The sequence below is a fragment of the Cynocephalus volans genome, chromosome 4, assembly GCF_027409185.1.
Source record: "Cynocephalus volans isolate mCynVol1 chromosome 4, mCynVol1.pri, whole genome shotgun sequence".
NCBI lineage: Eukaryota > Metazoa > Chordata > Mammalia > Dermoptera > Cynocephalidae > Cynocephalus > Cynocephalus volans.
The window spans coordinates 165,984,720-166,109,226 of NC_084463.1; the positions used below are offsets into that span (position 1 = coordinate 165,984,720).

The following is a 124,507-nucleotide window of genomic DNA, read 5'->3' on the forward strand; positions in this document are numbered from 1 at the left end:
GCTGGTTGATTTTTTCCTACTGTATAATAAGGTAAATATGTATCTATTAACGTGAAAGGAAGTTCCTAAGACCACCGAAACTCTTCTAAGATCACAGCCCAGAGGCACATACCGAGGAGGCTGGTGGAGGGCTGGTGGGGTGGGAAAAGGTCCTGGGGAAGCCTTCTAGGAGAAAGCCCTGCCGACCCTTAGGGAACATGCGTGAGGAAGCCCCCGCTGTCCAAGTGAAATGTTTACCAGATATTGGATGGAATGCGTGGACTTTTGTCTCAAATCTCAGGTCACTTCAGAGGCAACCAGAATCACAACTCAGATGGGAGGAAGTTGGGCCCTGACACTTCAGACAGCCATCGTGACTCTCATTTCCAACTGGGGCAGTTGGGTGGCCAGCCTGGGCTGGGGAGGCAGAGAGCTGTTCTTCCACTGACCACATGTGCACCCTCCATGGGCCTCAGTTTCTGAGGTCAGAGGGCCTTGGGATGCGTGTCACACAGGTAACCAGAGCACTTGAAGGCCACCAAAGCAGTTTGTCATTTAGTTGTTTCTAGGAAGTCATAACAATCCAGAGACTATTTTGATCCTAAACTCCCGGACATAACTATTTCCATGTACTCAATTGAAGAGTGGGCTTCCTAGGACTGGGTGGACAGACAGCTCGACCCAGGAACACAGGTGCACCCTGGTGCAGGATCTGACCTCTGCCCGACCTCTCCCACAGGCGAGTATGTCGAAAAACACTGTGTGAGCCCCAGCACCCAGGGAAAGTGCAAGGAATGTGACCGAGGGACCTTCATGGCCTTCCCCAACGGCCTGGACTCCTGCTTTCAGTGCTCCACCTGCCTCGAGAGTGAGTCACGTTCCTCGATGTTGAAACTGCAGCCCCTCGACCCAGCAGTGGCCAGGCTTGCAACATGCCCTAAAAAAGCCACTAAAGTTGAGCCTTAAATATTTAGCCATAAGAATCTTCACTGTTTAGTTGTGGAAACTTAGGAAAGGCAAGTGCCCATTAATCCAGCCTTTAATCAAAGAAAGGACAGCAGGGTCACAAAGCACAGTGCTTGGCAGGTGCTAGGAATATGGCTGGAGAACTTTCATCCCTGTAAGAAATTGTTCCCGACGTATGTGAAGAGTGAGAGCACTGTGATGAAACACGGAGTTGCACTCTGATCTGAAATTTGAAACAACGTTTTGTCATTTTTAACTATTTAGTTCTAATTGCAAATTAGTACATTCAAACCTGAAAACTTGGAAAACTCACCCACACAAAACCAGTAAGAAGATAAAATTTACCCCTCAGAGAAGAAGCAATTTTTTATTATGAAAGTTTTCAAACATGTAGAAAGTTGAAAGAATAGAGCCGTGGACACCAATAGATCTTCTTCTACTTAAGACTAAACAGTTGCTAATGTTTATCACGTATGTGTACACGTGTGTGCCTGTGCACGTGTCCATAACGCATATTGAAGTGACAGATACCACATATTTCATGCCTACACACTGCAGCAGGCATTCGCTAAGAATAAAGACATTCTCTTACAGAACCTTAGTGCTGTGATCACAGCCAAGAGAATGAATACTAATTCCTAATGTCGTCTAACATCCAGTCCGTATTCAAATTTACCGTGATCGATTTTTCTTTAAAAGTTGAAGTTATAACACATCTATAGGAGTGGGACTAAGAGCTCTGCCCCCTTAAACCCCATTGTGGAAAACAGGCTGGATCTTTCTGTCACACAGAATCAGACGACAGTCACCAAACCACATAGCCACACTTGAGGTGACACCTAACACTTCAATGTTTGTATTTGTACTGGATTCCAGAAATGAGGTTAAAAGTTACACAACCCATGGGGAAACCATTATTATTATTATTATTATCGTTATTTTGTAAGCCACAAAGCATTTCTTTCTCTTTTTTTTTTTAAAGATGACCGGTAAGGGGATCTTAACCCTTGACTTGGTGTTGTCAGCACCACGCTCTGCCAAGTAAGCTAACCGGCCACCCCTATACAGGGATCCAAACCCGTGGTCTTGGTGTTATCAGCACCACGCTCTCCCGAGTGAGCCACGGGCCGGCCCTCACAAAGCATTTCAATCTTGATCATGAGAAGTCTGGCTGGTGAGTTTAACAAAGTGAACACCCTGAGCCCAGGGGTCCTGCAATGACCCTCACAAAGGACGGCTTTAAGTGCATGAGAAGATGTGCAGATTCACTAGGGGCTTTTACAGAGCAAACACACACATAGATTACATACTGACCGGCTGCAGACGTGTGTATATGCGTCAGAGACCGTGGAGAGGGCGATGTCGGAGAGCGGATCCTCAGTAGAGTGGTGAGCGTGTGCATTGGGACCACCTTTCACAGAGGCCTACGGTGGCAGTGTGAGGCCATGCTTAGAAACGTTGAAGCACAAGCCTTTGAGCCAGTACTCCGGGTCTAAATGTTTGTCCTGGAGATGTGTGTGTAAGCACGTGTGTGAATGTGCCTGTAGCAGTGTTGTTCAGGATTCAGCACTGGGGAAACCCCTCGTGCACCTGCTATGGCTGCTTAAGTCCCATACAGGGGACAGACTGTATTCCTGCTCCAAGTGATGATGTAGGCCCACATGTATGCTTGAGGACGGGGTGCTCCACATGAGGCTGACCCCAGTCTCCCCTGGACTGCAGATCAAGAAATGGTGGCGGACTGCTCTCCAACCAGCGACCGGGTGTGCCAGTGCCGAATGGGCCATTTCTACCAGGACCTGGAATCCCCTGAATTCTGCATCCCATGTAGCAAGTAGGTGACATGGTACAGGTGCCCTGGGTGTGGGTCAGAGGTGACCTTGGACCTGGACCTGGGTGGGGGGTTATTCTTTACAAGCTGAGGACCAGTAGGACCTGTGACTTACAATGGGTTCAACACCATAGGCGCCAGCCCAGAGAGACTTCTCAGCCCAGTCGAGTGCCCCTCTGATCTTCTGTCCCAAGTCCACAGAATCTCATCACGTCCCTCGTCTAGTTCATATTTGCACAAATTCTATTTCGCATGGTTCCTTTCTCTCTCCTAGAGTTTTCTGATCGGCCTTCGCTTTGTAGTACATGACTTGCCGCTTTCAGACTTCACTTTTTCCAAGTCTCTATTGCCCTGTTTTTTATCCATCACAGAATGCTCTGTCCCTCGGTCCCCCTGGCCCACTGCTCTGAAGGTCTGTGCCAGCTGTCAGTCAGGGCCCTATCTTCCCCGCCCTGCTGGGCCCTGCCTTCCATGCTCCCTGCTCGCAGCCGTCTCCCTCGAGTCTCTGCCGAAGCACGTGCACCGAAACACCATAGCCAAGGGTGCGGGACAGAGACCATGTCGTTGCCTATGACGAAGCCTGACTGGCTGGGTGCACAAGTCTGGGGGGCTTCTTACCAGTGTCCTCCAGTGTCCAGAGGCCTCACCAGGGATGCTCCCGTGTAGGACCTACTGTGGCCTCGGGGGACACAGGACTTGCATGCCCGACATCTCCAAAGCTGGTTTCAGTCAACAGAAAGCAGAGCGGCGGGCTGCACAGGACTTTAGCTTCCTTAAAGGGTGTCTGGCCTGGAGATTTCTCCAGTGCTTTGTGACTTTGGAGTTTGGGGTCTCAGAATAAACCTCGTTTATTCCCAGGACAGGGTGGGGAACCCAGATTATGGTACGAAGCAAGGGACACGTGAATGATTTTTAGAGAAATCTGTGGTTGTCACCTTTAAGGAAGGTGTGGAGAGCTTGTAAGTTGCCAGGAAATCCTTCTTGGTTGCAGCCTTGCTATTCAACATTGCACAAGCGTGAGTACACGCCTGTAATTTCCAGCAACTAGGGAGGAATTCCTAAATTCCGGAACCTTTATTAAAAGCAGCACAAATTCCTTTTTTTCTTCAGCCCATAGGCCTAGTAGCCCGGCTGTAAGTGCTCACAGGGGAGAACAGGTGAGCACCTGTCGTCATTAGTAAGAATCGCAACGTCGATGTCTGAGATGCTGGTTTAGGGCAGTGACAGCTCTGTGGCTGTCTGTGGGCCCAGTCCCTTCATGGGGTCTCTAGCCACACCACGGCCCAGAGCCCACTTTGTGTTGGAGATGACAGGGTCCCAGGGCCCCAGAAGGTCTGGGCAGACAGAGGGGAACACTGAGGATGTGTCTCTCCCCCCAGGTGTACCCACGGGAGCATCGTCCTCCAAGAATGCAACTCCACTGCAGACACGATATGCAGCGTGACTGACCCAGGTAAGAGAAGATTTTTTTTTAAATATGTGAGTTTTTCATTTAGGTGAAATTTGCATAATACAATATTAACCATTTGAAAGTGAACAATTTAGTGGCACTTAATGCCACCACCTCTGTCTAGTTTCAAAACATTTACATCACCCCAAAAGAAATCTCTGCTCCCCAATCTCCCCTCCCCCAGCCCCTGACAGCCACCATTCCACTTTCTGTCCCTGTGGAATTGCACAGTCTGGACATTTTATATGAATGGAGCCACATGACATGACACGTGGCCTTCTGTGACTGGCTCATCTCACTCCGCATCATGTTTCTGAGGGTCATCCACGTTGTAGCATGTGCCAGTGCTTCCTTCCTTTTTGTGGCTGAGTAATCATATATATACACACACACACGCAGGGACTTCAAAAAGTTCATGGAAAAATAGAATGAATAGGTCACACCAAACTTTCGTCAGCTTCTGAGTTTCCCTCGCATACGTGCTACATTTTCTACTCATTCATCTGTTACTGTAATTTTTAAATTGTTTTTTGAAATAAATAAACCTGGGCTGGCCAGGTTAGAGCTCAGTTGGTTAGAGCCTGGCTTACAACACCGAGGTCAAGGGTTTGGATCCCTGGACCAGACAACTGCCCAAAAAGAGACACACAAATAAACCAATACTCCTTTGAGTGAAGACCATTCAGTGGGGAAAGATGGTCTTTTCAACAATTGGTCTTGGGAAAACTGGACATCCACGTGCAAAAGCATGAAGCTGGACCCTTACCTTATACCAGTCACAAAAACGAGCTCAAAATGGGTCAAAGACCTAAATGTAAGCCCTAAAACTATCAAACTCCTTAAAGAAAACATGGAAATACCTGCCAGTCGTATTAGCCTGTTTCTGTGCTGCTGTAACAGAACACCTGAGACTGCGTAATTTATAAAGAACGGAGGTTTATTTGGCTTACAATTCTCAGCCTGCCGCTGCTGCCCTGCAGGAGGGGCCTGTCCTACCTACCCTCAGGTGTGCCAGCCTGAGACAGCCTCTCCTCCCTATCCCCTGTCCCCTAGGGAGCTTGGGCCCCAGGAAAGGCCAGGCTAGGCCGGAAGAGGCCTGCTCACCGGCCCTGTCCCTGGGGCTGGTGGTGTCCTCCACACCAGTGAGCAGGGACGTTTGTTGGTTGGTTGGTTCTTTATCATGTGGCTGCTGGTAAAGATGTCACTTCCTGACCTTACTGAGACATTTTTTCTTTTTCCCACTTCTAGATAGCAGAAAAAGTCTGTATTGGATTTTCCTCCTTCTACTTGTCGCAGTTCCTGTTTTCATTGTCTGCTGTTGTATAAGAGAACGACAGGTCTGGCGTGTGGGCGTCCCTCTAATGGATGAAGTACAGGTGCGGGGACCACAGGATGGGGCGTTGGGGTGAGGGTGGCCCTGTCCCCACCAGCGTGTGAGCTGGCGGGAGTCTGAGACGCCAAGTGACTCTTAGTCCCAGCATCAGCTCTCGGGAATTTGTTTCAATGGGGGTCCCGTCAACAAGGGCGCTGTGGTCTCAGCCTTCCTCGCCTTTCTCAGCGGTGAGGGTCGGTCTTTGTTTTCTCAGGCTCTTTAGGAGAATCTCTGTTTCTCGAGGGAGACCGCACCCTACGCGCTGTCCTGGGACACACTCTTTGTGCTCACGGTTGAGCCATAAACAGGCTCACTGGCTTTTAGTCTCTATTAAAGGGGGACACATCTCTGAAGATTTGGACCTTTGTATCTCGAAGTACTTTTTAGAGAGCTCTCATCCTAAACAATGTCCTACTGGCAGCTATGGGGAGATCAAATTTTAAAAGGACACAAAGGTGTATAATGAGCAGGCCTAGGTCTCCCTTAACAAAATGAAAGCACAGAGTCAGATGTAGAGCAGAAGTTAAAATCCACACCCACCTGGGCTCTCTCTACCTCCGACCCTGTGTCCCAGACCCCCCTCAAAATCTGATTCTATTTCTTCAGCAAATTCCTCATTCTCTTAAAACTGCTCCAGCTTCTCCAAAACTCCCTTAAACGCCCAGCTACCTATTTTACCCTCTCCCTGTAAAGTTTAGAGAAAGCGCTGCCACCTAACCTCCAGGCCCCGATACACAGGTTACCTGTGCAACGCCGACAGCCAAAAATAAGTCTGACTCAGGCCGAGGAACACGCACGGGCTGTGCCCGGCTGTGCCCGGCTGTGCCCGGCTGTGCCCTAGAGCTCCTCCTACTCCCCGGGCTCTGGAATCAAGCTTCATCCACTCCAGGCCTTCCCATAATTTGGGCCCCAACCACAAAAAAATTCACTAGCCTATCCTATCTCCACGTGGAGAAAAGAAAAAAACTTTTTAAATCACTCTAGATCTCTGATAATAGACAAATATGGCCCAAAACTCCTTGAAGAATACCTACAGCCTTTCTCAGTCCCTTGAAAATGTAAATCTTACCATGTCTTTAAAACTTAAACACCCGAGGCGATAACTGAAAAATGACCCCTGTCCCCACCACCTGAGACTGGGGGAAAAAAACCAAAAACTGCTTTGAAAAGTCCCTTGCCAGAAATATAGTCCACGGTCTTCATAGGATTACTAATCGAGGACAAATTTAAAAATCTTAAATCTTCTTCACAAATACTAGTGAACAGCTTAGGCCACGTGAGTAGGTGACCTTGACTTACTCCATCTACGAGAGACACAATTTGAGTCCAGCTGTCTTTTTATAAACTAGTGACTTTTGTTGTATGGTATCTTGAAAATGGCTACAATTTTAAAATAAGAGCTATAAGATGTCTGTTTTTGCCTGTATGTATGTTTATATGTGTGTGTGTGTGTTATGTACATGTGATAATTTTCCACCTGCAGATGGTATTGTCAAAATTAACTTATAAAAGAGCTCTATTTAATTAGCTTTTAAAAAGTCCTTATATAAATTAAGTATTCTCTCAGAAAAAGTAGGAACTAACCATGTGTTTCAAGTTCACATGATCTGGGATGATTGTTTGTAAATAAAAAGCTAGTTTAAGTTTGTTGGTTTAATGAAAGCAGTTATGTCTTCAGAGTTGTCAACATTAAATATAATGCAGAAATACAAATCCTCGACCTGGATCTGCTAATCAAAAATCTTATGTATGTTTAAGATTAAAAAATTATAAATTCAGGGGTGGGTCGGTTGGCTCAGTTGGTTAGAGCGTGGTGTTATAACATCAACGTCAAGGGTTCAGATCCCCAGAGCAGCCAGCCACCCACAAAATAAATAAATTAAATTAAATAACAAATTCAACCTAAGAATAAGACAGACGATAAAAATAAATTGCTGGATGTATAACAAACACAAGGAAAAAATTTTTTTTGAAAGAAGCCATTGTTAACTAAATGTTTGCTTTTCTGATTTTTTTTTTTTTTTTTAAATGACCGGTAAGGGGATCTTAACCCTTGACTTGGTGTTGTCAGCACCACGCTCACCCAGTGAGCAACCGGCCATCCCTATATAGGGATCCGAACCCGTGGCCGTGGTGTTATCAGCACCACGCTCTCCCGAGTGAGCCACGGATTGGCCCTGCTTTTGTGATTTTTTTGATAGTTACCTGATTCATCTACAAGAACAAGATAATTTAAGATGACAGCCTTGCTTAATGTCTCACAAAGTTTTCATGAACAAGTCAAACGTAATTGTTAAAACCAAGCAAATTAAATAAATGTACATGGGATAAAAGCTTACCAATAAACTTTTCATGCGTTGTAACATATGTCTACTTAAAAATAGCTTCTAAAACCTTTTAGGTAACTGTGACATTGTGAAATATACATTAGGTCTTAGTCCTGTTTCCTGGCATACAACTTCTCAACTTTAAGTCCCCAAAGTGCTGTCTTCCTGTATGCTAATGAGCCGACTGGTGGCTGGCAGCCCTGAGACAGCTTCAGGGTAGTGCTGGTCACCAGAATGATCAAGGCAGGACTTTCAGCCCAACCCCAACCTCCGGGGAGGGGAGAGGGGCTGCAGGTTGAGGTGATCACCAGTGGCCTGTGATTCAGTCAATCACACCTGGGTAGTGAGGCCTCCATAAATTCCCAAAAGGACTGGGTTGGGGGAGAGGGTGAGGCTTTGGGATAGCTGAACCCATGGCGGATCCCAGAGAGTGGTGCACTTGGAGAGGCATGGAAGCTCTGCGCCCCCTCCCCATACCTCACCCTGTGTGTCTTTTCCATCTGGCTGTTCATCTGTATCCATTCTAATGTCTTTTACGATAAATGGTACGTGTCAGTAAGTGTTTCCCTGATTTCTGTGAGCTGATTTAGCAAATTAATCAAATCCGAGGAGGGGGTCCTGGGGACCCCGATTTATAGCCAGTGGGTCAGAAGCACTGGTAAAACAACCTGGGGCTTGCAATGAGCACCTGAAAGAGAGGGCAGTCCTGTGGGGCTGAGCCCTCAACCTGTGGGATCTGGCGCTGTCTCCAGGTAGACAGTGTCGGAACTGAACTGAACCGGAGGACGCCCAGCTGGTGTCGGCTGCTGAATCGTTGCTTAGCGAGGAAGGCGGAACCCCCCCCCCACATCTGGTCGTAGAATTCTTCTGTGTTGATTGTTCCTGAGTAAGAGTACAGGAAACACACTTTGGTTGGTTGATTCGTGTATCCTCAGTAACTTAAAACCTTAAACTTACACCAAGTTAAATTAAGTGATGAATACTTGTTGAAGATCTAGATCATTTCCAAATAAGATGTAACACTGAAACATTAATTGCTGGACATAAGTTTAACCTTACCTACTTTTGGCTTTTGTACGTGTGTGTGTGCGCGTGTGTGTGTGCGCGTGCGTGTGTGTGTGCGTGTGTGTGTGCGCGCGTGTGTGTGTGCGTGCGTGTGTGTGTGCGTGTGTGTGTGTGCATGTGCGTGCGTGTGCGTGCGTGTGTGTGTGTGTGCGTGTGTGTGTGCGCGTGCGTGTGTGTGTGCGTGTGTGTGTGCGCGTGTGTGTGTGCGTGTGTGTGTGCGTGTGCGTGTGTGTGTGCGCGTGTGTGTGTGTGTGCGTGTGTGTGTGCGCGTGCGTGTGTGTGTGCGTGTGTGTGTGCGCGTGTGTGTGTGCGCGTGTGTGTGTGTGCGTGCGTGCGTGCGCGTGTGTGTGCGTGCGTGTGTGTGTGCGTGCGTGTGTGTGTGTGTGTGTGTGTGTGCGTGCGTGCGTGTGTGCGCGTGCGTGTGTGTGTGCGTGTGTGTGTGCGCGCGTGTGTGTGTGCGTGCGTGCGTGTGTGTGTGTGCATGTGCGTGCGTGTGCGTGCGTGTGTGTGTGTGTGCGTGTGTGTGTGCGTGCGTGTGTGTGCGTGTGTGTGCATGTGCGTGTGTGTGCGTGTGTGTGTGTGTGTGTGTGTGTGTATGTGTGCGCGTGCGCACGATGCTGGCTGGTACAGGGATCCAAACCCTTGACCTAGGTGTCTTGACAACGTGCTCTACCCAGCTAAACTAACCGGCCAGCTCTACTCTTGGCTTCTTATTACAGAGAAACAAAGGATATTTGGGTCTTGTAATAAGCATATTCTCTGCCACATTGAAAAATTTTAGTATGAGGAGGCATATATTTCTAGAAATTCTGAAAGATTTTTCTTTACTTTTTGAGTGATCTACCTAAAAAACAAAGATTTTGGGTCTTATCAAAATACTTTCCTGTGCTTCAGGTTGTCTTTTATCAGGACTTTAAGTACTTAAAAAAATAAAAAAACTGTATCCTTTCTATTAAAAGAGCTAAGATGTTTTCTACAACTATGCAACTTTCTGCATTTGCCTTTGAAGTCTTTGGATGATTATTCTGGTTAAATAAATAAATATTGTTTCACAGTGACCTATGATTCTATTTAAGTGTTTTAAAACTTTTGACATTTCTGACAACTTCCCCAAATCAAATTCTAAATTAAGTCTTCTTTTGACCTTGTACTAATTTTGGGAACTTCCAGAGTGCCCCTAGAAAGTCTGAAAGGATTTGCCTCTCACCTTGTAAAAGAGATATTAAACTAATTAGGCTTATTGGATATCTTAAATTATATGGGAAGCACTGTCAACTAAGTGATACTAAACCTTCTTTAAGTTATATTTGAATGGATATGTTATTAATGAGTGTTCCAAAAATTGTGTGAAGGGCCGGCCCATGGCTCACTCAGGAGAGTGTGGTGCTGATAACACCAAGGCCATGGGTTCGGATCCCTATGTACGGATGGCTGGTTAGCTCACTTGGGAGAGTGTGGTGCTGACAACACCAAGTCAAGGGTGAAGATCCCCTTACCGGTCATCTTTTAAAAACAAAAAAAAAATTGCGTGGAATTCCTAGTAATGTGATATGTCCTGGAATAAGATTATAAATCATTATTCTAGTTATTGTCTTAAAATGCTGTATGTCACAGAAATGACCAAATTTCCTTGTCAATTGCATTATTGCTATAATGAACTCTCAGCAGGTTTTCCACCACGCCCTAACTATAAAGCAGCATTCTTACCACCCAGCACGAGCAGGAAGTTGGGGTGAGGGAACCTGTACGAACCAACTGTGTTAACCTACCCCTCACCCTCCTGCACACTTCTCCAGCCAGCTCACCTCCCTAGCCTGTGGCCCTATCACATGTCACAACTGACTATATATATTCTGTCCAATTCAGCATACTTCAAAAAGTTTGTGGAATAATAGAATTCCAAGATAACCCAAATCGTCCCATGAACTTCTTGAAGTGACCTCGTATGAATCATCAGCTGTAGCTGAGTCTTAGGGTCTTCGTCTCCTTAGGAGGTCTTTGTGCCACATAAAACTTGCATTAATTATTCTGTATGCTTTTCTCCTGTTAATCTGTCATTGTCAATTCAATTCCTAGGCCCTGCCGGGATCCTAAGAGGAGTTTTGCCACCCGTACACACGCATGAAGACTCGAGAAACATGTTGGAGCGACAGCTCATGATACTGGATGGGTGGCGGGACGTATCAGGAAAAGCACACGTGCCGTGCTTAAGACTTTCAGGGGCTGGCTGCCCCTCGGTGCCTGTGTACAAAATGTCACAAATACGTTAGCTGAGGAAAGTATCCTCTGTAGGCTGGCCATGGGCCCTCACCGACCAGAATCCATTTTCACCTGTGGAGCCAAGTAGGGTGGATTCTGGGCCCTTGACCTGGGGGAGGGGATGGCCAAGGACCAGAGGCCTCACCTTCTCAGGTGACTTCTGGGGGGGACTAGCTGCCCAGCAGGGTGGCTTCCTGAGTAAGACTTCAAGCGGGGAGGCCCTCTCTGGCCTGCAGGCATGGGGCCAGGAGCTGCAGGACCTACGGTGTCCAGCCATCTCTTTTCTCGGGAGCCTGAGGACGGGCCCAGAGTGGGGAGGCAGCCTGATTCACTTAAACCCCCCACTCGCCTTCCCCCCTCTTCATTCCTAAATTATTTGGAACCTACTACCAGCTGTCATATCAATTTGTCGAAAATATTGCAGTATTATCTCCAAATTTAAGGATTATTAAAAACAGTTATAGCATCTTTATCATGTAAAATAACAACCTTTCAATGTCTTCAAATCCATTGTTTAAATTTCATTTAAATCCTCAAAATTCTTTTTTTTTTAATCAGTATCCAAATAAAGTCTATAGAATGTGATCAGATTATATGTCATTTAAGTTTCCTTCTGTCTCTGGTAGTTTCCCAGTCTTGGAGTTTGCCGATTGCGCCTGCGTGGTTTCTGTGTTCCCTGGTTTTCCTGTGAAATGGTAGTTAGGGCTAGAGTCTTGACTGGATTCAGGTGTACCGTGGGGTTGTGTGCTGTCAGGCAACACACAGTGCTCAGATCTGTCTCTCTTTCTCTCTCTCTCCCTTTTTGCAAATATTTATAGATCTACAGGAGGTTGCAGAGACAGCACAGACAGGACCCCTTTATCCAGTTCTCCCAATGGTTGCATTTTAAATAATCGTGGTATAATCTTGAGACCAGTAAATTGACGTTGGCACAGTGTTTGTGTCTAGTTCCATATCATTTTCCACATATGTGAATCTACAGAACCAAAGTCAAGATGCAGAACTGTGTCGCAGCAGCAAAGATCTCCTTGTGAAACCCCCTTATAAAGTCACGCCTGCCCCCACATCCTTCAAGCCAGGCACCTCTCATCTACTCTCCGTCTCTGTACTTCTGTCATATCGAGGAACATGTGCAAATAGACTCGTACGGTCGTGACCTCTTGAGGCCCTGGACAGCCCCCGCTGTGTGTGCACCGGCAGTGCACAGTCCTGCTGCTGAGCAGTGTAGTGGTGCGGGTGTGCCGCAGTGTGTGTGACCACTCACCTGCTGAAGGACATTTTGGTTGTTTCCAGTTTGGGGCTATTCCTGGGCATCACTGGAACATTGTTTTAGAATTCCATTAGGTTTGATCAATTTTTGAGCATTTCTCTGTATAAATCCTCTGGTGACTACCGTATCTGCCACATGGTACTTTATTTTTTTAATTTAATTTAATTTAATTTAATTTATTGAATCAAAATCGATTATACATATTTTTGGAGTAGAAATGGAGATATGTTGATTAAATCAACATTACTAGCATATATGTTATTACAAATCGTGATTATCCTTTATGCCCCTTGTCCAATCTCTCCCCATCCCACATTCCCTCCCCCTCCCCCCTCTAATTGCCCTAGATTTCTTCTCTCCTGAAAGAATAACGGTTACTCTGTTAACTTGTTGCCTAGATGATCTGTCCAATGCTGAGAGATGTGATCAGCTCCCCCAATATTATCATACGGCAGATGCTTCTTCCGTCACTCTGAAATGGGTTTTGTGGGAAGAGACATCCTCTTCTTTTCTTTGTCTCTGCTGGTGACTCACCTTGTGTCAATGCACTCCAGTGGTTGGCGGACCATCTGTGTGCTGGTTGTGGCATCTAGCTGCTTTTGCAACAGCCATGGTTATTGTGGTGGCTGTGGTGGGCCACCCACGTGGAGGTGCTGTTTTTGGCATGCTCCTTGGCACCGGCGGTATGCCTGGTTGTGGGGTATGTTTGGTGCCCTTCTCCATGCCTCTGGTTCCTGGGCAGGCCCCAAGGCGCTGGCACCATGTGCCTGGTTGTGGGAGAGGGATCCAGTCCCCTTCTCCATGTCCTGGGTCCCTGGGTGGGCCCCAAGGTACTGGCGCAGTGTGCCTGGTTATGACAGGAAGGTCCGGTCCCCTTCTGCATGCCTCAGGTACCCTGGTGGGCCCCGAGGTGCTGGTGTTTTGTGCCTGGTGTGGGAGGAGGGTCTAGTCCCCTTCTGCATGCCTCTGGACTGGGCGGGACCTGAGGGGCTAGCACGGTATCCCTGGTTGTGGGAGAGAGGTCCAGTCCCCTTCTCCTTGCCGCAGGTGGGCCGCAAGGTACTGGCATGGTGTGCATTGTTGTGGGAAGAGGGTCTGGTTCCTGGCTCCATGCCTCAGGTCACTGGGTGGGACCCAAGGTGCTGGCTTGGTGTGCCTGGTTGTGGGAGGGTAGTCCGTTCCCCTACTCCCTACCCCGGATCCCTGGGTGAGCCCCAAGGTGCTGGCTCAGTATTCCTGGTTGTGGGAGAGAGGTCCAGTCCCCTTCTCCTTGCCTCAGGTCCCCAGGCAGGCCCCAAGGTGCTGGCGGGGTGTGCTTGGTTGTGGTAGAGTGTCCGGTCCCCTTCTCCATGCCCCAGGACTGTGGGCAGGCCCTGAGGCACTGGGGCAGTGTGCCTGGTTGTGGGGAAGAGGTCCAGTCCCCTTCTCCAAACCCTGGGTCCCCAGGTGGTCTCTGAGGGGCTGGCATGTTGTGCCTGGTTGTGGGAAGGAGGTCTGGTCCCCTTCCCTGTGCCCCGGGTCCCTGGGTGGGCTCTGAGGAGCTGGCTCAGTGTGCCTGGTTGTGGGAGGGTGGTCCGATCCCCTTTTCCATGCCCTGCGTCCCTGGGCGGGGCCCAAGGTGCTGGCTCATTGTGCCTGGTTGTGGGAGAGAGGTCCAGTCCCCTTCTCAATGCCTTGGATCTCCGGGCACGCCCTGAAGCACTGGCCCAGAGTTTCTACACAACCCAGGTGCACCAGATCTCTCGAGAGCTGGAAGTACCTATAAACACAACCATTGAAACCTGAGTTGCACAAAAAGCCTTCCCCAGGGAATCAGCAGCAAAGCAGCAATTCAGCTCAACCACAGAGCTCAAGTGCTGGTCCCCATAGAAAGTAAGCCAAGGACAAAAAATTAGTTCCAGTGCAGAGTTTAAGTGGTGGGAACAGCAAATAATCCAACACAGAACTGAAAGAAAAAATAAAGTACCTACAACCAGAGACAGAGTTTGATACTAACTAGTAAAGGTCTCATTTCACCAAAGAATACCCATAACACCTAGAAGGACTGGAAGTCCCCTGGGCTACCAAGCCAGAAAGAGAGGAGGGCCAGGGGCCTCAGCCACGCCCCCCAGCTCCCGCAACCAGTCCTGATGGTGGAGGCCAGGGCCTTGGCCACACACCCCCACACGCACAACTAGCCCAGCGATGACCACTGACCATCAACCACCGAGCTGCAGCAAGGTCCCTGTGTTCCCGAGCTGGGGTGGTGAAGAGCAAGAGCTTTTGCCACATCCCCCTGACATCTGCACCCAGCCTGGCAATGACCAAGCCACCACTGGAAGCCCCCTGGTCTCCCCCGTGGGAATGAGGGGGGTGCCACAGGCCTCAATCCCACCCCTCCTTCCTCCTTCTTCCATCCCATTTCCTTCCCCTTTCCCCTCTCCCTTTCCCTCCCAACTGCTCTGCAACAGCATCACAGAATGTAAAAAATATATATATATACTAATTTTTTTTTTTAAATGCAAAAAAAAAAAAAACCCAAAACAGTCAACATGCAGCAGAGGTGCACACTGGGGACGCTGGGTCCTACCTCCTGCAATTTACAGAACCTGCACGGCCCGCCAGTGCCAACTTTCTACTGATTGGAGTAAATTATAGAGAACTTGTCCCCTTTTCTTATGAAATGTACGAATGTCTCCTCTATGTACATGGAGAGTCACATCAGACAACTTTGAAACACGTCCAGAAAACTGGAGGGGAAGAAGAGTTCATTATACCGACTCTTCCTTTCCACCCTGTTCGCCTTCCTTCCCGGTGTCGCAAGCTTCCTGCTCTTGTCACTTCCTCTCTCCGTTGTCAGAGCTCCTCCCAGCCCTCCCTGAGGACGGCTCTGCTGGCTGCACGCTTGCCTGGCTTCTCTTCGTCTGGTAGGGCCTTGAATGCCCCGTCAGTCTGGAGGATATTCTGGATCGACAGTTCTTTTCTCTCAGTGCTTGAAAATATTTTGTCTTGAGACAGAAGGAATTGACTGGAGAGAGCAGTTACTACTGACTCGGTTAGAAAAGAAAGAAAGAACATTTGTGTCACTTGCATTTGGCCTCTGGTTTCTGCTGAGAAATCTGCTGTCATTGAACTTGCTTTTCGGTGCAGACGTCCTTTCTCTCTGGCTGCTTCCAGGGTTTCTTGCCGTTTGTGTGCAGGAGCTTCGCGGGAACGTGTCCAGCGGTGGATGTTTTCTGACTCTACCTTGTCTGGGGCTTGCTCAGCCCTTGAGCCTGTAGCTTCGTGTCTTCTTCCCAAATGTGAGTAATTTGCAGCCACTACTTCTTCAAATGCATTTTCAGTTCCACGCCCTTTCACCTCTGGATCCCATGATATGAACGTTAGATCTTTCTTGTGGTCCCACAGGTAACTTCTGTTGTTGTTTCTTCAAGGTCACTGATTATTTCGTCCTCTGCTTCTTTGAGTTGTTCTTTAAAATTTTTCAGTTATTGTATTTTTCAGTTCTAAAATCTGCATTTGGTCCTTCTTTCTATCTTCTGTCTCCTCGGAGACATTCTGTCGCTTTGCTGAGATCGTCTGTGTCTTCATCTGTGTCAAGGGCACTGGGAGCTCCTCACGGGGCACCCCTGGGCAGCCGAGCCTGACACCCGCGCCACCTCCCGCTGTAGCTCATCCAGTGCCTCTTCTCATTGCAGCTGAGATTTTTCTGGTCTGGGTACAACTGGTGACTTTTTACTTGTATCCTGGACATTTTGGGTAAAATGTTCTGAGACTCTGTGTGTTGTTTCAATCTTGTAGCAGCCTCCTCTTTGGATCGTTTCTTTCTGTCTTTTTCTTGGTGTTTCAGAGTTGCCAGTGTTTTCCTAAGAGGCAAAAAACAACAACAAAAACCCACAGTCGCCTCTCCCTAATCTCTGCTCTCACCCAGCCTCGCCCCAGCTCACCCGAGGTCTCTGCCCAGCGTGGGGACAGCCAGCCTGCCGCCAGGGCTCTCTCACCCTGACTCAGTTACATGGAGCATATGTTCCTAAAGGGCAGAGTGCAGACTTTTTACTTCTCAAACTTCTGCACATTACACTCGACTGGGTGGACCTGGGTTATTTACTGTCACCCTGCTGTAATCTCCTCCCCTGACCTGAAGGCTTGTTTTCTTGCATGAATGGCCCAGGCCTCCCCCTGGAATCTAGTGTCTCCTTGGACTGAGGAAGTCCTGAAGCCCGCCTGCCAGCCCCAGGGCCTCCTTGTGCCACCCGCTCTGCTGCCTCCCACCTGCCCTGTGGCCAAAGGCTATGACTCGGTTCGTTCCTCTCAGGTCTGCTGCTGCTGTTGCAGAGAAAGCAAGGGATGGCTGGTGGGAACAACCACAGAGCAGGAAGCGCTGGCCTTTGTGAGCTCAAAGCAAAAGTCACCTCATCCTGAGGGACTTCCTCTCTCTGTCCAGGAAAAGGCGTGAGCTCTCCACAGCGAACTGACTCTTGGACTCTATGAACCTCAGTTTTCTCGTCTGCAAAATGGGCAGAGAAGAAGTACTGAGAAATCTCTGGCTCGTCCTTCCCAGAAATCCAGAGGTAACCACAGTATCTTCTGGGGTTGGGGAGAGAGGTCAAGGAGCCTCTGCCCGCCTACTCCCTGTCCCCCCCAGATCTATGTCTTCAGAGAGGATGGTTTCCTCTCCTGTCAAAGCCCTGCCTGGCCCTGCTTTCCATGACCAGCCTTCCCTAAGGACTTGGTCTGTCTGCCTCGGGAGAGGCCTGACTTTCTAGTTGGCTGCTGTAGACACAGCTTCCTCAAACAACCGGTTTAAGCAGAAAAGAGTTCACAAAAGTACTACCGAGCCGTTGGCAGAAGCGCTGGAGTTCAGGCCTACAGAATCTCAGTAAGAACAAAGCTCACGGTCACACTGGCAGGTTGGCATGGGCAGCCTGCCCTGCCCACCACCCCACCTGTGCACTGGATGCCAATGTCAGGCCCGAGGCCAAGGCACCCACAGGGACCAACTCGTCTGGCTTCTCCAGGCGCTTTCTTGGTTTTACACTGAAAGTCCATCATCCCAGAAACCCCACTGTTACCTGCAAACCAGGACGGCTGGTACATTTATTTCCTATGGTTGCTGTAACAAAATACCATAAAGTGGGTGGCTTAAAACCACAGGAATCTATCCTCTCATAATTCTGAAGGCTCTAGGGGGGTCTTTGCTGGTCCCCTTCGGCTTTAGTAACCCCAGGCCTTCCTTGGCTTGTGGCCGCATCTCTCCCATCTCTGCTTCCACCTTCACGTGGCCTCCCTTCTGTGTGTCTGACCACCCTCTCTCTCACTCTTACAAGGACACCTGTCACTGGATTTTTGGCTGCCCTAATTCAGAATGATCTCAAGATCCATAATCACAGCAGCAAAGACCCCTTTTCCAAATAAGGTCTCATTCACAGGTCTGGGTATTAGGACGTAGACATTGCTTTTGGGGGCCACCATCATCCCATTGCAGTTGGTCACCCAGTGGCAGAGCCAAGGCAGATGGCCTTGCTCTGGCCACAGGGCAGCCCGGGAGCTGGTTGCCTAAGCGAGTCTGTCCTGGGGCTGCCTTTCCTGGTCAGCTGGCTGGAGAGAGCAGGCTTTTGCCTGGAGCAGCTGAAGGCCAGCCATGGTGTCCCAGGTCCCTCCACAGCCCTGGGGACTCCCCTCCTCCTGGGCAGCTTGTTGAAGCTGCAGCCTCACAACTGCATACACGCCACCCGGTGACTCAGCCTAGGCACCCCGTGACTTCCTGCCAGCCCTGCCCCCAGCTCCTTCTTTTTTTTTTTTTTTTTTTTTTTTTTTTTGTCGTTTTTTCGTGACCGGCACTCAGCCAGTGAGTGCAATGGTCAGTCCTATATAGGATCCGAACCCGCGGCGGGAGCGTCGCCGCGCTGCCAGCGCAGCACTCTACCAAGTGCGCCACGGGCTCGGCCCCCCAGCTCCTTCATTTCCGATGATGTCTCCTCCCTTGCCGATGTTGACCCTGCCCTTGGCCATCTGTCAGTGGCCCCTGCACTTACCCCTCCCCAGCCCCTGTGCTCTGGCTGCGTTGGGTTCCAGCCTCCAGCCCCTTCCTCCTGCTCTCCCTCCCTGCTTGGCCCAGGGTTCACTCTCCTGCAGTGTCCTAGGCTCCCCCCACCCATTTGCTTCCCCCTACACGTGTCCAAATCCACCCCTGGGGGATCCGAGCCAGAGTCCGCCCTGTGCCTGCCAGGGGCCTGGGCATGATGGGCAGGTGCTTGGGATAGCCCCGGCTGACGCCAGCACTGCCTAGCTAGCGGTCATCTTCCCCTGCCCGTCTGTGAGACCCCAAAGCCAGTTCCTCAGACCTCCCCACTACTCACTCTTGAGGTGAGGGGTGTATTAGTCTGTACTCTCTGAAGAAACAGACAGAGAGAGAGAGACTTATTTTGAGGAACTGGCTGATGCAATCAGGGGGACCACAAGTCTAAAATCTGCAGGGTAGGCCAGCAGGCTGGAGACCCATGGAAGAGCCAGTGGTGTAGTTCACGGCTGAAGGCCTCTGCTGCAGAATTTCCCTTGCTTGAGGGAGGCCAGTCATTGATCTATTCAGGGCTTCAACTAATTAGACGAGGCCCACCCACATGATGGAGGGCCATCTGCTGTACTCAAAGTTTACCGATTTAAATGTTCATCTCATCCCCAAAAATAGCTTCACAGAAACATCCAGAATAACGTTTGCTCTGTATCTGGGCACTGTGACCCAGCCAGGGTGACAATGTTGTGTGTGGCAATCATCCACTGTCTTTTCTATATATAGTCCCCAAACATTTTATCACCCCAAAAGAAACCCCACACCCATGAGACAGTCAGTCCCCACTCCCCCAACCCTGTTCCCCACTGCCCCCTTCACCCCAAAATACTAATTAATCTACTTTGTGTCTGGATGGATTTGCCTATTCTGGACACTTCACATAAATACAATCATGTAACAAGGGGTCTTTTGTGTCTGGCTTCTTTCACTGAGCACAAGGTCCTCAAGGCTCACCTGTAGCAGGTGTCAGCGCTTCACTCCTCTGTGGCCAAGTGGTATTCCGCTGGGTGCATATGCCACTCTGTGTCTACACACTTATCAGGTGATGGACACTTGGGTTGTTTCCACTTTTTGACTATTGTGAATAACGATGCTGTGAACATTTGTGTACAAATTTTTGTGGGGATGTATGTTTTCATTTTTGATAGTTTTTTTATTGACTTAAATTCTAAATATAGGACCTATTTTTTTAAATGCCCCTAACCCAATGTACCAACACCCTTCTTTAGACTAAGATTCGTTAGAAAATGTCAAAATCAGAGAATCCAACTTCCTCTACTAGATGGTAATAAGGCTGAATTCTAAAGACTTTCTTTTTTTAAGAGTTGAGAACTTCATTTTGTTAAATATTAAAATTCAGTTAGAACCTTAATTTCCCCTATATTTGTGGGGTTTTGTCTATCTGTTTGTTTTGGCGGCTGACTCGTACAATTTCCCCTGTATTGAAAGAGCTCTAACATGTTTATGCCAAGCCAGGAAATTATGTAAAAGCAGAATTCGTGGCTGTACTGTGGTTGATAACATCCCCTGTTGGGTTGCAGCATTCACGATGTGACTCAAATTGAGAAACATTAGAGTCACTGTTAACAGCTGGCAGACACCGGCCTGGGAGGTTGACAAAGCTAGGCCTTCATGGGCATACTGCTCAGAGAGGATGCATCGAGATTTCATGCCGAGGACTCTGAGCACTGATCATGATATTAACTCTCACCATTTTTTGCTCGCTATTATGGTGAGACTGTTTTCCTCAAGCTGCCTATTTTCTCTGCACAAAGAATTGTGTTCGGTGGGGCTGCCTGTGTCAGGAGCGGCCCCCATGGCAACATTCTCCGCACAGGGCAATGTCCTTTAGGTCCCGTTGCACACGACGTGGTTGGTTCTCTGGAGCCCAGCATGCCCTCGACGTGCACCCCAGATGCCCGAGGTGCTTCCACTCCTGAGAGCTGTTGGAGCTTTTTAAATTTTAAACAGCTTTTTTGAGATATAATTGACCTACAATAAACTGGATATATTTAAGACATATAGCTTCATAAGGTTTATTGTTTTACCGTCTTAACCATTTTAAGGGCACGGTTCAGGGGCATTCAGCACATTCACACTGTTGTGCATCCGTCACCACCATACACCCCAGAACTTTCTCATCTTCCCAAACTGAAGCTCTGTCCCCGTTACACACTGACTCCCCAGCCCTTCCCCGTCCCCCAGCCCCCACCACTCTTCTTCCTGTCTCTGTGAATCTGACTCCTCAAGGGACCTCATATGAGTGGAGTCACACAGTGTTTGTCCTTTTGTGACTGGCTTGTCTCACTCAGCATAGTGTCCTCAAGGTTCATCCGTGCTGTAGCGTGTGTGAGGACTTCCTTCTTTTTAATTAAGGCTGACTCATGCTCCTCTGTGTGGGTGGCCATGCCGTGTGTGTCCCTCCATCTGTCCATGGACACTTCAGTTGTTTCTACTTTGGCTGTTGCAGATAATGCTGCTATGAGCATGGGCGTGCAGACGTCTCTGCCTGACCCTGCTTTCAATTATTTTGGATATATACCTAGGAATGAAATGGCTGAATCACATGGTAGTCCTATGCTTAATTTTCTGAGGAAATGCCATGCTGTTTTTCATATGGCCATACCACTTTACGTTCCCGCCAGCAGTGCACAAGTGTCCCAGTTTCCTCACATGCTTACCCACACATGCTACTTTCTGTTTTTTTCTTTTGTTGATAGTAGCCGCTGTAGACTGGAAGCCCACACCCCAACCTCACTGAGGTGTAATCTCCACTGTAACTGTTGAGGGTGGGAAATCCTATGGTCATGGAAAGGTGGGGCCTTGAAGAGGTGATTAGATTCTGAGGACCACGCTGTACTGTATGGATGAATAATGGTGGTCAGCAGCATGGTTCTGAGGGCTTTAAAAGAAGAGCACATGAGAATTTACTCTCTATCTCCCTGCTCCACCATTTTCTGCCATGTGAGACCCCTGCATTGCTGTAAAGCCACCACCAAGAAGACCCTCACCAGATGTGTCCCCTGGACTTTGGACTTCCCAGCCTCTGAAACTGTAAGCAATACATTTTGTTTTCTTTATAAATTGCCCAGTTCCAGGTATTTTGTTTTAAGCAACAGAAATAACCTAACGCACCACTGTTTGAGGAGCCAGAAGTAGAGGTGCAGTTAGACTAGAGGAATGTCACTTTTTTCAGCAAAGCCCCACTCCACAGCTATGTGAGTTCTTATCCAAAGGCTCAATGACCAGAGGGAATGGTGAGAACTGAGAACTGAGATAGTGCAAGGGCTTGGCTGAAGGGTCTGAAACGTGCAAACACCAAGAAGAGAAAGGAGCTCAGGCAACATGAGAAGGGGATGAGAGGCCGAGTGTCGTCAGAATCCAACATCCATTTATGAAAATACTGAACTAGATGACAACTGTGGAGGTGTCCATGACCTGCAGCAGGAGAAAATCCCTCCATCTCCTCTAACCCTCTGAAATGCTCCAGCGCAAGAAGCAAATCTTCCATTTGTTTCTTCTTCCTTGTATTAGAGTTCTCCAGAGAGACAGAACCAATAAGATACGTTATAAATATACAAGAGGGATTTATTAGGGGAATTAGCTCACATGATTGTGAAGAAAAGTCTCATGATAGGCTGTCTGCAAACTGGATGCTGGTAGCGTGGCTCAGTCCAAGTCCAAAGGCCTCAGAATGAGGGAAGCCAACGGTGTCCTTGGTGTAAGTCCTGGAACCCAAAAGTTGAAGAGTCTCGATCTCTGATGTCCACGGACAGGAGAGAAGAGTGTATCCCAGCTCCAGTGGATCAAGAGAGAGCTTCACCTTTTTTTCTGTCTTTTTTCTCTCTGGGCCCCCAGAGGATTGGATGGTTCCTGCCCACACTGAGGGTGGGTCTTTCCCACCCAGGCCACTCAGGCTCTCATACTAATCTCTGCTGGGAACACCCTCATGGACACACGTAAAAAGATACCTTTACCAGTTTTCTCAGCATTCTTTAATCAAGTTGACACCTAGAATTAACCTTCACAGATGGTAAAGCCCAAAAGCACGGGCCATAGCTTTTCAGACCCCAAAATGACTTCCACAACAAAGATCTGGGCCTACAGGATGCCCAGCTGACTGAGAGTGCCAAAGGCACCCTGTACGGCAATAGGAGATGCCTCTCCAATGTACACGGGCACAAAACCTGCGCAGAGTCTGCAGGAGAGGCCAATAACCAAGTGGCTCCAGATCAGCTTTTCAAATGACTTAGCAAATTTACAGATTCCCACAAGGCAGCCACCAGCGATAGTCAATAGATTGACAATAAGCATGGAATTGCACCTGCCAAAACAGTTGACAGAGTCCAGCAGAAAAGGAGCCAATCCTATCACCGATGGAGAAGATGGGCCATGGACACCAACCAGAGGGTTGTGAGCAATACTGCAGAGGGAGAGTCCTTTCACCTCTCTTCCAAAGTGTAATTGAGAAAGTTCTTCGTGATCATCTCAGGAGCATTGATAACTCGTGTTGTAGCCACACTGGAAAGAGCCTATTGTAGCAACGACAATGGCAAAGATCAGAGGTGGGGTGACCTGTGTCCCCACAGCCCTAATCTAATTCTTTTCAAATCTTCAAGAAAGGTCTAGGAGTGGGATTCCAGAGACATCTCTTCCAGCCAACAAAACTTTCAAAATGTCCTTCTCGGCAGCAAGTTTCCTCAGTAATGCTCCGCGACACTCACTCACCATTACGGCATCTCTGGCTGTGCTGATCATGCCAATTTATAGTCTCTGTAAAGGGTGAGCCTGGAAGGGAGGCAAACCCCAGCCACACCTCACACCCGCCCCAAATAATTTCACAATCTCCCAGAATTTTGCAACCTCTCCTATCAGAACTTCACAACTCCAGTTGCAGGCAATAACTCACTCCCCCTGCCCCCTATTAAACCCATATTCTGCAGTCTCTCTACCCAGATTCCCACCCACCACCCACATCCACAATCCTTCCCTTTCCAGTAACAGCCACAGCCTCCTAGTTTCACAAAGTGCTGCCAGAAGAGCCTGAGGGAGGCAAAGGCACAACTGTTTTTGCTCTCAGGTCTGCTGGGATTGAATCAACCTACCTGTCTCATCATGTTTTGATTTGTGTTTGCTTAATGTTAGAGACTTTGAGCATCTTTTCCTGCGCTTGTTGGCCATTTGTATGTCTCCTTTGGAGAAATATCTGTTGAAGTCCTCTGCTCATTTTTAAGTCGGGTTGTTTGTTTTCACTGCCACAAGTTTTTAGAAAACCAGGGTGTTACTCACAAACAGAAAATGCAGGGGGAAGGGGAGAACTGGGGTGACTCACCAGAAAGCTAATTTATTTCCTTAAGAGGGAGGTGTAGGAACCTCTGCCCTCCGTTCTGCTCGCGGAGGATTTCCTCGCAGGGCTGTTGCACATACAGAAGAGGCCGAGCATGGCAGACGCAAACTCCGTTTCTAGTGTGTCCTGTGGGTTTCAATCTTAAAGAAAGAAAATGAGTGAAGATTCTAATGAATAGTGATGTAAAAAAGAAGTTGTACCCCAAAAGAGATGTGGCCACTTGACCTGACCAATGGGCAGTAACTTGTGTGGCTGGGGTGGCAGCTTTGCCACAGCAGGTCCTGCCAGGAAACCAGCACCGCAAAGACTTGTCATGGAATACTATCTCCTGTCCTGTATTCTGCTGGTGACGGAGCTGTGATGTAGAAGTGGTTTGACTCTCAGCCCCAGCCATGCCAACTCTCGGGCCGCCCAAGTCCCTTTCTTGGCCGGCCTACTCCACCTACTATCTGGTTCCCCGGCAGCTGCACACCTCTCCATCACTGCTGATGTCCTCACTGAATGGAGACTTCAGGCACTCGTCACCTCAGTGTGGTGATGAAGTCACGCCCTCTTTTCTAAGAGCAGGACCGAGGCCACTGAAGATAGCCCCTGCATTGTGTCAGAGTTAGATGGGAGGGGCTGCGCTAACTGCAAACTTAGCCCATGGACTGTTGGCTTGCTTGCATTGGCTGATGCCTCTTGGCGCGGTGACTGGGCGACTGAACTGCCACGCTTGCAGCTTTAAAAACCGAGAACAAAGACGGCTCAGTGCTGCACCTGGAATGGGCTGGTGCGGTCCAGCTGCTGGAAATAAAAATCGTTTTCTCTTTTTCTATATGGGTCTCCAAGGGTGTTTTTTTCTCCTGACGCCTATAACATGTGGGGGCTCGTCCGGGATGACGATCAACCCTCGGGGACCAACCTACAGTGCTGGGATTTTTCCCCACACTGCGAAGTCTCTAGTGGGGAGCTCCTGAGAAGACGTTCCTCAGCCCTGGAGACACACGATCTTCTGCTGGCCAGCTTAGGATTTCCTGGCGCCTCTAGATTTGGGTGAGTCGGCTCTTTTGATGAGGAAATCAGGCCAGAATGGACGCAGTCGCAACGCCTCTTCCCTGGACCCAGTGAGACGTCGCTGAGGTCCACTTGGTGGCCTCCCTTGGTGGCCAAACGTGTGTATTGTCTTTGTGTTTGTCTTTATATTAACCTCGTGAGTTTATGTTGTTGTGAGTCTTGTTTTGCATTTGGCTATCGGAGCTCTGATTTAGGGACTTTGTGGAAGGCTGGATGCAGCACTACTTCCCAAGTCCAGGACTCCCACGAGACATTGTCGGGTCCTTCGGTTTGGAATTGTTTGGAAATTTGTTGTGGCCACTCGTCTTTGTCTTTTTTGTGTTGCTGGATGTGCATATACGGTTTGTAGCTCTGTATGTCTTTAACTGTGGTCATAGGTAATGTAACAGTGAGGCATGGTAAGTATCTGCCATCCTGTGTCTCTGACCTTTATTGTGCTAGTTGTACATTTCTATGACACTGGAATCTGAGAGCCTAATTTAATTACTGGCAAAAATTGGAAAGCTTTGGGCACCAGAGAGGACCCCAGCTGCAAGAGGCAAGTGGCCACTGGGACTACTTTGCTCCCATGTCTCTGCTGCTGGTAGATCTCTCCTGGAGTCCCTGGCCTAAATTCTGATAAGGAAATGCTTTATTCTCTTTACCTTTCTCTGATTTTCTGAGCCCTGTTCTGTTCGGTTGGATTGTATCCACTTCTGTTTAAGTGCACCCTGGAGGGCTCCTGGCTAGGCTTTCTTTTTTCTGATTTAAATCTGGTTGGTACTTTTCTTCTTTATGCTGAAAACAGTGGGGAGAACTGCTTTTATCAATTACTGTTAATGGAAAAAATTGGCCCCACTGCTTGGGACTAAGCTGAACTGGATGACCCCACTGCTCCTCTTTTCTCTTTGTTTGCTTGGCTAGACACTTAGTTGAGTACCAGCAATCTGAATAAGCCCTCCAGTCCCGTTGGCATGTACGCCACAGATGCCCCTCTATTCCACGCCATCAATTAGTAACCATAGGTGTGGAGTAGGACAAGTTACAACTTAGACCAACTAATTTGGTTGAGACGTCTCATTGGGATGTATGTATGTGCATATGCATGTTTTGTCTGTATATATGGCAACTATTTCTGCCTGCTTTTCAAGCTACTACTTAGGGGTCACAAGATCCAAATTGTGCCTTTGGCCTTAAGATCACTGGGAAAAGGCAATGCCAAGGTGCAACAAATCAAGTGCCCAGCTAAATTACATCAAAATATCTGGGAAGATTTGCTGCATTTGATCTGGCTAGAAAAGAAAACGTTCTCTGCATTTCTTTGAAAAGGCTTGCATGCTTGCCTTGCAATGTAAATTTGTCTCCCTGAAAAGTCCCACGTACTTTGCTTTGCAATGTAAATTTGTTACCTTGCTTTCTCTAAAAAAGATAAGCTTTGGCATTTTTCAGAAATGCAATTTAAAATCGACTGTCCTTTGTGAACTGGTAAGTTTTCTATTTTATCTGTCTCATTAACATTGTAAACAAAACCTATATTAATTAATAAAGATGTAGCTTGATGGAAAAATTAGACAGCTATAAATAGGTTAAATGCTTATAAATAAAATCCTAATTTCAAATTGCTTCTCAGGAATTTGAAATCTTAAATTGTTATATTAATAAAATACTAAAACATTAATTATTATATAAGTTTATGTTTATATTTTAATGTTTTGTTTTTATATGATACAAAAAACCCAAATATTTGAATCTGTTAAAATTAAAAACATGTCTCTTCAGAAGTTAGAAATAGTTTTTTATCTACAAATATTAATATAAAACAATTCAAAATTGCTTGCTTCACAGGTTTGTTACTGGAAAATTGGAGCTAATGAGTCAATTATAGTCAGTATGCATAATTCAAAATACTAGGTATAAAGACTTTGTAACAGAATATTTTTTATAAAGATACATTTTGGTAAAGGTTGTTAAAAACAAAGGTAATATGGTTTTTGTTAAAAAAATTTTTTTGTCTAAATTAAAAATAAAGGGTTTATAAAAACTAATAAAAAGTTTATGATAATCTTATGTGATCAAAATTCACTAAGATTAGATTTGTTTATAAGTTTTTATTAAAATCAGTTGTGATATTAACAGTGCACTGGTACAAAAAGTAAAATTTGGTTTCCTTCTTAAAATTTTCCTATAATATGAATAACAGATAATAGAAGGTATTATCTATAACTCATGGAAACTCAAGATTGCTGCCTCGTAACTTTAACCTTTGTTAGAGACCTTTGGAACTACTTAATAATAAACCAAGTTTTGGGGCTGGAAAAACCATAAATACTTATTTGGTAAAAATAGCTGGGACTCAAACTGGGCTTTGTATAATCTGCTCTGACAAATGGACCCGCGTTTACTAGCCTGAATATATAAAAATGTTTTTATCAGTGTACATCTTTGCCTGAGTTTACTAATCAAACAAGATTATATTTGTCTTTACTAGAGGCTTTTAATTAAACTCCCAGAGAAAACCAGAAAAACCTTTCTCTATGTATAATTTTTAGGCAAATTAGGGCAATTTAACATTGATAATAAAGAAACAAACATGTAAAAAGGAGGTAGTTTTAAAAAGGCTATGGATGTGCGGATATGGTTATGGTTGGAGGGGCTAGAGAGAATAAAATAATAATTTTTAGGTAAGAAAGCATCTGGTACAGTGTATTTTTTTCCTTGAGTAAAATGACTGGCTATTTAGAAAGTAGGAAGTATAGGACAAAAACAGAATGTCTAAGTAAGTCTTGATAATGGGTTAGGTAGATAAGTTTGTTAAAAGGGTTTTACAGTAAAAAAAAAAAATTAATTAACTGGATTTAAAGACAAATTGTGTGTGAGTTTTTCTAAAAATTAATGTCAAAAGTATTCTAACACAGGGTTAGAACTTGCTCTCCTGTGAAGGAACAACCAGATTTTCTAAAAAATACTTGATTGCTCTTAATACAAAATTGTGAAAAGTTTTTCCTTGTCTTTTAGATAACTGGCCTAGAGAGCTTATTTCATGTTTTATCATGATAAGTTCTTGTGCTCTCTGCCTTTTAAAACCCTTTGTCACTTTGGTTTTACTCTTTGTAATAATTTGTGATTTTATCCAACTACGTATTTTAAGCTTTTTTTGTTATTTAACACAGCTTTCCGACTCTAAGTTCTGAAAGTTTAAAATAACTTTAAGGAATTCCAAGGGCCCTGGAGCTTCTCAAAGGATATGTAAAAGATGTATCAGAGCTAATTGGCTTATTTAATAAATTAAACTATATGGGAAAGCATTGTCAGTACTGAAGGTGTTATGGATATATGTTCCAAAATCTTATAAGGTTCTTCAATATCTGTGTCTTGATATAAATGCTACCGGTCATAATCTTGGTTTAATTATAATCTTAAAATGTTATGTCTTCAAATATTTCACGAAAAAAAAAAAAACTCTGATAGGTACAGTTTCCGACAAACTTTGAGTTCATAGCTTTAAACTGAAGTTCCAAAATTCTAATGAAGAAACTGATGGGTATATGAAATTGTTCACAAAGGTCAAAACAACAAAATTTAGTTGGTAGGCTAATTAAAAGAAATGATAGTGTTTTACAATTTCTTTATTTTGAAACACTGATGATTCTCTTAATGTTTTGTTTTCTAGATCTAAGAAAATCTTTTAAGGTGTTACAGCTTGCTAAAGTATATGTTTATGAACAAAAATTAAAACACCTTTCTCTCTACTTGATCCCTCCAACATTAAAAAAAAAAAACTATTCACACGTTGTTTTACAGCAATACAGTTATTTGCATAAGTTCAGTAAGAATCTGTTCTTTTTGTAACAGGACACAATTGGAAACACTGGTTATTTTACCACGGCTTTGACTGGAATATCATACCTTCAGACATGAACAGACTGCCTTAAGGAATTAAGGTTGATGCTTTTATGGAGCCAATAAAAAGCCCCTTGGAGAGACTGGCCTGATACCTTGTCTACATAATTACAAGGTTCCTGGTCTTCCAGTAAGTAAGGAATGTAACTTTCTGACAGGCCAGAACCTTGATATTTTGGGGACTTCCAGATATAAGGAATTCACCCAACTCACACAGGTAATCAGACAGTAAGTCAAATCCTTGGCTTGGCTTCCTAAGACCCGAATGGCACTTAAAGGTCTAATCTGAGATTCCTTATGAATGTCCCAGCAAAGCCGACTCAAAAATAAAAAAAAAAAAAAGAGCTTATATGATAAGCCATTACTCTTGCTACACTTTATGCAAATAATCTGGCCAAAAACTAAACTTATTTTGCAAATAAATTAGTCTTGTCATAGACACCTTTGATAAATTTGAAAAACTTGGAGAAAAAATTATTTTTCAAAAGGAAACACTAACACACCTGTTATTCGATTCTAGCCCTGTGTTTTTAATCTGTTTGTAAAGCTTGTGTCTTCCAGGCTACAGTTCCACGTCAAGACGGTGATAACCCAACGATTCCAACCCAACCTTTTCTGAGAGGAACTAAGTCCCTATAAATCCCTAGATCAGCCAATGAGAGATTTTGTACTTCCAAAATGCAGGCAGGGACTTACGCCCATGGCCTGCAGGAAGTAGTTTCAGAAGAAAGAGACCTCCAGCCCCTTTTACCTTAAGAATAAGGAGGATAAAATCTCTCAGGGGGGAATGAAACAATAAGGCTAGGCCTGTGAACCAAACTGTTAGGGCTCTGAATCTGACTGAAATCACCAAAGACAGACTCTGCCCATGGGGATGAAAGCCCAAACTTACGCTTGGTGGTGTGCAAAAACCAAGGACTTTATATAAAAACTACTGATTATGAGCTCGAAAATTCTATAACCCTCCTCTTTCTACAACAAGGGGGACTCTGTTTGGCATCAAAGGAAAAGTGCTGAGTACATACAGACCATACTGGAGTCGTTGAAGACTCCATGAAAAGGTTGTGAGAATGCATCAGGCAACAGGACTTAGAACAAGAACAGTCCCCTAACTGGTTTGAATCCTGGTTTAACTTTTCTCCATGGCTAACAACTTTAATTTCTAGCCTTATGGGACCACTAATAAGTCTCCTCTTACTAATAACCTTGGCACCATGCCTTTTCAACAAACTCCTCAATTTAATTCCATCCTGCATACAAGAGGTCAAATTACTGGTTCTCTGTTCCCAATATGACCAAATCCCACTAAAAGATTGGGAACACATAAATTGGGGACCAGATATTGACCCTTACGCAAAGATTCGCTTAAAAAAAAATCCCCTTAAAACCAGTGGGGAATGAAGTCATGCCCTCTTTTCTAATAGCAGGAGCAACGCCACTTAAGATAGCCCCTCCATTGTGTGAAAGTTAGATGGGAGGAGCTCTGCTAACTGCAAAATTAGCTCATGTACTGTTAGCTTGCTTGCATTGGCTAATACCTCTTGGCGAGGTGATCGGGCGACCGAGCTGCGACGCTTGCAGCTTTAAAAACCGAGAACAAAGACGGTTCAGCGCCATACCTTGAATTGGCTGGTGGGGTCCCGGCTGCTGGAAATAAAAATCTTTTTCTCTTTTTCCATATCAGTCTCCAAGGGTGTTTTTTTCTCCCGACGCCTATAACAGTAACTAGCAGCACTTGGGTTGCATCCAGCGGTGTGGGGATTAAGATAACACAGGTAGAGTGCCTAGAACAGTCCTTGGCAGGCAGGCAGAGTAACCCATGTTTGACTAAGGATCAAAACCCTCACTAGAGGCTCATTCATTCTTATTATACAGATGGGTCTTAGCAAGTGGCTTCCAGGGTTATCACTTGATGACGGTAGCCCAGACTGCTGGTGTTAGGGGTTGAATTATGCCCCCCGACCCCATTCATATATTGAAATCTCAACCCCCAGAAGTTGAGAGCATGACCTTGTTTGGAAGTGAGATTGTTGCAGATGTAACTAGTTGAAATGAGGTCATAGTGGATGTATCGTGGGAGGCCCAAATCTGTTTTTTTTTTTTTTTCTTCTTTTTTAAAAATTTTATTTTGTCAATATACAATGTGGTTGATTATTGTGGCCCATTACCGAAACCTCCCTCCCTCCTCCCTCTCCCCCCTCCCACCCAGCAATGTCCTTTCTGTATGCTTGTCATGTCAGCTTCAAGGAATTGTAATTGTTGTGTCTTTCCCCCCCCCCGTTTGTGTGTGTGTGTGTGTGTGTGTGTGTGTGTGTGTGTGAATTTATTTATTTATTTATATCTCCTACCAATAAGTGAGAACATGTGGTATTTCTCTTTCTGTGCCTGACTTGTTTCACTTAGTATAATTCTCTCAAGGTCCATCCAGGTTGTTGCAAATGGCAGTATTTCATTCTTTTTTATAGCTGAGTAGTATTCCATTGTGTAGATATACCATATTTTCGGTATCCACTCATCCGATGATGGACATTTGGGCTGGTTCCAACTCTTGGCTATTGTAAAGAGTGCTGCAATGGGAACATTGGGGAACAGGTATACCTTCGACTTGATGATTTCCATTCCTCTGGGTATATTCCCAGCAGTAGGATATCTGGGTCACATGGTAGATCTATCTGCAATTGTTTGAGCAACCTCCATACCATTGGCCATAGAGGCTGCACCATTTTGCAGTCCCACCAACAATGTATGAGAGTTCCTTTTTCTCCGCAACCTCGCCAGCGTTCATCGTTCAGAATCTTTTGGATTTTAGCCATCCTAACTGAGGTGAGATGGTATCTCAGTGTGGTTTTGATTTGCATTTCCCGGATGCTGAGTGATGTTGAGCATTTTTTTCATATGTCTGTTGGCCATTTGTATATCTTCCTTAGAGAAATGCCTACTTAGCTCTTTTGCCCATTTTTTAATTGGGTTGCTTGTTTTTTTCTTGTAAAGTTGTTTGAGTTCCTTGTATATTCTGGATATTAATCCTTTGTCAGATGTATATTTTACAAATATTTTCTCCCACTCTGTTGGTTATCTCTTAACTCTGTTAATGGTTTCTTTTGCTGTGCAGAAGCTCTTTAGTTTGATACAATCCCATTTGTTTATTTTTCCTTTGGTTGTCCGTGCTTTTGGGGTCATATTCATGAAGTCTGTGTCCAGTCCTACTTCCTGAAGTGTTTCTCCTATATTTTCTTTAAGAAGTTTTATTGTTTCAGGGTGTATATTTAATTCTTTAATCCATTTTGTGTTGACTTTAGTGTATGGTGAAAGGTATGGGTCTAGTTTCATTCTCCTGCATATAGATATCCAGTTCTCCCAGCAACATTTGCTAAAGAGGCAGTCTCTTCCCCAGTGTATAGGCTTGGTGCCTTTGTCAAAGATCAGATGGCTGTAGGTGTGTGGGTTGATTTCTGTATTCTCTATTCTATTCCATTGATCAGTGTGTCTGTTTTTATGCCAGTACCATGCTGTTTTGGTTATTATAGCTTTGTAGTATAGTTTAAAGTCAGGTAGTGTTGTGTGGGAGGCCCACATCTGAAAGGGCACTCACATAGTGTCCACCTGTTCCAAAGAAAATCACCCAATGTTGCATTAGTAGACATCAGTTTATTAGACTTAGGAGAGCTGCTGATGGCGGCAGGTCAGCTAGAAATCCGCACTGCCATGGGGTACTTACAAAAGTTATACAGCGAACAGATCAGAGAGGCGTAAGTCATTTTCATGCTTACCTGTAGACCCTCATCCCCCGCTCAGAGGGCAGGGGAGGTCTGGCTGAATAGACGGGTTAACCCCTGCGGGCACCAGAGTAGTCAACACCAGTTTTCTCACTGCATTTTCACTGTAATTCACTTTCTCAGGGCTCCTGCTGCCCACCGTCTTCCCTTTGTCTTAAAGGAGACGTGCCTTTGCCCGGCTCTGGGTACTTTCCAGTGGGGAGGGAGAGCTCGGTAGGCAGGGGCGAGTGAGTAATCAGTCTCTGTCCAGTATTCGCCTGACAGTGGAGTTGGATGGGCCCTATTTTAACGTGACTGGTGTCCTTATAAAAGGGGGAAATCCGGACACAGGCAGGCACACATGCAGAGAGCCAGGAGAACAGCAAGACAGAGGCGGGGGACGCGCCTCCGCCCGCCGGGGAGCGCCGAGACCTGCAGCCCGGAGGCGGGGGGGGGGGGGGGGGGGGCCGGGGGGGGCCGGGGGGGGGCCGGGGGGCGGGGGGGCGGGGCGGGGGCGGGGGAGGGGCGGGAGGAGGCGGGGCGGGAGCGCCGGTGGGCGGGGCGGGGGCGGGGCGGGGGCGGGAGCGCCGGTGGGCGGGGCGGGGCGGGGCGGGGGGCTCGGTGGGCGGGGGGAGGGGCGGGAGGGAGGCGGGGCGGGGGCGGAGCCTCGGTGGGCGGCCCCGTGCACGCCCCCCGCTACGTGCACATAAGTGCCCGGGCTGCTGGTCACGCGTTCCGCGGTCCGGACCATGGCGGGTCGCTGCTGGCTGCCGCCGCCGCCGCTGCTGCTGCCGCCGCTGCTGCTGCCGCCGCTGCTGCTGCCGCCGCTGCTGCTCCTCTCGGTACCGGTGGGTGCTGCGCGCCCCGGGGCCGCTCCGAGCCGTCTGCGGGTAGGTCGGCAGCGAGGGGCGGCGCTGAGCGCCCGGGAGAGGCCGGGGCGCCGGGAGTGGGGCGCAGCCCGAGGGGACGGGCTGGGGTCCCGGACGCCCCTCCGCACCCCCGCCGCCCGGATCCGGGCCCTGGCCAGTGGCGCCGTGCGGGACACCAGCGCCGCCCGCGCGTACCTCTGGGGCAGGGTCGCCGTGGTGGCCCGGCGGGGACACGCCGGCGCGGGGAGACCGCGGCCTCTGTGCCGGCGGGCGAGGGACGGCAGGCGGGCGGCGGGGAGGGCGGTGGCGGTAGCGGTGGCGGTGGTGGTGGTGGCCAAGTGGAGGTGGGGGCGTGGCGGCGGTGGTCACGTGGAGGTGGGGGCGGGGCGCGCGGAGGCGCGGCGGCGGCGGCGGCGGCGGCGGCGGCGGCGGCCGCGCCGGGGCAGGACGATTTTTTTCTCCGTAAGTTCGTCTTTTATCCGCTACGAATCAGCTCCCCTATTTTTTCCACTTTCTGGCATTCACACAGACATGGTTTCATACAAATATACACCGTTTCACCATTTTCCGAAACTGTCTTATTCCCCAAAATTACATTATTACAGTACGTGACATGCGTCCCAGAGGAAACAGCGAATATGCTCTTCTCAGGACTGACCCCCGTTAACGTGAATCAGATCGCTGTGAAAGTGTGGTGTCCACCCCCGGGGACCGCGACCCACCTAGGTCTCTCCTCCAACCTGTACATGAGCCCAGGGAGGCCCGAACTTCCCCACAACGCGGTGCCAGTGTCGCTGAGGCCCATTTGTCTGCAGAATCAATATTTGTCTCCTTTGAAGATGCCTTTCCGGTTTTTAGCACTTTTTTTCTTGTTTTTTGGCGGCTGGCCAGTGCACATTTTTAGGACCTTTAAATAGTGGCTGGTGCATCAACTTGGGGTCTTTGGGGAAATTCCCAGTCTCGTTTTCGTGGGTAAAGTGCCTGACCCCTTCTGAGAGCTGTCCCCAGCTCTCTGTGGCTGCCTGCCTCCAGATGTGTATGTGCCAGGTGTGTGTAAGCGGTATGTACGTGGGCTTTTGTTCCACAGCAAATTCTGAACGAGATAGGATGTGGCTGCCCCTAAGGTTTGCTCTATCCTGCCCGCAGGCTGGTAGTTTGTGGCTTCTTTATTGGGATCGTTTGTGCCCTGAAGAAGAGTCCTCTCCAGTGCTGAAGTCGGGTGGAGGTGGAAGGGCCTGCAGGTCACTTTTAAGAGCTGAAAATCTTTATCAGGAGAGGCTTTTCTGTGCGCAGAAAGGTTTGTTGGGACATCTTGAAAGGTGGCTCCTCAGGGTACTTTCTGCCTTGGCCTTCTTTCCTGCATCCTGAAGCTTCAGGGCTGGAGAATCTTCAGAGATGCACTTTCTGAGTTTAGCCTGACGGCCTGCCTCGGGGCTGCAGAGGAAGGCTCAGGGTTTCCTTCTGGAGCCTTTTCAGAGCAACCCTTGGCCGGGTCGTGAGTCTTTCCCATGCTTCAGCAAGGCCCATCCTCTGTCACGGTCCGTCTAAGGTCCTGTATTCAGGAGCCAGAGGGGTTCACAGACTTCCTGCAAGTGGTCTCCACCTCGTCCTGGTGAATCTGGGCCTCCTGCCTGTCTGCCCACATGGTGACACACATTGGCAGAGTCGCCGGAGCAGCCAGACTGCTCACATCAGGTCGGTGGCATCCTGCTTGTTGAAGCCCCCGCTTCTTTTGAGCTCTCCAGGGCTTCCTCACCTGGGCATTTTGGGGGTCTGCAAAGGCCAACAGGTTGTGATTCCCAAATGGTATTTGGTGTCTAGTAGGTGATTCTATTAGGGGTTTTCTAGACGAGTGTGAAGAGGCTGGAGGAGACTTTTCAGCCCTAGGGGCTTGTGGAGGGGGTAGCAGAGAGAAGGGGACTGCTGGAGCCAGGAGGGGACCCCAGGCCGGGGGCCCCATGGGGTTGGGGGCATTGCTGGCAGGAGGTGGGCCAGCAGTGGGAAGATGGGGAGCCCTGGGTCATCTGTGAGGGAGGGGCCAGGGGAGGTGAGCAGGGTGCTCCCCTCTGGTGTACAATGTAAGGGGGCACCAAAAAAACTCGGAAATCAAGACAAATAATATTTCAGTGCAGTACTTTAAAAGATGAGAAATCCATGCTAAAACCGCATGACGAAAAGGAATAGAAACATTTTCTAAAAAGACAGTGTTCGACCCTGCACAGCCCCGCCTTAAACCTTAATCCTGGCCCTGGTTCCAGTAAAACTTCATTTACAAACAATGGCAGCAGTTTGCCAATTTGGACTTTAAAAAAATCTCCCTTAATGCTACTGACCATGATTGCTGAGGGTTTCGGTGCTTTCTTACATTCGGCCCCCCCCCCCCCCTCCGCATCCTGGGCCTGGAGGTCAGGAAGCTGGAACGGAGGCTACCAGATGGGGTTTCAGGGTGCCAACCATGGCACAGACCGCCTCTGACCTCCCTCCTGCGCTCACTTGTGCCGAGGAGGCAGGGTTGGCTGCGGAGCGTCAAAGGAGGAGGTGGAGTGGGGGCTTAATATGGAGACCTCAGAAGTGGCGGGGCGGAAGTGGGGAGGGAAGGCCCTGACATAGCTGGGGACAGACTTGGGAGGGAACTGTGACAGTCAGAGGTGGTAACCTGGCCAGATGGAGGGGGTGGCCTCCATTATGTTCTTGACTGGGCAGAGTTCCAAGTGAGAGAGAAGTTGCTTTCTTGTCTGAGATTTTTTTTTTTTTGGTGGCTGGCTGGTGCAGGGATCCGACTTTTTTTTTTTGTAAAAGGTTCGTGTTTGTTTGTTGTTATTCATTTAAAAAATTTTGTTGTTTTTATTTTTCATAAAAGGTTTTTAATTTTCAAAGTCACATTTTGAAATAACTTCAGACTTTTTAAAAGTTACCAAAATAGTCCCAGTGGTTTGAGCAACTGTGGATATACTGAATGGTGCTCACTGCACACTTTCACGTGGTTGCTTTTACGTAATGTGAATTTTATGTCAATTTTTAAAACACCAACATCCTTCAAAAAGCAAAATTAAAGTAGCACAGAGCCTTCCAACAGATATCACCCAGGTTTTACAGATGACGATGTCTTTCATACTCCAGTGGAGTGGTCAGAACCAGGAAATTAGCACTGATGTGGCTCTGCTGACAACCTTGGAGTGCCACCCGCTGTCCCGCAGTGTCCGTAGATGTTTAAGGTGGAGCGTGTACTCAGTTTTTCTTTTCTTTTCTTCTGTGACCTGGACACTTTTGAAGAGTATTGGCCAATCATTTCATAGACTATCTCTCAGTGTGGGTTTGTCTGATGGTTCCTTGTGATTAAATTCCAGTTATGCATTTTTTAGCAAGAATACCATGGAGCTTTAACTGTTAGATCACGAGACATATGATACTGATCTGTCCCTTTATTGAGGATGTTGGCTTTGAGCACTTAGTTCAGGTGACTTTTGCCAGGTTTCTCCATTGTAGTTATTTTTTTCCCCTTTGTAATTACTAAGTATCTAGTGGGGAGTTGCTTTGAAACTATGTAAATATGCTGTTTTCCCTCATCCTTTCCTGTACCAATGTTAGCATCCGTTGATGATTGTTGCCTGAAACAATTATTACTGTGCTGTTTGCACACTGGATTTTTTCTTTAAATGTACATAAATACTTTAGTTTCCCTGCTCCCTTTTATTTCATTTCCTCCAAGTTAGCATAAACCACTGAAAACTAAAAATAGAATCTCCAATGAAGGAGAAAAATAAAGGGTTGGGGAGGACGGTGCAGAGACTTAGCAGGAATAAGGAAAGCAAATGCCAGAGAAGGAGGGGGAAAAATCAAAAGCACAAAGTAAGATGGTAGAAATAAATCCAAATACAGTACTAATCCAAAACATATAAATAGGTTAAACTCATTTATTATCAGTTTGAATTACAACATGATAATCTAGTGATGTCGTTTGTTTTGTTTTGTTTTGTTTTTGTTCATTTGTGTGTTTGTTTTTGGTGGCTGGCCTGTAAGGAGACCCAGACTCTTGACCTTGGAGTGGTACCACCGTGCTCTAACCAACTAAGCTAACCAGCCAGCTCCCACCTCCCCAAACCACCTTTTTTATCATGATGTGGTATTTTTAAGAACCGTGGGTGAAAAAGAATACAGGATGGTGGGACATGACAGGTTAGAAAAACAGATGCCAGGCATACGTGTTCTTGCCTAGAGCTGGCAGGGGTGGGTTCTCACAATCAGACAGAAGAGGGCTGGCTGGTGTGCGCAGTGGGTTAGAGCACAGTGGTGCAACACCAAGACTGAGGGTTCAGCTCCCCCTTCTGGCCAGAAGCTGCACACAAACAACAACAGCAACAAAAGCACCATCACATGAAAACAACCATGATCAAATAAAAGAGCATTTGAGCTAGAAAGCATCAGTCGGGAAATGAGGTACACCCCACAGTGACCAAAAGAGCGGGCCTCAGAGAGGATGAGGCTGAATCTCCTACCTGAGGTGCTTGTGTTCTGTGAAGTTGCTGCAGATGCCGAATTAGCAAACACGGAATCATTACTCCTGGGGAAGTTCAGGGTTAGGTTCCTGTGAGCCTCTGGTCACAATATTTTCATCAACCAGTCAATGCATAGCTTCATATTTTGTGCATTTCTGTTGAAAGACGCCGTATTTAATATGAGTGGTTGATTCATTAACATGGAACTGATGGCCTACGCTGCAAACGTGTGTCTTTTTTGTGATCTCTTCTGTGTCATGTTTTTCGCGTGTTTGTGCTGTTGGTGACTTTGTTGTTTAAAAATGACCCCCCAGCATTCAGGTGGAGTGCTGCCTAGGGTCCCTGCGTGCACAAAGCTGTGATGTGTGGTAGAGAAAGCATGTCTTCGTGGCAGAACAGCTGAAGCCAGAGGGCAGTGTGGCCTTGTTCAACCTCAGCCGGGAGTGTGCCCGGCAGGGGACACAGATTTTTCTCTACTCTGCATATTTGTGATGACAAGAGTGCCATGGATGCTGGGGTTACAAATAAATTTTAGAAAGTAGGCAGATTGGCAAATACAGAATCTGAGAATAATAATTGTACTAGTAAAATAATCATGAAATTGTACATAGCCAATAACATAGCCTCAAAATACAGAAAGCAAAAACTGACATAACTACATGGTGGAATCTACAAACCCGCAAATTTAGCAGGAGATTTTGATATACCTCAAAAACCAGTAGATAAGGCAGACAAAAAGAAAAAATCAGTAAGGACATAAAAAATTGGCTCTATGTAATTTAACAGGCTTCAGGATGTGTATGTGTATGTGCAAAATATGTACACACGAAAGTACACATATGCAAACTCACAGATCCTGGTTTCTAACTAATAGAAAATACAACAAAGTGTATGTGCAACTGCTGAAAAATTAACTGTGTACTGGAACAAAAATAAACCTTCACTGCATTCCAAAGGATCACTACCATCTGGAATATAGTCCTGACCGTGCAAATAGATTAGATATCAACAGCAAAGAGAGGTAGTTGGCAACACGACCTGCATTTGGAAACGAAAGACCATATTCCCCCAAAATAATACCTGCTCCTTATCACAAGCCAAACAGTACAGAGGTATGAGAAAAAGTTCCAGTGTGCACCTCCCCAGTGAGGGCCCCTGCCGTGAGGGAACCAGCGTGCCAACTGGCGGTGGTTGTCCACCACCTCTGTTCTCAGGCCCATGTGTGTGTGGGAGGTGGGTACGGTTCCACCAGCAGCGGGGGCATCTCTTGATAAATCAGCCACTCTTCCCTTTGATTGCAGGTGACCATAGTGACCCCATGTGGACCAGATGAGTACCCACATGAGAATCTCTGCTGCAAACTCTGCCCAGCTGGTGAGTCCCAGGACACCTTCCAGAGCCTTCTGGGGCTGACCTTCCGACCTGGAAGAAGGGAGGCTGCAGGCCCTCAGGGCCAGACTGAAGGCTGCCCTGTGAAGAGCACTTGGCCAGCTAGGGGTGGGTGGTCCTCTCCTGGGCAGCTACCCACCGTCCGCCCTCCCGTCCCACCTCGGAAGGGGTTTTCCTCTGCACCGCCTTCAGGGGGAGCACCTGTGTGCAGAAAGGGGTTGTGTGCTTGTTCTGAGGGGGTGAGCTGTGTTCTGTAGGGGCGTGGACGACAGTCTTGGGGGTACAGGCCCAGGCTGGAGACTCCCACTACCCTCCTTTTGAGAGGATCTTGGGCACAGCTGAGGACAGAGGCTCTTGTGAGGAGGTGGCCTAATTTCACTCTCAGGAGGATGCTCTGAAATTGGAATTAAGCCCGTAAAGCAGGTGAGGAGCCAGAGGTCTGAAGAGGCTGCTGCGCCTACCCCACTTCCTCTCACCTAATGCCAGTGGCTGCCGTCATCACCTGGGCCTTGCCAGTGAGCCACTCGGAGGCCAACACATCTGCTCACTCCCCACAGACCTACACACACATACACACACGTACGCAAACACACGTGCACTCGTGCCCCACACTGTCAGTAAAACTGCCTTCACAAGTCTCCTCTTTTATAGGGGCCAACCAGTTACACCTATACCTGTCACCATCTGCTTCCCCCCGACTTACAGTCACAACCCCCCACATTTTATCCATGAACCCCTGCCTTCATGAGGCTCCTGTTTCAGAGACCAAACACCCACTCCTGGACTGCTCACCCCACACCCTTCCACACACAACTGCACACATACCTGTGCACACGCACACGTATATGTGCATATACCTGCACACACACCTATGCATACACACAGCTGCACAAACTGCATTTTAGGAAGGAATGAGACATAATTAGTCTGACGTGATATCTGAACTTGGTATGTGTGGGGTGTGTGCAGTTAGGACCCCTTCTCCAGGAGGGCATGATTCAACTCAGCTCCAGTCTTGGCTGTGGTTCTGTTGAAACCCTTACAAGGCGAGCACCGGACCAGGAGGGCAGCCTGGGACCTTGGGCCAGCTGTGTCCATTTCTAGACCTCCATTGGGCCCCTTAGAGCTGCTGAGCCTGCCCCTGGGTGGGTAGGAGCCTGGGGTGGGAAGTGGGGATGGATGAGCAGGTGTCTGCATACTTTCAGGTGGGCTTAGCGTGCTGTCTGGAAGCCATCCGCTTCCATGTGCTGCAGGACATTGGTAAAAGCTGAGGGGTGATTTGGAAACTCAGCTGCTGGGACACACGTGTGTTAAGTTTAGTGTGGGGACTGGGGCCAGGTACCAGCGCAGAATGTTCCAAGGAAGTTGGAGGTCTAGGGGTGGGTGGAGTGTAAGGGATCTGGCCACCACATGCCTCAGGGACAGGGATGGCCATGTCTGTGCTGGTGCAGAGCTGCCCTGGGCCCTGCCTCACCTCTGCCCCACCTCTCAATGCAGGTCACCATGTCAGCAAACACTGCAGTGTGAACCATGGTGTTGCGGAATGTGCAGAGTGCGAGTCCAGAACCTTCAGTGCCCACCCCAATGGCGAGACCACCTGCCAGTCCTGTGCCCTGTGCCGCGAGGGTGAGTGTGTGGTGCAGCCCTGCCACCGAATCATGGAGCACATTGCCCTTCAACCTGGAGTGCAGAGCCACTCTGGGGAAATGACCACAGATGTGCAGGGTAATCGAGCTACCAGCAGCCCTCGCACAGGGTTCGATTTGGAGAAGAGTTGGTTAGATTTTCATTTTTATCATAATGATAGGTTTTTTTTCATTTTTATCATAATGATACACGTTTATGGTTAAAGAATCAATCTACAAATTACTAGGATTTTTAAGACCATTTAGCAAAGTTGCTCTGTACAAAATTAATACGTAAAAGTTCTTTGAAGTTTCTACATACCAGCAACAAATTGTTTTTTTAAGAATGTAATTATTTTAAAAGGCACCATTTGCCTGAGCAAAAAAATAAATAATTTGGAATGGATCTAGCAAAGGCTGTATGAGATGTTTATGTGAAGAAACAGCATTTAAGAGGATCTAAATATGTAGAGAAACGTGACAAGATTTTAAGTAAGAAGACTCAGTTCTCCATGGAATGGTCCTTAGATTCAGTGCATTCCTAATGAAAATCCCAGCAGGAATTTTCTTGAAATCGTAAGCCAATAACTTCCAGAGCAGTGCTGAAGAATCAGAGCAAAGCAGCACACTGGTCTCTCGGACATCAAGACCTCATATAAAGATGCAATTAAGACCACGTGCTGTGCACACAGGGTGAGCCAGTGCACTGGAGAGACAGAGCAGAGAGCCCAGAAAGAGACCCCACAGAGAACACGTGGTATGTGGCACAGTGGCCTCTCCATGCTCAGGAGAAAGGGTGGAATCCTCACAGTCCACTTAGAAAAAGTTCCAGCACAGGATGGGACTTTCTACTGTCCTTACCTACTACTATACACAAAAAATGAATTCCTCATGCATTAAAGTTCATATTGAGAAGTAAAACTTTAAAACTTTGGGAAGAGAACAGAGAATATCTATGACTTTAAGGCAGCAAAAATTTTTGTACAAAGTTGTAAAAATTACAAGCCATAAACAAGAAAATAAAAATTACAAACCATAAGAAAAAGACTGATAAATGTGACTACATGAGAATGATACATTCTGTTCATCATAAGACACCCAAACTCAAAAAGCTAAGCCAAGAAGTAGGAGAATATATTTATAATATGTACAACTCACACAAAATTGGTATCCTGAGCATAAAGGATGTCTATAAACCAATGCTAAAAGGGCTTGGCAAAAAGATTTTTTGAATGGGAGAGACACAGACATTTCAAAGGAGATGAAACATAAATGGTCAATAAACACACACAAACATTGAAGTAAGTGAAAGATATACTATTTTATATCTGCTAGGCTGATGAATTTAAAATGTTAATACCAAGCGTATTAGCCAGGGACACGGAACGTTGGAGACTCCAAGTAACAGGGGACATGGGCATCAGCATGGCCACTTTGAAAAGCTGTTTTGGCATGACTAGTGCAGCTGGCAACGTGCCTGAGCTATGCTCTACCCACTGCCCGTCCTGATCTGGACTGGCAAAGCTTCTGCCCGTGTGTAATAAGAGAGATGGGGCAGAGTCTAGTAACACACGACCAGAGCAACCCACGTGTCTGTTGACAGAGGAAGGGACAGGAGCGGGCATGTGGATTCCCAACGTGCTGACTGTACCACAGTGAGGTGGGCTGGGCATCCCTGCGACAACAGGAGGGTCTCACAGAGACAGCCATGCTTTTATCCTGCTCATGGGCAGGATCCAGTAAACACATCTGGTTTAAGGATGTTGAAGAATGTGGTGAAATTGGTCCGGCCAGTTAGCGCAGTTGGTTAGAACCAGGCTTGTAGCACCAAGGTCAAGGGTTCCGTTGCTTGTATCTGCCAGCTGCAAAAACAGAAGAATGCAGGGAAGTTACCGACAGAAAACAAAGGCTGAACTCCCGGGAGTGGGGCTGGGGGCCTCAGGCGTGTGGTGCTGTTCTTGGTTTGAAGCTGGAGGTGCGACTGTGGGGGTCCCATTTTACTTCTATTTATGTCTCACATATAGTTCTTTAAATGTGTCATGAGAAAACATGCAGACGGGCAATGGCATCTGCCCTGTAAAGCTGTCCCCCAGTGTTTAAACCCCTGACGTCTGAGACGTCTGACAGGCGTGGTGCTGGGACCTTGTGTATCATGTGGCACGAGCTTGTGCAGGTGTGTGTGTGTGAGCACGCTGTGGGCCGTCTGGAGGGTGGTTATCAGCAGGACTACAGGTACAGTCGCAGGGATTCGTTTGTGGTTGTCTTTCTCTGATGTTTTGTTCACAGAGGACACACAGTAGTGGTGTTCTTTTCTTTTGGGGGAAAACAAGACGAAAGTAATGACTTGGGGATGTTTCTGAGAGTTTGGCCTGGTTCTTTCCCCAGCTCAGATTGTAAGGGCATCCACTGGCCTCTCCACGAACACCCCAGATTGCAGGGGCACCCACTGGCCTCTCTGCGAACACCCCAGATTGCAGGGGCACCCACTGGCCTCTCCGCACACACCCCAGATTGCAGGGAAGGTGACTGGTCATTACCTTTCCTGGTTCCTGTGTTAGGAGAGTGGGTGAGGACAGATTCTATGCCCAAGATGAAAAGCAGGTGAAGGTGGCATTTGCTGTATCATAGCCAAGTGTATGCGGGGACAGAGTCCCACCCCTGGTGACTGACCCTGAGCCTTCCTCTTTCACAGACCAGGAGGTGGTGGTGGAGTGCTCCTGGACCAGCGAGCAGCAGTGCCGCTGCAAGCAGGGCGTCTTCTACTGCGACTCTGCACACTGCACGGAGAGCTGCTTCCGCTGTAGCAGGTGCCAGCTGAGGCGCGGGCGTGGGTCCCCAGTCTTCCACCCTCTCCTCGTTTGGTTTTGGATCACTTATAACAGCGTCCCCAGCTTCAGTTTCCCCATCTGTAAAGGGGGGCTAATGGGTTAGCACATGCTGCATAGAGGTGTCCTGATGATTGAATGAAACAAGTCACTTGGATGTTTCCACCTGGTGGCCTGCCTGGAGTCAGTGCTCATTCATTCATTCATTTGTTCGTTGAACAAGTGATTCCTGAGCCACTGTGGCCTGCAGGTGGCCTTGCAGGCCTCAGGCTCCAGCAGTGGGGGACACAGACAGTCAAAGTGCACATGCAGCGTAAGACAAGCTCGCAATGAGTCCCTGAGGGACAGGGGGGCCATGCGGGGGACTGTTGTAGATGTGGCAGTCAGGGCCAGTCTCTCTGAAGAGATGACCCCCGAGCAGAGGCCAGACGAGTGACAGAAAGAGGGAGCAATAGAATGCTCTGGGGGAAGCGAGCTCTAGGCAGTGAGGATGGCAGCAGCGTGCCTCATGCCTGGAGCAGGATGACCGCTGTTACTGTATGAGTTTCCTGCTGCTCCTGTGACCTAGTGACCACAGACTGGGTGACCTAAAACAAAGACGTTTATTTTTTCACAGTTCTGGAGACTGGAAGTCCAAAATCAAAGGTGTCAGCAGGGCCTCGCTCCCTCCGAAGCCTCTGGGGGACAATCCTTCCTCTCCTCTCCCAGCTTCTGGTGGTGGCCGTCAGTCCTTGGCGTTCCTTGGCTTGTGGCTGCAGCTTCCCAATCTCTGCCTCCGTCTTCACGTGGCCTTCTCTCCTGAGTGTCTGCATCTCTCGGTCTTTATGTGGCCTTCTCTCTGTCTATGGCCAAATTTCTGTCTTCTTATAAGGACACCACTCATTGGGTTAAGGCCCAACCTAATCCAGAAGACCTGATCTTAGCTTAATTACATCAATAAAGACCCGATTTCAAAAGAAGGTGACCTTCTGAGATTTTGGGTGGGCACTGATTTGGGGGAACATCTTGGAGATATATTTACAGTTATACAGCCACTTGCAAAATAGCTCACATTTTTGAAGCATGTTATGGAGTTTTGAACAGAACTCAGACCACGTTGAACTGTTAGCTCATACACCTAAGTCCAAAGTAAGGATTGCCAAGTGGCCAGTCAGCTCCATTGTTTAGAGTGTGGTGCTCATAGCACCAAGGTCTGGGGTTTGATCCCTGTATTGGCCAGCAAAAAAAAAGAAAAAGTAAAGACTACTTTCAGGTCGGGTTTGATCAAGGTACTGGCTACTCTGGACTCTCTGTCTTTCTCTTTATCCACTCGTTGACTTCCTTCTCCATAGAGATACGGCTGCAGTAGGTCAGTCCGAGAGAGAGAGAGGAGAGAAAGAGACATGCCAGGCACTGATTGCCCAAAGTGTGACAGGGCCGACCCAGGACCTGGACCTGATCCCTCCTGACCCCTGCCCTGTGGGTGGTGATGAGAATGTTTAGGGCTGAGCCTGGGCAGGGAGAAGTAACGCTTGGGGTTTCCTCTCAGGTGTCCTGAAGACGTGGCCGTCGTCCATCCTTGCAATGCCACGGCAGACACTGTGTGTGCCCAAACTAAAGCAGAGCCAGGTAAGGCTCCTAAATCCAGGTGAGCAAACCTCTTCTGAAAGGTAAATATTTCAGGCTTCGTGGGCCATGTGGTCTCTGTCGTCACACTCCACATCGTAGTAAAGCAGCCACAGACAGTAAATAAACAAATGCCTGTGGCTGTCTGCCAGGAAAACATTATTTACAAAAACAGGCCAGATTGGGCCCGTGAGCTGCAGTTCATGGAATCCTTGGGACTGGCTGTGGCTTCCCCGTCCTGCTCCCAGAGCTAGGGCTGTGCAGAGTCTGGCCCGGCCTCCCCAGACGGACGGGTGCTTTGGTAATTGTTTTTGAACTTGGGACACAAGCCGTCCATCTGTATTGCAGCTCTCTCCTCCTCCATGGGTGCTTTCAACTCAGTTTATGGTGTTGCTTGGTGGACCGAAGTTCTCAATTTTAACGCGGTCCAGTTCCTCACCGTTTCCCTGTGTGGTTGCTGCTTTTTGTGTCCCATGTAAGAAATCTGCGCTCACCCCGAGAAGATACTCTCCCACATGATCTGCCAGAAACTTTATCCATTCGACTTTTGTCATTTTAGTCTACAATGAACCTGGTATTTCCAACACATGAAATTTGGGGGATACATTCAAACCAGCATGGTTTTACATGGTTACATTTCAGAATCAACTTGTCCATTTCCACAAAAAAGATTTTGATTTAGAATAACAAGCAAACACTTATTTTTATTTTTATTTTTAAATTTTTATATTTGTTTTTGTGGCTGGCCCTTATGGGGATGGACCTTTGTGTTTTAACACCACCCTCTAATCAACTGACCTAACCAGCCAGCCCAAACAAACACTTTTAAAGGATATTTTAACACCAAAATAAAAAATGTGGATGGATCTAATGTGAGAATAAACAAAAGCCTTTAAGTTGGATGATGGCATTGTGTGAAAGATTCGTCTGTTGACCTTCTGTCACTCACAGGGATGGCCTGGAGGTGGCCAGGGTCTACGGCTATAGATGGCCTGTTCCTCCTCCCCCGTGCGTCTGTGCATCCTTGGCTGTGTCTGGGCTGTGATTTCACAAGGGGTGAAAATAGGACACCTGAGTGGTCTTGCCAGATAGCTCCACCGTGGCCGGGCCCTACCCTGTCCCTTAGGCCACGGTGGCCAGGCTGTGCTTCAGTCACGACCCGCATGTCCTATCCCACCGGCCGACCCCTAGCTTTGCCTCCTGCCGGTCCAGGGGTAGATCCTGCAGGTAGGCCACTCACATAGGGTCTCACTCCTGGGACAGACAGCTGCCATTCTGGTGGGACAGACCTCCTTCCTCTTCCAAGGACCTGAGCAAGACCTCACACCCTCTGAGCTTTGGGGCCTGGACAGTGACCAGGAGTGGGAGCGTCCATAGCGTGGCAGTTTGGTGAGAAAGCCACACTTAGCTCTGCGCAACATTCTCTGTGCTCCCTCCTTCCAGGACACTCAATCTGGATTTATCTCATCCCTGCGCTTGTCATCGTCATCATCATCAGAGTTGGAATCCTCTGGTACCGTAGAAGAAACGGTAAATTAGAGCGAGATTAATCAGTGAGAAAAAGAGATCAACAGCCCCTCAGTAGCTCAGAAATGGGGACGTATTTCTTTGAGGGTCTCACTGTCTAATCCAAGGGGCAGCTTGGGTCTGAGCCTGGAGCTCACAGGCGGGCAGGGGGCCATCCCCTGAGAAGATGTGACACCAGAACCTCAGGTCGGCTGGCTGCGATGGCCTTGGCCGTCCAGGAAGCTCACGGCTGGGAACAGGGCAAGGCTGGTGCTGCTTCTGGCAGGGGGTCCTGGGGGAGGCGGGGGCTCCAGGTGGGCTCCAGGACTAAGTGTACCCTCTCATGTTCTCCCAGATGTTCTGCCTTGGCTTGCCAAGTTCTTGAAAAGTAAGTACACTTTCACTGTTGGGTACCAGGCCTTTCCTTTTCCTTGGAAGTCCTTGTCCCACGTAATGTCAGCTCACTGCACGTTTCTTCTGTTTTTGATTTTCAGAAGAGTCGAATGAGCCAGGTGGCCCTGTAAGTATCTTGCTGGGATTTGGGCACATCCTTCCTGGAAATGCCTGGTGGTGGCTCAGGGTACCCCTCAGTGCTGAGCATTTAGGCCTGGAGCAAGGTCCCATAGGCTTCCAGGTGTGAACGAGGGGCAGTCCCGGACCCTTCTGCCTGCCTTTTAGCTCCTGTGGTGGTGTTCGCATCTACCTTCATAGAGCCCATTTGTCTGTGTTGGAAGAAGACTGAAATTCTGGTGTCTTAGACCACAGAGGGGAAACTAAGGCACAGAGGGGCAAAGAGCTTTCTTTATCTGAGTTTCCTGCAGCTACCATAACTGACGACCACAAACTGAGGGGGTTAAAACAATAGGAATGAATCTGTCACAGTTCTGTAGGCCAGAGGTCTGAAATCAAGGCGTCAGCAGGGTGTGGTCCTTCAGAGGCTCTAGGGGAAGGTCCTGCCCTGCCTGTCTCCTGGCTTTTGGTGGCTGCAGCAGTTCTGGGCTTGTAGATGAGTCCCTCCAAACTCTGCCCATCTTCTCCTGGCTGCCTCCCCTGTCTCTATGTCTCTGAATCTCTCTCTCTCTCTCTCTCTTTTTTTCCTGGCATCTGGCCAGCATAGGGATCCAAACCTTTGACCTCGGTGTTATAACATCACATTCAGTCAGCCCTGAATCTCTCTTCTTATTAAGATGCCAGTCATTGGATTTAGGTCCCACCCGGATCCATTGTGACCTCATCTTAACTTGATTGCATCGGCCAAGTCCCTTTTGCCAAACAAAGTCACAATTGCAGGTGCTGGGTGTCCGAACATGGACATGTTTTTGGGGGCCACAGCTCCACCCACAACAGGCTTATCTTGGGGTCCCCTGAGGAGTTGGTAGCAGAGCTGGGATCTTACCCAATGCGGTATATGTCTCTAAAAGTGCACAGCCCTGGCTTGCCTATCAGACGCATGGCATTTCCTTCTCCAAAAGTAGTGTGAGTGGGGTGTGTGCTGCAGGCTCCTGTTAACAAAAGAAATGAACTCGTCCTTTAGTCTCCCAGAAGCAGCGAGCCCAGTGAAAGACAGCTGTTCAGACATGTGGAGAGGGGCATTCCAGCCCCTGGCATGGAAACAACACTGCCGTGGCAGGAGGAGAGCTCAGCTGTGGCACCTGAGGCCGGGTCCAGCCCTGGGACCTCAGAGGAGTCGGAGGAGAGCCCCGTTCTGCACGCGCCAGTGGTTGAAGGCAGCCCACCGGCCCCGGAGCAGGCACCGCCCGCCCATCCTCCTGCTGCCCACAGGCCCCAGGGCTGGACAGAGATGTCAGTGCCCCTGAGTGATGTGGAGCAGGTAAATGAAACTTCAGGATGGGCCCCACTGATGACAAAGTGTGCACTTATTGAACGCTTACTGGATGCAGGGTTCTGCGTTCAGTGCTTGACGTGCATGCTCCTGTAAAATCCTTGGATTGGTCTGCTAGAGCTGCCACGACAACGTTCCACACACTCGGTGGCTTAAACAACAGGAGTCTATTGTCTCACAGTTTGGGAGGCAGAAGTCTGAAATCACGGTGTCGGCAGGGTAGCCTCCTTCTGAGGCTGGCATGAAGGTCTGCTGCGTGCCTGTCCCTCATCTGCTGGGAGTTTGCTGGCCACCTTTGGTGTTTCTTGACTTACAGAAGCATCACCCTGATCTCTGCCTTGATCTTCACATGGCGGTCCTCTGTGTGTGTCTGTGATCAAATTTCCCCTTTTTATAAGGACACTAGTGATATTGGATTAAGGCCCACCCTTAGTGACCTCATCTTTTAACTTTATCTAATCTGCAAAGACCCTATTTCCAAATAAGGTCACATTCACAGGTACTGGTGGTTAGATTTCAACATCTTTTGGGTAGGACACAATTCAACCAATAACAATGCCCTGCCCACCCTGCTGTCTCAGAGGAGGGTGACACCCAGGGGACGCCAAAGGTCAGAGTGTGTCCTCACCCAGGTAGTACACCAGGGACACAACAGGACCAAGGAGGCCTGTGGGTGCTGGACAGCATGGCACTCTTAGACGTAAGTCAGCCACCGAGTGCTGCTCGTCTCTAGTTTGGCCAGGTGGACCTTGGCTGAGCACCGCCTGTGTGCCAGGCAGGGCACCTGGAGAAGACAGGCAGTGTGCAGGGGATGGGACATGGAGGGAGCAGGCTGCACACACACGTCACTGGAGGGTCAGCAGGATGAGAGCAGGTGCCATGTCCAGCATGCAGAGGACAATAGCTGTGTCCATGCTCTGTCATGGGATGTGGGGGCACTCCCACTCAGCGACATCTGAGTAGGGTTTGGCAAGATAAAAAGACGCCCGTTAAGTGGCCCTGGGGAGGAGGGGTATTGTGTGCAGCGACTCAGGCATTTTTGGATCCTAAAGGCAGGGCACAGAGGTCAAGAAGTGAGGGGAAAGGTACCAGGGCGGAGCACCTGGGCCCTAAGCTAAATGTCATGCATCTCAGAACACCCTGGCATGGCATCAAGATCGAGAACTCTGGAAACTTCACACCGGGGCTCCTGTGCCCTCTCACATCATTTCAGGGAGAAGGTCTGTGACTTGTCACATTCTCCCAAGGGTGGAAACAAATAAAAGGGACAAGTTAGGACCCCCAACCTGTGTCATTGAGAGGCACTGACAGGGTCTGGGCACTGTGCTAGGTGGGCTGTCCCAGGAATGTGGGACTGTTACTATCCCTGTGTCCCAGATGAGGCGGCTGTGGCACAGAGGGCGTAAGGAATGGGTCGGACCAGTAGTTGCTGTGAGGCAGAGCTGGGATTTGGACCCACCAGGTCTGGCTCTAGGTCCTTCATGGTGCTAAAGGAACAGCAGGATCCTGAAGCCATCTGTAATAGCAAGTCACGTTGGTTGAGGCTCTTCGTTGTCCAGCACATGCTCAGATCTCCCTGAACCAGGAAACCACATTTAAGTCAGTGATATTTTTTCACAGTGCATCTCTGTGGGCAAGTGTCCTCTCCTTTAGTATTGTTGAAGTCCAGAGTAGAAGTCACCCCAGGTGACATCGTTCAACTGTTAATAGTCCCCACCCCCCTAAGGCTGAAGGAGCTGGGGCCTAAGTCTGGAGAAGACTCAGAGGTGCAGGGCCCAGACCCCCAGCTGTGTCCCACCCACTGGAGCAGAGCAGGCCTGACAACACAGGTGTCTGACCCAGGCCCCAGCAGTGTCCTGGGGAAGTGCAAGCTGTCTACCACCTGCAGTGGGGACACAGTAGAGGACCTGCCCCCACCCCGATGATCTCACCAGAAACCAGATTCTGGTTCTCTCTCAGTAGGATTCCTCTAAGGGGCTGGACACATTTTTTCTCCAGAGATAATTTCATTCTCTTTCTTCCACAGGAATACAGACAAAAGTTTTTTTTGAAGGATGTGTCCTGTGGCAGTAAGTAACTTGAATTCTTCATTTATTGAGACTGTTTAGAGTTGACTCTTTGGTGTGAGTGTCAAGGTGTCTAATGTTTTCATTTCTGAGAAAGAGGAACGTCTACCTACATGCAGTTGTAAGGAGTTCTCTTGGGGACCTAAATTCACATTCACTGATGACATCAGAAAATGGTCTGGTGTCACATTTAAGTGTTGAGGCTTAGTCAAGGAGCATCAGATGTTGCCTTTATTTTCAAACACATCATGTTTTTAAGAAAAAATGTGACCGGCCAGCTGCTAAAAAAAAAAAAAAGAAAAAATGTGAGTGGGTGGTAGGAATACTGATATAATCCTAGATTAGTAGGTCCCCTGTTGGCTCTGATGCTGTATTTTAGTGGCAGAAAAGTAAGGATTTATTGAGCACATGCTATGGGCCAGGTGCTTTTTATAGCTCATCCTCACTAAGGACTTTGAGAGGCTACCCCCATTGTTCAGAATTAAAAAAACCCAAAAAGCTCAGAGAGGTTGCAAAACTCACCCTAGGTCTCAAATCCCAGTGCTGGCTTGCCTGACCTGATGCCAGGAGGCCTTCCCAGTGGGAGAAAGGAAGGGAAGGATGAATCTCAACAGGCTATTCGTTCCCACCAGGCTTCTGACTCTCCTGGGAGCTTTGAGTCCTCCCAGGAACACCACCAGCCAAGCTGGGCTTGGGTGATGCACAGTCCTCGAGTAATGAATGAGCGATAGGCACCATGAGAGGCATGGCAGGTCCTGACCCGACCTCAGACTCCTGATCCCCAGGCCTGGTCACTTTGGGATCAGCTGGGGTTGACAGCAAAGTTAGAGTGGTTGCTACATGGTCTTTCAAAAAATGGAAACAAGCTCTTCTTGCTTTTTATTTTTTGCAGTCATCAATAGAAGTTACTATGAAATTGGACGTGGTGTTCCAGAAAGTAACTGGAAGATGTTTATGAGGTTTATCGGACTCGAAGAGAATGAAATTGAGATTTGTGAACACGAAAACCGAGGAAATGTGATGGAGCAGCATTATAAGATGCTCCTCAGGTGGAGAGAGAAGCTTGGAAAGGATGCTTCTATTTTTAAACTCATGGCTGCTCTCCATAAAATGAAATTAGACATGGCTTTGCAAAATGTTATAAGCAGATTAGTTGCTGAAAATATCTTATGTAGGCTTGCAGAGAACCCAAATTAGAGTCCAGTCTTCTTTGGCCCAGGATTGTGACATTAAGCGGTGTCCTGAATGAATCGGATCTGAGCTTCTTCCCCAGCTCCGATCCTATTGGAAACTTCATGAATCCCAGGTGGGGGCTGTACCTTTTCTTAGAGTGCATTCTATGTGAAGCTTTCAATGGGAGTTCGTTCTGTGTGCAAGCAAGAGTACTTCCCTGCCAGTGAGCTGCCGTTGGCCTGCACGGCGGAGCCGGGCGTGTGTTAAGTGAGTTCCAGAGTGCTGCAAACTTGTCAGGTTGTGCTGGGTGGGTTCACGGCTCTCAGGCGCTGAGGCTAGGGAGATTTGTGGTTGGCTTTCTGCCCGGCCACTGGTTCTTACATTCACTGTGATGTCCCCATGGTCTAGAACAGGGTGTGGTACAGACTGTAGCAGCTCCATAAACATGTATGAGTAAGTCGACGACAAAGGCAATTTGCTGTTCACTTGGATGCTGGTCTGTGCCAGGCACTGGGATCAGAATCAGGGCTTTTAGACCATCCCTCAGGTCTTCTACTGAGAATGAGATTGGATTTGGACTAGACTCACCGCCTCTTACAAGATTAGCAAGGGAGGGCCTAGTGACAATCACAGAGATCTCTTTAAGTACTCTTTAAGTAACTTAAATGTTAAGTGTTGCTGGTAAAGATGCCTTTTCACCAAAAGATTATACAATTTAGCAATTCTGTATGTACTTTAATCATTTTTCTTTTTTAACTTTTTAAATATTTTTATTTTCTAAAGGATATGAACATTTATTCATTCAAATAGCAATTACATAAACTGAAAATCAGATGAATGGTAAAGGGCCACAAAAAACGATAACGTATAATATTGAATATAACAAGTACCCTGATGTGATATGCATATCACATATTGCACACAGGTATTGATATGCAATTCTGTACCCCACAGACATGTATAATCAGTTATGTTTTTAAAAATTAAGTAATTCTGTTTCTTAGTGTTTCCTCTCATTTCGGGGAGGTGGAGGAGGGGCAGGGTGCACAAATCTTAGGGGGATATCAAGGAAGGCAGGAGCCCCAAGGAGCTTGATGTCATTGGGGGTAGGGGAGGACTCTGGAATGGGGTTCTGGAACTGAGAAGCCTGTTCTCCTGACGTGGTGTTCCCAGGGGGTCTCTGTCCCCTGGAATAACAGCACCGACCACCTGTTCCCAGCTCAGAATGTGAGCCCCACCCTGCCCCTCCCTCTCACTCACCCCAAACATCAAGTCCAGCACCAGTCCTTGGAAATCGTCACAGATCAGCGTGCTTATTTCCATCCCAGCACCAAGTGTCTTCAACTCCTGGGTTCATCATCAAAGGAAATGCCACAGTCCAGAAACATGGGTGTCATCCTGGGCTCCACTACCTCCTGTGGATCTCTCAGATCCGTCTGTCCACCTCGCTATCCAAACCACCTTTTCCTCTCCTGTAGATGTTTGGCAGGGCTTCGTATCTTCTTGCTTTCACTTGGCCCTTCCTGAGGCCGCCACCCTGCACTCGGCAACTGTCAGGATGCTGGTCTACAGCACACACCTGGTCTTGGCTGCTCCTGTCTGAACCCTTCTGCCATCTTTGACTGCTTGCAGGAGGCTTCAAGAAGCGCTGGCTCCGGCTGTGCCTCAAACCCGGCTCTTGCCCTGGCTGCTCCAGCGTGTCCTGCGGCCACACCGAATTTCTCACAGTGGCTGGCTTTCTGCTAGGGTCATCTGCTGCACAGGTCCCATCCGTGCCCAGCCCCTCCTCCGGGTCGGCCTCATTCGCACAAGTCCCGTCCTCCGCAGCCGGCTCCCTCCTGCCCGGCGAGGCCGTCACTGACAGCGGGCGGGGTCCTGTGCTCGAGACCGTCGCCTTCAGCGTCCGCCTCCCGCGCTAGCCTGGGCTCCGAGCCCACGCACGCGCCGGGCTCGTCTGTGGACCGCGCTCCTCCCGGCGTGCCCCGCGCGGCGGCGTCGCGAGCCGCGGCGGTTGCCTAGCGACCGGGAGTGTCCCGGAAGGCGGGCCGGCGGGGCGGGACTTCCGGGGCGGTGGTTGCATCAGATTCTGGGAAGTGTCTGTGGCGGCGGCCGCGCGTCCGGGATTCCCAGAGATGGCAGGTTCCTGCGGGGAGCAAGGTGAGTGGCGCGGCCGGGCAGGACCGGACCGGGGCCCGACTTGGGGAGGAGAGCGCCGGCGGGGACGCCAAGGGACGCCGGGTCCCCGCCTGGCCGGGCGCGCCCCGGGTCCGAGGGGCGACAGCGGCCGGCCCGGGCTCTGAGGGGCGTCCCCAAGGTCTGAGGGGGAGCTCCGGGCCTGGGGGCGGCGGGTCCGGGATTCGGGATCCGAGGGTGGCAGCTGCCGGCCCGGATCTGAGGGATGGTCCCTGGGACCTCTGCACGCGAGGCTGCCGGGACCCCTGCGAGGACCAGACCCAGGCTCGGGCCCAGCCGAGGCCACCCCCTCCCCAGGCTCAGTTTCCTCCGGGGGTTATGGCCGGTCGAGGTCCCTTTGCGCCCCTCCCCCAGGACGCGGCTGCGAGTGAAATAGCCTCTCCAGAGCCGGTGCCTGGGCTGCACCCCGCCATCCCCCCCGGCCCTCCCACCCCTGTCCCAGCTGGACTTTGGGGAGAGGCAGAGGCCTGAGGGTTGTTTTGGTTTTCTGCCCAGCGTGGGCAGCACCTGGGGGTGAGCGGAGGGCACCTGAGGTTGGTACTTAGAGAAATGGGGCAGAGGAAGCCAGAGGAACGCGTACACACACATTAAAGGGCTTGGGGTTTTAGGAAGGCTTTCATCTCCAGTTCTGGCAACAGTCACCATTGGGATCTGCCTCGTCAGAGCATTACTGTCCCCACTTTATTGCAGGTTCCCTAGGTCACTCATGTCACCAGCAGGTAGACCAAGGCCTTGGCAGTCAGACCTCCAAAGAGCAGTGGCTCTTTTCTCACGATCCCACCTGCAAAACTTTTGGTGCTGGAAAGACCAGAAACTGTGGCCCGGATTCCTAACAGGCTGGAGCAGGCTTTCCAAAGGAAACATTCTCAGTGTATAGTTTTTATTTTCTCAGCTAGCAAAATTTAGAAGTGAGTTTTAAGACACCTCCATCCCCTGTCCCCAGTTTAGATTGTCTCAAGATTTCCTTGTGGTGCCCCTTGCTCCTGAGGGCTCACTGGGTTCTAGGTAGGTAGCTCTGACCACCTGAGTATCCCAGTGATGTAGGGGGCACCCAGATGACAAGGCCACTTGTCATAGCACAGGGCTGCACTCCTGAGACGCTGCATCCCATCGAACCGGAGTGCCTGGATTCCAGCACTGTCTCCACCTGCCCCACAGCCAGGCAGCCCTCAGAAGTCCACCCAGACTCTAAAATAGCAGTGTGGTTAACAGCCCTCGCTCTGGGGCCGACCTGGCAGGGCTGGAGTCTCAGTTCTGCCCCTTCTACACAGCAACACGGGGGTAACAGTTCCTGCCTCGGAGGGTGTTGTGAGCATTAGGTGAGTTAATAAATGTAAAGGATGTGCAACAGTGCCTGGCACGTAATAAGCACCATGTCCATGTTGAAAACTAGAGCCTGTTTCTTGGATTTTTAAAAAATAAGTGTGTTTTTGGCCCATTTGTGAAGATAAATGACATATTGGGATTTTTTTTACTTCTTTTTTTTTTTCTTTTTTTAATTGCTTCAGAACTTTAGGTTTTCAGAGCCTTATAAGACTTGGCTTATTTTGGGTGATTGCTGTATAGATTGGAATTAACCCCTTGGGCTATCTGGGCAACAGACAGATTTTCTTAAGCCTTTGGGCCACATCTCCCAGCCAGTGCTTTTCCCCAGGGTGCGGCTGCCTGCCCTTTCCTTTATGGCTGCCTCTCACCACCACCACCATCACCACCACCACACACACACACCCATTTCTAGGCTTGCCCTCAAAGATGAGAGAGAACATAGGCCAACCTCTGAGGAAATCTTAAAGACTTCATATTGCCACCAGAGTCCTTCTAGATATTTTTGGTTTCCCGTTTCTGAATATTTTTTATTCCCTAGGTTAGATTCATCAAAAGTGACAATCTTCCCAGAATTTTCAAGGAGGCCCCATTTTCGGATCATCTTTCCTAAGTTGACTCAGAACACATAATTCTCCTCTGTGATCTCACTGGGTTTACAGCTTCTCTTTTGTAGTTTTGAAGATGCACAGGCTCAGTGCCCATCCAGGGGCCCAGTAGTCTCAAAAGGATGAACTTCATCTCTGAGGACCTTGGAGTAGATGGAACTCATCTCGGGGCCTTTCTCTGCAAACTCAGGACACTACTTTGGTGGCTGCTTATTAGGTCAGACTTGTAGTTTAATTTTTTCACACAATTTAATTCAAAGGGTCTTCATAATAATAATCCAGTCAGCATTTTTTTCAGCATGAGTCTCTAAATACTTCAAATCTGTTATCTCCTGTCATCCTGAGAGTAGCCCTTTGTGGTAGATACTGCCATTATCTTCCTGTACTTATAAGAATCCTGAGGTTCAGAGAAGTCAGGCAATATGTCTAGTGTCACACAGCTAGCCAGAGGCAGAGCCAGGCTTCCCATCTGGGGAGCTTGACTGCAGCAGAGGTCTCAACCACTGTCCTGCACTGTCTGGTGGTTCTCTTCAGAATGACCAAGAGGGCTTCAGTTCCTACTTAGGGCAGCAAAGCTGGTGTACTTTGCTGTGTTCCACAAGGCAAGTGAAAGGTACATGTTCACAGACTGCAAATATTCACTCATGCATGAACTCAGGTTTCCTTGTTTCCAGGTATTTGCTTTTAACAGTCTTAAGAGGTGGTGCACTTGAGGTGGAGATTAAGCCATTTCCAGTGGCGGTGGTGCCATCTGACTAATACCCACTTGCCTCAGTTTGTGAGGGGAATTGGATACTCTTCATAACTTATAACCTTCCCAGTAAAGACAGAGGCGGCGGTGCCCTTCCCGGGGCTGAGAGAGAGCGGCACCCCCATGGACATATGACAGGTGGACTTCAGGTGCTGGTGATCAGGAGAGAGGTGAGACCCCTTGGACTGCAGGAGAAGGCTCTTTCATCAAGCCTACCACCCGCCCCTCCAAGGGATTCTCACCACACTGAAGTTTCAAAGCCCTGGTGAAAGAGCGAGAATGCTCCAGGGAGCTGGTTTAAACCCCGCTCGCTGGGTGCACCCCCAGAGATTCTGATTTGGCAGGTGTCAGGTGGGCCCAAGAGTATGGTTTCTCAGGAGCCCCCAGGTGCAGCAGATGCTGCCAAACCATGGGCCAGGTTTTGAGTGACGCTGGGGGGTGGGGATGAGAGCAGGCTTAAGGCTGAGCCAGAGAGGGAGTGGTGGTGCCGCAGTTGTGTCTGACATGTCAGGCATGTGGTTCATTTGATGTGCATTTGGTTTGATGCCTGTGCTGAGTGATTGCCTGGTACTTACATTTGATTTCAGTAAACCTTTTGTAAAGACTGCAGCTTCGTAGACTGTGATTATCACTGTCCACCTTTGGGACAGTCTCACAATCAAAGGGTATCTGTCCTTTGATGCGTTTATGAACTGAACTGCAAGTTTACCTGGCAGTGGACGTTCCCTTCCCATGGAAACAGCAAGAGTTTAGGCAGGGTGTGCAGGCACCACGACGAGAGCCAGCGCTGCAGAATGGGTCTGTGGCAGTGTTCTCATCTAATCTCGGCATCTCATCTAGTCTTGTGGTCAGACTGCAGTCTGGCTCAAACCCATGACCACTTGAAAGCTGACCTATTTTTGTTTCCTCAAGACACTTAAATGCAGTTGCCACAATTACCCAAATGACTGCCTCTGTCTCACAGAAGCCTGTCATCCACCTGTGCTTCCCTGGGCCTCTCCACCTTCTCGTCCTGAGGGCATCCTTCCCAAGTGCAGACTCTGTTCGCTTCTGAAAGTCTAGGCTGCTCCAGACAGTACATTTAAATATATGTGTCATCCCTGGCTAAATTCCTCCAGGGAACTCCCTGGGATTGACATGGGTGATAATAATAATAATGATAATGATGATAATACAGGAGTGATTATAATAATGATGATGGAAAACTGGGCACTGGCTGTGGGCCAGGCGATTTTAAACATTTCACAAGTGTAATTTCACTTAATGTCCCACAGCTTTACGAGGCGAACATTGTTATGAGCGTGTTTTCCACGTGAGGAGAAGCGGGCCACGTGGGTGCCAGCATGGGGCCTTGGCTAGCTGGGCCAGTCTCCCAGAGAGCTTATCCCGCAGCACCTTATGTTCCCCGAACTACTTCCTTGGCACTTTAAAGCTGTCTTCGTCGCTAGAATGTTGTATGTGTTTTTCTCTTTATAAAAATTAACATGCTTACTGTAGAAAATGTGAGCAATGATGAGAAAGAGGGAAATTAAATCACCCGTGACCCCGTTCATCAAAGATGGCCATGGTCAGCATTTGGGCGAGTTCCTGGCGGTCTCCTTTGCTCATCAGAGCACATCTGGAGCATGAGAAGTGCATTTCTGTGTGCTTGTTATCTGAGCAGAAGCAGTGAGTAGGCTCTTGAAACCGGCACAGGGTTGCTGCTTCTGGGAGCGGTGATGTCGTCTGGCTTCACTCCCGTGCTACCTGAGCCTGAGCCTGAGCCTGGTGTGAGTGGTTGCATGAAAGCAACACGCGGGAGGGAGAGGAGAGGGAGGGAGCACAGGGGGTCAGCATGGGGGCAGCGGCTCTGAAACAGGCCTGACCACCAAGGGGACCTGGCTCACCTTCCAGCTCTGGCAAGTTCTGTAATGTATCTTTAGTGAACTTCATTTTCTTCATCTAAAGTAGCAGTGCCACTGGCAGCCACCTGACAGGCTGCTGAGATGTTGGAGGAAAATATCCAGGTAAAATAGAAGTTCCCTGGAAGGAAGTTGCTCTGCAGAGGAAGTTTTGGGAAGTCTGATATTCACTTAATAGTTAGGTTTTCCTGGACCTGGCTTAGCCGTGCTCAGAACTGGTATGGCAGGGGCTGCTTCTACCCTCTCTGCATCTCCTTTGCAGCTGGGCAGAGAGCTTGTCCTTTCAGAGTTTCCGGCCACATGGCTGAGGTGGGGGTCCCAGGCAGGATTGGTGACCCCTCCATGGAGAGTGGCAGGTGCAGACCCACCCAGCTTCCTCAGCTTTCAGGGAATCCCCAGCAGTACAAGACCAGGGCCTGTAACAAAGGGGACTGCTCCCACAAGCCTGTGGGCTTGGTCCTCAGAGTCTCCTGCTGCGGGAAAGGAAGGAGAGCTGCAGCTGGTGGGAGCCAGAAGGAGCTGGGGGTTCCCTGACACCCCACTGGCACCTTCAGCAGGAACAGGGTCTGCCTCTGTACCTCTGCTTCAGGTGACAGGTGGAGTAACTGAAGTGAAAAGTGACTGTTGTTGTATCTCTAGTGTCTCTAGGCAGCAGGGCTCCAGGTGAGCAAGCCATTGGGAGTTAGAAGCAGTGATAGATTCAGCCAGATCCCAGCACTGGTTCGCTTGTGCCAGTGTCCTTCCTGAGAAAGGGCGCACAAGGCCCCGAAATGATGGTGAGATGCCAGCTCTGTCACAGACGGTAATTCATCTCACCGTACCATCATGCTGCTTGTGCATCAATTCCCTCAACAACTCTGTTGAGGGTCTAGAATGGTCCAGGCTTAAGTTCTAGATGCTGAAGATATAGCAGTGAATAAAGCAGACACAATGGTGGGAGGCGGGGCAGACAGTGAAGGAAGGAAGAAACACGAAGGTGTGTCAGACAGAGGTTAAGTGCTGTGAAGAGGAAGTAGGCAGGAGGGTTTTGGGTCTGGGGGTGTGTGGGTGTTTGGAACAGGGAGTCCTCCAAGGCCTAACAGAGAAGCTAATCCCAAGCAGAGTTCTGAAGGAAGTGAAGAGCCTGGCCGTGTATGGGGCTCCATTTCCCCAGAAAAGGAGCCTCTGAGGTGAGGGGGTCAGTGACTGGAGTGGGGTGAGCAACTGGGGATGGCCGGCCTATGGTTGGTGTGGGGACTTGGCCTGTGCTGCTGGTGAGGTGGAGCTTCAGAGGAGATGGTGCCGTGAGGGTCTGCCTTGTAGTGGGAGAGGTGGGCTGGGCCCACAGTCCACGCCGCAGCCATGGTGAGGGGCTGAGTCCTGGATCTGTTCGAAGATAAGAGGCCACAGATTGTCCGATGGTTTGGCTGTTGGTGTTACTAAGGATAATCTGTAAAAGGCTTGTGATTCACATTTTGGCTGAAGGGTGTGCTGAAGCCATGAGTGCCTGCACTGCCTGGAGGGGGTGGCCGTCTTGTTGGTTTCAGATGGGACTGTGTGGCTCCCTATAGATCATGGAGGCAGGGCGGGTCAGGGGGACACTGCCAGTTCTCATCTCACCAGCCAGAGTCCTTCTGGAAAGCATGTATTTAGCGCAGCATCCATGTTGCACCCTTTGGTGTGCCCACCTTGCCTGCAGAGGAAGAGGCTGGGCTTCAGGACATGCCTGGGGCATCATGCTGGTGGCCATCAAAGGACCTGGGGGGGTGAGGAGCACAGCAGGCTGAAGATGGTGAGTGACACTTGCCGCAGCAGCTTGCTACTTCATTCATGCACCCTGCAGCCGCCGCCGCGTTCCAGCAAGTTCCAGTTACTGGCATGATACGAAGGTTTTCCCCACAATGGAAACAAGTGGAGAACGGCGTTTGTGTGCAAACAGTTATCCCCACACATGTGCTCTGCTGGCTGTTTTCAGGAGGTGTGTGGTTTTGGTGGTGACTCCCGTTCTGTGCCAGGCAGTACCCATGGAGATGGAGGAGGAAGAGGAAGAGGGAGGGGGAGGACAGAGAAGGTGGGAGTGATGCTGTGTGGGTCGTCCACTCCCACACCCTTGTGGGGCATGGCGGCCTGTGCCAGGAAGGGCAGCTGTGCGTGGCACAGCACCAGGCGGCTGGGCATGTGCCTTTGCACCCTGAGCTGACTCCCAGGGTTTCAAGGGTGTTTGTGTGGAAGGGAACAAAGCGCTGGCCCTTTTACCCCAGTTCCCTCAGCAAGTAAAGTCACAGGGAGGGTCAAGGCTTAGATGCGGCTCACACTCATTGGCCTGGGGACCAGGCTCCTTCCCCTGGCCAAAGGCTCTGGTGCCACTGCCTGCTCTGCTCCCTGCTTGAGGGAGGCTGGGTCTGGGGGCAGTGCCTGATCCCCAACCCCCACATCAAAAGTAATCGTAGCTGGACATTTGTTAGAATGATGAAACTGAGGGGAAAGAGCTGAGCTCCATTCTGATTTAGCAGAGGTAACTTCTGCAATTCGAAGAGAGAGTGAGGGAGGCAGGAGGAGACGAGTGGGGCTCAGGGGGAAAATGACAGAGGCTGGTCAGCATAAATGCAGGGAGGCAGCTGTGCTGTTGGTAGGCAGTGAGGCCCCATTCTCCTGGCAATTACCTTGCAAGGCAGTGAGCCTGAGAGAGACACCCTGGGTTGTAGGAGGTACACATTTGTAACTGTGGGCCCTTTCTAGCAAACGCTGTAAGGAAAGGGGTCAGGCATGTTGTCTGGTCAGGTGTGGGCTGGAACAGGCAGTTCTCCTAGCAGGCGGGTACTTTAGGGGGGCTGAGGTCATCCTCAGCATGTGGCCTTGGTCTGCTGGAAGCCATACTCTGGTCTGGGTGCCCCCCAGTGCAGGGGTGTGGATGGTGTCGTCACGTGCAAGAGTTCTGTGGTTCTCTCTCCCATTCCCCAGCACCTGGAGGGAGAGAGTACTGCTGTGGAAAAGGGGTTTGCGGTTGGTTTGATGTTTGTTTTTTGTTGTTACTGCTGTAAGTTTTTTTAAATTGAGGTGAAATTCATGTAACAAAATTAAGCATTTAAAAATGCACAATTTGGTGGCATTTAGTGCATTCTCGATGTTTTGCAACCACCATCTCTATCTAGTTCTAAAACCTTTTCATCACCCCAAAAGGAAACCCATACCCATTAGCAGTCATTTCCCATGCCCGCTGGCAACCGCCCTTTACTTTTGTCCCATGCCATCCCCCAGCATTCCCAAGTCTCTGAATTCTGCCCAGCGCCCTCAGGCTGCCCTGTGTGCTGGACTGACGTCGTGTGCCCTCTGTCTTTGCAGCTCCCGACTACAGGTCCATTCTGAGCATTAGTGACGAGGCCACCAGGGTGCAAGCCCTGAACGAGCACCTCAGCACGCGTAGCTATGTCCAGGGGTACTCACTGTCCCAGGCGGATGTGGACGCGTTCAGGCAGCTCTCGGCCCCGCCCGCTGATTTGCGGCTCTTCCACGTGACTCGGTGGTTCAGGCACATAGAAGCGATCCTGGGCGGTCCCTGTGACAAAGATGAGCCCTGCAGGCTCCAAGCAAGTGAGTAACAGAGTGGTTCCTCCAAGGTCAGGGGCTTTCTCCATCGCCTTTATGGGTACATGGTGCTTCTTGGCCCTGGGAACCCCAGAGGGAGCCTTGTCCCAGTGTGTCTCCAGCAAGTAGCCTGGTGGGCAGATCCAGTGCTCACTGGGTGGCGGTTAGGATAAAATGACACCCCGTGGAGTTGCTTCTTCAGGAACAAGATGTTCCTGTTGGTATAGCCAAGTTGCTGGGGTGGCGGGGTACGGAGCCGCCATGACTGAGGGCCACCTGGAGACATCTTGCAGTGTGCCCAGGCCACAGGCTCCAGCCTTGTGGCCTTCCCTGGCTCTGATTCAACTTGGTTCTTTTTATTCTTTCCATAAGATTGCAGTGTGTTTGTCCTCAAGATTTAGAATTGTTAAATCTTAAAGTGATATTAATTGGCATTGAACTTTTTGAAAATCAGAATAAGTTATTTTTCTGCTTTGAGATGAAATGAGTCTGTTTGTGCTGGATGTGTCTATGGAGCATGGCTGCAGTTATTTTAGGGGAGTTGCTTCTGAAGAGTCTCAGGGGCTCAGGTCCCATGTGATTGACTACTCTCCTCTGGCAGATCCAAGGCCACTCCATTTCATAGCTGTCCTGATGCCTGTGAGCAGCTTGGCTCCTCCTGTGGCCATGGACTCACCCACCTCTATGTGGGATGGCTGTGTAATGTCTTGTGGAGGTCCCTACTGGGCCTGGTGGCCTCCTGGGGGCTTTTCCAGACTCCTTTGGGGAGGAGGTTTGGACATGCCACCATGCTTTCACCGCTGGTCCGTCTTCTCTCAGGTCCACCATTCCAACCAGGGTGGAGGTAAGGGTGTTGAATCTCCTGGGACAGGGAGTGTGTTCTGATTTTCTGGATAATCCTGCAGCAAGGGGAGCTGTTGCTAGGTAGGCCTTCTCCTCCTCTGTACAGCCTTTCCTGCCTGTGTTTCTGGTGCAGTGGCCCAGGTGACATCTGAGGTGTGAGGTGCCTTCTCTCCAAACGGCTTGGGTGGTGTCAGGTCGTCCCCCCTGCCATGTCTCAGCTCTGAGCCTCGGCCAGTGCAGGCCAAGCTCAGGGAGGATCTGGGCACCATTGAGAAGAGTGGCCTGGGCCCTGCCCCTTCAGTGGCCTGTCTGGTCCTCCATCATGGGGACTCGTTGAAGAGCAATGCAGACACATGCCACCGTGCATAACAGGAGATACAGGAGAGCATTTGTACCAGGAAACACCTTTTAACCTGCAGAAAGGAAGGCTGTTCAAGGTGCAGTCTCGCTGCTGCATAACAAGGCAACTCTGAGGTGGGCTCAGGAGATTGGAGGGATGGACCCATGTAGGATTGTCCTGCCTCCTCCAGTTTCCAAGTCCTCTTGAGAAGCTGCCAGGGACCGTGTGTGCCCAGGAATGATGTGTGTTAAGTCAGACGGCCCTCAAGCGGGCACTGCGTGAGCTGGGGCTGAAGGCCAAGGTGGGGGCTAGAGCCCAGGACTGCCCCTCATCATCTGATGGCCTTGGGTGGGTTCCAGACCCCTCGGGGTCATTGTCCTTGCTGACATCTCTGTGATGACAGCCTTATATTTGCCTCCACGTGGCTGTGAGAATCAGAGCAGCTACCCTGTCTCAGGTGTCTCTGAAGTCCTGTCCCCAGCTGGGAATGCTCTCCCCCACACTCCCACCCCCACTCCTCTGCACATGCCCACCTTCCCTCTTGGAACAATGGGAAACATACTCCTGCTTCTCCTCATCCTCGCCGGTTGGCCCTCCCATCAGCATCAGATGTGCCCACATGGGACCCTCAGTGCACCCACTTATCACCAGCCCATCCCATGTGTCCTCCATGTCCTCTCCCCAGGCTGTGGACCTCAGCAGCCCCAGGGATACTCTCAGACACAGGAAGTCGGACACGACTCTGTCCCGTTCCTGTACAGCGAGACCCCTTCCTGGGGCTTGGGCTCAGCCCTGCCTCTCTGTTTCTTCTTCCACCTCCTGTCCCCCCATCAGCCTTCTCTCTGTGGCTCCAGCACAGAGGTTCACCTGGTCTCAGGGCCTTGAACTTGCTGGGTGCCCCTCACCAGACCTGGGCTCAGCCCCTTCGGCCCATCTGCCTCTCCTGGTTCCCCAGGAAGGAGCTTCAGGCATACTCTTCACTGGGGAAGGTGTGGGTCTGTTGAGGCTGGGGCTGTGTTGCTGGGGACGAGTTCAACTTTGCTCTCTCCTCTCAGGCAGACAGTCCTTAGCTTCGTTATGAAGTTTATCTCTTTGTGAGCTCCTTGCCTGGGTCCCCTCTGTGTCTCACGTGAGCTCCCATCCCAGGGGGACTGGGATGACATGCCTGGGCAGGGTCACGCTGGGACACTGCACCCCCACCCCCCCACCCCCATGGCAAATCTTCTCTGTGAGTCTTTAGCTCTGGGAGCCTGGGCCCTTCCTGCACGGCAGGGTGAGCATGACATTCACGCTGCCCTGTCTGAGATGGCAGCACTGTCTTTGTTTCAAGAGTTATCAGATCTTAATGAGGAAGGAGAGTGATGGAATCATAAAATGTCAGGTTGAATGCCATCAAGTCACTGAATGAGATTTTCCTTCAAGGGCATTTGATGCACTCAAAGTGAACCTGTGCAACTGTACTTGACCTTAGTAAGAACTTGATAGTTCATTATGGGGTTTTCCATGCATTAGAATCTGTGACCACCTGTGACTGTTCTGGAACTCACCCAGAGTGAAGAGCTCCTGCTTAACACCGTCTGTGTGTCTGTCTCCCTCCCTGTCCGCCCACGCCCCCCTCCCCACCTGCCCCACACACTCAGGCACGGCTGCCTTCCTTCTTTCCCTCAGCCTGTTAGTCACCAGTGTCATATGGCCTGGGCAAGGGTGGGGAAACCGGGAAATGGCTGGTGCTCAGCAGGACTCTTGCAGTGGGAATCAGCGTGGAGCGACCTGCTGGCCACATTCGAGTGGGGCCTGTGGAGGTCTCTCCTGTTGGCAGACCCTTGGCACAGAAGGCAGAGGCAGGGAGGTGGCAGGGAGCGGGCACCACGTGAGCTGCCAGGTGGCCTGCTAGGGAAGGCAGGTGCGAGCTGCTCCCCAGAGGCCTGCAAAGCCCCTCCTGGGGCCAGGCACTGTGGCATGGGGGACACACAGGTGGGCACAGCAGAGCGTGATTTGGGGACAAGGCCCAAGGGGGAAGCTGGATTCCTCCCAGGAGGTGAGTGGGCTGAGGAGCCTCGGGGATTAGAAAGTTGCCAGGTGCCCTCCATGGCGCTTGGCTTTGCGGGACTGAGGTCATGGAACGTGAGTGATCTCCTTGTGGCTTCTCCTGACTCCAGGGACAGAGTTGCACCCCTCAGGGTTCTCAGAAATGCAAATTGTATAAGGACAGCCTTTTGCCAAGCCGGAAGCTGAGTCTGGAATTGGGTCTGTCTTAGTGGGAAGGGCCCACAGCCTCAGATGGATGTGGTCAGAGTAGCAGGGGCCGCCTCGAAGGCTTGTGGGGGGGGAGCAGCCAGGAAGCCTGGCCCAGGACACGTACTAAGGAGGGCACATAGGTGGTGGCAGGAGCAGGGAAGAGAGCAGGGGACTGCCCAGGAGAAAGTGACCAGATTGAGGGTCCTGCATAAGCCAGTGAGGAACTGCTCAAGGGCTAGGAGGGCCCTCAGGTTTGCTTCTGCAGGTGGTACAGAACCGATGTGGAGCTCAAAGCTGGGAGTGTCCAGGTCAGAATCTACAGGCTACAGGGACCAGAACAAGAGCCAGCCCCTGCTCGCCAGTGTCTGATGGGGATGAGGAGGGCTGGGCTAGAGGCCATTCTTACCCTGCCTCACCATAGCCATGAGGAGCAGCTGTTCCTGGCCTGACCCCTGGCCTCTTACACCTGGAGGTGTGGAGGTGGCCTGTGTCTCATGCAGAGTCCTCAAAACCCTCACCTGGGCCAGGATCCTGAGAGGGAAGGGCACCCCAGGGTTACCACAGCACAGGCTGTGTCACAGATGGGCTATCACTGTGCCCCCATCTGACCCACAGCTGTGGACCATTCTGTGCACACAGCAAGCAGGAGGCAAATATTTGAAGAGTATGATGTCCCCTGGCACATCATGTAGGCATTCCTCAGTCACGCTTGAGTGTTTGGGTTGTCACTACGGCACCGCCACACAGAACCCTGGCAGAGCCAGAGAGAGAAGCAGCTGTTCTTGGCAGAGACACTCACCGTTTTACACTGTTTCACATGATTGAAAATAAGAGTTGCATCGTAAAAACAATGCCTCGATGTGTCTGGCGATGTGCACTTCCATGCTGCCCGCGTGACCAAGCTGCTCTTTCCACCCTCCCAGGTAAAGGCCGGCGAGTGCAGCCTCAGTGGTCCCCTCCCTCTGGGACAGAGCCGTGTAAGCTCCGCCTTTACAACAGCCTCACGCGGAACAAGGTAAGGAGGAACCAAACAGCCGCCTGTGTGTGTGCAGAGGCACTTTCACAAAACAAACAGTCGTCTGTTCATTGTGTTGGGCTCTGGAGTTCCGGAAATCCAGGTTTAAGATCCTTCAGTTACTTACCATGTTATAATCTCTAGCCTGGGGGCAGAGCCATCCTCTGAACCTCAGACACATGGAGTGTCACTCCTGGATGGAAGCTTGCCCAGTGGCCCCTGGGCAGAGACTGCCCTGAGTAGTCTCGGGCTCACCCAAGTGTAAATGCCCAGGGTCATTCCAAGCCAAGCCAAGTGCTGCCACTTGCAAGAGGGCTCATGGTTGCAGCAAGCGGCTCTGTGCAGGCTTCCAGAAGAAGACAGGGTTGGTTCCTAACTGAATGTCACTTACTTGGTTTGTTCTGCTGAGGGCACAGCAAGTGGCACCAGAGATTTCAGAAAGGTCTTCAGCCATGAGCTTGATGGATTTTTTATCAGCAAGCTCACTTGGCAGACGGGGGACAGGTGTTGGGCAGCTCGCGTCTCCCTCATGAAACTGATTGATGACGCCTTGAAGAGTCTGAGAGTGGTGGGACGTGGGGGAGTGGCGTGCCGGAGCAGCTGCGAGCAAGGCTTCGATTCAGGGGTGCTGGCTTCTAAACCAGGGTCCTCCAGGAGGGACAGACTCTGGCCAACTGCTCTCAACCTCAGTGTCTTCATCTGTGAAAAGAAAATAACAATACCCACCTCTGGAAGTTGTTGCATGGGACAGACATGATTCAGTTGGGTGCTTAGCTCAGGGCCTTGCACATGATAGGTGCTCAATAAAACTTAGCTGTGATTATTGTTAAATAAGCAACATTTCAACAAAAAATAACAGCATTCATTTCCTTCACCACCACCCCTGCAGAGGAGTAGAATCCTAGGGAGGAAGAGGCTCTCTCCGTCTTGCTAGCCTCCCACCAAGACCTTTGTGGCTTTCTTCCAATAACACAAAATGGTCCTTCTTGAGTTTGTTTATACAAAACAAACCACAGTGTTACTTTTGTTGTTGTTACACTTGTTGTTACTTTTTGTGATTGTCTTTCCTTCTTTTCTAACAGGACGTGTTTATACCTCAAGATGGGAAAAAGGTGACGTGGTACTGCTGTGGGCCAACCGTCTATGATGCCTCCCACATGGGGCATGCCAGGTAGGGTCCCCTGCCATGTCTGCATGGCTTCTGCAGGCGAGCACATGGGGCCTGGGCCCTGGGCCCCTGCAGCGGATCTTAGCTCCGTAAAGAGCTTTGATCTGCTGCATGGTCCTGAGATTTGAAAGGAAAATTAACACTGAACTTTTCTTCTCTTGTTTTTAAGACGAAAAATTTTAATTTCATAAGTTAAAAACAATGAAAGGTTTAAACAAATGAAAAGGAAAGTGCCACGTAGCCCTGTTGTTAACATTCCTAACTCCACCTGGACACTTTTCCTCCCATACCTTGAAGTTTTTTCTCATTCCTCATGCTCTGGTATGGGTCCCCAGGTGTTGAGTTTCTGTGACACTCAGACCTGAGGCCCCATCGGCTGTGACCCCCCACCAGCTGCATGGCCACGGGTGTAGCTTGTAGAGAATAGCTGGCTGCTGGAATAGATGCCACAGAATCCTTTTACTTGTTTGTATTTTAATTACAATGGTAAGATTGTGTACATAGTGTAGATTGGAAATGTTTGTTTTTTCATTGCTTTAGGTCCTACATCTCTTTTGATATCTTGAGAAGAGTGTTGAAGGATTACTTCAAATTTGACGTCTTTTATTGCATGAACATTACAGATATTGATGATAAGGTAAAGGGAGTTTTCAAAATTAAATTTTAAATACAATTGAATGATATGAAAGACCATAGGACTTTCAGAAAAATAAGTAAATTAATGTAGGCTTGAGCTAGCTCAGGTCTTGACCTAATAAACATTTTTTAAATCCCCTCAATGAATTAATTTTACAATTTATGCAAATGGTGTAATCATTTATACAAATGTTTAGATGCTGTTAGAAACCTGCCTGTTTGGGGACCAGGTTGATTAAGTATCAGCAGCCCCTGGAGCTTTACAGAAGGAAGACCTGCTGTAGCACATGGTTCTGTGTAGTTCTGCAGGGGAAGCTGGAGCAGTGGGGCTTGTTTCCTTAGGCATCAGAAAGAACACGTTAGACCTTAGGTACTGCTCGACAGGTGGGAGATGGAAGCTGGTGTTCATTCCACGACGCGCACACGTCTGGGACCCATGGATGTCCCTGTGCCACCCTTGCTGCTCAGTTGGAGTTTGCCAAGCATGAGAGCCAGCCTGCTACATATGATGGAAGTGGGCTCTGAACATAACCCCCCATCCTTTTCCTTTTCCAGATCATCAAGAGGGCCCGGCAGAACTACTTGTTTGAGCAGTATCTGGAGAGGAAGCCCCAGGCTGCACAGCTCCTGGAGGATGTGCACGCTGCCCTGAAGGTGGGCCCCTGTCTGCCCTGGACACTGTGCACGCCCTGTGCCTCCTGCTCGCAGCTCTCAGGCCCTGTGTAGGTTACTGGCCTTAGGGTAGTGTCTGTCTCGGCATGCTTTCACAAAGCCTGCGGTACTCAAGCCAGTTTTATCAGAGCACCAAAGTCTTAGTGGGTGTGGTGCCCCGGACTGTGAGAAAGTCACCATGGAAGACACACAGGGACTGGGTGTAGAGTAGGTGATGCTCCCATCACTTATGGGAAAACACATTTTCATCACAATGCCATACTCTACACTTCCTTGTAAAAATGCCTACTAATCTTTGTTTCTAATCTTTAACGTTGAGGCCACAACCAAATGAAATACTTATACTCACTTCTGACTGAAGTGAAGAAGCTATGCTAGGCTTCTTTAATTCTCTATTAAAGTCATAATACAGTTGTCCCTCTGTATCTGTGGGGGATTGGTTCCAGGACCCCGCCCTTGAATATCAAAATCCACAGATTCTCAAGTCTCTGATATAACATGGTGTATTTGCATAGAACCTGTGTACGTCCTCCCATACACTTTAATTATTTCTAGATTACTTATAATACATAATACAATGTAAATGCTGTATGCACAGTTACAGTGTATTGTTTAGGAAATAATGACAAGAAAAACAAATCTGTGTGTTCAGTAAGACACGACCACTGTAGGCCTCACTACACTTTCAGTCCACGGTTGGTTGGGTCAAATCTGAGATGCGGAATCCACAGACACAGAGGGCCGACTGTACTGTTAAAATTTCCAAATTATTTGAAGAAATTTGTTTTCTCTAATTTATTATTTTTATACTAAATAAGCATTATTATAAATGTATAGTTATGAGTATTGCGTGGTATGACTAACATAAGTTGTTTTATTCTCTTTAATAATGACTAATTATCCTTTGTAGTTATAGTAATAATACTGGTATGTTTTATGGCATTGTATCTCTGGGAGAAAAATAGGGATAAAATTAGAGCCTAGTAATGTTTTCGGTCGACAAGCCTGGGCCTGCCGGGCTGTGGCGCCCTTGTGGTGGAGGCGGCTGCTGGCACATCTCAGAGCTCTCTGGATGAACCACCTTGTTTAATCCCCAGCCTAGAAGTATTCTTACATCCATTTTACATTGGAGAAACTGAGGCACAGTGAGGTTAAGTGCTCTGCCCAGTCATACATGAGGAGAGAACAGCGCCAGGACTGCATGGGCTGTGGGGGCTTCAGAGCCTCTTAGCTGTCGCCCCGCTGCTTAGGGAAAAGCTAGGGCGACACAGGGCAGTAGGAGAAACTGGTCATTTTTCTGCCTGGCATCACTTTTGTGAACTCGGGGGTTTGCTGAGCAGTGGCTAGTAGGTTTGACGTTTCCTTCTGGTTGTAGCCATTTTCAGCAAAGTTAGGTGAGACCACGGATCCTTATAAGAAGCAGATGCTTGAACGGATTCAGCACGCAGTAAAGCTTGCTGCAGAGCCGCTGGAGAAAGCCGTGCAGTCCAGACTCGCTGCAGAGGAAATCAACAGCTGTGTGGAGGTGAGATTTGGACTGCATCCAGCTAGCTCTTTTGCATAAAATAACACCTTGTGCACAGGTCAACCTGCATCTAAGTGTAAACATCCTGGGCCTGTGCCTCCAGTGGCCCTGCTGTGACTGGTGGCCCCTTTCTGTGGTGGCTGAATCAGTGCCCCCTCCCATCCCACTCCCCCCTGCTTCATCTCCCGGGTACAGAGCTCAGTGCCATTGGAATGAACTTGGGTTCTACTCAAATCCTCCTCCTAACTCCATGCCCTGCCCCTCCCCCAATGTCCCTTCCCACCACTTCCATCGGACAAGCAGGAGGTGCTCTTGAAATGCAGGGGGATCCCCCTCCTATCAGAATTGTTCCAAAATTAGAGTGGCCTCTCCCCAGCATCTCTTAATGGCAGCAACTGTAGAAAGAGGAGCCAGGGAATACCACCAAAGGCTGGGTACCTGCTGGATTGGGGCCTGTGCGCTGGCCAGCTCTTCCACCTCTGAAAAAACCTCCTTCAGATAAAAGTGAGGGCCCTGGGTATCCTGCCCTCTCCTGGGCCTTCCCCTTGGCTGTCACCCTGTCCACAATCAAGATGGCCCTTCTCCTTTGTGCCAGCGCCCCCTGCTGGTCACCCTTTTAAAAACCCAGTGGAAACAAGAAGCCAAAGATGGAGGGTAGCTGGAAGTCAGGAGGCAGCACAGGGAAGTGCGCCCACAGGTACCCCTCAGGCAAAGACTGCAGCACTGTCAACCCTCACAGCTGCCCTGACCCCCACCTCAGTGACCAGTGGCCTGAATTCCACGTGTACCCTTCGCTTGCGTTTTTCTCTTTGGATTTGTCTGTGTGTGTCCCCACACAGCAGATTGCTTGATTGTGCTTGTTTCTGAGCTTTATAAAGTGAATCATGTGTTAGTAGTCTTCAGGGACATGTGCTTGCACTCTGGGTTGCGTTTCTGGGGTGGACCCACACGCGTAGCTGTCACTCATTCCTTCGGTGCATGCCTTGGGGCCAAGCTGTTTCTTCTTCTGGGACCTGCAGTTAGGTTTCCTGGTGATGATCGATGCTGCCTTAACAGTTTTTCTCCATTGTTCCACTAATACCCTTTTGTTAAAAATTGTGGTAAAATGCACATAACGTAAAATTTACCATCTTAACCATTTGTAAGTGCACAGTTCAGTAACATTAAATACGTTCGCACTGCTATGAATCCATCACCACCGTCCAGCTCCCAAACACTTTCATCTTCCCAAACTGAAACTCTGTCCCCAATAAACCGTAACTTCCCATTCTCCCCACTCCCCCCCAGCACCTGGCACCCACCATCCTACTTCCTGTCTCTCTGTATTTGACAGCACTTTGGACCTCATGAGTGGAATCGTACAGTATTTCTCTTTTAGTCTGGCTTACCTCACTTTGCATAACGTCTTCAAGGTTCATCTGTGTTGTAGTGTGTGTCAGAAGTTTCTTCCTTTTGAAGACTGAGTGACATTCCGTTGTGTGGATGGACCACGTTTTGTTCACCCACTCATCTGTCTGTGGACACTTGGGTGGCGTCCTCCTTTGGCTACTGTGAATAGTGCTGCTGTGAACAAGGGTGTGCAAATATCTGTTGAGCCCCTGCTTTCAGTTCTTTCAGGGACATTCCCAGTAGTGGAATTGCCGAGTCGTATGATAATTTTATTTTTACTATTCTGAGGATCCACCACACCATTTCCACAGGGGCCGTGCGCTTGTCTTTCTCGCCAGCAGTGCAGGAGCCCCTTGTGTTCTTCACGTCGTTGCCTGTACTTTCTGCTCTCCTTTTTGATAGTAGTGTCCTGGCAGGTGTGTGGTGGTGTCTCCTGTGGTCTGGTTTGTATTTCCTTAATGACTAGCATGTGACCTTCTTTTCATGGGCCATGAGTTGTTTTGCGTTGCCTCTGTGTGCCCATTTGCTAGAATTTCTTTAAGCCGTATACCTGAGAGTGGCTTTGCTGGATTGTAAGGGATATACATATAGGGGACTGTGTCAGGGTCCCCGACACCACCCACGTGTTCTGGGATTCTCTACAAGGACCCAGGGAACTCAACATAGAGTTGTCTTCTCATCTAAAGTTTATCACGGAGACATAGCACGGGACAGAGGCACAGGCAGAGTCTGTAGGAACCCGTGTGCAAGCTGCCGAAACTCCCTGTGTAGATGACACAGATTATGTTCTCCCCCCACCAGGAAAAACGCAGCCGCATGGGGGAATGTTTCTCCCCAGGGACTCTCACACTTGGCACCCAGGGGTTATATTGGGTGCTGTCACATGGGCACCCTCTCCCTGGCGCACTCCACACTTCCTAACTCCCAGAAGCAAACCTGGGTTCTGTCTCCATGAAGCACGATGTTTGCACATCAGCACACATGCACGATTGAGCTCCTGCAGGCAGGCCTTCCTCGGGTGGCAGCCTGAGGCCTGTGGTGCTCACTCTTCTCTGCTTGGTGACCAGTTCCGAAATGTCTCTGCAAGTCTCTCCCTCCACTGCCACGCTGCTGCGCTTCTATGTGCGCACACACTGGCACACACGCCCGCACGCGTGTTGTCACGTTCTCTTCTCTCTGTCAGCCAAACGAGCGTGGTGTGGTCATTGCTGTGGATTGAATGTGCCTTTCCCCAAATTGTCATCACAGACTCGCCCCCTTTACTCCTCGTACTTCATTCTTTCCTTCTTTATTCTTTGGGTTTTTTGTGCTCTTTTTTGTCTCACTTCTTAGTAATTTAGTTCATTTTTGGGCTCAAGAATTTAAGACTATACATTTTCCCCCAAGTATCGTTTTTGTTACCTCCACAAATTTTGACATTATTCACTTCTGAAAAACTTTTAATTTCCGTTTTGCTTTTTTAGCCCAGGAATTATCCAGAAGTATGTTTCCAATTTCCAAGTAGATGATGTTTTTCAGATTAACTTACTGTTAGTCACTGACAGCCTGATTGCCCAGTGGTGAGAGAATATGGGCTGTCCCATGCTGGACCCACAAGCAGGAGACTTGTGTTGTGGCCCACTGTGTGCTCAGGTTTCAGAATGTTCTCTCGTGCTTGAGAAGATTTGGTATTTGCTAATCATTTAGTACAAAATTCTACGTGCTATCCAGTTAGTTGTTCTTGTTAACCATGTTTTTAATGTTTCGCATACTTTTGCTAATTCATTTTGCTAGCTTAGCTTTTTCATATAGAGTTTGTTTAAAAACAAACAAACAAACCCCTCCTCCTCTGCTTGTGAATTTGTCCATTTCTCCCTTTCTATCACCTTTTTTTAAAAGTCCTTATTTATTTATTTATTTATTTTAGCAGATTCCGGTTCACATTAAAGCTGAGAGACTTTATATAACTCTGTCCCCAGACACACACAGGCTCCCCCATGATTGGCACTCCCACCTGAGTAGTGCATTCGTTACAACTGACGAACCTGCACTGGCACATCGTCATCATCCCAAGGCCCTGATTTACATTAGGGTTCACTCTTGTTGTTGTACATCCTGTGGTTTGTATGAATATGCGATGCCGTGTGTCAGCGGTCATGGTATCATACAGAGTAGTTTCACTGCCCTGAGAATTCTGTGTGCTCTGCCTATTCACCCTCCTTCCCGACCCCTGAACTCCTGGCAACCGCTGATCGTTTTACTGTTTCCATAGTTTTGCCTTTTCCAGAATGTCATAGAGTTGGAATCATGCAGGATGTAGCCTTTTCAGATTGGCTTCTGTTTGAGATAGGAAGAAAATAAAGTGTCTTACTCTCACTGTCAATCAAAATACTTCACCTCTGGTCACCACGGTATGTGGGGATTCCTACCCCCTCAATACCTCACCCCCACCCCAACAATCAATCAGTTCTCCAGTCAACACCAGTTTGGTATCTTATAATTCAGATCCCACGGCTTGAGAGCTCAGTCCCACAAGACTGCCCTCGCTTCAGATCCCAGTCACAAGTAGTAGGTTGTTACCTATACTCTTTTTTTTTTTTTTTTAAGAGTTTATGTTCTTGTTTTGTTTTATTTACTTATTATTTTTTGGCAGCTGGCTGGTATAGAGATCTGAACCCTTGACCTTGATTTATTATTTTTTTAATTTACTTTGAATTGTACATATTTGTGGGGTACAGTGTGTTGTTTTAATACATGCATATATTGTACAATGATCCACGTAGGGTAAATAGCATATTTGTCACCTAAACATTTATCTATTCTTTGTGGTGATTACGTTGAAGATCCTCTTTTCTAGCTATTTAGAAATATAAAATATGCTATTATTAGCTACAGTCAGCCTCGTACACCAGAATTTATTCTTCCTGTCTACCTGCCATTTTGTACCCATTAATCCACCTCTTCCCCTCCCTCCCACCCCCTGCCTTCCCTTCCCGGCCTCTGGTAACCATTATTCTATTCTGCTTCTATGAGAACCACTATTTCTGTTTTTAGATTCACATATGACTGAGTTCATGTAGTATTGGTCTTTCTGTGCTTGGCTTACTTCACTTAACACAGTGATCTCCAGTTCCATCCATGTTGCTGCAAATGACAGGATTTCTTCTTTGTTATAGCTGAATAGTATTTCATTGTGTATATATGTATACCACATTTGTTTTATCCACTCTCCACTGATGGACAGTTAGGTTGGTTCCATCTCTTGGCTATTGTGAATAGTGCTGCAATGAGCATGGGAGTGCAGGTGTCTCCTCGATGTGCTGATTTCATTTCCTTTGGATATGTACCTAGTAGTGGGATTGCTGAGTCATAAGGTAGTTCTATTTTTACTTTTTGAGGAACCTCCATACTGTTTTCCATGATAGATATTTTAATTTACATTACCACCAGCAACATATGAGAGTTCCCTTTCTCTGCATCCTTGCCAGCTTTTGTTATTTTTTGTCTTATTGATAATAACCATTCTAACTGGAGTGGTGATATCTCATTGTGGTTTTATTTTGCATTTCCCTGATGATTAGTGATGTTGAGCATTTTTCATGTGCTTGTTGGCCATTTGTATGTTTTCTTTTGAGAAATGTCTGTTCAGATCCTTTGCCCATTTTTTAATCAGATTATTTGGTTTTTGCTGGTGAGTTGTTTGAGTTCCTTATGTATTCTGGATATTATTAGCCCCTTGTCAGGTGCATAGTTTACAAATACTTTCTGCTATGCCATAGGTCATCTCTTTATTTTGTTGATTGTTTTCTTTGCTATGCAGAAGCTTTTTAGTTTGATGTAGTATCTATTTTTGCTTTTGTTGCCTGTGCCTTTGAAGTCTTGTTCAAAAAAGCATGGCCCAGTCCAATTTCATGTAACATTTCCCCATGTTTTCTTCTAGTGGTTTCACAGTTTCAGGTCTTAAATTGAAGTCTTTAATCCATTTTGAGTCCATTTCTGTGTGTAGTGAGAGATAGGGGTCTAGTTTCATGTGGATATCCAGTTTTTCCAGCACCATTTGTTGAAGGGCTGTTTTTTCCCCATGGTACATTCTTCGCACCTTTGTTGAAAATCATTGGCTGTAAGCGGCATGTATTTATTTCTGGGCTCTCTGTTTTCTTCCATTAGTCTGTTTGTCTGTTTTTATGCCAGTTCCATGCTGTTTGGGTTACTATAGCTTTCTCATATTTTGAAGTCAGGAAGAGTGATGCCTCCAGCTTTGTTCTTTTTGTTCAAGATTGCTTTGGCTATAGGGGTCTTTTGTGGTTGCATACAAATTTCAAGATTGTTTCTTCTGTTTCTGTGAAGAATTTTATAGTGGATTGAATTACATTCCCCACAAAACTTACTGAAGCTTGAATTGTGTCCCCCGACTTCTGTGTATTAGAAACTTGGCCTGCACTGTGACTATTAAGAGGGTGGGAAATCCTGTTATGGTAACTGAAAAGGTGGAGCCTTGAAGAGGTGATTAGATTGTAGGACATGCCATAGAGAATGCAGTAAAAATGGTGGTCAGGGGCGTGGTTCTGAGGGCTTTAAAAGAGGACAGAGGAGAGTCTGTCTATTTCTATGCTTCACCATTTTTGCAGTGCGATACTCAGCCGTCACTGTTGCCACCACCAAGACCCTCACCAGTTGTGTTCCCTGGAGTTTGGACTTCCTAGCCTCTGAAACTGTAAGCAATAAATTTTGTTTTCTTATAAATCAGCCAGTTTTGAGTATTTTGTTACAAGCAACAGAAATGGACAAAAACAAATGTCATTGGTATTTTGATAGGGATTGCATTGAATCTGTAGATTGCTTTAGGTAATATGAACATTTTGTTGACGTTAATTCTTCCAGCCTACGAACCCATGAATCCCATTTATTTGTGTCTTCAGTTTCTTTCATCAGTGTTTTCTAGCTTTCATCGTGGAGATCTTTCACTTCCTTGGTTAAATTCATTCCTAAGTGTTTCATTTTTTTGGCAGCTATTGTAAATGGGATTACTTTCTTGATTTCTTTTTTAGGTATTTTGTTATTGGTTTATAGAAACACTTGATTTTTGCATGTCGATTTTGTGCCCTACAACTTAATTCATTTGTTAATTCTAGCAACTTTTTGTAATGGAGTCTGTAGCATTTTCCGTACATACATGTGATCATGTCATCTGCAAATAGGGACAGTTTGACGTCCTCCTTTCCAATGCGGATGCCCTTTATTGCTGTCTTTTGCCTTATCGCTCTGGCTAGAACTTCCAGTACCATGTTGAATAAAAGTGGGGAAAATGGGCATCCTTGTCTTGTTCCAGATACTAGAGGAAAAGTCTTCAGCTTTTTTCCATTCAGTATGATATTAGCTGTGAGTCTGCCATATACAATCTTTCTTTTGTTGAGGTATGCTCCTCCTGTACCTAATTTGTTGAGTGTTTGTATCATAAAAGGATGTTAAATTTTACCGAGTGCTTTTTTTCATCTACTGAAATGATCATATGGTTTTTGTCCTTTGTTTTGTTGATGTGGTATACCACATTTATTGATTTGCATATTGAACCATCCTCGCATCCCTGGGATGAATCCCACTTGATTATGGCGGATGATCTTTTTAATGTGTTGTTAGATTTGGTTTACTAGTATTTTGTTAAGGTTTTTCACATCTATATTCATTAGGGATATTGGTCTGTAGTTTTCTTTTTTTGTTGTATCTTTTTCCTGTTTTGGTATAGGGTAATGTTGGCCCTGTAGAATGAGTTCGGAAGTATTCCCTACTCTTTGGTTTTTTGGAAGAGTTTGGGAAGAATTGGTATTAGTTCTTGAAATGTTTGGTAGAATTCATCAGTGAAGCCATCTGGTCTTGGGATTTTCTTTGTTGGGAGACATTTTATTACTGTTTCAATCTCATTACTTGTTATTGGTCTGTTTAGGTTTTCTAATTCTTTTTTTGTTTGTTCTTTGGCAGCTGGTCGGTACAGGGATGGAACCCTGGACCTTGGTGTTATCAGCACCACGCTCTAAACAACTGAGCTAACCAGCCAGCCTGGTTTTCTAATTCATGATTCAACCTTGGTGAGTTCTATGTGTCCGGGAATTTATCCATTTCTTCTAGATTTTCCAATATGTTAGCATATAGTTGTTCATAATAGTCTCGTACAATTATTTGTACTTCTGTAGTATCAGTTGTAATGTCTCCCTTTTCATTTCTGATTTTATCTTTTTTTTCTTAGTCTAGCCAAAGGTGTATCGATTTTGTTTATCTTTTCAAAACCCAACTATTTGTTTCATTGATCTTTTGTGTTGTTTTTTAATCTCTAATTCATTTATTTCTGCTCTGATCTTTGTTATTTCTCTCCTTCTACTAATTTTGGATTTGGTTGGTTCTTGTTTTTCTAGTTCCTTGAGGTGTAATGTTTGGTTATTTGAAGACTTTTTGCTTTTTTTTTTTTTTTTTTTTTTTTGGCAGCTGGCTGTCTTTCTGCTTTTTTTTATGTAAGCATTTATTGCTATCAACTTCCCTCTTAGAACTGCTTTTTCTTATCCAATAGATTCTGGTATGTTTTGTTTTCATTTTCATGTGTCTTTAGGAATTGTAAAGTTTTCTTTTTAATTTCTTCTTTGATCATTCATTGTTTAGGAGCATGTTGTTTAATTTCCATATATTTGTACAGTTTCCAGTGTTCCTTTGGTTATTGATTTCTAGTTTTATTCTGTTGTGGTCAGAGAATATAGTTGATATGATTTCAGTTTTGTTAAATTTTTTTGAGACTTGTTTTGTGACCTAACATGTCGTCTGTTCTTTTTTTTTTTTTTTTTTAAAGATGACCGGTAAGGGGATCTTAACCCTTGACTTGGTGTTGTCAGTACCACATTCAGCCAGTGAGCGAACCGGTCATCCGTATATGGGATCTGAACCCGGGGCCTTGGTGTTATCAGCACCGCACTCTCCCGAGTGAGCCACGGGCCGGCCCCATGTCGTCTGTTCTAGAGAAAGTTCCATGTGCTGCTGAGAAGCATGTGTATTCTGCAGCTGTTGGATGAAATATTCTACAAATGTCCATTAGGTGTACCCATGCTTGACCAACCAGCTATACTGGAGGTTCCCATGACCTGTTCCTCAGGTTCACTTAATTTGCTCGATCTGCTTACAGGACTCAGGGAAATACTTTACTTGCATTTTCCAGTTTATTAATAAAGGGCATTACAAAGGGTACAGAAAAACAATCAGATGGAGAGGTATGTGGGGTGGGGTGTGGAGTGACCATGCCCCATCTGGACATGCCACCCTGTGGGCACCTTCACGTGTTCACCAATCTGGAAGTCCTCAGAACCTTGTCCTTTTGGGTTTCTGTGGAGGCTTCATTACATAGGCATCTCATTACGTAGGCATCATTGATTAAATCATTAGCCTTTGGTGATCAACTCAACCTTGAGCCCCTCTTCCCTCCCCAGAGGTCAGGGTCTAGGGTTGAAAGTCCCAACCATCTAATCATATGGTTGGTTCTCTTGGCAACCAGCCCCCATCCTGAGGCTATGTGGGAGCCCACCAAGAGTTGCCTCATTAAAACAAAAGATGCTCCTGTCACCTGGGAAATTGCAAAGGTCTTAGGAGATCTGTGTCAGGAACTGGGAGCAGAGACCAATATGTATATATTATTATTTCACAATATCACAGCTTCTTTCACTTGATAATATGCACTTAATTTTCCTCCATGTCTTTTCATGATTTAATAGCTTGTTTCTTTTTAGCACTGAATAATATTGTGTATTCCTTCTTCTGGATTTAACATAGTTTATCCATTCACCTCCTGAAGGACATCTTGGTTGCTTCCAAGTTTTGGCAATTATGAATAAAGCTGCTTTCAACATCCATATGCAGGTTTTTGTGTGGACTTAAGTTTTCAGCTGTTTTAGGTAAATACCAAAGAACACAATTGCTGGATTGTATGGTAAGAATATGTTTAGTTTCGTAACAAACCACCAAACTTTTCCAAAGAGGCTGTACCATTTTGCATTCTCATAAGCAATGAATGAGAATTCTTGTTGCTTTATACACTTGCCACCATATGGTACTGGCAGTAATCCAGATTTTGGCCATTGTGATAGGTGTGTAGTGGTATCTTGTTTTTAATTTGCATTTTCCTGATCTTCTCATATACTCATTTGTCATCTGTATATCTTCTTTGGTGAGCTGTCTGTTTAAGGTCTTTTAATTGGGTAGTTTTTTTATTGTTAAATTCTGAGAGTTCATTATATTTTTTGGATAGCAGTCCTTTATCAGAAGTCTTTTCCAAATATTTTATCTCAGTCCGTGGCTTGTTTTTTTATTCTATTGACACTGTCTTTTGCAGAGCAGAATTTTTAATTTTGAAGTTGACTTTATCATTTTTTTTCTTTCATTGATTGTGCCTTTGGTGTTGTGTCTAAAGTCATTACCAAACCCAAGGTCATCTAGATTTTCTCCTATGTTATTTTCTAGGAGTTTTAAATTTTATGTTTTACATTTAGGTCTGTGACCTATTTTAACTTCATGTTTGTGAAGGTATAAGGTGTCTATGTAAATTCTTTTTTTTTGCATGTGGATGTCCAGTTGTTCCAGCATCATTTTTTGAAGCAACTTTCCCATTAGATTACCCTTGATCCTTTGTTAAGAATGAATTGGCTATATTTATGTGGGTCTACTTCTGGGCTCTTGATTCTGTTCCATTTATCTATTTGTCTTTTCTTTTGCCAATACCACACAGTCTTGATTCCATAGCTTTATAGAAAGTCTTGAAGTTGGGTAGGGTCAGTCCTTCAGCTTTGTTCTTCTTCAGTATTGTGTTGGCTATTCTGGGTCTTTTGCCTCTCCATATAAACTTTAGAATCAGTTTGTTGATATCCACAAAATAACTTGCTGGGATTTTGATTGGGATTGCATTGAATCTGTAGATCAAGTTGGGAAGAACTGACATCTTGAAAACATTGAGTCTTCCTATCCATGAACATGGGATATTCCCTCATAAAGATCTTGTACATATTTTTGTTAGATTTATACCTACATATTGTATTTTGGGTTGTGCTAATGTAAATAGTATTGTGTTCTTAGTTTCAAATTCCACTTGTTCATTTCTGACATATAGTATGGTGATTGACTCATATGTTAGCCTTGTATCCTTCAACCTTGCTGTAATTGCTTATTAGTACCAGGAGGGTTTTTTTGTTTTTGTTTTTTGTTTTTTATCAGTTCTTTCAGATTTTCTACATAGACAATCATATCACCTGTGAATAAAGACAGTTTTATTTCTTCCTTCCCAGTGAGTAAACTTTATATTTGCTTTTCTTGTCTTATCGCATTAGCTAGGACTTCTAGTACAATATGAAAAAGGAGTGATGAGAGGGGACATCCTTGCCTTTTTCCTGATCTTAGCAAGAAAGCTTCTAGTTTCTCACCATTAAGCGTGATGTTAGCTGTAGGGTTTTTTGTAGATGTTCTTTGTAAAGTTGAGGAAGTTCCCCTCTATTCCTAGTTTACTGAGAGTTTTTATCACAAATGGAGATTGGATTTTGTCCAATGCTTTTTCTACATCTATTGATGTGATCATATGATTTTTTTTTTCTTTAGCCTGTTGATGTGATGCATCACATTAATTGGTTTTCACATGTGGAACCTGCCTTGCATAGCTGGGATAAATCCCACTTGGCTGTGGTGTATAATTCTTCTTATACATTGCTGGATTCAATTTTCTGATATTTTGTTGAGAGTTTTTGCATGTATGTTTATGAGAGATATTGGTCTGTAGTTTCCTTTACTTGTAATGTCTTTGGCTGGTTTTGATATTAGGGTGAATCACAGAATGGTTTAGGAAGTATTCCCTCTGCTTCTATCTTCTGGAAGAGATTTCAGAGAATTGGTATAATGTCTTCCTTAAATGTTTGGTAGGTTTCACCGGCAAGTCCATCTGGCCTGGTGATTTCTGTTTGAGAAGGCTATTAATTATTGATTCAATTTTCTTAATAGGTATATGCCTATTCAAATTGTCTATTTCTTCTGGTGTGAGTTTTGGCAGATTATGTCTTTCAAGGAGTTGGTCTGTGTCATCCAGGTTATCAAATTTGGGGGCAGAGTTGTCCATAGTATTCCTTTATTATCATTTTAATGCCTGCAGGATCTGTAGTGATTTCCCCTCTTTCATTTCTTATCTTTTCTTTTTTTTTTTTTTGGTGGTTGGCCAGTACAAGGATCTGACCCTGCACTGAACCCATGACCTTGGTATTACATGGCGATGCTCTAACCAACTGAGTTAACCAGCCAGCCCTCATTTCTGATATGAGTAATTTGTGTCCTCTTTCTTCTTATCTTAGCCTGGCTAGAGATTCACTGATCTTATTGAATTTTCCAAAGAACCAGCTTTTGGTTTGTTGATTTTCTCTGTTAATTTCCTGTCTTCAATTTCATTGATTTCTGTTCTAATTTTTATTACTCCTTTCCTTCTGCTTGCTTTGGATTCAATTTGCTTTTCTTTTTCTAGTTTCCTAAGATGGAAGATTAGATGATTGAGGTTAGATCTTTTTTCTTTTCCAATACATGCATTCAGTGCTATAAATTTCCCTCTAAGAAGTGCTTTCACTGCATCCTGCAAATTTTGATCAGTTGTATTTTCATTTCCATTTCATTCAAAATATTTTAAAATTTCCCTTGAGATTTCTTCTTTGTCCCATGTTGTATTAGTCCTTTTGCGTTGCTATAACAGAATATCCTAAACTGGATAATTTATAAAGAACAGAGGTTTATTTGGCTTACTATTCTGCAACAGCTGCATCTGGCACGGGCCTCAGGCTGGTTCTGCTCATGGCAGAAAGTGGCAGGCAGCTGGCGGGTATAAGCAGATCACATGGTGAGAGGAAGCAAGAGAAAGAGAGAGAGGGGGGAGGTGCCAGGATCTTTCAAAAAGCCAGCTCTCACAAGATCTAATAGAGTGAGAACTCACTCATTAATCCCTCTTCCCCCAGAGAGAGCATTAATCCATTCATGAGGGATCTGCCCCCATGACTCAAACAGCTTCCAGCACTGCCACATTGGGGATCAGATTTCCACATGAGTTTTGGTGGGGACAACACATCCACATTCTATCATTCTGCACCTGGCCCCCAAAAATTCATGTTGCTGTCACATATAAAATACAATCATTCCATCCCAACAGTCCCAAAAGTCTTAGCTTGTTCCAACACCAACTTAAAAGTCCAAAGTCCAAACTCTCATCTGAGACCAAAAGCAAAAGTCCTTCCAGCTGTGAACCGGAAAAAATCAAAAACAAATTTATCTACTTCCAACAGACAATGGTGGACAGACATTGGGTACACATTCCCATTCCAAAAGGGAGAAATAAGCCAAAAGAAAGGAGAAAAAGGCCCCAAACAAGTCTGAAACCTAGCAGGGCAGACATTATTGTTGCCAACCAATACCCCAAGGGGAGATGGTGGGAAATGAAAAGACACACTTTATGGGATCAGGAGGACCTTTCAGGCTGCTGACCTGTCAGCCATCTTATTTTATTTTAGGTTTCTTTTTATAAGCCAGTGAAAATAACAAATCATACTGATTGAATCAGTTATGTCTGGTGCAAGCTATTTATAGAACATTTTTAGCTGCCACTGCGCTTGAAGATTCATAGCTGACTACTTATCAACAAAATAAGAACATAAGTTTCTCATTTACAAAGCTTCCAGCATCCTGGGTTCAATCAAAAGTTAGACCTCAAGGGGAGGGAGAAGAGGGAAGTGGGCAAAAGGGATGCCAGCCTTGCTGGCTTCTCTAGAATAGCAAGGACTTTGTCAGCTTGCTATTCAGTACCCCATACATTATGTCTTAAAGGTCCAAAATAATCTTCTTTGACTCCAAGTCCTGCATCCTGGGCACAATGGGGCATCTGGGCCCCCAAAGCCTTGGGCAACCTCACTCCCACAGCTCTCCAGGTGCAGCCCACTGGGCAGCACTGGTGCCTGTGGCTTTTCCAGGCCAATGTTGTACATTGCCAGTGGCCCTACAGTTCTGAGGTCCTGGCGGTAGCCCCACTGCCTTGGCTCTACTTAACATTTCCCAGGTGGGGGCTCTCAGTGGGGGGGGCTCCAACCCCACTTTCCTGCTCGGCATTGCTCTAGTAGATGGCTTCTATGGTGGTTCTGCCTCTGAGGTAGGTCTCTGCCTGGGCCCCCAGGCTCTTCCATACATCTTCTGAAATCTGGGTGGAGGCTACCACACCTCCACTGCTCTCATGTTCTGTTGGCCTGCAGACTTAACATGATGTGTATGCCACTGAGGTTTCAGGCTTCTGCTCTCCAGAGCTGCTGCGTGAACAGTTGGGGCTGCTTGAGGCAGGGCTGCTCCAGCCAGAGCAGCTGGGATGCAGTGAGCTGGTTCCCGAGGGCAGCTACGCCCAGGTCTGTCCTCTGGGACAACTCAGTCCTTCTAGGCCTCAGGGCCTCTGATGGGAGGGGCACCCTTCCAGACTTCTGAAATGCCTTCAGGGCTTTTTTTCTCATTATCTGGGCTATTAGCATTGGGCTGCCTCACCTGCCCAGCTAATGTCTTTAGCGACTAGTTTATCTGCTTCACCCTTGCGTTTTTCTCCTGCTCTCTGCTTCTCTATCACATGGCCAGGCTGCAAATTTTCTAAATCTTTACACTCTGCTTGCCTTTTAAATTCTGGCTTTATGTCATGCCTTTGCCTCTGTAACTCTGCATGGGCTCTTGCAATTAACCATGCAGCTTCCTTAATGCTTTGCTGCTTAGAAATTTCTTCCGCCAAGTACTCTGGTTCACAACTCCTAATTTCCAACTTCCACAAAATCCTAGGGCATGGACCGAATGCAGCTAAATTCCTTGCCAGTTTACAACAGGGGTGATCTTTGCCCCATTTTCCAATAAACTCCTTCATATTTCTATCTGAGACCTCCTTAGAATGGTCTTTAGAGTCCATATTTCTATCAGTATTCTGGTCACAGCCATTTAACCAATCTCTAAGACGTTCCAAACATTCTCTCATCTTTTTGTCTTCTTCTGAGTCCTCCAAAGTTCTCCAACCTTTGCTTATTACCCAGTTCCAAAGCCACATCCACATTTTCGGGTATCTGTATAGCAACACCCCCCCCCACCCCCATACCAATTTTCTTTGTTAGTCCTTTTGTGTTGCTATAACAGAATACCTGAAACTGGGTAATTTATAAAGAACAGAGGTTTATATGGCTTGTGATTCTGTGACAACTGCATCTAGCTGCTTCTACTCATTGTGGAAAGTGGCAGGCAGCTGGCGGGTATAAGCAGATTGCGTGGCAAGAGGAAGCAAGAGAGAGAGAGAGGAGGTGCTAGGGTCCTATAGACAACAAGCTCTCGTGGGAACTAATAGAGCAAGAACTCACTCATTAATCCCTCTTCCCCCAGGGAGAGCATTAATCTATTCATGAGGGATCTGCCCCCATGACTCAAACATCTTCCAGCACTGCCACATTGGGGATCAGATTTCCTCATGAGTTTTGGCAGGGACAACACATCCAAACTCTGTCACACAGTATGTTATTTAATCTACATATTTGAGGATTTTCCAGTTTTCTTCCTGTGGTTGAATTCAAGTTTAATTTCATTGTGGTCTTACAGCAGACATTGTATGAATTTTATTCTTCTAAGTTTGTTAGCCTGTATTTCATGGCTCAGAACGTGGTATATCTTGGTGAATGCTCCATCTGAGCTTGAGAAGAGTGCTATTAGATGAAGTAGTCTGTAGATGCCAATTAGATCCACTTGATTGTTGGTGTTGTTGAGTTCTGCTATGTCCTTACTGGTTTTCTGCCTTCTGGATCTCTCATTACTGATAAAGTGTGTTGAAATCTCCAACTATGATAGCAGATTCATCTGCTTCTCCTTGCAGTTCTTCAGTTTTGGCTCACATATTTTGATGCTCTGTTGTTAGGCACGTACACATTAAGGATTGGTATGTCTTCTTGAAAACTGACCCCTTTGTTATTATGGAATGCCCTGATAACTTTCCTGCTTTGAAATTTGCTGTCTGAAATTAATATAGCTACTTCTGCTTTCCTTGGGTTAATGTTAGCATGGTATATCTTTCTCCATTATTTTACTTTTCATTAATGTGTCTTTAATATGGTTTTCTTGTAGATAACATACAGTTGGGTCTTGTTTTTTGATCCACTCTGGCAATGTCTTAATTGGTGCATTTCCGCCATTGATGTTCAAAGTGATTATTATTAATAGTTGGATTAATATCTACCACATTTTCTATTGGTTTCTATTTTTTGCTCTTGTTCTTCTTATTTATGTCTTCTACTCTTTTTTCTGCCTTTTGTGGTTTTAAATGAGCATTTTATATGATTGCATTTTCTCTCCTTTCTTAGCATATCAGTTACACTTCTTTTTTTACTATTTTTAGTAGTTGCCCTAGAGTTTGCAGTATACATATACAACTTTTGCAAGTCCACTTTCAAATAAGACTACACTGCTTCACCAGTAGTGTGAGTACCTTACAATAACAAAATAGTCTTCATTCCTCCCTGTTGTCCCTTGTAGCATTGCTGTCATTAGTTTTACTTATATATAAGCATACATAATTAAATACTTTGTTGCTGTTATTATTTTGAGCAAATTATCTGTTAGATTAATTAAGCATAAGAAAAATAAAAGTTTTATTTTACCTTCACTTATTCCTTCTTTGATGCCCTTTCTTTCTTTATGTAGATAGATCTGAGTTTCTGACCTTCATCATTTTCCTTCTCTCTGTAAAACTTCTTTATGCATTTCTTGCAAGGCAGGTCTACTGGCAACAAATTTTCTCAATTGTTGTTTGTCTGAGAAAGTCTTTATTTTTCCTTCATTCTTTAAGGATAATTTTGCAGGCTATAGAATTCTAAATTTGCAGGGTACAGAATTCTCTCAACACTTTAAATATTTCACTCACTCTTTTACTTGCATGGTTTCTGAGGTGAAGTTGCATATAATTCTTATCTTTGCTCCTCTGACCTATTTCAGGATTTTGGGGGTAGGGGAGCTGTCAGGTAGGGGGATTCGAATGCTTGACCCTGATGTTAGAACACCACCGTCTACCAACAGAGCAAACTGGCCCGTCCCCAGGATTTTTCTTTATCTTTGATTTTCAGTAATTTGAGAATAGTACACAGAGGTTAGATTTTGGCATTTATCCTGCTTGGTGTTGTCTGTGCTTCCTGGATCTGGGGTTTGGATTCTCACATTAATTTGGGGAAGTTCTCAGACATTATTCTTTTAAATATTGCTTCTGGTTCTTTTCTCTCTCTCTTCTCCTTCTGGTACTCCGATTATGTGTATTCACACCTTTTGTAGTTTTTCCACAGTCCTTGGATATTCTGGGTTTGTTCGGGCTTTGTTCTCTTTATGTTTCAGCTTTAGAGATTTCTACTGATAGCTCCTCAAGCTCAGAGATTTTCCCTCAGCCACATCCACTCTACTAAAGGAGCCCATCAAAAGCATTCTTCATTTCTGTCACAGTATTTTTGTTTTGGTGCTAGGATTTCCATCTCTCTGCTTACATTGCCCACCTGTTCTTACATGCTAATTTATCCATTAGAGCCCTTAGCATATTAATCACATTTATTTTAGATTCCCAGTCCGATAATGCCAGCATCCCTGCTGAATTAGTCCGTTTCTGTTGCTTATAATAAAATACTTGGAACTGGGTATTTTATAAAGAAAACAAAATTTATTGTTTACAGTTTCTGAACCTGGGAAGTCCAAAGTCCAGGGAACACATCTGGTGAGGGTCTTGGTGGTGGCAACAGTGACCGAAAGGGGTCTCACATGACAGAAAATGGCAGAGTAGAGAGAGAGCCTAACCTTCTCATTCATCACTCTCCCTTTAAAGCTCTCCAAATCATGCCCATGACCACCACTTTTAATCCATTCATTATGGCATGGTCCCACCTTCAACCACCACAATAGGATTTCCCAGCCTCTCAACACTGTCACAGTGGGGTCAAGTTTTGAGGGGACACTTAATCCAAGGTACCTGCCACCTCTTGTTCTGTTGCTTGCTCTGTCTCTTCAAACTGTTTTATGCCATTAAGTATGCCTTGTAATTTTTTCTTGATAGACGGACATGATGTGTACTGTGTAAGAGGAACTGCTGTAGATGACCTTTAGTTATGTGGTGGTGAGGTAGGAGTGGGGGTGGGGTGCCTCTAGTCCTGTGATTAGGCCTTTGTCTTTTAGTGAGCCTGGACCCCTGGACTTTGAACTTCACAAGTGTTCCTCAGTTTCCCCCCCTACTTATCTGGAACAGGGTGGCTAGAGCTGGCTGGTTGGTATTTCCCTTCCTCCAGGTGGGTTCGGCTCTGATGAAACCCAGGCAGGTTAGGCTCTGGTTAAATAGTTGTCCTGAGGGCAGACTTTGTTTCGAAGAACAAAGTGCTCTAGTGTATTTTAAAATGGTTCCTTTTACCTTCTTCCCGCCAGAAGTGCAAGGAGATTTTTCTCGGATGTTCAGTGTGAGAACCTGGTCAAGTTCTTGGAAGTGAAACTCACAAAGGTGTGGGGGTCCCTGTGACTGAGCCCCTTGGAGTTTTTGACTCTCACATTTGTCTACGTTGAGCCTCAGGAGTCTGTCAGTGACAGCTCAGATTTCCCAGCCCTCGTACTAGTTCCCACCCAGGTTTTAGCTTATGAATCTCTACTCTGGTAAGTTGTGATTCACTGTACCGTCCTGTTGGTCTCCAGTTTTGGGGGCAGCGGTTTGCCTTGTAACCTTACTTCTTTTAGGGATCTAAGAAGAATTGTTGGTTTTTCAGTTTGTTCAGCTTTTCACATGTTGTTAGGATGAATGTCAAGCTCCTCACATGTGGAACTGGAAACCGGAATTCTCTACCACTGTGTTACTTACAAATTTTGAGGTTATTTGATTAGGGTATTCAAGCTTAACGTGGTTCTATTGTCGTGGGGCATTAAATCTTTTATCATGTTGTGGCCCACTCTATGCCTAAGAATATCCATGAACCCGCCACCCCCACTGCACTGCACTTTAAATATTTCACTCACTCTTTTACTTGCATGGTTTCTGAGGTGAAGTTGCATATAATTCTTATCTTTGCTCCTCTGACCTATTTCAGGATTTTGGGGGTAGGGGAGCTGTCAGGTAGGGGGATTCGAACGGCATTGGCCTGGCTCCTGCAATCCCATGGCCCCCAGGGCTCCTTTCCCAAGGAGGCCAAACTCCAGACCTTACATCTATCCTGTCTCTCCATTTTTTGTGGCCTGTGTTTTAGCAGTATCTCTTGTCATCAGCTCAAGGCTGGAGTACTGATCTGAAATTATGTACTTACACTCTGTCTTTCCTTGGTGAGCTGGTTCATTTGTCTCTATTAGACCTGTGTCAGTTATCTCACTTTATTTCTCTTTCTCTTAGTTTTCTTTTTTCTTTCTTTTATTGAAGCATAATTGATTATACATATCTGCGGAGTACGAAGTTGACTAGCAGTATTTGTGTATAATACGTGATGACCAAATCAGGGTAGTTGGCACATTCGTCCCTCTTAGTTTTCTTTTCATGCTTGGTTTATACCCTTCTCGGCCTTTGTGGTGCTGGTGGCAGTGGTTCATTTTCTATCCTTTACTAGTTTACACATTTCCATTTCTGTTTTCTCAGAGCTTACCTTTGAAATTGTACTGTGCATATTTAACTGAGTGACCGACCATAAATAGTCGCTCAGTCCCCTTTCCCAAGAAATATAAGGATTTTAGGACATTTTAGCTTGATCAAAGCCCCCTGACTTTTACACTGTTGTCCAGTATTTTAAGTCTGTCATTTTAAAAGACCTGCTTATTGGATGTTATTATTATTATTTGTTTAGATTTACTCACCCTCTCACATCTCCATCTTTAATTTCTAGGATAGCTTTTCATTTTCCTGAAGTTTGTCCTCTAGACGGGCACCTCCTAGCTTTAGTGAGAAGCAGTCACCTGGGGCTTGTCAAATGCAGACTGCAGGGGTGGGAGGCAGCAGGGAGCTTCTGCTGTGGCCAGGGTAAGGGTCTGCCTTTCTGGCAGCTCCCAGGGGCTTCAGACCATGCTTTAGTGGACCCCACTTCTACAGTTTTAATTGATGTTGCTAAATTTTAAATAGACCAAATTTTGATGTCACGCAGACTTTCCTGGAGACAAGGTCACCTGGAGTGCTTGTTGGAAGAGAGGCATTTCCAGACCTGCTGAAGCCAGAATTCCAGGGTGGGGCCTGGTGATCTGTATGTTTGACCAGAAGCTTTAAGTGTTCTTATCATCAAGCAAGTTTTAGAAACACTATTTTAGAAGCATCGGTGGGAAGCTCAGCTTTTGTATACCTAGAAATGTATATATTTCACCATGTTTTTAAAGTTGTTTCCTCTGAGCACTCCAGGATTATTCTGCTGTCTTTTGGCATCCATTGTTGGTTGTTGAGAACAGCAGGCTGCCCTTCAAATTGCCTTTCCTTTGTAGTTAAATATGTCTCTTCTTTCTGGCTCCTTATAAAAATACTCTTTTTTTTGTTTGTTTTCTGCTATTATACTAAACATTATAAGAGATTTATTTTTACTTGCCCTGTCAGATATTTTTTGTGCCTCCTGAGTCTATGGATTGTTGCATCAGTACTGAGAAGTTCTCAAACGTGTCTCCAAGTATCCCCTCTGCTCTGCCCGCTCCCTCACCTCCTCTAGGATTCCAGCTACATGGGAGCCAGCATTTCATCCTGGCCCCCTCAGTGTCTTAGCTTTTCTTTTCCATCTTCCTTCTTGTCTCTGTTTCACTTTAGATGACGTCAGTTCTTTCTTCCTGTTCACTAATTCTTTCTTCAGCTGCCTTACCTATCCTATTGAGTCTGTTTATTTCATTGGTTAACATATTTTATCTCCTAAAGTTCCATTTGTTTCTCTTTTCCATTCTGCCTGGGCCATTGTGGTAGCATCTTATTGCTTACTCATCTTGTGATTCTATCTTTAAATATTTAGTGCTTGCGAAAATTTTGTATGTTTATTGTGTATCTGATTGCTCTTGTATCTATCTGTTTGTCATCTCTGCCGACTCCTGTTCACAGTTGCTCGTGTCTGTGGGCATTTGGCAACCTTGACTAGTTCTATTCCTGCTGGGTCTTGATCTGTGGCAGTCCTGACAGCCAGAATACAGATGCCTCCCGAAGAGCCAGCCCCACATGGGTGGTGCCATTTCAGCCTCCTTAGGGGTTCCTGTCCCTGCACTTGGGGCAGACCTAGTGTTTGCTTTCTGGGCAGCAGTCCTGAAAGCCTTTACCTTCCCATTGCATGCACTTGCCTTTCCTGCTTGTCTGCCCCTCGGGTGCCTGCCATGGTGGGAAGGGGCAGGAGCATCCTGGCAGGTTTACTGTACTACCTGTAAGCCCAGCAGCACATTAGCAAGTCTTCTTTCTCGGGGAGCTCTTAGCAGGGAGTGCCTCAAGAGCCTGGCCCACAGTGTGCCCTGGGCCCTTTCTCTGTCAGCATGTGGGTGCTCGGTCCACCCTGTGTGGCCTTGCTCTCTGCCTGATTGTTTTCCTGCGCTTTCTCTCTCTGCCCTTTTATCTTTGCCTCCCACTCACTCCCATGGTAGACTGCAGACTGCCTGCTTGTCCCCATGTTGGTCACTACTCCAAGATAACACGCTGAAACACTAGGTTCTCCATGGAATGTCAAGGATGTTTCTCCTTTCCAACATGAGTGCAGTTGGAACATGTCTCACACCGACAGTGCATGTACTCGGGATACAGGTCACACAGATGCTGTGCCATGGTGAGACTGGTGATGGTGTGTGAAATGGGGCCAGTGACTTCAGTCCGTGGCATCTGGAGGACAGGGAGATGGGGCCTTTGAGAGCTCCAGGACCAGAACACTGCCCATCTCTTGTAACCATTGGTGTCTCCTGTCATGAATCTTTTTAGAATGTACTGAGCGTCCATGGTTTAGGTGACAAACTGCATGTGCTCCTGCCCCACCTCTGCCTATGATCCCACCCCACGGGGGCCCAGCTATGTTGCACATCCTCCCCAAGTCCACCCTGACCCTCCAATGTACCATGCCTCTGAACCTGTGGGTGTTTTGGGGTCTGCTCCCCTGAGTTCATGTGAGAACCTCCCATCTGTGGGGTCTCATGTTTGTCTCAGCCGAACTGCTCATGTGAGCATCGCAGTCTCCCTGGGAGATGGTGACTCTTTGTGGACCAGGGCTGTGCAGGTCATGTCTTTGAGTCCAGGGCACTGATCGACTCCCACCAGCTGCACTGCATGTGCTCACAGGACACCTGTGGCCCATGCATGGATGTTCTGTTCCTTTTTCTTTAGGTATTGCTGGAAGAGGCAAAGGATTTGCTTTCTGACTGGCTGGATTCCACACTTGGCAGTGAGGTGACAGACAATTCTATTTTCTCCAAGCTGCCCAGGTTCTGGGAAGGGGAATTCCACAAAGACATGGAAGCTCTGAATGTAAGTGTCATAGACTGTCTTGTCCTCACTCTCTTGGTCCAAGGGCCCTGATCTCCAGAGTCCCATTTTGGTGAAACTGAAAGGCCTCACACAGTCCACACCATCTTCATTTTGCAAGCTCCATTAAGTTACTAAGTCAACATTGACCTTGAGCTGAGGGGCATAGGGGCTTTTTATTTTACCAATTGGTGACATTGTTTTCATAGAGCATGTTTGTCTGAGGCTGAAATTTACAGAAAGGAAAATACCAGGATCCTCTTGTGTCATGTACAGGTTCTCCCTCCGGATGTCTTAACCCGTGTTAGTGAGTACGTGCCAGAAATCATAAACTTTGTCCAGAAGATTGTGGACAACGGTTACGGGTAAGAAGGGGGCAGTTCCCAGGGCTTCACACTGCTCCTGGGAGAACAGCTCCCAGCTCTGAGATGGGCACAGAAGCAGGAGAGCTCATGTTCTGGGTCCCCCGGCCAGATGGGCAGCCCTTTCGTGCTCACCCGCACAGCATGGCACTTGCTCTGGCCCCTTGGTTCCCAGTGCTGCAGCTGTAATTTAGGATTGCTTTGTAAATAAAGTGTGATGGGTTTTCCTTTCGTGTAAGCTGCCGTTGTAACAGGTGGCTAACCATACAGACCCACTTTCTGTCGCGGCAGAAGCAAGGGGGCAAGGGTATGGCTGCTGCTCTCAGCCCTGTCCGTGAAGTCTCCTGCACACTTCCTCTCACAGCTTGGGCCCCGCCCAGGCTGAGTAACAGGGTCTGGCTGACCAGCCCTCTCTATGGGCCTGGCGGCCTGCCCTCAGGGCACAGTGAGGACCCAAAGTCTGCTAGAGAGCTCAGCAGTTAAGACCATTGGTCATGGGGCCCCAGAGCAGCACAGTAGTGAGTGTGGGCACTGCTGGGTCTTCAGAGATGTCAGTACCATGCAGACATTTCGAGAGTGGGGGGCCACTCTGCAGAGCTGTGGGGGCCCGGGCCCAGCTGCAGGTTGCTCCCCTCCACACCTGCCGGGGAGATGAGTCAGGCAAGAGCTGCTCAGTCCCAAGGAATGAGGCCTGCAGGGCTCAGCACACAGTGCCTGGGGTCACGTGGGCTCTTAAGTAATAATGCTGCCTGTCCGTCCCCACTTGACCCAAGTCACTACAGGGCAACATGAGATCGTGTGCCAGGCTGAGGGCCAGGGACAAGCCCAGGGTCAGAGAAGACAGGCGTTGTGGGCTGGAATGATCTGGAGGCTCTTGGGGCCTTGACGGGGCCTGAGCTGGGCCGTGCAGTTAGGGTAGACTCAGAGAGTGGGGAGGCACGCCCCACATGACGGTGTCTTCCCCGAGCAAGGGCAGGCCGGAGTGTGTAGTCACAGAATGTGAGGCAGGGGTCTGCGCAGGACATGACACTCAGGGCAGTGAGGAGCCGCCTCTGTGGAGGGGGGCGTCCTTGTCGCGCCCCACTCAGCCCGCACAGCTGATGTGGTCTTGAATAGCTGCCACAGGGGAGAGTGGAGAGAGCAGAGGCTTGAGTGCATCACAGACTATAATTTTATAACCCATTTTGATTTTCGATTGTTGTCCCATGAAGTGTCTTTGGATCTGTTGGATTCTTCCCCAATTCCTTTGTTTATTTTCCAGCTATACTTCAAATGGGTCTGTCTACTTTGATACAGTGAAGTTTGCGTCTAGTGAGAAACACTCCTATGGGAAGCTGGTGCCCGAAGCTATTGGGGATCAGAGAGCTCTTCAAGAAGGGGAAGGTAAAAAAAAAAAAAAAAAAAAAGGAATGAATGAATGGATAAAATGAAAGGTAACCTGTGGATTTTTCCACTTGTACACAATTTGAATTATGCTTAACCCTTCGCTTAGACTCACTGGGAACAGTGCTTTTTCACCTAAAGGAATTTTAGGAGTTTACTGCACTAAGACCATGAAATGCGTTATTTTTTAAGAAACAAAAAAGATGAGTAGATACAGTGCCATCTTGACAAGCGGAGTGTCCTTGATTCGTGAGGCTTGTGTTTGTTGACTGAGTGTGTGAGGTTTAGGGTGGATTGTGGGCACTGCAGTGTGTGACCTGTGATTGGCCATAGCTTCTCTGCCCATGTTTTTTTTTTTTTTTTTTTTGGCAGCTGGCCAGTAAGGGATCTAAACCCCTGACCTTGGTGTTATAATACTGTGCTTTAACCAACTGAGCTAAATGGCCAGCCTGTGCCCATTTTGATTCAAATACTTTAAACAGAGACATGAGACTTTTTGTAGACCAGGCCGAATTATAACACTTTTATAAGTGTTTTCTCCACGTTTATCCTACAAGTGGATCTGGAGACATACCACCAATGTCCAGGCTGGTAATATCACCAGTCCCTGCACAGTAGGGATTGCTTTCATGCGCCAGGACACATGCCATGTACACCTCCCGCACCCCAGTGTTTCTGGAAGGCTGTTAAAAATGTTCATACTTTTTGATCAAGTAATTTCACCTTTGGGGCTCTATTGTGAAGAAATATCAGAACCTGAAACAAAATAAGGCAACATAGAAACATTGAAAAAAGATAGACTAAGTCAGTTTAACAGCATTAATATTAAATCCAATGGCACTATGGCTACAGTGTTTGTAGGAGGGACAAGGATTTGAAAGGTTTGCAACAGTAAACAGGCTGGGCCTAAGAGATTGGAACATTGCAGTCAGGAATCAAGAATATTCATCCCATTTAAGTACATAGAATCACGTCAGGCCACAAAAAGAAGTCTCCATAAATCCCAAAGAACCATGTTCACAGAGACTGTGCTGTCTGATGACAGTGCAGTTGTACTGGGACATTTGAAATTGACAGACCTGTCTGGAGTCTCTCATGGGAAAGAACACCTCGTGGAAAGCAAGGAGTGTTTGAAGTTGAACAGGAGCAAAAGTGCCACATGCCAAGACTTGGAGGATGCCCTAAAGCACTGATTAAAAGAAATTTACGTTTGTTTTTTTTTTTAAAGATGACCAGTAAGGGGATCTTAACCCTTAATTTGGTGTTGTCAGCACCACGCTCACTTAGTGAGCGAACCGGCCATCCCTATATAGGATCCGAAATTTACGTTTTTAATTGTAGTTTTAAAAATCAAAGGTTGAAAGTTAAGTGAGCTAAGTCAGTCAAAAAGCTAGAAAAGGGGGGCCGGCCCGTGGCTCACTCGGGAGAGTGCGGTGCTGATAACACCAAGGCCCCGGGTTCGGATCCCATATACGGATGGCCGGTTCGCTCACTGGGTGAGCGTGGTGCTGACCACACCAAGTCAAGGGTTAAGATCCCCTTACCGGTCACCTTTAGAAAAAAAAAAAAAAAAAAAAGCTAGAAAAGGAACAAAAGTAAATGGAAAGAAAATAGAGAAGAAATAAAGATAAAAGCAGAGATTAATGAAATAGGAAAACTTCTAGTAAGTCTGATTAATGAAAGTAGAAGATTCAGAAATATAGTTGGACAAAATTGAACATAACTATAGATGTCGTAGAGAGTTTTAGAAGGTCTTTAGAGGAAACCGGGAACAATGCGCCTGCATCTGACTCACAGCTGCAGAGGACAGGCGGGGACTAGGAGAGGGGCCAGTGACTGGTGAGCGGAGGATGCCGTCAAGTTCACCTGGAGAAGGAACATTCCAGAGGCGGCAAGAGCACACTCACTCCTCACTATGGCTTTGTGATCTAACCCCATCTGGGTTGTCCTTTTACTTTATATTATGTATTCTTGGACCTGTTTTCTTTCAGAGTGATTTTAGAATTGGTTTAAGTTCCAGGAACAAGAGGGGTAGAATCCAAAGCAAATGAAAGGGATGAAGAGGGGCACACCCTCCCTCTAAGGACATGTCTTCCCCACCCCCCAGACCAGTCACTTGACCTTGCTTCGCTGTAAGGGGACCTGGGAAGCGCGGCCACCTGCTGCTAACAGTCAGGGACTCTGACAGTAGAGAAGAAGACAAGAGGTGGTAACATTGGGGACTATTAGCGGGAAGGCAGGTGGCAGGGAGGCATGTGGTGAGTGTGCAGAGTTGTGTTGGTCAAAGCCAGAAATAGTCGCTCTGCCTCTGGGGAGGGAGATGAGCAGTGACACCAAGATGGAGAGCAAAACGGGCTGTGTGATCTCTCTCTTCCTTAAATGTGACACAGAAGACGAACATCACCAAATGATGACATTTGTTGAGGGATACGGTGTGTGTATGAGACAGTGAGATCAAAATATAATTAGATATCAACATTCATGAGTAACTGTGCTCATAGTAATGAAAAATTAAAAACCTAAGTGTGCATTATCTGTGAAATACAGGGTGTCTAAAAGAGAATATCCTGGAACCATGTCAAGTTGTGGTTTGCAGGAATTGCTGGTAGAACGGTGTGAAGATAGGGAACTAGGATGGACATTGTCCCGATTGCCAGATGTATCTGTGTTTTGCTTGAATAGATTTTTTTTTTTTTTTTTAATCTGCAAATTAGTACGACAAAATGTTAGTAATCATTCCTGGGTTAAAAGATTATGGAGGGCCGAGCCCGTGGCGCACTCGGGAGAGTGCGGCGCTGGGAGCGCAGCGACGCTCCCGCCGCGGGTTCGGATCCTATATAGGACTGGCTGGTGCACTCACTGGCTGAGTACCGGTCACAAAAAAAAGAAACAAAAGAAAAATTAAAAAAAAAAAAATTAAAAAAAAAAAAAAAAAGATTATGGAGATTTTTTTCCTAGTTTAAGTATTTTGTGTTTAGTACGTGTTTTATAATCGTAAAGTTTTTAGCAATGCTTTTTCTCTTGACTCTGTTTCTCAGGGTAGCTTAGGTCCGTTGCCTGGTTACTTACCTGAAAAGCAGATTTGTTTCCTGAAAAGGTTGAGGGCACTTCAGTTAGGGCCTAGAATGGAGTCTGTCTCTCCTGTTCCAGGGTCTTCCACAAGGGGGCAATGGTGCCCAGGAGGAGGCAGCACTTAGACCAGGACCCAGGAAGGGCAGCCGGCCCAGGCATGACACTGGCAGCTTAGCTCTGCCCGTTCACAGAACTGAGGGCAATTTTTTCTACCTGAAGGCTGGCCTGACTTACAGGTTTCCGTGTTCACAGCCCCTCATATTTTCCTTCGTGTGCGGTCTAGAGAAATCGCCATGGTGATGGTGTCTTCCTTCTTTGGGGACCCTGACCGTCTTGCACCCTATGTGCCAGTTAGCCAGTGTCTCCAGGAGTACATAGAGCTCACTGGGAACCTTCCTTCTCACTCCTCCTGTGAGACACAGACCAGCTGTCTCTGTGAGCCAGGTGGCGGCCAGCTTTGTCCAGGAGGTTGAACTTGCATCAGGAAGAGCAGTGCTGCCCTTGCTCATGGCCTTCCTGGATTCGTCTTTAGCTCTCTTTACCTCATTTCCCCTTCTGAGCAGGTGGAACAGCGAGTGACCCTGCTCCCCACCACCACACCACTTCTAGGCTCCATGAAGCAGCATGCAGCCACTTAGCTGTGTCCTCCTACCTCCTGGAACCCCCGAGCCAGTAGTCTGCAGGCTGTTAGCACGGTGGCTGCACCTGCATGACCCAGGGCCCTTGAGCTGCGCCCCAGTGACTGACACTGCCACCTCACTTCCTAGCATTAGCCCAGAGTGCCATTGCTCTTCCTAGATACATGGAAGGCCCAGACGTGAGGAGGCAACTGGAGGACAAATGTCTTAGGTGACCTCAGGTGTGGCTTCAAGCCAGCAGGGTGTGCTCCGACACTTGTACATTAAGTCAGTGACTTTGAAGCTTATAACAGTGTTTTGTAAATCTAGACACAGTGTCAGCACCAGAATCTGGTCAGAGTGAACCTTAAGAAGTGCTTGAGCCCAGTTCATAAACAGAAATTACTGAGCAAGATCGACCTCGAGACAGTAAGACAGCCTTGAAGTGAGCTGCATCCAACTGCAGGGCATTGCCCAGTGATCCTGCCCTGCTTCCCTTGTGTCCACAGGCGACCTGAGCATCTCAGCAGACCGCCTCAGTGAGAAGCGCTCTCCCAACGACTTCGCCCTGTGGAAGGCCTCCAAGCCTGGAGAGCCGTCCTGGCCCTGCCCTTGGGGAAAGGTGAGCGAGCCTGAGAAGGTGCGGGGGCTGAGGGTGGCGAGAAGAGGCAGCGTGATGGGGCACCAGCACCAGCCACACCGTCTGTCCCCCAAGAGGGGCAGCTCTGCAGGTGATGATGTCACTGGGGCCAGGTCCCAGTGTTGGTGCAATGCAGAACTGCCCAGTCCTGGGGACCCGGATGTTACAGAGACTTGCTGGGTCTCTGGACAAGTTGCTTCTCTTTCCGGGACTTCCATTTTCTCACCTGTAAATGAGAGCACAGTCAGATTAGACCACCTTGGAGGCCTCTCAGTTCTGATGTTCGTGACTCTGAGTATTCCAAGCTCCGGAGGTGAGACTGCCTGCAACATTCTCCGTGACAACAGTCCCTGTTGTGGAGTGCCACGGAAGGGGCATGGCCCCCTGGGGCTGATTGAGTGCTGGGGGCTCCTGACTTGGAGTCATAAAAGCTGGTCAGCCAGGGGCCATTGGGTCTTTTCAGGGCCGTCCAGGATGGCACATCGAGTGCTCCGCCATGGCAGGCACCTTGCTGGGCGCCTCGATGGACATTCACGGAGGAGGGTTCGACCTCCGCTTCCCCCACCACGACAACGAGCTGGCACAGTCAGAGGTAGGCAGCAGCAGTGGTCGCCTTCTCAGACAGGAGAGTGTGGCGTTCTTACCACAACACCAGAGAAGGTCAGTGAGGGGCCCCTCAGGGAGGCCCTTCCTTCATGGGACCTGACATCTGCCTCAGGGTCTTTCAGTGGAACTCAAACCCTAATCATTTAGTCCAATTTCCCACTAACAACCTGGTCCTCAGCAACAGACATACCTAGAGTCGAGCCAGTCCTATTAGCTGCTGGCTCATAGACTTGGGGCAGTCCCTCTGAGCCCCAGTTGCCCCACCTAGAAAATGCAGCACCTACCCCACTGGCGGGACAAATGAGTGAGACGACAGTGTGTGCAGTGTCCGGCACTGTGACGCTGGCACCTCCCAGGCTCACTGGCACTCCTGTGATTCCAGCACCTCCCAGGCTGGCAGGAGCCCCCATAACACCAGCACTTCCCAGGCAGTCAGGAGCCCCTCATAATACATGGCTGTTGCCGTCCTTCCTGTCTCTTGCCATGCAGGCCTACTTTGAAAATGACTGCTGGGTCAGGTACTTCCTTCACACAGGTCACCTGACGATTGCAGGCTGCAAGATGTCAAAATCACTAAAAAACTTCATCACCATTAAAGACGCCTTGAAAAAGCACTCAGGTAAATATTTACCCACACACGCGTCCTCACGGACACATCTGAACCATAGCCACTCAGAGTGAAGGTGACAGTGTCCTGTGTTCTCTTGCAGCACGGCAGCTGAGGCTGGCCTTCCTCATGCACTCTTGGAAGGACACGCTGGACTACTCAAGCAATACCATGGAGTCGGCGCTTCAGTATGAGAAGTTCATGAACGTGAGTCCCCAGTGCCTCTCCAGAGGTCGGTGGAGCGGCCACCCCAGCACCACGGGTGCCTGTGGTCAGCTGTGGGGGCTCATCCCAGCGGGTGCATCCTAGCGGGAGATGCGTTCAGTGGCATGTGTGTGATGCCCGATGGCACGGTAGCATGAGGGGCCTCACTCTTGCTCACATGTGCTACATGTCACTCTGATTGTACTTTCTGCTGCATGAGTATCTCTAAGGCTAAGATAGGAACGTACTTCTTTCTTAAAGGAAAACCTTTCACCTCCTTTCTGACCACTTGTGTCCTGTCAGTGCATTGCAGTTTTTTAGATTTTACCTAAAATCCTGTCAGTAGAACAAGTTCATCAGATATTTCTGGATGGAAAAGTTGCCTAAATACTATTAAACTGAATTTTCTGACTTTAGGAGTTTTTCTTAAATGTGAAAGACCTCCTTCGAGCGCCCGTCGATGTCACTGGTCAGTTTGAGAAGTGGGAAGACGGAGATGCTGAGCTGAACAAGAGGTAAGGTGGGGCTGCTTCTCTGGGCTTGTGAGCGTGCCCAGGTGCCGTGCCCAGCTGTGTGTCTTGCCTGCCCACCGCCTGTGCCCTGCACACACTGTGCAGAACTCACTCAGAACAGGCCACACCTTATATCTACACAACGGAGTACTACTCACCTATAAAAAAGAATGAAATACTGCCATTTGCAACAACATGGATGGACCTTGAGAGAATTATATTAAGTGAAACAAGTCAGGCACAGAAAGAGAAATACCACATGTTCTCACTTATTGGTGGGAGTTAAAAATAAATAAATAAATTCACACACACACACACACACACACACACACACACACACACAAAAAAAGAACAGGCCATGCCTGCTAACAGGAACATTCTGGCAGTCAGACTTCATGGAGAATTTCTGTAGTGCGTTAGGGGGTCTGGCTGTTTACATTCCTTTCTCTCTGTTGCTCAGCTTTTATGACAAGAAGGCAGCGATCCATGAAGCCCTCTGTGATAACGTCGACACCCGCACTGTCATGGAGGAAATGCGGGCCTTGGTCAGTCAGTGCAACCTCTACATGGCAGCCCGCAAGGCCACAAGGAGGAGGCCCAACCAGGCCCTGCTGAAGAACGTGGCACTGTATCTCACCCATATGCTGAAGGTGAGCCAGGGCCCAGACAGGCACAGTCCTCTGCTTGTGTGGATGCAGGTGACAGACCACTGTCAAAACAGGGCTCTGGGTGGCACTTACCTGCTGCACAGCGCCCAGAGCCGAGAGGCACTCTGTCCTCTTCCTCCGTCCCTGCTCTATTCTCTTCATTAGAGAGAAAACCCATGTTGCTATTCCTTACTCTGAGCTCTTTTCTTTGTCTTAGTTTTTCTCTACTCCTAGCTTGACGTTTGAAAAGCAAAACTAATGACAAGGCATTAACTGAACCCGTCTGTGCAGAATTATGTCTTGTACAGTACCACCAGGCCTTAAAGCGAGCTCTCTTGAGGCCAGTGGGACTTCAGAGCGACTGGTCTGCCTCCCGCTTCTGGTCTCTGTTGTTAAGCTCCAGTGGCTTCAGGCTGAAAGGGGTCCAGGGAGGGTAGCTCTGGGCCAGGCTGGTCCTAGGGCAGGTGAGTGCACCCTCAGGCTTGCGTTTCTAGGGCTCTTGGAGCTGCTCTTTCTGTCCCTTTCCTGGTCCCAGGGACCCCCCAGGAGGGCTGTTCTCAACCTGCCCCTCCCATAGATGTGAGAGCAACGCCATGGGCCTGCTCACCATGTGGGCCGTCTCAGGACCTCTTCATCTTGCACACGGTTCAAGTCCCATCTGTTTCTTTTCCTAGATCTTTGGGGCCATAGAAGAGGAAAGCTCCCTAGGTTTCCCAGTCGGAGGGCCTGGAACCAGCCTAAATGTGAGTAGAGCACGCCTGGGCCCAAAGAATCTCCCTCTGGGGCCTCGGGTCAGCTGCTGCCACCCTCTGACCCTGCACGGTGTGCCTGCCTTGAGGTCACCCACTCCACTGTGCCTACTGTGAGGGGCGCCTTCCTGCCTCTACACCTGCTCCCTCCCTGCCCCTTGTTCCTCTGGAGCCCCCAGGAGTCTTTCCTATCCTCTCTCAACCCTCTGGACACACAGAGACCAGTACTGGGTCCCACCCACACCAGACCCTTCCAGGCCCAGCCTTCAGGTGCAGTTTCAGATCTGGCTCTGAGTATTGAGAGTGGTCGGTTGCCCCTCCAGGTGTGGAAGGCCAGCCTCGGTCCTGACGGCCTTTGTCACTGACTTAGTTGGGGGGTCCTTGGCTGTCATCTGAGCTTAACCTCGGGACACTGACTAGCCCTGGACCACACCACAGCCACATGGTGTCATGAGCTCCCATTCTCAGATCTCATCATGTGGAAGGCCATGAGCACAGACTGCACAGAGCTTATGCCGGCTGGGGTGAACCGTCCACCCTCTGCCTCTGCCTCCTTGGGACTGTGCAGAAACCCATGCCAGACAAAGTCCAGTCCCAACCTGAGGTCTGTCCGTACCTCCCATGCCAGAGCCCCTGCTCCCACAGCTGCTGACTGGAAGTCAGGTGGTTGTTAAGTAGGGCCCTCTATCCAAAGGATGTATGGTGTAGGAACATCCATCCGGAGCAGGCTCCAGCTCTCCTCTGCTGGTCTCTCTGTTGGCAGGTGGCACGTGGGCAGACACGTTCTCAGCTACGTTCCCCTGCTAATAACGGCCATCCCATCTGAGAAGCGCACTTTCAGGCTTATTTAACACATACTTCCACTCTCCAGCTTGGGCAAGAATGCTCTTTAGTTATTTGACTGGAATGCATATAAATATTTAAACACAATAGCTGTTATTTTAATGAAAATGAGCTTGATATAAAATAAAAAGGCAAAGCCTTTTTAAAGTCCTGTTTCCTACTGGTGAGCAGTGTAAAGAGGCCTCTCCTGCACGTGGCATTTGCAGATGTCCCCCAAGAGTCAACTTGCAAAGAGCAAACAGTTTGTTGTGGGACGTCCTGCCAGGGCTCCTTGCCCACGTGCCAGGCCTTTTGTTAGCACTTGAACTAGTTACTGGTGCAGTATTTTTTAGACTGCCATACGTGAACCTTCTTTGGTGCTTTGTAGAAAAAAAACCCACATGGCTCATTTATTCTCTTGTGTAAATGATACTTAAGATATTTATTTTCTTTAAAAACAAAAAATGAGAACATACCTTCTAGGTTAAAGTCAGTCTGCCTTTGAACTTAAAAAATGTTTTTAATCTTAAATGCCACTGCAGTCGTGGGGGGCACCTTCAGATGTGCTATAGACATGCACCCCAGGTGGCCTCTTTAGGCCTTTGGAGTCAGCTAATTAGAAATAACTGGCCACGAGTGAATTCTGCAAGCCTACTAGGCCAAACGTCATGAGACCCACAGTTCACAGCCATTTGGGGTTTGTGGATTAACTTCCAAATCCACATGGTTTTAGGAGCTTCAGAAGAGGCAGTTCGTAAGTGTTGAACCACCTCAGTACTGACCACTGGGCCATGCACCCAGTGTGGTCAGCTGGACCTCTGGGAGTTGCAGGCACCCTGGGGCTGAGGCTGGCAGCAGGACAGTGCCTCCCTCCCGCTCCCACACCAAGGCTTGTTGGGCTGTGTCACACGTGGGAGGAGATGAAGACCCTGAACCACCTTGGAAGCCAGAGCTTCCACTGCCAGGTGCACCCTCAGTCCAGATGCACAACTGGGCCTAATGAAGTTCAGCTTAGACCAAAGACTCGTCATGCCCGCCACCTTTCGCATTTCTTCGTGTCTTTATCATGGTTATCATGCTGCCAAGTAGTGTAAGAGGCCAGGGTCCTTGCTCCTACTTCTTGTCCTGCTGGAAAAACAAGAGAAATGGCATTTGGAAGAATTTTCGTAAACTTAGTCTTCTGTTTAGATTTTGCCTTCATCAGTTTTCCCTTTCCAGCGTGGTTTTACATTATGTGGCCTAACCCCCAGTGTTACCGTAGGCAGTTATCTTAGTGTAGAAGTCAATGTGCATGTGGATAGTAGCTAGTTAATGGAGAGGCTGTTGCAAATCTCAAGCAAGCACATATATGCCCACAGGTCACAACCAAGCACAGCCTGACTCTGTGGCCGCTGGCCTCAGTGTAGCTAAGGCCCCAGCCTGGGGGGTAACTTCATCAGGCCTGTTAGAAAATAGTACCTCCTCGAGACAGCCCATTTGTAATCGTAAAGGTGGGTTTTTTTAGCAACTACATGTCTGACATGAGAAAAACATGTCATGTCAGCCTTTGGATAGAGTACCTGCTCAGCTCGTCCTGCTGGGAGTAGAGGGAAGCTTTATACTCTCTGGCCCATGTCACCTGTGCTGACACCCCCAAGCCCATGTGCCTTGCACACCTAGAGTGGCCTGCGTGTCAGGGACAAGAGCATCCGAGCTCTGGGGTGCTGGTCACAGTAGCACTGCCCACACTGGGCCCTGTCCTACAGTGTGTCTGCTGAACTGTTATTCATTTGTCAACCTAAGGGGGTGAGTGAGCTCTCAGTGAGCCCAAACCGTTCTTTCCGCAGCTCGAGTCCATAGTCATGCCCTACCTGCAGGTGTTGTCGGAATTCAGGGAAGGAGTGCGGAAGATTGCCCGAGAGAAGAAAGGTGAGGAATGGCTGCTGGGACCGTGGGAGCTACCCTTCCTCGCTGGGCCTCTGGACTCGGGGCTCCGCCCCTCAGCATGGGGATGTTGGGGGCTCATTCTCTGTGTGGGCGCTGCCATGTGCACTGCAGGGTGTTGAGCAGTGTCAACAGGCTGGGGGGACCCATACTGGGTCCTGTTAGCACCACATGCCCCATCGTAGCAACCACATATGTCCCCTGCAGGGTAAATCACTCTGGGGAGAATTTTACTTGACTTACAGCTGGGGTGGGGGGGCCTGAGCCTGTGATGCCACAGGCCAGGGTTTCTTTGCTTCTTATCCTCTGGGTAGCAGCAGAATGGAGGGTGCTCCTTCCTGCCTAGCCTCACACCTGCCTGTTGGTTCACTCTGCTGAGTGGCCCACAGGCAGGCACGCCATGGCAGGGCTTGTCATTGCTGCACAGTTGAACCACATTGGCGGGGGAGCCTTCACAGGGGAGCTGGAGCGCTCAGAGTTCCTGGTCCGCTCGGGGTGTGGTGGGCAAACCCCTTGTACTTGGGTCTCCCGCAGTAGAGTCTCACTGTGCACAGCCATCCCTTCATCCTTTGACGGTCCCGAGGTGTGTGTGGGTTAGGACGTTGAAAATGCTGGGTCTGAACGTTTCATTCTGGGGGCCGATTTTTCACAAGTGCTGGACACAGCAAGGAGTAGCATCAGGCAGTCGTCTAGCTTCTTCCTGTGAGCAATCTGAATCGGTGGGTAACAGCACGGCCGCCAACACATACTGAGGACGTAGAACATGCTGGGCCCTGTCAGCTGCCTTCCTCATGTTGCCTCCTTCAACCCTCATGACTTTCCAAAAGAGGAAAGCGAAGCCCCAAGAAGTTAGAGACCTTGCCCAGGACCACACCGGGGGCTGTGGTAGAATGACCCCAGAAGCCACCCTGTCACCTGCTGGGCCATGCCTCCTCCTCCCTGAGGGCCTCGGTGTGGTGTGGGGTTGCACCCAGAGTTCATCTAGCCCCATCCGTGCAGAGCCTGTCATGGGGACCACCGAGGGGTGGCGTCCAGGTGGGGTGCCCAGGGAGTTGGGCAGGTAGGCCTGGTCAGTGGGGGGGCTAGGGAGGGGCCAGCACAGTGTGAGGCAGGAAGACAGGAAAAATGCCAAGGCCCCCAAGGAACCTAAGCGTGAGCTTCCACAGGTGGGGGCAAAACAGCCTGGCGGTGCCAGGTGGGGAGGCTGTCTCCGTGCTCCGTGGAGAGGGGCTGGCCTGACCGAGCAGTTTAAAAAGGAACAGTAGGCCTTCGGTCTGACTGAGGAAGCCCGGTCCCCTTTCCCTAACACCTGACGCCTCAGCGTTTTAAAGCACTTCAATCAAACTGAAGGAGCCTGGCTCGACCCACTTGGGACCTTTGCGGTTCTCTGACAGTTTTGCCAGCACCGACTCACCACTGTCACTGGGGTCACGGGCTTGGGACGACCATTCTCAGAGGCAGCCCGGGTGTCTCTCCCTGCCTGTTGGGGAACATCAGAGGCTGAGCCTGGGCTGCAGCTCCCAGAGGTCACAAGGCAGGCTGGGAGGGCTCTGACAGGGACTGGCCAGGCTCGAGCTCCCACAGGTCAGTGCTGACAGGAGGGGCAAGGCCTCGCTCGAGACTTAAGAGCTGCACCAGCTGGCCAGCCATGGAAGGAGCTCAGCTTTGCTTTTTCTTTGGTCTTTTTTGCTTTGTTGTTGTCTGTTGCTTGAAACAAGTGGACAAGGACGGGTCCCTGTTGGGAAGGTGGTAGTTTCTGCCTTGTGCGGCCACCCTCCACGTATCTCGTGGATGTGAGGACATTTCACCTGAGCCACAGACCCTGGGCCTCTGCTGACTTCAGCCGTCCAGACTGGAAAACCTTCAGGGCTGGAGGCCGCGTGTGAGGCGTGGCTCTGCCCCAGCACCCACCCCCACAAACAGCGGCAGCAGCAAATGCAGACTTTTTGTTGGTTACTCACTGTTATCAGCTCCTGGCTGTCCATGTGGCCTTGGACTGGCCAAGGAGAGAGAGAGAGCAAGGAGCAAGTGCCTCGGTTCAGCCAGTGTCTGCCCGGCCCAGGCCAGGTGTCCCAAAAGAGCCCATGGTCAGCCAACCAGAGAGCCTGGCCGGGGAGCTGCGAGGTACAGGTGTTGGACCAGGAGTGGTGTGGGATGTTGGAAAGAAGTTAGAAGGGCAGGGACTGTGCAGGGGTCAGGTGGGTGAACAGGGGCTAGGCCGGGCCATCTGCTGCTGGGGAGGTAGTTGCCGTTTCCCCATCACCTTTTTTTGTTTTCATTGTGGGAAAATGCACTTAACATAAGCTTTACCATCTTAGCCACTTTTAAGTGAGCAGTTCAGTGGCACTAAGTACATTCATATTGTGCAGCCACCTCCACCATCCGTCCCCAGAACTTTCATCTTGAGAAAGTGAAACTGTCCCCATAAAACACCAAGTCCCCATTCCGCTCCCCAGCCCTTGGCACCCACCACTCTTCTTTCTGTCTCTGTGGATTCGACGATTCTAGAGAGCTCATGTGAGTGGAATCCTATAGTATTTGTCCTTTTGTGACTGGCTTGTTTCACTCGGCATAGTGTCCTCAAGTCTCATCCATGTTGTAGTGTGTGTCAGAATTTCCTTCCTCTTTAAGCCTGAGTAATGTTCCACTGTGTGAATGGACCACATCTCATTCATTCTTCTGTGGTTGCATTCCCGTTGCCTCTTGTGTCATCTCCTTGGTCTGTATTTCTACTGAGTTCCTCATGGCCCCGTCCTCTTTCTGCTCCTGCTGCCCGTTCCTGCTAACAGAAGCCAGCTCTGACAGGTGTGCCCCGTGCCCAGCACGCCACGCTGCACTTAGCTGTCAAGGCACGTGCCTGGAGCTCCAGCAGAGAAACTGACTCAGAGATTAAGAATGTCCAAGCCTGGGCTGGCTGGGTAGCTCAGCTGGTTAGAGCACAGCCTTATAACACCAAAGTCACAGGTGACCAGCTGCCAAAAAAATAGAATGTCTAATCCTGAAGAGACCTTCCAGTTCAGGCGTAAAGGCCACACTGGGCAATCTTTGATCCCCACCCACTCTGTTTGCTTGGAGATCACTTCAAAGCCAACAGGCCCCACAGGGCTGTTTCCTCCAGAGCTCACCCAAGCCTTCTACTTGTTCTGGCCGAGCCAGTGTCCACCTCCCACAGGGCTGGTGTGAGGCTGGGCCAGCTCCATGGGGATGTTGAGCCAGTGCCAGTTGCAGTGTTGCCAAGGTGATGTATGTGGCTCCTACTCCCTGGTCTCTGGCCCCTCATATCTTGTGGCCCCCCTGCTGGGCCGGGCTGGGCTAGTGTTTCCCAGTGAGAGACGCTGGCAGCAGCTGTGGGGGTCACCCCAACCTCCAGACTCAGCATCTGTTCCCAGACACCTTCTCTCCAACTGAGTTCTGGCACTCTCAGTGGGTGCTTGGAGACGTGGGGCATCCTGGCTCTTCCTTGTCACTGAGCTCTAGGACGTATGGAGAGGGCCAGGTGTGCCTGGCTGCAGCATGAGGAGGGTGGGGAGCCCCTCCAGGACTCGGGGGTGGCGGCAGGGTACAGGCCCAGAGCAAGTGTGGACTTGGCTGCGGGACGTGGCTGCTTCTTTCAGAATCTCTGTGCCAGGACAGTAGAGGCGCAGAGGTTCTGGGCTCCTTCCAGAGAGACCAGGGGGCCCCGGCCAGTTTCTGAGCCTCCTTGTTGTTTGGTAAAAACCTGTTTCCAGGAAACTAACTTGGCCCCAGACCTGACTGCCACACCTGGCTCTGAGTGGCCCCAACTCTTTCCTCCCTAGCATCCCCAGGACCAGTCTGTTGACCGCCATCAGAGGGCATCCTACCTCTGGGCGCTGTCCAGGTAGTGTGGGAACTGTGGCCCATCCTTGGGGTAAGGGCCCTGGCCCGGGGCTCATCTGGCAGCTGCACTGGTGGTCTCTGGGCTTCTGGCATTGTGCAGTGAGCCAAGTGGCTGGTGCCCTCTCTCCCGAGCACATTCTGTGGGACCCAGGCCTCCTCTGTGTCTAACTGAGCCCCTTTTCTTTGCCAACAGTCCCTGAGGTTCTACAGCTCAGCGACACCATGCGGGATGACATCCTACCTGAGCTCGGCGTGCGGTTTGAAGACCGCGAAGGTGGGTGAGCCCCCCACATTGTCAGGATGTGCTGCAAGGAGCTTGCTGACGCAGGAGGGGCAGTGGGGAGGGGCAGGGTGCCACACAGGGTGGGGCCTGGGGCTCCAGCGCTTTTTATGTGTTGATGAAGACTCCCAGAGTGGTGTCCTCGCCCTCCACAGCCACCAGCCCCTCTTGTCCGGTATTTCCACTTGAGACCTGACTGTCCATTGCCACTGGCCGCCTGTTCTTACATTCCCTGGGTTAAGGAAACAAGCCTGTGCCATCTGGACTGTCAGCTCATGTCATGGCTTGTCTTCCGACTTCGGGACTTGTTTTGCTGCCCAGGAAATATGAATTTTTCAATGCTCAGGCAATCTGTCTTACTCTGTGACTGCCGGCTGGAACAGCCTTCCCACCTCGCAATTACAAGTGCTCTCCTGTGTGGTACTTCACTGCTTTTATGGAGGGCTGGTGGTTTTTGTTTTCAATGTTTACCGTTTTGATCCACCTAGAATTAACTGCCCGTGTGAGCAGGAAGGAAGGGGCCCCCGGTGTTTTCCTGTAGGTGGCCCATGGCGTGCGGGTGTGGTGGCATGACCTGATGGGCAGCTCGGGGCCCAGCGGCAGACGGTCCACCCCTTGGTCTCACAGACTGTTTGCTTTTCAGGACTGCCAACAGTGGTCAAGTTGGTGGACAGAAATACCTTATTAAAAGAGAGAGAAGAAAAGAAAAGGGTTAGTAAAATAAAATGGCTCGAGCTTGGTATTTATTGAAAATATAAAAACCATTGGGGTTTTGTATAGTTTACTTTTTAAAAATTGATGTTTACACTTTTATTAAAATTCTAGTATTTATAAACGTCAGGAAGAAAAATTGACTAGGTAACTACTTGACAATTTGGTAAACAAAAAAGAAAAAATGTATATTCTAATGAAGGACTTCTTTTAAAAAAAATTATTCTCTCTGCTTAAATGAAAGTTAGTCACTGTTAGCAAACTGTGAAGCTGGCGTATTTGGTCCCACTGTGCTGAGTGGCCTGTGTGCTGCCCCCTCTCTCCAGCCCCACTCCACCGTCTGTGCCTGGGGCCTTTGCCAGGGGCCCTGAGAGGCTTAAGGAGACCATTGTGGAGAGCAAGTTTAGGCACCACAGCTCTTGGGAAGGGGACTTTGAGAGGGACTCAGAAGGCAGAAGTGACAGATGGGGGTTGGTTGATAGATGGGATGTGTGGGGCCAGGGGAAAGAAGTCCAGAGTGCTGCCTGTGTCCTGGGCTGGCACCACAGGCAGGTCAGGGGCATTGGGGGAGAGCAGATGTGAGGACATGTGGGTTGGCCGAGTTTACAGCACAGGGGAGCACACTGATAAGGAGCTGCCCATTAGGCAGAAGATAAACAAACCAGAACTCTGGGGAAGGTTTCGGACAGTTAGCAGTGAACCGTCTGCAGATGGGTTGTAGTTGGAAGGTTTGGAGGAGCCGGGGAGTCTGCCGCTCACACTCTTCTCAGCCCCTCCCCACTCCCATCACAGCTGTGTACCCAGCCTGTGTCTCATCCCTGGGCTGGGTCCTGAGCCCCAGCATGGCTGGCCGTGCCTCTCAGGCCACCCCAGAGCTGGGCGAGGAAGCAAATACCCCAGCTCCCCCAGCAGCTCTGCCATCTAGGAGTGCTCAGGAGCTGGAAGCCGCAGGAAGAGCTCTCTGCAGAGTCTGCACGGCTTCTGTCACTGGTCTTATGACCTCTTGTGGTTCCAGGGGAATCTCTTCACAAGCAAACACCCAGAGGAGGTCCCCTAGGGCTGTGGTGCTGCAGTGGGGGAGGGGCCACGCCTCATCCTGGAATATTCCTACCAGCACATAAGCCCATCCTGACTTTAGAAGGGAGAAAGCAGAGAGCCTGGGTGCCGTGTCTCTGGCTTCCCCCAAGTTCTGTGCCTGGGTCCCTCCTCCCACTGCAGCCACCTCCTCTATCAGGCTCTCTGGTGACATCTGCCTGGGCACATCCAGAGGCACGTCCACCTCCCTTGGTCTCTCAGGAGCTCTTCCTCCAACTGGGTCTCTGGGACTGTCACACCTTCCTTCTTTTTCTCCAGCTCCGAATGTGGGGGCACCCCAGTGACCTCATGTAGTCCCCAGGCTTCTCTACCATCTGTCCTGTATTACTTATGACCCCTAGATTTTCTGTGGCCCCAAAAGTTGCCTAGCCCATACTCTTGTACCCAGCTGCCTACTTGACAGCTCCGTTTGGCTAGGAAGCAGCTGAAACCCAACATGTCCAAAGGGAGTTTGTGCATTTCAACTCCCCAAACCTGTTTCTCCTTCCTGTCAGTGGAGGGCATGTCTGTTCACATAGCTGCTCAAGCCGGGACATCCCAGGGCAGCCTCAGCCTCCCTCACTTCCACCACCAACCAAGTCCAGGGCACCCACCTCTGCTCTCATCTCCTCCAGTCCTGTCTTCTTTCTTTCCTTCCAGTCCCCAAGGCCAGCCCCTGTGCCCTGGCACCTGCTGACCACTGCCCTCTCCCCATCCTGCCACAGGGCCCTGTCTCCTTGCCCCAGGATACTCACCCTGGTCACCACCTTCCTGAGCCCCCTCTCTCCAGGCCGGGCTCATTGTCTGGTGCATTTTGTCCTGTCAGTTGTACCTGGATCTTTTAATGCTGGTTCTGCCCTTTTGTCCATTACCACACCCAGAGGTGCCCGCTGAGAATGTCCAGCAGGAATGAATGGGGGCCAGTCACAACACGGGCTCCCCCGTGTGCTGCCCGAGCCCTGCCTCCCAGCCCATGGGCTGCTTTCCCCCTTGGCAGGACAGGCCGGGCCACAGGTGGATGGCGAGGCTGGCCTTGCTGGGCAGTCCTGTCTCATCGGGCCCTGTGCTACTCCCCTAGGTTGAGGAGGAGAAGAGGAAGAAGAAGGAGGAGGCCGCCCGGAAGAAACAGGAACAAGAAGTAACACGCACTTGTCTATTCTAGGGTGGGGCTCTCCTAAGCACAGATTCGAACTTTGACCCTGTGCCCCACAGCCGTCTGTGCCTCCTTTGGGCTGGGTCAGGCACCCTAGGGACCCTCACAAAAGGGGCTCTGCCCTCCACTCCATCCACCTGGGGCCCCTCGGCGAGGGAGACCATGCCCTTTGACTGGTTACAAGCTCCAAGTGAGCCTTTATAGGCTCACTGTTAAGACTGTTTTTAGCAATCTTCCCCTGCTCCTGTAGAAACGATGTCTGGTTTAACTTCAAATTGCCCTCCTTTAGACTCCCCTCAGCCTGGCCTTCTCCTTCCCTGGCTTTTATAACTTCCTGAATCTGAGGGCTCAGAAGCAGTTTGGGGGCTGGAGGTGGCAGCAGACATCATGGTGATGGGGGTGAAGCCCCCTTGTGCTGCTCGAGCGGGGGCCATGACCGTGTGTCTTGTGTGCTGTGTTCCAGGCAGCAAAGCTGGCCAAGATGAAGATTCCACCCCGTGAGATGTTCTTGTCAGAAAGTGACAAATATTCCAAGTTTGATGAAAACGTAAGAATGCTCTTCTTTCTAGAACTTTACTAGACCACATTAAATTGGGATGGCAGGAATGTTCCGCTTTGGACAAGCAGATTTTCTGTTTGGAGTAAAACTTGAAGGAAGCTTAAAATCATCCTGTTAGGTCCAAGGCCTCCTGCCTGTCATGTGAGCTCCTCCCGCAGACCCGTGCAGCTGGGCAGGTCCATGCCGGGGCTGCCTCCACCATTGTCAGGGCAAGCTCAGTCTCTGGCACTGGGAGTCATGGCGTGGGCTGAGATTAGAATGACCGAAAATGGGATCTGTGGGTTCTGCAAGGAGCCTCACAGGCTAGCTGATGTGCCATGGCACAGATGTGTCTTCTGCTCCCTGGGGCCCTCTGTTATGGCCATTCCCAGTGACTGCCTCCAGACTGCCCTTTAGGCCTCTCCCTGCTGGTTCTTGTATATATTTGGTACATACCTTTGAGCCAGCTGTGTCGGAACCAAGCCGTGTGCTGGGTGTCTATAACTAACAGTAATTTATTGTATGTTCTCAAGTGGTTAGAAGAAAGGAGCTCAAATGTTCTCATCACAAAGAAACAATAAATTTTTGTGATGATGAATTTGCTGACTACCCTGATTTGATCACTACATGTTGTATACATGTATACAAATATAATGTATGAAATATAACTGTACCCCATATATATGTACAATCTATACATTTCAATTAAAAATAAATAATTTTTAAAAAGCTAGAAAAAGGAGAAAGAACTGAGCCCTGATGGGAAGGGAGCAGTGCCCCTCACCCCCAGACTCTGGTCACTTCCCTTCCGTTATTAGCTGCTAGCTAATAGCTGCTAGCTGCTACCTTCCCAGTGAGAGGACGTGGCCACGTCAGGGCGATGAGCACGTTGAGACCAAGGGGTGAGGAAAGGAAAGTCAGGGCCTTCGGTTACCGTGGCAGGGAGGATGACAGCCGTCTGTGCTCTTGCTCTTGCTCCTTTAGGGTCTTCCAACCCACGACGCAGAGGGCAAAGAACTGAGCAAAGGACAAGCCAAGAAGCTGAAGAAGCTCTTCGAAGCTCAGGAAAAGCTCCACGAGGAATATGTGCAGATGGTTCAAAACGGGAGTGCCCCGTGATGAGCACAGACCTACCCTCCAGAACTGAGCCGTTGTGGTCTGCTGCCTTCTCCCTGCCTGGTGACAGCGCCCGATGCTCCCATCTTGTTTACAGTTGTCCTCGGGTCCTAAATTAAGATGTGTTTGTGTAGGGTCATGTCATTGTCACTCTGAGACTTAATAATAAATTCTTCTAAACTGCGAGACCCTTGCCGCCCTCTCTGCCTCCCACTGCACGCTCAGCACTTGGCGGTGGCCCAGAGGCTGGCCTGAGCTGCGCGGTCAGCAGGTCACGGCTTAGGAGTCTGGTCAGTGGAGCCGCTCCAGCCAGCTGAGGAATTTCTCCCCTGTGCTGATGGCTATCAGCTAATCTCTGGGGTGTGGGCGCATTTGGAGGTATTTGAGTAGGAAAAAGACAGGCTCAGACTGACAGAACCCACTGAGCTCCAGACAAAGGCTGCACAGTCTGCCCTCTGGTTCTGATGAATAGACACACCACGGGTTTCCTAGACCAGTTCCATGTGGGGCAGCAGCAGAATGGGCAGTTCAGCGGGGCGGGCCTGGCCAACTGCCCAGGACTGCCGTCGCGACGAGTCCAGGATCTTCATGGCTGATGGCTGTGAAAGGGGGATGAGGGGGTCCTGACAAGCAAGAGGGCCGTTGTTCACCAGGTCCCAGCATCAGGGAGTGTGTCCTCACCACCCTGCTCAGGCACTTGTGATACTTGGGCTAAGAGTCACCCCCACACTCGAGCATCCTTAACCATCCTTGACTGCGGAGGCTGAGGCAGAGGCCAGACCTGCTTCATGCCTGCAGAAGCCAGCACCACGCTGGATCCATCAGGGCAAAAGACAGCCATCGGTGCTGGGAACAGCCAGGTCGAGAAACACCACCCAGCTCTCAGACGTCGATGGGCCACGCCCCCAGCACGGGGAGTGTGGCAGTGTTTAAATGTAGACACATGGACCCTTCAACCCCACAGTCCTGCTGTAGGATGCTGTCCTGAAAGTGCACTAAGAATGGAATGCTGTGTGTGCTGTTGGCTGCAGCTGCATGTGGCGCAGCACAAGGCTGGAGGCAGCCCGCCTGTCCATCAGCGGGTGCTTGGCACAACTTTGGAGCACCTCCTCGACATGGGGAGCACAGTCCTTGAGTATTGCTGTGTCTGAGTTTTGAAACTTGTCAGTGTTTCCCATACCAAAAAAAAATTAAACTAGTAAGAAAAAAAGTTACCAAAACAAAGCGAACCATACATGTTCCAATTATCTGTTGCTACATAAATCACCCCAAAACCATGTGGCTGAAAAAAACGATCATCTTATTATTGACTCTCGTAGTCCTGGGTGACCGGACTCAGCTGGGCAGTTCTAGCTCAGGGGCTCTCGCATGGCTGCACTCAGATGGAGTCATCTGAAGGTTTGTGCCTGGGGCTGGGGTGCTTGGGCACCTCTCACCTCTGTGTGGTCTCTCCAGCTTGGTGGCTTCAGGGTGGCTGCATTTCTGGTGTGGCAGCTGTAGTTCCAAAAGTACGTATACTGCCAGAGAGGAGCTGCATGGCCTTTCGGAAGTCCTGTCGAGACTTCCGCCATGCTCGCCAATGGAGGGCAACTCCAGGGCCCACCCACATCCACGGGGGGCACAGACAGGTTCCTGGAGAGTATGGGGACAGGAAGCACCATCTGCCATAAAACCATAAATCAAATTGGCAGCCTGAGAGAAAAGGATGATTTCAACTGACCAGAGAATTCACCCCTTTCACTGCACACCTTTAAGTGGGGATATCGTGTGTGGCCGAAAAAAGTACAGAGGAATTAAACAATTCGATAGTTTTGTTGTTAGTGATATTGGCATTGTTACTCTCAAACTGTATATTCTGAGACAAACCAAATAAGAATATCAATGTCAGCAAGGAACCCTTTAATGTAAGAGAAAAAAATACAGATATAAAAATCAGGGCTGGCCGGTTAGCCCAGTTGGTTAGAGCACAGTGTGAAGGGTTCAGATCCCCCTACTGGCCAGCACCAAAAAAAAAAAAAAAAATCAAAGAAGTTAGGAAAATCACTGTATTGCTGAATGTAAATTGGAAAAAACAAAGTGAACTAACTCACAGTATTAAGAAGTAGATTATTTCCTGGCTGTGTAGAGGGGATGGGTGGCGAAGCAAAACAACCCTGGCACAGTGGGTGCTCAAGCCCAGAGTGCAGTTCTAAAGCCACCCCTGCTGGCGAAACGGCCAGCTCCAGGACTGCAGCAGCAGGAGACACCCAAAAAGGGATGCTTTTGAAGACAAGTGGAGTCATGCCAAAAGCAGGGGACACTCTCGTGACACAACAGGTTGGGTCTTAAGGGCATTCTGCTGGGTGGAAAAGCCACCCTCAAAAGGTCACACACTGTGTGATTCCACATGAACGACGTTCAGGCCACACACTCTTATTCCACGTAGATGACATTTGGGTCACACACTGTGTGATCCCGTGTAGGTGATGTTCTTAAAGTACAAACTGCAGGATGGAGAGCAGATGGCTCCTGACATGGGTTAGGGATGGTAGGTGGGGAGAAGGGACTGCAAAGGGGCAGCAGGAGGGGATCTTCATGGTGGGGGATGTTCGTCCTCACTGCGGTGGCAGTCACATGAATCTGCACGTGACATGACATAGAACCAGCATCAGTCTCCTGGTGTTGATCTTGCTCTCCAGCCACGTAAGACACAGCCTTTGGGGGAAACCAGCTGAAGGGCACGTAGGACTGTGTTTGCAACTTCCTGGTTATGGAACTAGTTATAGAAATAATCTGTAGCTCTTTAGAAATAAAACGCCTTCAGCAGCTTTGGCCGAGTCTGGGACAATTTAAGGTCGAAAAGAATGATTTATTGAAACCCAGGTATGTATACTTATTCTTAAAAATGGAGAAAGCCAAAAAATATATTCATCTGTCACCATGAAAGTGGCCCGCGTGTCAGCCCCTTTATCTACAAACTTAGTTATTATAAGTGACAGAATCAAGCATTTCTCCTCCTGCCATGGGAAATATATTTCAGGGCCATCATATGGCTCCAGTTAAAACGCAACAGTTGTCCTTTACCCAGTGATGCCAGCTAACAAAAGTGAAAGAATTGACAGGATTAGGAAATCTCCATTCTGTGACCTGTAACAAAATCATTGATTCGGGCAGGGACTATGTCAGCAGATGCTGAGATTCCTGTGTGAAAAGTATTGGGAGCTAGATAATTTCATGATGCCGAAGTGCTACCTACACGGTGGCAAATCTACCCTTGTAGATTTGGGGGAGGGGAATACATGTCACTACAATGCCAGCCTCTGCTCAGCGCTCAGCCCCAGCATCACGGAGAAAGGGGCGAGCCGGCATGAAGGGCCTCCTGCTGTTGGAGGGGAAGAGTGCAGCACCACCCACAAAGAGAAGGGTTTCCCCTGAAGTACACAGTATTGAATGGAGCCTTTAGGCCAGGGCTTCTCAACCTTGAACGTGCTCATAAACCACCCAGGTTGCTGGTTGACACGGGTTCTGATTCAGGTCTGAGTGGAGCCGAGTGAGTTCTGCAGGTCATGCAGTCCCAGCCGAGCCCCCCTCCAAGGAGAGGAGCGAGGCTGTCCAGCTCTCTCCCTGCCTGCAGGGAATACCTGGCACAGGAAGGAGGCAGGTGATGTGGGAGCAGCCACCAGACTCAGGCAGAAGGGGGCGTCCTACAGCACACAGCTGGTGGCCTAGGCCGGTCTGTCAAGGGGAAGGATGGGCAGAGGAGAAGGTTGTGGACAGGGAGATGCTGAGGGGACAAAGCCTCCAGGCCCGAGGGGTGGACCTTGACTGGTTTGAACAAACCTGCTGCAAAGATGTCCTGGGAAATTTGCAGATGGACAGGGTATCGGATTATACTGAAGAATATTTCGTTAATTTTATTGGTGTGGTAATAGTGGCTGTGTCAACAAGTGCCCTTCACTAGGGACGAAGTGGCATGTGGCCATACCTCAGTGTTCCCCAGCACAGGAAGCGATGGAGCAAAGCACGCAACATGCTCGTGGGCACACTCAGCGACGGGAACCTGCTCCTCAGACATCCGCTCCCCTCTGCTGGAAACTCCGCACAACCCCATGCTCTTGGGGAAAGCAAAACTTTCCACGCCGTGAGGAAATCCACTGGTCTTTGGCTGCTGCAGCTGGAGTGAGCAGAGGCTGGCACATGGCCGCTGTGCCATCCGAGAAGCCTGGGAAGGAGTGGCCTCAGCCCCTGCTCCCTGTGGCAGTGGCAGTGAAAAAAGGTGACCAGACTGCAGGGAAGTGCCCAGTCCTAGAGGAGCCTGGAGGGGGTGGATTGGGGGCCAGGCTGTGGCCTCTGGCTTCATGCCCCACATTCAGAGTGATTCCGGCCCACTTCCTGCCTGAGGTCTCCACCCGCGACCTCTCTGAGTGTCTGCTGACCAGCGCTGCCCCCCTTCCTGCCCTCCCCTCACGTTCTTGAATCGCTCCAGGCCAGAACAAGAGACCCCCTCAGGCAATGTGCCCAGCCCGCCACCTGGATGTCCAGGAGAGCCTGGAGTAGCTGACTGGGCCCAGGCCACAGGCTTCATCTCTAGGAGGTCTCCCCAGCAGCCCTGCACATTCTCAAGCTGTGGCAGATCCTTCTGGAAAAAAATGCAGTGGAAATTTTTCTTAACTTGTATAATATTTTTTGTTGTTGTTGAGTAAGTTCACTTTATTTATAACATTTAAAAAACATTTTAGGAGGGCCGGCCCGTGGCTCACTTGGGAGAGTGCGGTGCTGATAACACCGAGGCCACTGATTCGGATCCTATATAGGGATGGCCGGTTCGCTCACTGGCTGAGTGTGGTGCTGACAACACCAAGTCAAGGGTTAAGATCCCCTTACTGGTCATCTTTAAAAAAGAAAAAAAATGAAGGGTTGCCTGGTTAGCTCACATAGAGCACGTTATAACACCAAGGTCAAGGGTATGGATCCCCTTACCAGCCAACCACCAAAAAGAAAAAAAAAAAAAAAAAAAAAATTCAGCCTTTGCTCTTCTCAAACCTCGAAAGTGAAGTTTTATATTTTTCGTTTTCAAATCAGTTAAAACTATTTATGATATAGTGTCTTGCATATATCGGGCCCTAGATTTTAAAATTTGATATAAAATCATCCCAAACACAAATGTAGTCTTATTTGAAAAAGATTCATCCTGTGCCACGGTACATAGAGTAGAATAGACAGCATCCTTCACTGCTACCCATTTTGCCACCCCAGCCTCCTGGCTGCCATGCTGACGATTTACTGCTTCCCTGCTTGTCTTTTTAAAACCCCTGACACGAACAGGATGCGCGCACAGCTTGTCCCCGTGAAGTCAGACATCAGCTCGTATAATATCAATTCGCTGGTGGAAAGTATCTTTTGTGTGCACGAAAGTTCTGTTCACCTTCTTTTTTTTTTTTTTTTTTTTTGTGACCGGCACACCGGTCAGTCCTATATAGGATCCGAACCCGCGGCAGGAGCGTCGCCGCGCTGCCAGCGCAGCACTCTACCAAGTGCGCCACGGGCTCGGCCCCTGTTCACCTTCAAGAGCCAGATTTGTCTTCCCGTGCTTCCCCAAGAGAAACCCTTGGTGTTTCTATTATAAAAACGTCATGTATTCATTATGTAGAAATCAAATCATACAGAGGATGACCAGTGCAAAGTGGAAACTGAAAGGCTCTGTGCCCGCCTCTCAGCCGGAGCCCCTGATCCTGCACCTCCCTTCCCAGGGCGGGAGGCTTGCGAGCCCACTCCCTACTGCACGTCCCTCTTTTTGCCCAAATCCACCGTGGGCATTTTCTGATGTCAACAGACTACAAGAGATCTGCTTCATCCTTCCTGTGCTCCCAAAGTGCCCTGTCTTGTTAACGCACCATAGTCTGTGGAGGGATGTTTAGCGTGTTTCTGAGGCCCAGCAGCAAGTCATTCAGCGAGCAGTGTCCCCAGAAACAAAGGGCAGGTTCCCCCTCCAGGGCTGGGTTGTTTGTGGTGCAGCCACTTCTTTGCTGTAGCACGGGGACAGGGACACATACCCACTGCACTGCCAGGCTGGGGCACTGCCACTGTCAGTAACACCAGGTAACTGGGCACAGCTTGTTAAGTGCCAAGCGCTTTTCCAGGCACTGGTGACAGGCAGGAGAAAGTTGGGGAGCTCAGACTCGGTGAGGCCAGTGCCTGGAGGTGACCCCACAGCTCCAGGTAGGGAGGCTGAGGATCTGTGTGGGGAGGCCATGGACAGGATGCACGAGGCTGCAGACACCACCTGGGAGTGCTGGTCCCCAGCTGCACTGCAGCATCACTGGGGACTTTTAAGCCAATGCCCACCCCCTGCCCCAGTCCTATTTCTCTAGTGGGCAGTAGGGAGCTTCGGACGGATACTAGCAGCAGGGTGGTGTGGTCAGAGCTCACGGGCATGCTGGTAGATAGAGGGCGGAGGTGGAGGGCACCCTGGGGACCCCCCACCCGGACAGGAGGACTGCTATGGTTGAGAGCCAAGGACACGAGGGTGGCTTGGCTCACAAAGAGCAGGGACCCTCCTGGTTGAAAAGGAACCTGGCCTCATGGAGATCCACTTGCTGGTGATTCTGCTGGGGGCAGTGGTTAATCAGGAAGGATTCTATCCACAGAGTAACGAACAAGATGCCAGTACAAGGCTTTGGTGTCACAAAAGCTTGGGTGTTTGTCCAAGTGTACAGGGACAGAGTGAGTGGGCCTCTCAGAATTCCATTGTCTTTTGAGAGCTAAAACTTCAGCGAGGAGATGGGGCCTGTTCCCATTTTCTGACTGTGGGGTTTGAGATGGAAACCACCCTCGGGGCCTTCGGGAAGCCCTTCGGTGGGCCCTGACACCTGGGCCCAGAGCAGAGCAGTTCCTTCAGACACACGGGCCCAAGATGCTGAGAGCCGGTGCTTAAAGCCAAGGTGGGACGGGGAATGCACTGTCACTGGGCGGCCAGAGGAGCTGCCACTGAGGGTGGGTGCCCCAGGTCCCTGGGGGCTGCACCAGAGCCTGCCAGGGTGAGTGCAGAACGGGCTCCCTGAGTGGGAGTGGGCAGTGGGGAGTCTGTCCCCTCCCTACAGTGCTGGGCCAGGCTTCAGGCCTCAGCCCCTCACAGCTCTGAGCACTCGACGTAGTGTCCAGGAACTCCGGGCCACCTGGAGCAGTCGCCTCACTGGGAAGCAGAGGGAGGCCACCCTGCAGGGGCCACCTGCAGAGAGACGGCAGATGGCACAAAGCAAATGCCAGATATTCTGAGACAGACGTACTGGGTTGAATAGTGTCCCCCCAAAATTCATGTCCACCAAGACCCGTGAGTGTAACCTTATCTGGAAATAGGGTCTTTGCAGATGTAATTACATGAAGTTACATGAAGATGAGGTCGTCCTGGAGTAGGGTGGGCCCTAAATCCAACATGACTGGTGTCTTTCTAAGAAGAGGAGAGACACAGACATACACACCGCAGGGAAGGCGGCCACATGAAGATGGGGGCAGACACTGGAGTGACAAGCCACAAGCCAAGGAATGCCCGGGGCCCCCAGACGCTGGAAGAAGTGGGAAGGCCCCTCCCCCAGAGCCTCTGGAGAGACGGTGGCCTTATGCAGACCTTGTTTTAGACTTGCAGACTCCAGAACTGTGACAGAATGAATTTCCATTGTTTTAAGCCACGAGTGTGTGGTTCTTTGTTGTGGCAGCCCCAGGACACAACAGAGACACCCATACCTTTCACCTCTGTAACAGGACACATGTGATGTGACTTAGCGCTGTATTTAAATAGATCCACTAAAAGCTATAATGGCAGAAAATACAGTCGCAGGGTAGGCAAGTGACACGCATAAAGAAAGACCAGGTGAAGGACTGAGGCACCCACCCAGGAACACCTAATGTCACCTAATGTCACAATAGATGGGAATAAGACATCTTGCAGGTTTAAAGAGGCTCACTGCAGGAGGCCGGCTGCATGAGGGTCTTGGTCCCTTTCTTGCTGCGGAATCCCAGCCCCAGCACACCCAAGATCTCAGAAGATGCCAGGTTGGCACAGAGCCCTTGGGATGCTGTCGGCCCATCACCCCCACCTGCGGGTGAGGACACTGAGTCGCAGCCCACACCATGTCACCTGCTCCCCACCCCCCAGTCTCTGTCAGCAAACGTGTGCCAGCCAGCGGCACCTCCCCAGCGGCTCCCCGTGCTGTCTCCGGGACATAAGCCACCCTGAGCTATCCTGGGACGTGTGGTGCCGCTGCCCCCTCCAGCCTCTGCACGTGCGACCCTGCTGGCCCCTCCTGCTGGTTCTCGGGTATCAGCACGAGCATCACTTCCTTCTGGAAGCCTGCCTGATGCTCTTCCTCCCAGCAACGAGGGGACAGAGGCAGGAGGAGGGAGAGACACCCATATAAGTGGGTGAACACTCGTAAGGAAAGTAGACAGAGGGTGCCGTAGCTGGGAGCATGGTCAGTAAGTCTCTCAGATGACGTCCAGCAAGACCCAAATGACAGGAGGGAGCTGATATGGTCAGAGAAGACTTTGATGCCATTCACAATCCCCAAGCCCTTAAGAGCCCTATAGGGCAGGCCACGGCTGTGGACGGCTGCGGGTGTGGACAGGGAAACTCCACCGTCCTAGGCTTGGCCTGCTTTCTCCAGGCAGTGTCCAGGCCACATCTGGCCCCTCAAAGGACTGTGGGGGCAAGTCTTGGACTCAGCGTGCAGGCCCTGTGTTCACTGCTCCTGGCTGTACTGGGCCCACCAGGAAGGGCATTCATCCCAAGCACAGGGCCAGTGAGGGACCAGATGTCACCCGGATACAATGCAGGCCGAGCCACTCACAGAGAGCTGGGATGAAAGGGCAATGCTGGGCTCCAGCTCTGAACGTCTAGCAGTTAGTCTCCTCCCCTCTCCCTTGCCTCAGTCTCTACCACGGGTGGGGGTGGGGTGGTAACAGCAACAGTGGACACGGCATCAAGCTAACCATTCACCCAATGTTGTTCTGACTCTCCCCGCGGCCATTCTACTGATGGGGAAATGGAGGCACAGACACTTGCCCAAGGTTGTCCAGCTAGAATCAGAGCAGCTGTCTGGCTCCTGGTCTTACCAGGAATCTCCACCCTTTATCCCTGCTACCCTCTACACAGCCCGCTGGCTGTCACAAATGCCAGGGAACTACCTCAGCATATGTTGTGGGTTACACAGTGGCCCCCAAAAGTTACATTCAAGTCCTAACCCCTGGTGTCTGTGCATGTGGCATTTGGAAACAGGCTCTTTGCAGATGTAATCATTTCAAGAGAAGTCATTAGGATGGGCCCTAATCCAATGACTTGTGTCCTTATAAAAAGAAGAGACAGAGACACGCATAAGGTAAGACAGACTAGGTGGACTGAGGCACCCACCCTGAGACGCCTTGGGAAACTTTTTTTTTTTTCTTTTAAAAGATGGCTGGTAAGGGGATCTTAACCCTTGACTTGGTGTTGTCAGCACCGTGCTCACCCAGTGAGCTAACCAGCCATCCCTATATGGGATCCGAACCCGTGGCCTTGGTGTTATCAGCACCACACTCTCCCGAGTGAGCCACGGGCTGGCCCCGCCTTGATCTTGGCCTTCTGGCCTCCAGAACTATAAAGAATACATTTCTGTTTTTTAAGCCACCCAGTTTGTGGCAGCCACAGGAAATAAACACAGCATTCTTAACACTGTTACAAATGGAAAGGCTTTGGGTGGATGTCACCCACCCTCCCACTAAATAACTAAGGGACCCCAGGGAAAGACCCCACTGCCACACCTCCATCAGATCCCCCAAGGACCAGGCCCAGCTCCCTTGGGGGCTCCACCCACCTCGATGCCACCCACACCAGCCCCCAAAATCCAGGCATGGCCAGACCCGATGGCTGCAGATGGATTTGAGACTTCATTAAATAGGAGGAAAGAGGGCAGTCCCGTGGCGCACTCGGGAGAGTGTGGTGCTGACAACACCAAGGCCACGGGTTCAGATCCCTATATAGGGATGGCTGGTCAGCTCACTTGGGAGAGCAGGGTGCTCACAACACCAAGCTAAGGGTTAAGAGCCCCTTACTGGTCATCTTTAAAAAAAAATTTTAAAAATTAAAATAAATAAATAAATATGAGGAGAGACCTTCAAACTTGAAAAGGCTTGGGTTCTTTTCTTTTACAGTTTCTTTTGCTGTTTATGCTTCCAGCCCCAGCCCTCCCCCACCCTCACCAAAAGCAGAGCAGCATCATTACAGAAACGTCAGAAAATCCAAATAAGGCAAATAGGAATCCAGGCACACCCCCTCCCAAAACACAGAAGGCAGGGCCAAGGCTGAGCTCACACGTGGGGGTCCCCCAGAGGTCTGTAACCGACCTTATGTCCTTAACCCCTCCATCGGGAGGCTTCGGATGGTTTCCGACTTTTCCCCATTCTAAACCGCATACAACGGGGAATAATTTGCTGAGAAACTCATTAGCAATTGCTTCAAAAGCAACCTCACCCAAAGAAAAGGAAAGTTTCCGAAAAAAGACACGAAAGCGATGAAGACCCATAATAGCACCGTTGAGCCTAGGAACGAACCATCCTCAAAAGTCCCGGCGTGGGGAATACTATTTTCAGCCAGATTGGATGCGTTTCTGCAAACTCTGTGATGTGGAAGGGATGAGGCCGCTCCCCATGTCCTGAGTGGGAGCACAGGACACAGGGGCAGGGCCGCCCCCTGCCCAGCCCCGCAGCTCCCGGGCGGCCCGGGCCGACGGCGTGGTCCGTGTGGCTGCTCGGACACCGAGGGCTTGGGCGTGAGGGGAGAGAGCACGGGCAGCAGGCGGTCCCACCGCGGCCGCGGACGGGCCCAGCCCTGACCTTCGCGGAGGAGGTGGCCTCCAGCTCGGGATGGGGCGAGCGGGAGCCAGGCTCCGGATCCCACAGCGGGATGGGGGTGGGTGGAACCGGTCGCAGGCGGAGGGCGCCGCATGCGAAGCCCCGGAGGCAGGGATTGGAGGAAAGGGCTGCAAAAGG

At 48.7% G+C, this 124,507-nt stretch overlaps 1 protein-coding gene across 6 annotated transcripts; it reads left to right on the plus strand.

Annotated features, from left to right (window-relative positions):
• The first annotated feature begins 33,352 nt into the window (after positions 1 to 33,352).
• CARS1 (cysteinyl-tRNA synthetase 1) lies at positions 33,353 to 113,695 on the plus strand. Of its 6 annotated transcripts, XM_063092871.1 has the most exons (25): positions 33,353 to 33,377; positions 33,411 to 33,495; positions 39,272 to 39,344; positions 40,857 to 40,985; positions 66,687 to 66,778; positions 67,861 to 67,949; positions 68,487 to 68,583; positions 69,138 to 69,236; positions 70,630 to 70,779; positions 92,498 to 92,638; positions 92,912 to 93,000; positions 94,259 to 94,380; positions 98,579 to 98,691; positions 99,173 to 99,301; positions 99,805 to 99,934; positions 100,026 to 100,129; positions 100,544 to 100,641; positions 101,099 to 101,288; positions 101,960 to 102,028; positions 104,683 to 104,764; positions 108,831 to 108,911; positions 109,561 to 109,628; positions 111,781 to 111,840; positions 112,319 to 112,402; positions 113,378 to 113,695. In XM_063092871.1, exons 1-25 carry the CDS (start codon positions 33,355 to 33,357, stop codon positions 113,510 to 113,512), a joined length of 2,532 nt encoding a protein of 843 aa, XP_062948941.1. In that variant the 5' UTR covers positions 33,353 to 33,354; the 3' UTR covers positions 113,513 to 113,695. The 6 variants fall into 6 exon arrangements, with proteins under 6 accessions (XP_062948941.1, XP_062948944.1, XP_062948946.1 ...); XM_063092874.1 differs by lacking the exon at positions 113,378 to 113,695 and having other exon boundaries at positions 111,781 to 111,865; positions 112,319 to 112,387; XM_063092876.1 differs by having other exon boundaries at positions 33,356 to 33,495.
• Positions 113,696 to 124,507: the final 10,812 nt, after the last annotated feature.

What these genes read in the sequence shown, in the direction of transcription:
- CARS1 (XM_063092871.1), top strand. Translation starts at nt 33,355, where the DNA reads ATGGCGGGTCGCTGCTGGCTGCC. An exon ending in AAGACATGGAAGCTCTGAAT is followed by an intron (nt 92,639 to 92,911) that starts GTAAGTGTCATA and finishes TGTCATGTACAG; the next exon opens with GTTCTCCCTCCGGATGTCTT. An exon ending in ATTCCAAGTTTGATGAAAAC is followed by an intron (nt 112,403 to 113,377) that starts GTAAGAATGCTC and finishes TTGCTCCTTTAG; the next exon opens with GGTCTTCCAACCCACGACGC.